We start from the raw sequence: 144179 nt of genomic DNA, 5'->3' as shown, positions 1-144179 counted from the left end.
AAAAAAAGATAGTCTTTCCTACTTAATTCCTGCAAAATTTCAAGTAAGCACAAACAATATAGAAAAGAAATGTCACATTGGAAAACTAGCATGCATATGACTAAAAGCCAAATGGAAACATGTATATCTTGGAATGCATGGGTAGCATCCTAAGTTGATGAAAAATTAGAAGTGATAGTGCATATATAATACACTAAACTAATGGGAAAATGTCCATTGTTATTGAAGGTAAATGCATGTTTAAACTAATGAAAATCCTACCTAAGGAAGGTGTAAATGCATGCAGATGAAAGGCAGTAACTGGGTGGAGTGGACTATAGTGAAGTATATTAGGTAGAGTGGGTGCAGTGGCTACAACAGGTGGTGGAGTGGAAGCATAGTACAGGGGAACTAAGTGTTTAGGTGAAGTGCTAGAAGCATTGCAGCATGGTGTGATGAAGATGAGTGCTGTAAGTATAGGTTACAGGGGTGTAGCCACAAAAATAGTAGATGATAGGGAGTTGAAATGGATGTTGAACATGATGAAAGGTGTAAATGGTTGGCAGCTGGTAGGTGCTGCTGTAAAGGGATCATAAGTTGGGCAATGCAAGGTATAACGCTGAGTGCAGAAAAGGAAAATAGTAGATGCATAGTGTAATATGCACCTATAACAATGACATTATAAACACCCCAAATTTTCCTCATCCATTCTCAAACACACCCCTTGTGCAGTGTCAACCCTGTTAGGTCAGTGTAGGAGTCAAACCTCGAGTCTATGTCAGAAAACTACCATTTTACCCATTTTCATTAGGAAAATTACCATTTTACCCCTAGGTCATCCCAGACCCCAGTCAGTCGGAGTCAACCAAGCTCATTTGTAAACTCAGAACAGTTAGAATGTTAGTCATTTCTAGCTCACCTGAGCTTATGATGAACATACCATTTTTATTTCATACAATTCCTGCCAAAATGGGATCATTTTTTCAGAAATAAGCTCATTTCTCACTCAAATCCAAGCCAATTGTCTCAAAGTCAGTCATTCCCAGTCAATCCTATTCCTTTGAGTCTAGCTTGAGCTCACCAAGAGTTCAAGTGCTCCAGTTTCAGTTCAAAATCATTTCCAAGTGTCTAGGAGCCCATTCTAGCCCGTTTCAGATCTTTCAGCTGAAATTGAACTGAGTTCAATCGGTTGAGCTAGTGTTCGAGCTTCATCTTTAGTTCATCTCAGTACTACTGATCTTTGTTTCAGCTCAAACCCAGTTCGTGTTCGTAATTCACTTTACTCCAGTGACCATTTCTCGCTATTTCTCTAAAATGACAGCTTTCCTTGACAATTCAGCCTGAGAGTTCATTTGAGTCAGTGTCTTGTCAGTCCAGTCGAGTTCTGAAACTCCAAAACCCAGCTCAATCCAGTTCATTTTAGTTCAAATCAGTTCAAACCCCAATTTTCAGTGTCACTCTGGTCCAGTAGAACCCGAAAATCATTTCTTGAACTATTTTGCAAATTTTATCAATTTTAACACTTTTTGAACTGGTACAAGTGTCAATCAAAGTTTAATATCCAAATTTCTTCATTCAGGGTTAGCATTTCGCATAGCATTTCGTGTCATTTCTCATCATTTCATATCATTTCTCATCATTTCATAACATTTCATTTCATTTTCGAAGTCCATTCCAATTAAACCCTAAGTCCTTTTGTTAAAGAAGAAAAGAAAGAAAGGAAGCACACAACTGCCCCCTTGGAGTCCCTCTCTCCTTCTAACTCTCTATCTCTCTCTCATATCCTCACACAGCCCATTAGCTCTCCCATCTTCCCCTTTTCTCAACCCCATCTCTTGGCTGAAATCTATCCTTCGCAGCCACCATCTCCAACTCTTTTACCCCCTTGGTACCGGCGCCATCAAAGTTGCAGCCCATCCATCGGTGTAGCAAATCATCTCCAGCCATCATCATCTTTGGCGTAGCAAGGATCGAATCCATAGCCCATCTTCATCCAGCCATCCCACTACAGCCCTTTAGCTGATCCAATGTAAGGACTCTTTAGACTATTGGATCTTCCAATATTGATTTTTAGGGTCATAGACCCTCTCTTTTCTTTTGTTCTCCTTTGCCACACCTTGATAGGATCACCCCAAGCTCTATTTTCACAAAGGTGACGTGTAGCTGACCTAAAAAACAGACTTTTAATGACATCAAGACATCCTTCATGGTTTCAAAAGATAAAAAGAAAAAGAAAAAGTGAGAAATACATAAAGAAGCATGTATTTAATGCGTTTGGACTAAACAAGTGATGAGGTCCATCCATTTAATGGATTGGATCTCTCACTTTCAGAGTCAAAAGCAAGAAAAAGAATGATTCATGCCCCTTTGAGTGTTTTTGTTTTTTTTATTTTCATATTCCATGTAGGTTCATATTTAAGTATTGCATTTACCCTAGTCTCATTATTCATCTTATTCATTTTGTATGGTTTTTGTTTGCATTTAATTTAGAATCTATAAGTTATATTTATAGCCATAATACCATCATTATTTCATGTGCGAGTTCTCATTCATAAATCTTGAAATTTTTAAGTTAATTAGGTTTACTTGTTATTATTTTCCTAACGAAAATTTGATTCCATTTGAATTTTACGGTCCCATTAAATAAATCCAAAACCGAGTTTGGATCCTGACCCTTCTAAAAATTTCAAGTTCTGTTTTAGCAGAGAAGAACCTCTAAGATCTAGATGGATGATCCAAACTTCCCTCAAAAAAATACAGTGAGTCTCTGTTAAAACCTATTGTTTTACAGTACTTTTCTAGCTTTTTATAAGGAGTTTTGGTCTCTGCTAAAAACTGATTTTCCCAGACCCCTGGGAAAATCTTGATTTTTCCTTGTCAGGGTCAAGACCAACCCTAATCCACCGTGTTCGTTCAATCCAAAGGCTGGATGTCAAAACTTCCAACAGAGAAGTTTTTTCTAACCTTTCCTTCTGTCATTCCTTAAAAGTTTAGAATTTTTAAAACAGCCTAGGTATTTTTCCTAGAATTAACTTTCCTATATGTCAAATTCCAATGTCTGAGAATTTCAGAGATCTAGATTTCTAATAATCTTCTGCTCTCTCCCAAACCATAACCCAAATTCTAAAACTGTAAAAAGAGGAAATCTTCCTCTGTTTGTCAGGGACATTTTTCCAGAATTTCAGACATTTTCTTCTCAATATTCTATTTTTCTTATAATTCTTTCCAAAACCTATCTGTCTACCCTAGATCCTAGAGTCGTCGGATTCTGATCTGACTTGCCGGAGCTATCCAGCTCCGACCATAGGTCAAAACCAGAATATATAAAAGGAAAAAATCTTTTCCTAACTGTATTATGTCACCCCATAAAATTTGGGAAATTTTTATGGTAGTTTAGTACCCAAAATTCAATTTAGAATTAGCATTTTAGGCAAAATCTTGATTTTTAGGATTTCTAGCCAATTTTCCATATTAAACAAATATCAAAAAAAATTATTTTTGAGTTTTATTCTGTTTTTAGGGTTAGTCTAGGTGTCTATGATAAATTTGGCTCAATTCCAAGTTCATTTGCTTTGTATGTTAGTTTACTTTTAAATTCATAAGCGAAAATCAAGTCAAATTTGATATTTTGTGATATTTTTGCCATTTTAGGGTTTTTATCATGTAAACAAGCATATCATATCATATTAAGGTTAATTTCAATATCATTTGCATTTCACATTTTGTTTTTTTGCAAAATTTATTTCAGAAAACCCTGGTTTCAAGGCCATAGTCTTGCAATCAGGGGCATTTTGGTTATTTTGAACTCAATTTCAAAATTTCAAACTTTAATTCTCTAAATGTTCATGAATATCATCATATTGCATCATATTGTGTTTAATTTTATTTCATTTGATTTTCAAATTTCCAAAATTTATAAAATTCTTTCAGAAAACCCTAATTTCAAGGTCATCAGGGTATTTTGGTTATTTTTACTCCAATTTTGCATTTCCAAGTTTATTTTTGAATTTTATTACTTATTTCTCATGTTTATATCTGAAAAGAATTTGGGTTTATATCTGAATAATATACGATAATTTCCAATATTTTCGGACAAATTCAAATAAACCTACATTTCTGTGCTAACATGTTTTCTAGTTTTGCAAGAATATCCAGGAAGAAGATTTTTATTTTCTTTTATTTTAATTCAATGTAATATCAGATGTAATAATTTGGAATAAGAGTTATTTTTCAGCTTAGAATAGGATTGCATTGTATATAGTTTAATTTCTAAAAATTTCAATATCTGATATATCATTCATGCACATTTTCCCCAAAATCACTATGGTTGAAACGAATGACACGTGCACAAGCTCTTGGGAGTTCACAAACTTGGTGGGATTCGTATTTTTGGCCATAGTTAGAATACGAAGAAAACCAAGATTTGTGATCTTCGTATTAGCCACATTCAGCCTACACTCTTAGGCTAACTTCAAAAATGCACTGCATTTCTCAAAATTTCAAAAGGATTTTCCCAATTCCTCAACGAAATATCTTTCAAATTCATGTTCATTCATTCAATTTGCATCATTTTCAAACTCTTTTTCCAATTCTATTTCAAAAAAATCAATTTTCCCAAAAAAATTTCAAGTCTTTCTCAGGATTTGATTTTCTCATAACTCTGAATTTTCAAATGAGATTTCAAAGTATTTCCCAAGTTCAAATCAAGATTTTCCAAGTTTTCCACATTCTCAATTTCATTTTCAAATCCCAAAATTGATTTTTTTCAAAGTTCCTTGAATTATTTCAGAAGTTGGCTTCTCAGAATTCTCAAATCTCGTTCAGAAATTGATTTTCATTTCAAACCCAAATTCCAAAAATCGATTTTCTCATAGTTCCCAGTTTTTTTTGAGAATCCATTTTTCATGTCAGAAATCATTTTCCAATGAACTTCCTGATTTTCTCAGAATTCTCAAATCCATTTCCTTAGAAAAGTAGTCTAAATCTCAAAATCGATTTTCACATAATCCAAGTTTTTCTTGAGAATCAATTTTCCATTTCAAAATCATTTTCCAATGAACTTCCTGATTTTCTCAGAATTCTCAAATCAATTTCCTTAGAAAAGCAATCCAAATCTCAAAATCAATTTTCCTAAAGTTCAAGTTTTCCTGAGAATTCATTTTTCAATGCAAATTTCTGATTTTCGATGAAGTTCAATGATTTTCCCAAAAATTCCATTTTCAAACACTTTTCCAATCATTTTCTCAATTTTCCAAAGTAAACATCATATTTCTCAAACTTGCATCTTTTAAAAAATTCCATAGCACATGCCTGATTCTCTGTACATTATAGGAAAATAGAGCATAATTTAGATAATTTAACTTAGTCAAAGCACACATTTGATCCTTGGTTCAATTACCCCTGGTAAAGGCGCCAGGAACGGTTGAACCTCGTACTGACAGGCGGATCCCATTCCACATAATTTTCCTGCAAATTTCAAAAATGGAGGTGAGTAATCTTCAAAACCATTTTCAAAAACTTTGGTCGAGTTTGACTCACAGAACCGTTCTTCTCTCTCTTGCAGAGGGAGGGAAAAAAAATTTGTGATGATAATAGGTTTGGCAACCGTGATGGGACCTGTCTTCGTCTGATCAATTATGTGCTTGACTTAGTTCAAATTATCAAAATCGTGTTCTATGGAATGTCAGCTTTATTTTCTGATATCATGTGAACCTAGGAGCCTAGACTTGAACCCAGCTGACATGGATTGCATGTAAACTAGGCATGGTTTGCTAGGACCAACTGAGAAGAATTATGCATGCTCACATAGACCTAGGTCTGAAATACAACACTCCTCAATCTAAGATTTGTATGAAAACAATATTTGCTCCTTCAAAATTTTTAAAATTTTGTTTGCTTGCATGTGCTCATTTTTCAAAAACCACCCCACCTATGTCTACCCGGTCTTCACGTTGCTGGGCTTTCTTCCAGAACCATAGTTCGGGACAAAGCCTCAAAACTAGGCCACTTATTTGGCCTAACGCCCCCCTGCCACGTACCAAGGGCCATAGTCCAACGTATATCGGCAGATGCTCAAGGATGTTGGGAAAACACAAGCCTAGAATTGGAGATAAATTTTTATGCCACGTACATCGAGCCTCGGCTCGAGTATATCGGCATAACATGATTGGACACAACTGATCTGAGCCTAGAGTCAGGATTAGGGTCCTAAAGCTCTTTCAAAATTGATGCATTTAGAGTCAGCTTCTTAGGGAGTGTTGTATGTGCAAAAATGTTTTATGCAGAATGTGATTGAATGTGTTGTAATCATTTCCTTTTTTATTTTCTGTAAACATCCCAAATTTTCACCCTCATCCAGTGTTTACATTTCATATATCATCGTAATATCATTGCATGCATTTGACATGTCATTTCATTGCATTGCATGTCATTACACCTTATTTTCGAGATCCAGCACTCCTGTTTTCAAAATATTTAATCCTGATTCGAGTTTTAAAACTTTTCTTTCAAAATCAATTTTAAAACCTGGGTTTTTAGTCAACATTTTGTCATTTACCACCCCCCAGGACCTTATATTTTGAAGTGTTTTCTTAGAAAACAATCTGGATTTGTTTTAAACTCACTTTTCAATTGATTTCAATTCTCAGATGAGGCCCATTTAGGTGGTGTCGCTTCTGGATTCCTTTATTTATAAAAAATCTTAGAGTCCTAGTTGGATGAAGACTCTTTTTTCAGAGTTCCAGTCGGATCAGAACTCTACTTTTTACTACCTTTTTTACCTGTTTTTAGAGAAAATCTTTCAAAATCATTCATTTTGGCCAAAATCCCAGAGTCCTAGTTGGATTAGGGCTCTTCTTCAAGGATCCTAGTCAGATTAGTGTGAACACCCCAAAATTTTCAAAAGTTTGTAAATATTCCCTTTTTGCCTTTTATCTTCATTTTCTGGGTAATTTAGTCACTTTTAAATATAAATCCCATTTTATTTCTCAAGTTTTCTGAAATTAAATTCATTTTGTATGTCTGACTCAATTTCGGATCCGGATCCGGATCCAGATAAAAGATCCAAATCTGAGTTTCGTTGTCCAATGTTTAAAATCAAATTCTCAAAATTTCCAAACTAACTTTTTGAAAAACTCAGACAGTTCGTCCGGTATCCGTTTGGATCCATCGAATTGTATTTCTCAATTCGAGGTTTAAAACTCAAACATTTTCTCAAAACTTGGGTCCAAACCCATCCTTCTGAAGAAATTTCCCTGAAATGGCCTGGAATTCTCAGAAAAAACATTTTTTTAAATATTTCTCAAAAAAATACAAAAAAATTAGTGTTTAATCTTTGTTTTTCTCGTAAAACTTTAGGATTTTATTTCAAAAAAATACAAAAAAAAGGAAAATACAAATAGAAAAGAAACAAAAAATTAGTTTTGAAAAACCACTTTTAAAAACCATTCTTTTGCAAAAACCTTTTGAAAAACACCTTTTGAGAAACGATTTTTATGAAAACACCCTTTGTTTTTATAAAGTTTGTTAGGAAGCCCCTCTTGGTAAAATCTTGAAAGTAAAGGGGGCATGTGGCAAAATGTTTTTTTAGGGTTTTAACGAGGAGGAGAGCGCCTCTCCCACACACTCTCGAAAAACCTTCCTCCAGAAGCTTCCTCTCCTCCATTGCCCCACTGATTCCCCATCGTCGTCCATCTTCAACTACCCCTCTCTCTTCCATCCATCCCCCAACTGCATCCTCCTTCTCTCCCTTTAAGAGAAGCCCGCAGGGGACTTCAACGGGACCGCTTCTTCACCTCCCCATTTCCTCCTTCACGATCCGCTTTCACCTTTCCCCTTTCTACTTCTTCACGATTTCTTTTCCCCTCTCTTCTTCTTCAGGATCCGTTCTCACACCACGCTTCACCCCCACCATTACTCTTCTCTATACACATCTTCTACGTTTCACCTTTTTCTCTTCGGTTTTCATCTGCATCAACTGAAGGTAATCGATCGAAAACCCTACAATAGAAGGTAAGTGGCTCCATTCCTTGCTATTTTCTATGGCTCATTATATTCTGATTTACGATTTGCTTTGATTTTTTTTAGGTTTTGGCAAACATTTATTACCTAAATTTATGTCTTTCCATCATCGATTCATGTTTAATTCCGAATCTCTGAGTCCATTTTTTTTTATTTTCAGTATTGACTCCCCTTTTGGTTTTTTTTTTTTTCTGTTTTTCCAGCCCCATCTACGCAACAATGGTGGCGTTGGGTTGCCTGTGCAACACCAACCCACTCTTAAGCTACAGCGAGAGGAACAAATGTGTTCCGACACTTTTTCTATTTTTTATTTATTTTTATTTTTTTGCGTTGTCCTCTTCTCTTAATATCAAAGTTTTTATGTTATTATCTTCAGATCTTCGATCATCGGCTCATTATTTTCCTGATTGTAATATACCCTGCATTCATGAACCACATCCACCACAAAATGTATCACACATTAGTTTGATCACCTATGTTTTACCTTTACCAGAATATGTGTTTTATGCTGTTTATGTTTTAATACGATCACACTATGTCTGCTCTTTATTCTGATCCATCTTTTTTTATATATATATATATTAGTTCAATTTCCTGTTTACAATCGGCTTGAACTCTGATATTTCATTTGGTTTTGTTTGGCTTTCTGTTCATATGTCGATTATCCTTGATTTGAGATTTCCTGTTTTAAATATCTGCTAACCTAAACTGTCTGTTACGTTTTTGAGGCTCCTGTTCTTGGTTTCACGATGTTTGTTCATCACTTACATGACCCTCCCTTCACGGCATGAACAATATGGAGTTTCGTTGGGTTCAGGAGTTCAGCGACAAAAAGCCACCTCTCATCTGCTATCAAAGGGACTCAGCATCAATTTATGTTCTAGCTCATATCTCTGTAAATACTAAAGCATGCCTGTTTGACTTTTTACATTCTCTCCAAAAGATGATGCTTAAATAACAGGGGGAAATGAGCTCATGGAGCCCTGTAGTCGTGAAATGATGTTGTCGATCCATGGTTCACTTACCTTTTCTCCAAGGCAGCTAGCACCTATTTTGCAATTTCTCTGTTATTTCCCCTATTTTTCCCATAATGGTGGTTATAACCTCTTATGATACATTTAATTGGGAAGTCAGCAGCCCCAGAATTCAATCTGCTATGCTGTGTGGAGATGGGCCGGATATGTCAATCATGGGTCAGGAGAACAACAATGGGAGTTTCGCAGAAATTCACTCGGTAAAATTCATCCCCAACAAGATTGGCAGGAAATTTTCCCAATGGTGTGGGTCCAAGGATTTGGAGGCATCGTAGAAGACAATGCCAGGGAAATTACAAAACTGCAATCGCGCCACGCATCCTTGCACCTGTGCATATCAGAGTTCGTAGACTTCGATAAACCCATCAAAGGATAACTGCATGTCCACAAGCCTGAGTCCTTGTTTTGCGTCATAGGTACAATCTTTTGGTTCTATTGTTTCCTGTTTCATAACATAATTATCACGTTTTAGTCCATCTATTGCATGTATAAATCCATCTTATGCAAGTCCTTTGTTCGTAGCCAATTATCTTTCTTCCAAACGTCCAATGTTTCTTGTTAATTTTGTTTGTTTAAATCAATTTTCCATTATGCCAGAATTTATTAGTTAGGATTTCATGTTTTGACTGACTTGTTCTCCTAAAATATTGATTGACAGAAGCTTTGGATGTTGACTTGAAATGTTTTGAAGGTATTCTATACCTAGATATAAGGTAAATGTTATGACCTCAGAATATGTCTTTTGCTGGCATGCGTGTGGCATGCCCAGTTCGATGCAGGGAAAGGGTTGATCGTAGGTGTTTGTGTCACCTATTATACAATTTCTTTTGGGACATACTACCTGGTATTGCTTGCAGTTGCAGATCATCTGCATTTTTATTTAGTGTATTTTCAAACATCAGTTATAATCTTGAAAAGTCACCCCTGTCAAGTCTATTGTCGATCTTGCATCCCTGAGCCCATCTAGTTCAGAGGATTCTCTGAATCAGTAAAGAATGGAAACTTGCTCTTATCCCAGATCGCCAACTTGAATCTGTTCCATTATGTTTTCCAAAGTTGTACAGTTTCCTGCTGGTGCTTCTAAAACCGAGGACATTTGTTTGGATGTTGTTAGCACTAATTACGTGCTTTGGTGTGTATGAGAAGGTAGGCTTCTTGATGTTCTTAAAGTTTCCAGAAGAAGCCGTGGTAAGGTGAATTTTCCATACATAATTATCTAATGTTGATAGGATCAAATTCAGCATTAGATGGGCAGTGATGTCAGTTAAATTCAGTCGTTGTGGTCAGTAAGAACTCAAAATAAATATATTTTCTGAGTTATAAAACTCTGTGAATTTCTCTTGAAGTCGGTAAATGATAATGCCTCCATCAACCTTCCCATAACAGCCAGGTAGAATCTGATCCAAAAGGATGCAAACGCCAATCTTGGCACTGATCACCACAAATTTCATGTTCTTTTATAATCTTTGTTCCTATTATGTTAGGTGATTTTGATGCCAAATGTAGTTGCTATTACAACAGTACTAATGTTATCACTTGCACTGGTACCTGCATTAGATCTCATCATGGATCAGTTCATCTCAAATTGTGTCACAGAGATGCTCGAATACCCCTTCAGCGAGACCTTCCAGATTCTTGTTTGGACTAAGCTTAGTTTGCAGTATAGCTTCTAGGATTTTGAGATGTGGGGTGCAAATCGTTCTTAAATTATGTGGAAAGATGTCATGTTGACAACATCCTTGGCTGTGGCTCATAGTTATGCCTCTTATGTTAGCCCTTACTTGATCGACTCATTTTTTTCAGTACCTTAATGGGCACAGGAGGTATGTCCCTGAAGGGTTGCAGCATGGTTGGTGTTAGGAGCAGGGCAGTATTATCTGCCATGATTCATGAAAAGGGTATATCGCTTTCTAGCCAAGCTCGACATCATCACACTACTGGGGAGGTTATCAATCTCATAAGCATTGATGCTGAGTGTGTTAAGTAATGCAGTTGGTATATGCATGACTTCTGGATGGTGCCAATTCAGGTTTCTCTGTCTCTAGTCATCTTGAGCTTAGGTCTTACCTCGCTTGATGCTTTGGTAGTAATTATTGTTGTTATGTTGGTAACATATTCCACTTGCACCTATTGCCACAAACTTCACATTGCTACATTCACCGTCTGTATCTTTGTATTCATTTGTCACACCCCACATTTGCTGAACTAACCTCCATGACACTCCCTGCCAATGGCTTTCACTGTTAACATGTTACCACTTGTGAATTCCTATAACATCTAATGCCTCATAGCACTTGGTGTGTTATTAATAAATTATACCTACCTGTATATCATTTCCATCGATAGCAGCACCTTGCTGCCTCTCATGGCATCTTCACTTTCACCTCACATGCACCCAATCACTTCTAGCTACTTCTTCACATCATCTGATATATTTCCATTTACCTGTAGCTTCTAGTGCTCTTATCATTGCACCTCATTTGGCATTGCTTTCATCACATTACCACCACATATTACACAAACATCCACATTTCCTTCATCAACATGACACCTGCTGTATATGCACAATGTCATTTTTCCTTTGCATATCAGTCGAATGTGTGTAATTGCATGCATGTCGTTTAGGTATATACATTCCATCATGCTGTATTAAGCTTCTATTATGATATCTCTTGTGATATGCTTGTCTCTTGTTTAGGTTAATTCCTGTTTTGCAGAATTTCTTCTTTGGCTTAGAAACCTCGACATTTTTTTTTAGATTCATTTCAAATAATGTAATAAGATAGATATCAATGAGAATTTATATTTCATGTCTTAGATAGAATGAATGAGCATTGTAAATATCATAAATTGCCTATTTTTCATGCTTTTTGCCTTTATTTCTCAAACTCTCACAAATGGCTACACGAATGGCACGTGCACCATTTCGTAAGAGGTAATTAATCCTAAGTTGATGATTTACATCAATGGCCATAGTCAGGATGTAAACAAAACTTAGGATTTTTATCTTTTATAAAATAACACTGGATCCACACTGAATTCTTTTCAAAATTCATCATATTTTCCTTAAATATTTTTTCTCTTTTATCAGAGTTTAGTTTAAAATTAATTCAATATATATATATATCAATGGCCATAGTCAGGATATATTGAGAATTAATTTCATTTTAAACTCTATAAAAGCACCAAAATATGTTTTATTCTTCACCTAAATTTAAATATAGATTATTTTATATTACATTCAATGACCATAGTCAAGGATGTATTATATTTTCAATCTTATTTTAATTCATTTAAAGAATGAGATATGCTTTTCAAAATCCAATTTTAAATTCTTTAAATTCATTCATCATTTAGAATAGAACTGCATCATATTTTCAAAATTCCTTTTTCAAAACTCCAAGTGATGTAAATGTCTTCTTCAATCAATCTTCAATTCTTGTAAAATCCAATTCATCTTTTTCAATTCTATTTCATTTTTCAAATCTCAAAGTTCAATTTAAACTTTGAGATTTCAAAATTCATTTTATATTCAACATTTCTAATTCAAATCAGATTTCAAAGTTCAAATTTGACTTTGAAATTCCAAGTTCATTTTATATTCAAAACTCCAATCAAATTCAAAGTTCAAGTTAAATTCCAAATTCAAGTCTAATTTTGACTTTGAAATTCATTTATTCTCAAATCAATTTTGAAATTCCGAATCAAAAGTTACATCAACATTACATCTTGGATTCCAGATTTCGGATCCAATTCTCATTTAGGATTTTGGATTCAGAATCCAACTTCACCTTGGATCTCAGACTTCAGATCCAAACCCATTTCAGGATCCAGAACCCAATTCTACTTTGGATCTCAGACTTCAGATCCAAATCTATTTTAGGATCCAGAAACCAATTTCATCTTGGATCTCAGACTTCAGATCCAAATCTATTTTAGGATCCAAAACCCAACTCCATCATTGGATCTCAATGTTGAGAAACTCTGTTTTGATGTTACATAATATGATAAACTGTCGTATTTGATTTTATATGATATGATAATATGTCCTCTTGAAAAATGTTATATTATGACTGAATATGTTTTGCCATAAATCTAACGAGTATTTGATGCAAGGATATCTCACCCAAAAAGGATGGAGACTTCCTGTTCAAGTACAACTAGTGCAATCATACTCCTTGAAGAAAAAGCTTGATGAGCCATGCATTCCTAAAGATCAACTGAAGAGATCGGCTACCTCAAGATGAAGATTTTTTTCTTCTTTAGAGTCATATGTAACAGAACCTTCAGGAACATGCATATTGCATATTACAAACTCATTCATAAAAACTATATCATAAAAGTATACGATAGTTTCAAAAAGCTCCTTTTTGAAAACTAATAATTGTACCTTCTTACAACCCTTTATGAAAAAGGTATTTTGACATGATTTCAAAATGTAATAATTGTACCTTACATCATATACAAGACAACATGAAAAGAATTGTAGGAAAAAGACAAAACATGAAATCGGCTACATAAAGAAAAACAAATATAATATGTTTTTGAAAAGACTCTAGTTACCTTCTTTAAAGAAATGATTTCAAATATGGGTAAAAGACAAAACATGAAATCGGCTACATAAAGAAAAACAAATATAATATGTTTTTAAAAAGACTCTAGTTACCTTCTTTAAAGAAATGATTTCAAATATGGGTAAAAGACAAAACATGAAATCGACTACATAAAGAAAAACAAATATAATATGTTTTTAAAAAGACTCTAGTTACCTTCTTTAAAGAAATGATTTCAAATATGGGTAAAAGACAAAACATGAAAATCGGCTACACAAAGAAAACAAATATAATAAAGTTTTTGAAATGACTCTAGTTACCTTTTTTACAAACCCATAGAATGATGACTTACTTGAAGTCATCATTCTCTTTATATAGCATTAAATACCTCTTGTAAGAAATCCTTGTTAAAATATCCTTCTCAAGAATGTCGACTTTCTTGTAGTCCTCATTCTCTCTGAAGACTTTGAAAAACACAACATAAAGAAAACACTTGACATGACTATGTACAAATAAATATCTCAAAGCACTCATTGTACTTACACTCATTTAAAATAAAGAAGTACTTATGTACCTCAAATCATTAATTAGGATAAAGACAAAACTATAATCCAACGTTCAATGTACTATTGTAAGAAATAGACTTTTTACATAAAATATGTATTACCTAAAATATTACAACGACTAGTGTATCCCATACTTTACTTTTATGGAAAAAGGCTTTCTCGAATTTCTCTAAAGATGTTTTTTGAAATGACATAACATTTCACATCTCAAAAAGGCTACGATTTCAAAAAGTAACGACTACTTTTTAAAAGCTATATAAACACACTCAAATAAACTATTCAACACGGAATGGAATAGAATGGACATGTGAGCTTACAAAGAGAAAAATATTTATTCGATATTTGAAAAGAGAGCCTTGAAAAAGAAAGAGAAAAAGAAAAGAAAGAAAAGAGAAAAAGTCAAGTATAGCTCTTTGACAAAGAGTATCCTCTCAGTTTCAAACAGAACATTCTGAGAATCCTTCATTCGTGCATTCATATCATTCTGAAGGTTCTATAGGAAGTATTGTAACTCTGTTATTCACTGTTTTTCTTCTTTGTTGAAAGAAGTAGACCTCTGTGAAAGAGGGTGTTGCCCTTCTCTGTTGAGAGAAGAAGACCTCTGTGAAAGAGGGTGTTATCCTTCTCTGTTGAGAGAAGAAGACCTCTGTGGAAGAGGGTGTGCCCCTTCTCTGTTGAGAGAAGAAGACCTCTGAGGAAGAGGGTGTTGTACTATTTATCCGGTGACTCGGATGTTATAGTGGAAAGCTCAAGTGGTTTGCTTGGGGACTGGATGTAGGTCTGGGTATTGACCGAACCAGTATAAATTCTGTGTTTTATGTGTTGTGCCTTATTGCCTGATAAATTTATTTTATCGATCTTTATCATATTTCACTATTCACCCCCCCTCTAGTAGAATTTCATTTGGTATCAGAGCAGGTTTGCTGGTTTCAACATAATAAGTCTTCCAGCACAAATGACATCTACCTCTTATGCTCGTGATATTGAAGGTCAACACGCATCTCGTCCTCCTTTCTTCAATGGCTCCAACTATGGATACTGGAAGTGCAGAATGGCTATATTTCCCAAATCCATAGATTTTGCTGTATGAAAAATTGTTGAGCATCCATACACATCTCCATCTGCAGACTATAACTTATGGTCTGATGAAGAAAAGAAAATGGCAAACCTAAATGCAAAGGCTATGAATGCCTTATATTGTGCCATTGATCAGAACGAATTCAATAGAATATCTATATGTGAATCTGCATATGATATTTGGCATTCTTTGGAGGTTATTCATGAAGGAACCAACAAAGTGAAAGAAGCCAAAATCTCATCTCTTGTCAGAAAATATGAGTTGTTCAAAATGAACAAAGATGAACCCATCACAGAGATGTTTATCAGATTCACCAACATCACCAACGATCTGAAATCTCTGGGTGTAACATATTCCAAGACAGAAAAGGTGAAGAAAATCTTGAGATCTCTCACAACTGATTGGGAGAAAAAGACTACAGTTATTTAAGAAGCTCAAGATTTATCTAAGCTTACTCTGGACAACTTAATAGGAAATCTTATGGCCTATGAAGTCCACATGAAAGAAAGAAGGGAAGAAGAACAACTGATAAAGAAAACTCTAGCTTTCCCAGCTCTATTTGAGAATGAAGACTCAGATAAAGAATCTGAAATTGCGCTACTAACCAGAAAATTCCAGCGCTTCATGAGAAGGAACCGGCTTCCAAACAAGCACAAGGAAAGAAAAGATCCTAAGGAAGATCCCATGTGCTATCAGTGTAATAAGCCAGGTCACTTGAGGCGTGACTGTCCCCTTCTCAAAAGAAAGTCCAAGACCGAGGAACCAAAGAAGAGGTTCTTCAAGAAAAAATCTTTGCATGCTCAATGGGATGACTCAGAACCATCCACCAGTGAAGAGTCAAGTGATGATGAAGCCGAAATTGCAAACATGTGTTTCATGGCAAATGAAAGCTCTGTAAGTGAAATTTCTGATTTTTCCTTTGAAGAACTTCTAGATGCTTTTCAAGAACTATTTGAAGAATCTAGAAAATTAAACTTCAAAAATAAAACTTTAAAATCTGAAAATTTAGAGCTTTCCCAGAAAAATGAAAAACTCAGCAGTGAAAACTCTGAGTTGAAAATAAAAAATCTTCTTATTACTTCTGAAATCTTATCTACTAGCTTCAAGACTAAAAATCTGCAAGTAGAAATTTCAGAATTAAAAAATAAAACTGAAAACCTTATGAAAACGGTTTTCAAGTTTACTAAAGGAAAAGAGAACTTGGATAAACTCCTATCTTCTCAAAAAGTCTCTTTCTACAAGAATGGTATTGGCTACTCTCATTTCAACAAGCCTTCATGTATGAATCAAATGACCACTTTTGTGAAAAGTTCATCTGAACCAAATAAGGAGTATTATAATGTTAATTTTTTTAACTCCTCTAAGGTTGTATACAAACCCAAATCCAAATGGATATGGGTTCCAAGGTCTAACAAAAAGGGACCCGATTGGGTACCAAAAAGAAATTTTACTTAATGATTTGCAGGCTCCAAACAAGAAGAACAGATGGATTCTAGACAGTGAATGTTCAAAACACATGACTGGACATTCAGACCTCTTTGCTATTCTTCATAAAAAAGGAGGAATCGTCACCTTTGGTGATAACAACAAAGGTTTGATAATAGGTATTGGTAATATTGGAAATATAGATAAACCTCTTATCAAAGACGTTCTCCTGGTTAAAGGCTTAAAACATAACCTTCTAAGTATTAGTCAAATGTGTGATACAGATTATAATATTAGCTTTAATCATAATGCTTGTCTTATAGCAGACACCAACGAAAATATTATCTTAAAAGGTATAAGAAAAAATAATATATATGAACTATACCTAGAAAACATCACAGAACATTGCCTGATAGCTAATAATGACTCTCAACATCTATGGCACATGAGAATGGGTCATGTCAATTCTAAATACATGTCTAAATTAGCTAAAGATAAGTTAGTACGTGGGTTACCCAAAATATCTTTTAAAGGATTATTTTTGTGATGCATGTCAATTAGGAAAACTGTCAAAATCATCTTTCAAATCAAAAAATATCATTTCAAGCAAAAGACCTTTAGAGCTTCTCCACCTGGATCTTTTTGGTCCTTCTATGATAGCTAGTCATAATCACAATAAATACGTTTTTGTCATTGTAGATGACTACTCAAGATTTACTTGGGTGATATTTTTGAAAAAAAAAAGTGATACGTTTTGTCAATTTGAAATTTTATGTAAAAAATTACAAAATGAAAAATCTTGTTCTTTTGTTAAAATCCGTAGTGACCATGGAGGAGAATATGAAAATGAACTTTTTGAAAATTTTTGTAACTTGCATGGTATTTCTCATGACTTTGCCTTTCCTAGAGCTGCACCTCAAAATGGTGTATTAGAAAGAAAGAATAGAACCCTTCAGGAATCTGCTAGAACTATGCTCCAACACAATAATCTTGCTAAATCTTTTTGGGCAGAAGCTGTTAATACTGCATGCTACATAACAAATAGAGTTCTCATTAGACCCTTGTTAAATAAAACTCCCTATGAACTATTCTATGACAGAACTCCAAGAATAGACTATTTCAAAGTCTTTGGTTGTAAATGCTTTATATTAAACACAAAAGATAGCCTAGATAAATTTGATGCTAAATCTATTGAAGGCATATTTTTAGGATATTCAAGTCATAGTAAAGCATACAAGGTTTTCAATAAGTGTTCTAAGTCTATTGAAGAATCTATGCATGTTAGTTTCTGTGAATCTATTGATCAATCTGTTCAAAAGCAAACTAACGATGATGATGTTGAAAGTACAGATTTATTTTTAGATAACACAACTAAGTCTAATAAAGATGATCATCAAATAACATTTGTCGATATCAAAGATCATCCTCAAAAGCAGATTTTGGGAGAACTGACAAAGGGGGTTCAGACTAGAGCTCAGCTAGAACGGATTGCAAATATGGCATTCATTTCTCAACTTGAACCAAAGAAGATTGATGAAGCCATCATCGATGAGTTCTGGATGCTAGCCATGACTGAAGAACTGAATCAATTCCAAAGGAATGAAGTTTGGGATCTTGTACCAAGACCAAAGGATCATCCAATCATTGGGACAAGATGGATCTTCAGAAACAAGCTAGATGAAACAGGAAATGTTATAAGAAATAAGGCAAGACTAGTAGCTCAAGGATACAACCAGGAGGAAGGTATTGATTTTGATGAAACATTTGCTCCTGTTGCTAGACTTGAATCTATTAGAATGTTTTTAGCATATGAAAGCTATATGGATTTCAAATTATATCAAATGGATGTTAAAAGTGCTTTTCTAAATGGTTTTATAAATGAAGAAGTTTATGTAAAACAACCTCCAGGATTTGAAAATGAACAATATCCAGATCATGTTTTCAAACTCAAACGTGCTTTGTATGGTTTAAAACAAGCACCTCGTGCTTGGTATGATAGACTTAAAACCTTTTTGTTTAAAACTGGCTTTTCTGTAGGCAAAGCAGACTCTACATTATTTGTAAAAATAGTGAATAATCATACCCTAATTGTTCAAATATATGTAGACGATATCATCTTTGGATCATCTTACAACACTCTTTGTGAAGAATTTTCTAAGTCCATGCAGAAAGAATTTGAAATGAGTATGATGGGAGAACTCACCTACTTTCTTGGACTGCATATTTAGCAAACCAAGGATGGAGTTTTCATCAATCAGTCTAAGTATGCTCGTGAACTTCTGAAGAGGTTCAACATGAACTCAACTGCTTCAAAATCTACTCCTATGAGCACTACTACTGTTTTGGACAAAGATGAAGATGGTAAGTCTGTTGATACAAAGGTATACCGAGGTATGATAGGATCACTTCTCTATTTAACTGCTAGCCATCCAGATATTATGTTCAGTGTTTGCTTGTGTGCTAGATTTCAGTCAAATCCAAAAGAATCACATCTTAAGGCTATAAAAAGAATAATGAGATATTTAAAAGACACAGTTGATTTTGGATTATTCTATTCAAAATCCTCTACATTTGATTTAATCTCATACAGTGATGCTGACTTTGCTGAAAGTAAATCTGACAGAAAAAACACAAGTGGAACATGTCATAAGCTAGGGCACTCACTTGTATCATGGTTCAGTAAGAAACAAAACTGTGTATCCTTATCAACCACTGAAGCCGAATACATTGCTGCTAGCCTAGCCTGTACACAAGTTATCTGAATGAAACAAACCTTAAAAGATTTTGGTTTAAATTTTGAAAATACAATTATTTTCTGTGATAATACTAGTGCGATAAACTTATCTAAGAATCCTATTTTACACTCACGAACTAAGCACATTCAAATAAGACACCACTTCTTAAGAGAACAAGTCTTAAACAATATAATTAAACTGGAATTCATACCCACTAATCAACAGTTAGCAGACATTTTCTCTAAACCATTGAAACATGAAGACTTTACACGAATTAGAAGAGAACTAGGAATATGCAAACTAAGTGACTTATAAATTAATCACACTTATTATAATACTTCTTATAAGTTTTGTTAAAATCTTATTTTAAAAGTTTTTTCTTCTTATCGATTTTTGTTAGTCAAACTAGGTTTCCATATTCACGTACATGTTCTCATCACAAAATTTTTAACTTTTGCAAATCAAACTGACCTTTGAAAAGTTTTTGAAAATAACTCGCCTCCGTTTTAAAATGCGGGAAAATTCCGTAGAATGGGACTCGCCTGTCGGTACGAGGTTCAACCGTTCCTGCCACCTTTAACAGGGGTAATTGAACCAAGGATCAATCTTATGCTCTACTCTATTCAACTTGTCTAAATCATATTCTAATTTCTAAATGCACATAGAATCAGGCATGTGCTATGAATTTTCAAAAAATGCACATTTTGAAAACATGATGTTTGCTTTGAATGATTGAAATATTTAGAATAGGTATCACATGGAAAATCGTGAATTGGGATTTGAAATATACTTCTGAGAGAAATAAAAATCGATTTTGAGAAATCCTTGACATTTGGTGAAAATCGACTCTGAGAGACTTGGTTTCTCTGAATTCAAACTTTGAAATTGAAATTCTAACTTAGAAAATTTGAATTTGGAACTTGGGAAATATTTGAAATATTCTTTGAAATTCAATGCTTTTAGGAAAATCGATTTTTGCTATAAGGCTTAGGAGATTTTGAGGAATTCAATTTCCTTGACTTGGACTTTGAATTGGAGTTGGCAAATGCATGAATGAATATGGATTTGAGGAATTGAGAAATACTTTTTGTATTTTTGAGAAATGCAGTGCATTTTGAAGTTAGCCTAAGAGTGTAGGCTGAATGTGGCTAATATGAAGATCATAAATCTAAGTATCATTCGTATTCTGACTATGGCCATAAATACAAATTCCACCAAGTTTATAAACTTCATAAAATCTAGTGCATGTGCCATTCGTGTAGACCATAGTGAGTTTGAATATGCATGAATCATCATCCATCACACATTAACATTATTTTAAAAAATAAACTATATGCAATGCAACCTAAGCTAAGCAGGAAATGTAAATTCTTATTCCAAAGTTTAATTACAAATTACATCACTATTGAAATTTAAATACATGAAAAATAAAGTCTTCAATGTACCTGCAAAACTAGAAAACTTGGTTAATGAAAATATGTTGGCTTTTCTAGATTTATCCAGTAATATCTAGAAATTACTGGATTTTGCTAGATATAAGCCTTTTCCTTGATTCCCTTAAATCAAAAGTGATAAAGTATGAAATAAAATGGAATAAATAAGGAAGATAAGATATGAAATTTCGAAATTGGGGTCCAAATGACCAAAATACCCCTAATAACAAGACTATGGCCTTGAAATTAGGGTTTTTTAGAAAGATATTTGGATAAAATGCAAGTTTTGAAATTTGATGGAATAAGCTAAGCTAAATATGATGTGACATGATTAAAAATATGGAAATTAGGGTTAGGGATTTCGAAATTGAGGTCAAATGACCAAATTGCCCCCGATAGCAAGACTATGGCCTTGAAATCAAGGTTTTCTGAAATAGATTTTGGTAAAAACTTAGGTTTTATGCACTAAATGAAATCAAATGAGCATCAAATTAAACCTAAAGCATCCTAATATGATTATGAACATTATTAACCCTAAAAATATATGCTTATGCACGAAAATCCAATAATATCACAAAAACTGTGATTTTAGCAGTGTTTTTGGATCTTTCAGGAACCCGGTTTTGCAATTTGCTTAATTCAGCCATCAAATGGATTCAAAAATCCATAAAAATTGGTACCTGCACTTTTTATAACCCTAATGTCGAATTGGAATTATAAAAATAATTTTTTGACATTAAATTAATCCGAAAATTGCATTAAACCCTAAAAATATGCTATTTTTGACCTAATTCACCAACCAGTCTCAGTCCAAGACCTGAACCAGGGGTCAAATCTCCATGGAAATTTATGAAATTTTACAGAGACTAACTAAGAATAAAAACAGAGATTTCCCAATTTACAGATCAGAAAAATCATCTCCGGTTAGGGAGAAACTATTCCGGCAATCTGGGCTAAAATATATCAATTTTAACAGGGATTAAAACAGCTATTCCAGATTGAAAATACAGACATAAATAGCAAACCTAAACAAAAATCTCTGAAATTTTAGTGATGAACAGTATACAGAAAAATAATAATACTCACTTTTTACAGATCTAAAATCGGATCTGTGGTTTGGTATTTATAACTAACACAAGTCTGATTAGGGTTTTGGTAAACCATAATGAGTTTTAAATTTAAAAACAGATTCTCTGAAAGGGGAAAAATACTAAACAGTAATCAAAAAATCTAAAAATTTCACATAAGAAAGATCTACGCAATGTGAATCCATATCACTTTACAGATCTAAAATCGGATATAAGATGAGAGAAATATCATAACAGCAAGTTACCTTCTTGATTTTAACCACGATTTTAAAGCTTTAAAAACCCGATTTGATGTCTGATTTTTTTGACAGGGTTCCCGAGGTCCAAAACCTCTGATTTTTCTACAGTAACTCAATAACTCATGCATGCATCACATATAAAACAATCAAAAATAAACAATGAGAACTTAAATCCGAAATAACATTATCTTTACTGTTCTAAACCTAAAACACACAGAAATTTAAGAAACTTGACAAACCATGCATTAACTAATGTAAATAAATAAAATAAACCATAAAACAGTAAATAAAACTTATTTCTATGCTATAAAACGTAAAACAAACATAAATAAACCATGAAAATAAAATAAAAACAGGGAATCAATGGCTGTAATTTGATATCACCTTTAAAACATAGATTTAACCCATTAAAAAGGGTAAATCATATATTTTATTGGTTAATAATGTAAAGAATCATATTAAAATTAATTCTAATGGATTAAAATCTCTGTAAATCATCCAAAACAGAGTTAGATCACCTTCTCGGATCGTTCTTGCTGATTCTTGATGGTTCTTGAGGTGAAACCATGGTTGATCTTCCATAAGGAGGGGTATCTAAGCCTAGATCTAGGTTTAAAACATTGAAATCATTAAATAAAATATGAAAAAAAGCAAAGGGATTCATACCTTGGAGTTGCAGCAATGGAGGAAGGGCTGGAGAGGAGAGAGAAGCTCCAAGAATTGAAGGTAAGTGAATAGTGAAAATCGTCCCCCCTATAGCCTCTTTTTATAATAATTTTTTAGGTTAAAAATCAACAATTTTGAAAACTTTGGACTCTCTAAGGGGGGGGGGGGGCGATTTTTGGGTGGAGTTACCTATATGCCCTTGACCTAAATTATCCTAATTAATCCCTAATTAACCCCTAACTAAACCTAAGAATCCCCCAAATGTGGTGCCACTTGGAGTTTTTCCACATTGGGTTTTTAAAATACCTTTAAAAACCTTTAAAAACACTAGTTTTAAAAACTAACTTTCAAAAATGAGTTTTTCAAAATGGTTTTGACTCTTCTAAACCTCTAACACTAACCAAGACATCAACTAACCCTAGTCTAGCCCTGACTGACTCGAATATAGCACCACCCCGAGTGGGCCCTACTTGAGTTTTTCAAAAAGCGATTTTAAAACTTGAAATTGAAGGAGTTTTCAAAAGGATTTTCAAAAGCAATCTTAAAATTAGAATTTTTGAAATGGCATAGGGTTCTAACTGAGTTAGAACTCCTCTGGATATGGTGCCAACTGAGTGGGCCCACATCGAGTTTTAGAAATTTTGAAATAAACACTGAAAATGACTTTGAAAAGGGGTTAAAATCGATATTTGAAATTCAAGATCTTTGAAAATAGGGTCTCAAGCTAACTGGAACTCCGGGTTAGAGTCCTGAACTCTTAGGACTCTGAGATTTTAGATTTTAAAAGCCAAATGAAAGAATTTTCAAAAGATTTTATCAAGAAATGATGAAATAAGTCAAAAAACACAGTTAGGGTTAGACTCCTAACTCGACCGAACTCTAAAATAGAGTCCTGAACTAACTGGACTCTGTAAAATGACCTAAATTTTGAAAATAATCGAAAAAGACTGAAAATGGAAGTAAAACAGACTTAAAAACAGACTCCTGACTGGATTAGGACTCTGAGACAGAGTCCTGATCGGACTGAAACTTTCAAAAATTTGAGAAATTTGATGAATAGAGGAATTCAGAAGCGACACCACCTCAATGGGTCTCATATGTGAATTGAAATCGATTAAAATTTGAATTTGAAATGAATCCAGATTGTTTCCTTGAGAAAATATTTCGAAATATAAAGTCCTGGGGTTGGAAAATGACAGAGTGTTGAATATAAACCCAGGTTTTGAAATTGATTTTGAAATAAAAGCTTTAAAATTCAAATCTGGATTGAATGTTTTGAAATAGGAGTGCTGGATCTCGAAAATGAGATGTAATGAAATAAAATGCGGAATACATGCAATGATATGCAATAATCTGTGATGACTTATGAAATGGACAAACACTGGATGAGGGTGAAAATTTGGGGTGTTTACAGATGCCCCTCTTTGCTACTAAGCCGGTTGTGAGTCGAGCTTAGTGGCAAAGAAAACATACCAAATTTGAACCATAAAAATGCCTCAGTTAGATGGGTCTGACTAGGTATGAAAGAATTTATTCCAATGATGATGGTAGATATGAAATGGAGAATAAGGAAAAAAATTTATTTCAAAAAGAAGTGAGATTCAGGTTTTGCCCTTAACCTGGATGGGACAGAAAATACCTCGTGTAGAAACGAAGCTCAGGTTTGACCCTTAACCTGATCGGGAAATGAAAATGGAATACCTCATCAAAGGAGGCTCAGGTTTATACCCTTATCCTGATCGGGCAATGAAAATGGAATACCTCATCAAAGGAGGCTCAGGTTTATACCCTTATCCTGATCGGGCAGAAAATGAAATACCTCATCAAAGGAGGCTCAGGTTTATACCCTGTGATCATCGCAAAATTTTTCCTCTCGTAATGTTCTCTCTCTTCCTTCTCTTTTCCTTTCCAACCTCTTATTTTCCTCCTTTTTGAAGGGAGAAGAATAAAAAGATAGAAAAGAGAAAGAGAAGAGAAAAAGAAAGAAGAGAAGAGAAGAGGGAAGAGGAACTATTTTACGCGGTCTCACTTGACCTTGATTTGAAAAGATTCAAAAGATTACTCGCCTCCGTTTTTGAAAATTTGCGGGAAAACTGGGAGACGAGATCTGCTCGTCGGTACGAGGTTCGACCGTTCCTGGCGCCTTTACCAGGGGTAATCGAACCAAGGATCGAATCTTTGCCTTTTGCTTTGCCTAAATATAATCTAAGAATTTATTCTAACTCTAAATGCACAGAGAATCATGCTTGTGCAATGCAAGGATGTATGCTCTTTTGAAAAGAATGTTTTGGAAATTTCCAAGTATTCTGAGATGAACTTGTAAAAGGTATGAAGAAATGATTGAATTTTAACTTAGAGCTTGAGATAGATCAGAGAAGTTCTAAGCTTTTAAAGTAAATCAGGATGAGAAAGAATGACTTGAAGCTTTGAAATGAAGGGAAATGAAGTTTCAAAGTCAAAATCGACTTTGAATTTGGATTTGAATTTAGAATACTTGAGCTGGAATTGAATTTAGATTTTTAAGTTCGGAATGGATGTGAGATAATCAAATGGTATTTAAGAATAGAAATGGATTTAGGGAGTTTTTGGATGAGATCTAAAAATGGATTTGGATTTGAAATCTAGAATTGGGAATGGAATTTGATCTAAAGATGGACTTAAAATCTGAGATCTGAGATCCGATATAAAATTGGGTTCTGGATCCTAAGATGGATTTGAGTCTGAAATCCAAGATTCGAAGTAGAACTGGATTTTGGATTCTAAGATGGATTTGGATCTGAAGTCTGAGATCCAAAAGTAGAATTGGTTCTGGATCCTAAGATGGGTTGTGGATCTGAAGTCTGAGATCCAATGTAGAGTTGGTTTCTGGATCCTAACATGGATTTGGATCTGAAGTCTGAGACCAAAAGTGAAATTGGAGTCTGGATCCTAAAGGAGAATTGGATCCGAAGTCTGAGATCCAAAAGTGGAATTGGACTCTGGATCCTAAAGAGGAATTTGATCTGAAGTCTGAGATCCAATATGAGTGTTGAATCCCGGATCCTAAAATGGATTTGGAGTTAAATTCAGAAGATGAATCAAGAACTTCCAAGTTTAATTTGAACTTGGAAAATGAATTTCAGAAATTGAATCTTGAATATACAAATGAATCTCAAAATTGGATTTTAAATTTAAGATAGAATTTGGAATTTGAAATACAAGATGATTCTGAAGTTTCAAGGTCAAATGAGACTTTGAAATTGAATTCTTGAATCCTTTTGAGAAATAGAATTGAATTTGAATTTATAAATAAGATTTGATCTGAGAAATGAAGGAAAGAATTACTTGGATTTTTATGAAAAAGAATTTTAAAAATATGATGCAAATCTATCCTAAATGATGAATGAATTTAAATTTTTGAATTTTGGATTTTGAAAAGCTATTCCATTCTTTAAATGAATTAAAACAAGATTGAGGATATAATACATCCTTGACTATGGTCATTGAATGTATTATGTAATAATCTATATTTAAATTCAAGAGAAGAATAAAATACATTTGGTGCTTTTATAGAATTTAAAGTGAAATTAACTCTCAATATACCCTGACTATGGCCATTGGTATATATTGGGTCAATTTTAAGTTAAATTCTAATAAAAGGAGAAAATATTTAAGGAAATATGATGAATTTTGAAAATGGATCCCGTGTGGATCCAGTGTTAGTTTGTAAAAGATAAAAATCCTAAGTTTTGTCCACACCCTGACTATGGCCATTGATGTGGATCATCAACTTAGGATTGATTTACCTCTTACGAAATGGCGCACGTGTCATTCGTGTTTCACCATTTGTGAAATTTTAGAAAGACAAAGGAGAAAATATGAGAACAAGTAATTTATAATGTTCGTTCATTCTGATTTAATACAGAAAATGTAAAGAGTTTCATTATATCTAGCTTGTACAATATTGGAATTAAATGTAATACTACGGAATCTCTATTTTAGAGTGAAAGAATAAAACCTTCCATGTATTTTCTACCAAACAGGGTTAGCACAAAATAACAGGCGAATATAGAAAGATATAGCAAAAATCATATTTGAATTTGGAATGCGAATGATGAAATGAGCCTATATATGCCTTATGCTAATGCATCATGCTTGATGAGAAAATACATTGAAATGCATATTTAATATACTACACCAATGGGGAAATGGATATTGAAACGGTTATATGATGTATTGAACTTAGTGAGAGAGAGTGTATGTATATGACAATGTTTAAAACGTATTAAGTAAATGCTGAAGGCTAAAATCCATGTTAAGAATCGATGTGAGGGTATGCTACAAAATATTGAAACCACCATTACATATATTTGACAGGAAACATTAAGAAAATACAGTAAAACACTTACCATGGAAAGCATCAATTAATGAGAATGGCAAGCGCTGAGCATCACTACTCAACAATAAGAAGAAATAAGGTAAAAGTCATATACAAATAAACAATTTAACTTGATTGTAAGACTCGGATATAAAACTCAAATATAAAACATGCAACTACAACATGCTACCTAACATACTTAGTCACTGCTAATTATACCCTAACCATTAACATACTGACACAAACTATGCTAATCTGTTGCTAGTACTAATATGTGCATATACAGTGCTAACTAACACACTCTATTAGCTCTCAATACCCAACATTTACACTGATTCATTCATTGCTTAAAGGCTAACCTACACTAACAATTGATGCATACACTAACTATCAACAACCTATACTAACTCACATAGAGATGTTACTACACTCAATACTAACACTAGTGTAAAGAATTACAAAGAACTAATGTTAAGCAGCTAATATACTAACTATAAACTAAGTCAAACAACTAACAATTATTAACAGTTAAGCTAAACAATTTAGAAATTAAAAGAATAACTAAGAATCATAAACTGAAATAATAAAATATAAAGAAAACAAGAATATGAAATCTCAATAAGGAAATGAGTGGATATGAGATCAGAAAATGAGTATGCCATTATGATATGAATATAACAAGATGGTGAAATGGTGTACTGATGCGCAAAATGCACAAGAAATGTGCATGTCGAGATAACCATGAAGGTATGTGAGTGCTGGAGAGAAGGCGACAATGCTGAAGGGTACACAGTGTTGGGTTTATACATTGCTGGACCTACACAGGTTTAGCAAAATGTAACAGGCACAGGCGCTGTACATTTTGTGCAGGGGTAACAATGTGGAGTGGGAAGGGAAAAATAAAACATGGTTGTACTGGGGAGTTGAGTGCAGTAATGGGAGGCTATGAGGATGCTGGTGGCTGGGATGTACTGTTACAACAGGTAAAGAGGTGCCACTAAGTGTGGGAATGCTATAGGGAATGAATAAATGGTAAGAACCTACCATAGGTTCAATAATGCACAAGGTGAATATAATGGATATGATAACAACGACATTAACAGGTAAAATGGCTGCTAGAATGGGTATATGCCAATAAGATAGGTGGAAGACTGATATGCAATTGATAATGTGTGAGAGGCACAGTGCACAAGCATTAAGGTGAGTGTAGAATATACAAGTGGTAAGGATATAGGTACATCAGTGAGGTTCGTACTTGAGAGTGGGATGGTGGTTAAGATGCTGTGGGTTATTGCTGTGAAGGAGTGTGAATGATGTGCTGCGGGTGATAAGGTGGCATGCACAACAGTGCTTGACATGACTGCATGTATAAGAAGAAGCACAATAGTTTTCTTTTTCTTTTTTTATATTGTTGTAGATTCAAAGAGACTATAGTGGTGCTTTGCATTGTTATAAGGAAAAGCACTTGTGGTAAGTGCAGAAAGTGAGGATCATACATAGGAAAAAAATGCAAATGGCTATGTGACAGGAAGCAGGTGAACGTAGTGACTAATGGTGCACAGGGTAGTAGGCATGTGTTGGCACCACTTGATAAGGTATGGACATTGAAAAAAAAAAGGGAAAGAAAAAAAACGAAAAGAAAAGCTGACCTGCACTCCCAGGCTTCACGCTATCAGATTTTTTTATGTGCAGCTATCCTCTGCACTCTTATGACAATTGCCCTGAGAGTCCATATGATCCACTACTTCTTCTTCAATTACTTGTCAAAAATCTACCAAACTTTAATTATACAGATAACATCCAGAAGTCGCACCCCCTATCAATAGAAGACTGGTTACACCTTTTACACAATAAAGGGAAATATCAATTGAGTGTAAATCAGCAGATTTCAACAGTATAATGACACAAATTCTTGAATTCACCCACTCAAATCTACTGTTTTACCCAGATTTCATAACTTATATTTATTTGCCCCACTCGATCACCTGGAAATAACACAGTTAATCCCATTATTCACGATCTTCTCAACCACCATTCCCTCGTAGATGCCTATAACTCAATCACGGGTTCATTAAACCCAGAAATGATGAGGAGTTTTATCACATTTGAAATCCAATTACCGAAAAATGGGGTTGCAAGAATTGATGCACCAAATTGATTTAACTCCAGCATTGAGTATCTGATGTTGGCGTGAATGCTTGATGCTAGGGTTCTAAACGAAAAGGGGAAGTTACAGATGTTAAGGAAATATGTAATAATACGAGAATGAACAAGCGAATCAGCAGATGCAATGATATATTACAAATAAACAAAATGTTATTGAGCCAAGGAAATCGGTGAATGAGATTAATCAAAAGCATTTTTAACATTATCCACAGTAAATAACTTGAATCAAACAAAAAAAAGATGATCTAGACAACTAGATTTAACGAAAGGAGACTAACGAATGAACTAAATAAAGGGATGGAGGTGTTAACATTAAGAACATGGAATATACAAGATAAGAAAGAAATATCATAGCAACATATACTGAATGAAACCCGAACATATCGTCACTATACAGACAATTCCAAAATATATAGGAGATAAAACAAATTCTGCCCAACTTCAGCAGAGATAAAATTAATTTGTAAGGCTGTGGGAGGCGATCTTACTCTCTGGACTGGGCAGGGCCTTCATGTTCAGATCTTATTAAGAAAACGTAGTGAAGGATCACCTTCAATTTTATAACATACTCCATTGGGACAGTCGTTGGCAGTCACCGCGACAGAGAGCATGAACGTTATAGCCATGGTGGTTATGGTGGCATAGAACCACAGCAGGTATGTGAATTGTTCTGACCTGGATGTCAAGGCTAAAGGGAACAGGGGACTAAAATTTTAAAACAGGAAACTAAGAACATGACAGCAAGTATAAATAAAATACAGGTAAAGATGCGATTAACAAGAACATAACGAGAAGTTAATCCAATATCAGGAATGTAACAGGGCCTTAATCAAATAATCGAAATGTTAATACAGAGTGAAAGACGCTGACACCAACAATCACATTGAAATTATATACAGGCTATAAACCTAAGATAATGAAACGTTGAATCCATGGGATGGTTTTATGAAGCCAAAGTGGTTAGGAGTACTGATTTTCAGTGGGACATCTTTTAGTGGAATATACCAGACTTTGCTGCAGATCACACGATGATCTCATAATAAGACCGATATCAACTTCAGTCCCACTATGAGTTTATTGGGGACTTTCGTAGCAGACAAACAAGAACATAACACCTTGATATATCCTTCACAGGACATAGCGAAGCCCCAGAAGGGTCAGGTGTCAAAAAAAAATGTGCATATAGAAAGAATGGAATCAATCATCAAAGAAAATATTTCTACCGCCGATCTATATCATGATACGATCGCCGGTGATGCTCAGACCCAAAGACACGGCTAGATCAAATTACCTCAACAGATTGATATGTCAAATAAAACAAGGAATCCGATAGAAATCAGAATAAATATGTGAAATGGATAAAAAAAAAGGGGGAGGAAAACAAAAATGTGTTGGAATGGGACATTCCCTTGATTTTGCACGATACAGGTGGATCGGTGTTTGCTATATGCAAAACCGACACCACAATGGTGCTCTAATGGTGTGATTTAAACTGAAAATACTAAAAAAAAGGAAAGAGAAAAAAAAAAAAACAACGGAAGGAAAAGGGGAATATTTACCGTGCCTTATAGAAATTCTGAAAGAGAGGGGATGGGGGGAGAGTTTTCTCTTCATAGGCTTTAGGAGGGTAGATCTTCCTGTAGCAACTCCGAAAAGAACATATTCGTTTGGAATTCTTCGGTTGTGCTGGAAATCGTAGATTGCCGAAAGTTGAGATGAGAAAGGATCCCTTGCTATCACAGGATCAGATTCCTGCGATGTTGCTGAAGCTCTGGAACTGGAAGGCACTTGGAGATGAGGGGCTTCAACTGTAGGATCGACCTTCCTTCATTGGTGGGGAAGAGAACCCAAAAGAAAGGAAATAGGCAGAATCGGGAGAAGAAGGAACCGAGATGCATGAAGATGGAGGGGTAAAAGTGGATAGAAGAGTACAAGGAAGGGAATGGTGGAGATGGATTGTTCAGAAGAGGTGCGATGGTAGGGTGAAGATGGATGGGATTTAGGGTTCCCGGTGTGTCTCTTTTAAAGGGGAAGAGGGAGGTTTCGGTTGGGGGATGAGAGGCTGAAGATGAAGAGATGGAGGTTTGTTGCAGATGGACGAAGGAGAGAGAGCTCGCACAGGGAAGTGTTCGGCGGAAGCTTCGCGAAGGAGTTCGGGAGATGGCTGCTTGCGGTTAAGGGTTTCGAGCGTGAACGAGAGGGGGGCGATTAGGGTTCATTTGTAAAAACTTTTTTTTTTTGGTTTTTCCAAAAAGAGGCTCTCTTAACAAAATTTTCATAAAAAAATGGTTTAAAAATGATTTTTTTAGCAAAATCAACTTTAAAAAGTTTAAACTCATTCATTTTTCTTTGAAATTTTCCATTTTTTTTTGTTTTTGTCTTATTTTTCAATTTTTGTATTTTTTTTGAATAAAATCCTAAGGTTTGCGAGAAATAAAGATTTAAAACTGATTTTTTTGTATTTTTTGCAAAAATATTTACAAAAGAGAGTTTTCTAAGAATTCGGGTTTTTATTTTTGAAATTTTTTTCAAAGAGGGGATCAGATCCGATTTGGATCAAAGTTGGGTCAAAGCTAAGACTTTGGGTCCGAATTCTAATGAATCCAAGGAATGAATGAAATTTTTGGTTAAAAATTTACCCGATTATTCAGAGGGTGGAGGTCAGGGGCAAAAATGGTCATTTTGGATTTTTGGAAAATTTGGGGTGTTCACATACCCTTATCCTGATCGGGCAGAAAATGAAATACCTCATCAAAGGAGGCTCAGGTTTATACCCTTATCCTGATCGGGCAGAAAATGGATGGAATCCTCGAAAGAAGAGACCGTGATGGAACCCTCGGATTTCCGCACAATGAATCCGATAGGGGTTTTGCAAAAGGAAGGAAATTGGGGTCCTTAAAGCTTGAAAAGGGTTTGATTTTGGGCGTCTCATTGCTGAGACTAAATAGCTTTTGAAATTGCCTTTTGCTGAAATTTGTGGCTTAACCTCAAGCCGAAATTGGACTGTCTATGGTGGGACAGTGGGGACACAGGGAAGTGTGCGAATCTGAGAGCCCGTGCGCTCAGATTATACCAAAGAAGGGAAGGAATCTTGAAAACTCCCGTAATCAAGTCCTAAAAGGGATGGTGTCAGGATGCGCCAAAGATGAACCTCAAGCTCTCGCTTCATGCCAGGATAGCTAGAAAATATTGTCAAAATGTTGAAAATTATTGTTGATTCAAAATAATTGAAAATGATGCACATTGTTTTGAAAGTATTCCCTCTTTTCTACCGGAAGTATTACCTCCAACTGGGCTTAACTCCGTAGAATCAAGATTCGAATTCAAATTGCTTGCAATTGGATTTCTTCCAAGGAAGCTATCAATTTCCTTGATATGGACGGGAAAGAAAGTATTCTTGATATTGCGAGAGCTATTGGTGAAAGAATATTGATAAAAAAATTTCACAAAATTAAAGAAGATTCTTGATAGATTTGGCAGTTTGATATCCTGGGATTCTTTTCTCATGATGATCTTTCTGCACTCTTTTTTTTAGCAGATTGGAGCTCTCTTGGATTTTTCGGGAATTACATCATCCTTCATTTTGGAGATGTCTTGACTTTTCTCTCTTTTTTTTCTTGGGAAGGGTACGTCACAAACTCCTTCATCTTAGAGATGTTCCGATCCTTCTTTTCTCTCAGGGATTATCTTGATAGTTATTGGCTCATTGGTTGGGAATCTCTTGATGATAGATGGAATCAAATATCTTTTAGGGTTTGTCGGTAGGCTCATCACACTCGCCTTCATCTCGACGGTGATCTGAACTTTCCCTAGAAGGATCTGTCACAAACTCCGTCATCTTGGAGATGATCCAAATCTTCTTTGGCCCCGGGGGTCGACTCGCTTAATTCGCCTTCATCTTGACGACAATTGAGAGATCCCCTTTGCAGATATTTAATTGCAGCTTAGGTGATTGAGGAGATATGGAGATTGAGTGGATTTTTTTCTGTATCACCTAGGATATTTCGACTGCTTTATTTTTCAAGAATGGTCTTTAAAAATGTGCCATTGACTGCGATCAATATCAATCACTCATGGCTTTGCAACAACATTGAATTCTCTTTGCGGGCCATATCGCGGATTTATTCTTCATCATTTTGGTTGGCCAATAGAAAGATTTTGAACTTTGAATCCTTTTTCGCGAAAGCTTTGTCCTTTCGGAAGTAATACTGAGGGTATTCTGAGGTAATAATTTTGTGCAATAAAGATTTTTGAAATCAACAAATATTTAATGACAAATTGGCAAAACTTTCTTGAAATCCTTTGTGAAAGCGAGCATTTGAAGCACAACGCAACACATCCATGACAAAAATTCTCTTCTCCTTTCCCCAAAGGAGAAGATTCAGAAATTAGAATTGGGAATTACTCCTCTCTTCCCTGAAGAGGAGGTGTTTGCAAAACGAACTTTCGAAGAGAAATTAAGCTTTCGTCAAAACTTCCTAACATTAGGCTTCTCTTATGGAAAGGGGGCCGGAATTGATGAGGTTGGTAAATTGGTCATGAAAGAACGAGTTCATCACACTCTCCCTGAAAAGAGGGTCCTTCATGATGAAATGGCCTAGTCTGAAATTATGGGGCCACAAGGAAAGCAAGTCTCCGTCGAGTCTCTCCCTATAAAAAGGGTTCCTTGTGTGAAATTTGGAATTTTGTTTTGCAAACGGTTCACAAAGACACGAGTCCCTTCAAACTCTCCCTGAAAAGGGGCTAAGTGAACGAATTGGATAGCATGCGAAAAGAGCGAGCTCCCTCGAACTCTCCCTATAAAAAGGATCTCTCGCAAAAAAAAAAAAAATTGGAATTGGGTATTGGGTGACCAAAAGGTCAAAATTTGGAAATTGAAATTTTGAAATTTGATATTTGAAATTGGAAATTGGAAATTTGGAAATTGATAATTGGAAATTGGAAATTGGAAATTGATATTTGGAAATTGGAAATTAGAAATTGGAAATTGATTGACCTGAAGGTCGAAATTGTGAATTGGTTTACTGAGAATGACATGGGTTCTATAGGGATTCATCCTAAGAATGACATTGGTTTTATTGAGAACGGCATTGGTTCACTAGGAATGACATGGGTTCGATAGGTATTCAGCCTACGAACGACATTGGTTCAATTAAGAACGACATTGGTTCACTGGGAACAACATGAGTTCAATTAAGAACAACATTGGTTCACTGGGAACAACATGTGTTCAATTAAGAACAACATTGGTTCACTGGGAACAACATGGGTTCAATAGGGATTCAGCCTAAGAACGACATTGGTTCAATTGAGAACAACATTAGCTCACTGGGAACGACATGGGTTCAATAGGGATTCAGCCTAAGAATGACATTGGTTCAATTGAGAACGACATTGGTTCACTAGGAACGACATGGGTTCAATAGGGATTCAGCCTACGAACGACATTGGTTCCGCAGGGATTCGACCTACGAACTATCAATTCCATAGGAATTCAACCTAAGGATCATAGCTTAAGAAGGAATGATTACAACTTGTGAGCTTTGAATGGACTAGGTGCTTGTGAACACCCCAAATTTTTCAAAATCTTTTAAATATTCCCTTTTTGCCCTTGATATCATTTCCTAAGCAATTAAATCACTTTTTAAATATAAATTCCAATACATTTCTCAAGTTTTACTGTCTGACCTGGTTTCGGATCCGAACCCATTGTCCAGATCCAAATCTGAGTCTCATTGTCCAAATTTTAAAGTAAAATTACAGAAAATATCAAAAATAGTTTGTAAATAGTTCGAACAGCCCATCCGACATCCGTTTGGATCCATCGCGTTGAATTCCTCGTTTTGAGTTTTTTTTTTAAAACTCGAACATTTTCTCAAAACCTGGGACCAAACTCACTTTCTGAAGAAATTCCTCCAAAATGGTCAGACATTCTCGGAAAAACACTCTTTGTAAATATTTCTCAGAAAAATACAAAAATTTAGTGTTTAAAACTTTGTTTTCTTTTAAAATCTTAGTTTTCTACTACAAAAATACAAAAAAATGGAAAAGCAATACAAAAATAAAAAAAAATTAAGGAAGGCAAATGGTTTTAAAACTTGAAAAACTGAATTTTGCCAAAAAACCTCCTTTTGAACCATTTTTTACAAAAGTTTCTTTCAAGAGGTCCTTCTTTTGGAAAATTAAAAAAGAGGCAACAACCTCGCACTTCCCCTCTCAGCCCTACCCTCCATCTTCAAACAAACTCTTCCTTCTTCACCTTCCATCTTCAACCACCGAGCCTTCAATTTCCTTTAAAAACGAGGCATCAGGGCCTGATGAAAAGGGGGGGGGAGAGAGATCTCTGGGGAAGAAGCCATTAACGAATCAAGTAAGTAGCACATCCACTTCTTCTTCAGCAATTAAAAGGGGGATTTCCAGCCAGCATCAATCGACTTCATCGATTTCGTATCCTTCCTCCTTCCTCCTTCAGCATCTCTACAAGAACCTGGTAAGAAACCTTTCCCCTTTACTTTTCTTTGTTTTCTTCTTTCTTTTTCTTTTCTTTTCTTTCCTTCATTTTTCTTTTCTGGTTTTTTTTTTTTTTTGGACGCACCATCGGTGGTGTCAAATTGCTTGTGCAATCTCGACTCACCTTTGTGCAATAGCAACGGAATCAATTGGTCGCGACACTCCCTTTTCTTCGTCATATTATTATTTATTATTATTTTCCCTTCCTTCTGTATCGAACCTCAATGGTTCTATACATTATACTCCTCTTTTATATCATGTTTTTGCGTTGATTCCTTCCTCCCATTGAAAAATCTGTGATTTTTTTTTAATCCCGATAGTGATCATCTATTGATGATTCAAAGTTCCTGGTTGTTTTGATCATCCACTGCAAATGTAAATTTCTATTTTCATTTAGATAGCTATAATTCCCTGTTCTCATTTTAGATCCCGTTTTCCTCTCCAATTTTCTTGATTTTATTTGAATATTTTTTTTTATCTGCTCCTTAATTCAAGCATCCCCCCCCCCTGTGATATCAATTAGCTTATAGAAAATTGATCTACAGTGGTGCAACATTGATGAAATCATCAAATTCCTACATGTATATTCCATTTTGCAAACTCATTTTATCGAATTTCTCCAGTTTATATGAGTTTAAATGACTGTTTATGTTATTTTATACTATGTTCCCCCATGATTCGTCGTTTGCGTTCCTGTGATTTCATTTACCTGTGTTTTTGTCCATTTCCATGATATGCTTACGCTACTTCATAGCATCTCCACCATGGTTGTATCTATTAGCATCTATCTTTATATATATATATATATAAGATGTACAATCGTGCTCCTATAGTTGGGTCATCTATGTGTCATTCGATCCCCCTTTGGAATCCAAGGCATCTACTCCCAAAGACGCTGGAGCTAATGCGTTTGCAAGGTTTGCTCATGAAGGAATGGGAGCAGAAGCTTTAACCCCTAATCCATTGATAGAGTCAAGCTACTTTGCCTTTCCAACGGTCAAAGAAATCCTCATTCAAGAAGACTCCCACAAGAGTAGGATGGTGCAGCCTGCTGTGCATGTTACAAAAGGGCAATCGATGAGAAGGATGGTGCTGCTAGAGTGTGGAAATGTCCCCAGGCTAACAAAAAAAAAACAATAAATATATAGTTCCATTTGCAGGAAAAGAATAAGCCAAGTGTTAATACGCACAGGGTACAGATCTGGTAGAGGTTCAAAGGTGAAATCGTGATGTCAACAACGAGATCATAAAGCTCAAGGATGGAGTTATGAACAAATGCTACTAAAATAGCTAAATCTGGAGTTTCTGTTCTATTTCCTAAAGTTGGCTTACATTTAATCTTGTTTCATAATCTCTCGTACTTATCTTCCAGGGCTCATTCATAAGGAACTGTCAACAAGACTGGCACTTGTCTTTGGTGGAATCAAGGCAGCACTCAACTATTGTTCTGAAAACATTGAGTTAGAAGATGACCAATTTTTAGTAAATCCAGGAGCCAAAGGACAGACGTTAAAAAAAATGGAGAGAGGAAAGGAAGCATAAGTTGATGGGCTCAAAGCATACATGGAAGATGGTTCCAGACTTGACTTCTGTCATGTGCTGCATCCCATCAAGACCCCTTTGATGATATTGTTAGGATCCATCAAATTCCTTTCACAGAAATTCAGATTCAGTACCATCATCATGTCAATCCACTGTAATCCCTTTAAGATGCTGGAGGTACTGATCTTCTTATTCAAGTAGCTGGGTTCTCATCAACTAGGCAGAGACGGCAGTTATTCCTCAGAAATATATATTCTTCTGTAAGAAAGCCCTGACGCAAGTACTGAGTTTAGTTTTACTTAAAATGTTAGTAGAATATCAGTCCATTGGCGTGTTCATCTCTGTTTGACATTAGAATAGCTAGGTTTATGTCTGCATGATAGCTTGTGTTTAGACATGTCTTACATCTGATTTATCATTGCATTCTCACTATCTATCTTATAGCATTCCTGAAATTTTGTTTGCAGCAATACCATTCACATTTTTTTTTTCTTTCTTCATAATCTATTTCTTTTAGAAATCTGTGGACACTCATTAAAATCCACCCTCAACTGCTGCTATCATATGTATCACTACCTTACCCTACACTGTTGCCACCATCTACAGTCCCCATTACATCATATTTAAATACCCTGTGTCAACTTCACTGCACCATACAGGTACATGCAGCTTGTGCACAACATATCACTATGCACATTTCTACATTGCTGTGGATTTCCCACTTATGGCATATAGTCACCATCTTCAACATGCTGCCACCCCAGCACTGCCACACTACCAGCTGATATAACCCTCCAGCTTCCTTAATCCACCTTCAACAACCCCACTTCCTGTTGTGAATCACATATGTACACTTGTTGCACCTTCCACTATCCCAGCATTTACCTTATTACTGTACATTTGCATTACATCCCATACAGCAGCCATCTCCACTTATTATGAACATCAGTTCTTTTTGCCATGAGAATAGCTGCTTTGGTATCTTATCATAATATCAACTGAGTTTTTGCTGCAAAAGCTCTAAAACCACCAGTTAGCTTAGGGGAATGCTATGAAAGTAATTGATGGGCTAACTCAGAAATTAATGTTTGGTTTGCTGTCACATAATTAGGTGCACCTCCTCACATAGGTTTCCATCTGACTAACATGTGTATATCTCCAAATAGCAGTATAGGTTTTTTTTTTTTCCATCAACTTAGTACATCATGTAAATAGGATCACACTCACTCTACATCTATGTTATATATATACATATAAGTATATACATATATATATATACCTATGTATATATATATATACATGTATATACATATACATGTACATACACCTATATATATATCAATAGGCTATTCTTCCATACCTTAGATCATTAATGCTGTTTCATTGGGGTATTAAGCACAAGGTAGGCATATGAATGTCTCATCATTTGTATCTTTGAAATCAATATGATATGTGCAATTCTATTTAATCAAGTGTTTTGCAGGGAATATGTGGGAGACTCCATTATTAAGAGTTGTAAATTCCATTTCATGTATTGTAATAGTTAGATCTTAATGAAAATTTACATTTCTTGTTTTAGATAGAATAAATGAGCATTGTAAATATCATGAATCGCTTGTTTTCATGCTTTTTACCTTTATTTTCAAATTCTGACAAATGGTGAAACACGAATGGCACGCGCACCATTTCGTAAGAGGTAATTGATCCTAAGTCGATGATCCACATCAATGGCCATAGTCAGGGTGTGGACAAAACTTAGGATTTCTATCTTTTACGAAATAACATTGGATCCACATTGGATCCGTTTTCAAAATTCATCATATTTTCCCTAAATATTTTCTTCTTTTATCAGAATTTAACTCAAAATTAACTCAAAATATATACCAATGACCATAGTTAGGGTATATTGAGAGTTAATTTCATTTTAAATTCTATAAAAGCACTAAAATGTGTTTCATTCTTCACCTGAATTTAAATATAGATTATTATATAATACATTCAATGACCATAGTCAAGGATGTATTATATCTTCAATCTTGTTTTAATTCATCTAAAGAATGGGATAGCTTTTCAAAAACCCAAATTTTAAACTCTTCAAATTCATTCATCATTTAGGATAGAATTGCATCATATTTCCAAAATTTCTTTTTCAAAAACTCCAAGTAATATAAATATTCTCCTCAAATCTATCTTCAATCCTTATCAAATCCAATTCATTCTTTCAACTTTCAAAATTCTATTTCATTTTTAAGTCTCATCTAACTTTGAGATTTCAAATTCACTTTATATTCAAAATTCAAATCGGATTTCAAAGTTCAATTTGACTTTGAAATTCCAAATTCATTTATATTCAAATACTCCAAATCCAATCCAAAGTTCAATTTAACTTTGAGGTTCCCTTTATCTTCTACATTTCAAATTCAAACTTAAAAAAAATTCAAGGTCTAATTTGACTTTGAAATTCATTTGTATATTCAAGATTCAAATTTTAAATTTCATTTTTCAAGTTCAATTTAAACTTGGAAGTTCTTGATTCATCTTCTGAATTTAACTCCAAATCCATTTTAGGATCCAATATTCAACACAGTATTCAACACTCTACATTGGATCTCAGACTTCAGATCCAATTCCTCCTTAGGATCCAGAATCCAATTTCGCATTTGGATCTCAGACTTCAGATCCAAATCCATCTTAGGGTCCAGAGTCCAACTCTACATTGGATCTCAGATTTAAGATCTAGTTTCATTTTAGGATCCAGAATCCAATTCCACTTTAGATCTCAGGTTTCAAATCCAAATTCATCTTAGGATCTAGAACCCAGTTCTACTTTGGATATTAAACTTCAGACCCAAATCCATTCTAGGATCCAGAACCCAATTCTACATTCGGATCTCAAACTTCAGATCCAAATCCACCTTAGGATCCAAAACCCAATTTTATATCAGATCTCAGATCTTAAATCCATCTTTAGATCCAATTCCATTCCCAATTCTAGATTTCAAATCCAATCCCATTTTTCAGATCTTATCTAAACTCCCTAAATCCATTTCTATCCTTAAATACAATTTGATTATCTCGGATCCATTCCAAACTTAAAAATCTAAATTCAATTCCATCTCAAGTATTCATTTCCTTTCCTAAATTCAAGTTCAAATTCAAAGTCCATTTCTGACTTTGAAAATTCATTTCATTTCATTTCATTTCAAAGCTTCAAGTCATTCTTTCTCATTTATCCTTCCAAATCCTGATTTACTTCAAAAACTTAGAACTCCTCTGATCTATCCCAAGTTCTAAGTTAAATTAAATCATTTCTTCACTTCTTTACCAAGTTCATCTCAGAATACTTGGAAATTGCTAAATCAATTTTCAAAAGAGCATACATCCTTGCATTGCACAAGCATGATTCTTTGTGCATCTAGAGTTAGAATAAATTCTTAGATTATATTTAGGCAAAGCAAAAAGGCATAGATTCGATCCTTGGTTCGATTACCCCTGGTAAAGGCGTCAGGAACGGTCGAACCTCGTACCGACGAGCGAATCCCGTCTCTCCATTTTCCCGCAATATTTTAAAAAACGGAGGCGAGTTAATTTCTAAATATTTTCAAATAAAGGTCAAGTGAGACCGCACAAAATAGTTTCTCTTCTCTCTTTCTTTCTATCTTTTCTCTTCTCTCTTTCTTTTCTTTCTTTTATTTTTCTCTCTTCAAAAAAAGGAGGAAAATAGAGGTTTGAAAAGGAAAAGAGAAGGAAGAGAGAGAAACCAACCAGGGAATAGGAAAAATTTTGCGATGATCTCAGATTTGGCGACCGTGATGGGACCCGTCTTCGTCCAGTTGGATCTATGCCTTTGCTTTGCTTTAATATTTTCTAAGTCTTTATTATAACATATGTCAGCTACATTTCCATGCAAACCTTAGGAGCCTAGACTCTGTCCTAAGCTGACATCATTGCATATAGGATCTAAGTATGGTTTGGTAGGACCATATTGAGGAGATTATTCCATGTTCACATTAGACTTAGGTCTTAAATACAACTCTCCTCAATTTTAGGGATTGAATGTAAACAATGTATGCAAGTGTATGTTTCTTTTCATTTAAATCTATCTCTTTAGGACTTGCATTAGAGCCTTCTGATTTTATTGCATGTTAAATCATATTTTGAAAACATCCCTACCTATATTGTCCCGGTCTTCACGTTGCTGGGCTGTCTCACTGAACCATAGTTCGGGAGAAAGCCTCACAACTGGACCACTTATTTGGGTTCGCGCCCCCCTACCACGTACCTAAAGGCCATAGTCCGAGGTATATCGGTAGGTGCTCAAGGATGTTGGGAAGCCATTACCTTAGAACTGAAGAGATATCTTATATGCCACGTACTTCGAGCTTCAGCTTGAGTATATCGGCATACCTTGATTGGAATCAGATGATATAAATCTTAGAGTTAGGATTAAGGTCCTATCAGCCGTTTCAAATATTGCATATAGAGTCAGCTTTAGGGAGTGCTGTTTGTGTATCCTTGCTTGTATATTTGTGATTGTATGATATATATATATATATATCTTCTTCCTTATATTTTCCAAAACCCTGGGTATATATTTGAAAATTTCCTCTTTGTTTTTAAAACCCAGGTGTATTATTCTTTCTCTTCTTCTTCTTCCTCTAAAAATTCTTCCAAATTCTTCTGATTCTGCCTGCAAGTTCTTCAAAATTTTAAATCCTTACCATTCATTCTCAAAATTCCATTTTTCCTTTTATTTTCCTTCTGTTTTTATATTCTTGTTTATATTTTCATAAAAATCTCTTTCCGTCAAGAGATATCCTTTTCAGAATAATATTTTTTTTTCATATTTTCAGTTGGTTACTCTCCCTCGTAGAGTAAACAACGCAATTGTCACAAATTTGGTGGCGACTCAATCCCTAGTAATGGGATACAATTAAATTTTTAACCTAAATCCTTCCTCTTTGTCAAAATATCTCCAAAAAAGTTTCTTTGGTCTAAAAACCTTCATTTTTCCTCCACAGAGAGTTCTGATATTTCAAAAATGGTCACTACAAGAGGGGGAAAAGAAACCGTTCCTCAACTCAGCGACAGTGAGGCGGAAGAGATAAGCTCTCCTAAATCAGTCAGGGGACAGAGTCAGAGCAAGAAGGATGACATCGACCCCGCTATGTATGACATGTTCCAAAAGATGATGGCGAGGATGATGTCAGAACAAGCCGAGGCCAAGATGAAAGAGACAGTTCCTAAAAGTAAGTTGAAGAAGAAGCCTGTAAAGAAGCACGTCAGAATCATCAGAAAGAAGGTACAGCCAGACACTACTTCCGAGGAATCTGAGTCAGTCGAGGAAGAATCAGAAGAAGAAGAGCAGATTGTCTACAAGCAGAATCCTCCAAAGCAGTCCATAAAAATAGCTGTTGAAGAGCCTGAATCCGTCAACAAGCCCAAGTCTGGGGCTCCAGCAGAGGACCTGATGAGCAAGCAGATGAAGGAGATGAATCGAGCAATTAAAGACATTCAAGCCAAGGGCAAGGGCAAGCAGACCTACACCGGCGAAGATTTCTATGATGGTCTAGATGGGGATGATAACTTGGAGAATCTTCCTCGCAAGTTTCTCAAATTTGACGGGACTGGCAACCCTAAAGCCCACTTGGCCACATTTTATGCAGAGTGCAGCTGTTTCAGAAAAGATAACAGGGCTCTGTTCATCTGTTTTCCCCGCAGTCTGGAGGGTGTAGCAGCCAGATGGTATGCTGATCATGTGAATCCTATCGAACTACGAGAGTTCGATAAGGTAGTAAATATGTTCATCGAGCGCTTCTTATTCAACACTGAAGCCTCACCTACATTAAATCATCTTTACAACCTGAAGCAAGGAGAGAATGAAAGAGCAGGTGATTTCATTCACAGATGGAGAAGCACCTGTAATAAGATGAAGGTACCCATTCCTGAGGAACACGCATTGCAGGTGATCCTCAACAATTTCTCTCAGCCCATAAGAAGCCTCATCGCCACTTCCCCGGCGAAATCCTTCATCAAGTTGATTGAGCGAGCCGAATGGCTCGAAGCAGGAATAGAAAGCGGACTTTACGAGGGCACGCCTCTAGTCAAGAATATCCAAGACCAGAAAAAGAAGGCGCAGTTCGCTCATTCAGTTGAGGCCTCCTGCAATAATCTTGGCAGTAGCAGCAAAGGAAACAAGAACAACAGTGACAGTGGTCCGAGAGTAGATCAGAACAAGGGGCAGAAGGAGAGAGCGTATAAGAACAATGACAAGCCGCTTCCAATTGGCATCCAACAGAAAGGGGATCTTCAAGAGAAGCCCAAGTACATCAAGTGGGAGAAAGATCGAGTCTTCACTCCTTTAGATCAAACTATGGAAGTAATTCTGGATTACCTGTTAAAGCACGGGATGATCAAACTCCCTAAGATAGCGGATCCTCCCGTAATCTTGGGAAAATTCAAAGATCAATTCTGCAAGTTCCATAGAGCAACGAGGCTTGACACAGAGCACTGCTTCATCCTCAAGCACATGATACAAGACTGCATTGATAGAAGTATTCTGATAGAGGACGAGGAAGAAAAGCAGCCAGCAGTCCTGACAGAACCATTCCCGGACCACTCAAAGAATTGATGAAGCCAAAGTTTTTGTTTGCTTTCATCTCTTTTTGTCAGTTGTCCTGTAGGGGCTAGTCAGCCCAGTCTTCTATGAGTCTTTTTCCTTTTCAAGTTCTTGTAAATACTCAGTTGTTATCAAGCCTTTGCTTATCAAATGAAATGTCGATTTCCTTTATATCTTTTATATCCAATGCTTCTGTTCCCTTTGCCATACTGGGGCATTTAAATTCTTGTTCTTTTCAGAATGCGGGACAATTCTGACGTCATTCACGAGAGAAATGATATTACCTATGAGGGCTTTTTCAAAAATCATGAAATTTTAAAAATCTTCATTATGACCAAGGAGTTCAAATATTCTTTGGTCTAACCTTTGACAAAAAATCAACCCTCGTGTTGATCATGTCTTCAAAAATAAGTTTTTCAAACCATTATATTGAAAGATCAACCCTGGTGTTAGTCTTATCTTCCAAAATGAATTTTAAACTTTTATATTCAAAAATCAATCCTTGTGTTGATCTTATCTTTCAAAATGGATTTTAAATCTTTATCAACCTTTGTGTTGGTCTTATCTTTCAAAATGGATTTCAAATCTTTATAGATCAACCCTTATCTTTCAAAGTGGATTTCAAAACCTTTATATTCAAAGATCAATCCTTGTATTGATCTTATCTTCCAAAATGGATTTCAAATCTTTTTTATTCAAAAGATCAACTCTTGCGTTGGTCCTATCCTCCAAAATTGATCTCAAAACTTTTTAAAGATCAACCCTGGCATTGTTCTTATCTTTTAAAATGGGTTATAAATCATCATATTCAAAGATCAATCATTGCATTGGTCTTATCTTCCAAAAAATGGGTTTTAAATCATTATATTCAAAGATCGACGCTGTGTTGGTCTTATCTTCCAAGATTGGTTTTAAGCATTACCTTCAACGATCAACCCTTGTGTTGATCTTATTATCAATTTCGAGCTGTTATTTTTAGAAATCAGATCTAGTGTTGATCTTCTTCTTCAAAATTAGGTATTCAAAACCATTGCCTTCGAAAATTCACCCTCATGATGATCTCTCATGTTTGGTTTAAAGGATCAGATCTCGCGCTGATCATTCTTCTTGTGGTGGATTTTCTTCCCCCAAAATGATTTCTCATTTATCTTTTAGATAAACATTTTCCTTCCAAAATCACATATGCAGGCAGGATCAGAAAAACTCCTTTTTCTCAAATCTTGTAAATCTTCAGTTAATTTTGATATCTTTATCAGTTTCATTCATTTTATTCATATTTTTATCAAGTTTACATCAATTTTATCAAGTTTTATCAAGTTTATCAAATATTTTCTCAAAATTTTATCAATCCCCTTTCCCGTTCAGGTTAAGGGATAAAACCTGATGCCTCTTTCCCATGAGGTATTTTCTAAATCTTCTTTTGTAACCTTTCAGGTTAAGGGATAAACCTGACCCTCGTTGTCCGAGGTTTTCCCTTTCAGGTTAAGGGATAAACCTGATGCCTCTTTTCAATGAGGTATTCTTTTTATATCTACCCCTTTCAGGTTAAGGGATAAACCTGACCCTCGTTGTCCGGGGTGTTCCCATTCAGGATAAGGGAAAATCCTGAGACCCCTTGTAGGAGCAACAATGCTACCTATGAAGATTCTTTTGTAAATACAAGTTTTGTTAATCTTTATCGATTTTCTAGATTTATATCAATTTGCCTTCGCTAAATTTTCTTAAATTCTATTCTTTTTCCCATTTCAGGATAAGGGATAATCCTGAGATCCCTCGTAGGGGCAATAACGCTACCTATGAGGATTCTTTTGTAAATACAAGTTTTGTCAATCTTTATTGATTTTCTAGATATATATCAATTTCCTTACATTAAATCTCTTTAAATTCTATTCTTTTCCTCATTCAGGATAAGGGATAATCCTGAGATCACTCATAGGGGCAACCATGCTACCTGTGAGAATTCTTTTACAAAAATAAAATCAAATTTTCCTCAAATGTTCTACATTTTTTTTCAAAGTTCTATATCCTTTTGTCTTCTCAAAGTTTATTCTTTTTATATCCTCCGTCATATACCTGGTCCATCTAAATCATAGATCATAAATTCTAAATCTTGCCATATCCTTTCTAAATTCAAGTTATTTCTTCACAAAATCTTCTATTTTCCCTTCAGGTTAAGGGATAAACCTGAATCATTCTTTTCCTAAATTCTCATCAAATGTATATTCCATTTCCCCTTCAGGATAAGGGATAATCCTAAAAACCCGACCATTCTTCTTGCTTCGATCTCTAAATATCTTAAATAGGCCGATCTCCTTCCCGACTCTCAGTTGAAAAACCTAGTTATTTTGCTAAGTTTTCAAATCTAAAGATCAAGTTCATCAGTCCTCGTGCTGTTTGTCTCTCAGAAAGTCTCAATCTTAAATCAAGTCATTAAATGAAATGTCCCAGCTACTTCGCTGGTCGTTAAATGATTAAATGAAAGGTCCCAGCTACTTCGCTGGTCGTTAAATGATTAAATGAAAGGTCCCAGCTACTTCGCTGGTCGTTAAATGATTAAATGAAAGGTCCCAGCTACTTCGCTGGTCGTTAAATGATTAAATGAAATGTGCCAGCTACTTCGCTGGTCGGTAAATGACTAAATGAAATGTCCCAGCTACTTCGCTGGTCGTTAAATGACTAAATGAAATGTCCCAGCTACTTCGCTGGTCGTTAAATGACTAAATGAAATGTCCCAGCTACTTCGCTGGTCGTTAAATGATTAAATGAAATGTCCCAGCTATTTCGCTGGTCGTTAAATGACTAAATGAAATGTCCCAGCTACTTCGCTGGTCGTTAAATGATTAAATGAAATGTCCCAGCTACTTCGCTGGTCGTTAAATGATTAAATGAAATGTCCCAGCTACTTCGCTGGTCGTTAAATGATTAAATGAAATGTCCCAGCTACTTCGCTGGTCGTTAAATGATTAAATAAAATATCCCAGCTACTTCGCTGGTCGCTAAATGAAATGTTCCAGCTACTTCGCTGGTCGCTAAATGAAATGTTCCAGCTACTTCGCTGGTCGCTAAATGAAATGTTCCAGCTACTTCGCTGGTCGCTAAATGAAATGTCTCAGCTACTTCGCTGGTCGCTAAATGAAATGTCCCAGCTACTTCGCTGGTCGCTAAATGAAATGTCCCAGCTACTTCGTTGGTCGCTAAATGAAATGTCCCAGCTACTTCGCTGGTCGCTAAATGAAATGTCCCAGCTACTTCGTTGGTCGTTAAATAAAATGTTCCAACTCCTTCGTTGGTCGTTAAATGAAATGTCCCAGCTACTTCGCTGGTCGCTAAATGAAATGTCCCAACTACTTCGTTGGTCATTAAATGAAATGTCCCAGCTACTTCGTTGGTCGTTAAATGAAATGTCTCAGCTACTTCGCTGGTCATTAAATGAAATGTTTCAACTCCTTCGTTGGTCGTTAAATGAAATGTCCCAGTTTTCACTGGTCATTAAATGAAAGGTTCCAGCTCCTTCGCTGGTCGTTAAATGAAAGGTTCCAAGTTTTACTGATCAGAATGTCCAAAATCATAAATTGCAACTAAAGGTCGCATCAAAATCTATATTGAGTAAATATTTCACATAGAAGTCATGAAAACTTTGCCAATCTGCTAAAAATATTTGTTAATTCCAAATAAATCTTACTGCACAAAAAATTACCTCAGATTACCTCTAGTATTTTTCTTCATAAAAGGTGAAACTCTTTATGAAGGAGAGGTAAAATTCAAATCTTTTTCCTGTTGATCAACCAAAAGGATGAAAGAAATATCCTCGGTATGATTAGTGAAATAAATATTCGATGACATTGAAAAGCCGGAAGTGAATTGATATTGATCATAGTTATGACGCATGTTTTAAAATGACTTTCTGGCAATCAGACAGTGGAAATATCCTGAGCCATAAAAGAATCCACTTAATCCATATCATCTTATCCAGTTTAAAGCTGCAATCAAATATCGGCAAAAGGGATCTCTCAATTGTCGTCAAGATGAAGGCGAATTAAGCGAGTAGACCCCCGGGGCCAAAGAAGATTTGAAACATCTCCAAGATGACGGAGTTTGTGACGGATCCTTCCAGGGAAAGTTCGGATCACCGTCAAGATGAAGGCGGATGTGATGGACCTACCGACAAACCCTAAATGATATTTGATTCCAGCTATCATCTAAAGACTTTTGAGCCAGTATCATATATAATCCCTGAGAAAATGAAGGATCGAAGCATCTTCGAGATGAAGGAGTTTGTGACGTACCCTTCCCTAAAAAAAGAGAGAAAAGTCAGGATATCTCCAGAATGAAGGATGATGTAAAAAGCCCGAAAAAGCCCAATGACTCAAAAAGAGTGCAAGAATATCATCATGAGAAAACACTCAGATATCAAGCTGCCTAAATTGCCAGAAGTCATCTTTCCTCATGCAAAATTCTTTTATCAATGTCTTTTCACTACTTGCTTTTATGAAATTGAGAATATTTCTTCTCTTCTCATATCCAGGAAATGGATAACTTCCTTGAAGAAAATCATCAGCGCTAAAATTTTGAATTTGACTCTTAAGACCGAGGAGTTAACCTCGTTGGAAGAAATACTCTAGTTAAAAGAGGGAATACCTTTGCACACATGCGCACATTTTCAAGCGTTGAAGTCAACTATAAATTTATCTTATTGGCAAAAATTTTTAGATATTCTAAGATTGAAATAAATATTCAATATCCATTTTGATGCAACCTAGCGTTGTTTATATCTTCCAGAAGAGTTACCCCATTCAATTGAAGTATCTCTTCTGTCCCATCACGGTTTCGAGAAATCCGTATGGTTGTTCCCACTCAGGTTGAGGGTCAAAACCTGTACTTCCTGCGAGAGGTCATTAAATTCAAAAGTTGGTTTCAGTCTCAGCAATGAGACGCCCAAGTTCATCCATTTTTCACGCTTTAGGGAACCCCATTTCCTTTCTCCTTTCGCAAAACCCCTTTCAGATTTGTTCGTCCAAACTCCGAAGGTCCCATCATGGTCTCTTCATTCGAGGATTCCGTATGGTCGTCCCTTTCAGCTTAAGGGTTAAGCCTGAACCTCGCCCTTCGAGGTATCTTCCTTCTCAGGTTTTGGTTAAATCTGGAGTTCCTGTTCTATTTCCTAAAGTTAACTTACATTTAATCTTGTTTCATAATCTCTCGTACTTATCTTCCAGGGCTCATTCATAAGGAACTGTCAACAAGACTGGCACTTGTCTTTGGTGGAATCAAGGCAGCACTCAACTATTGTTCTGAAAACATTGAGTTAGAAGATGACCAATTTTTAGTAAATCCAGGAGCCAAAGGACAGACGTTAAAAAAAATGGAGAGAGGAAAGGAAGCATAAGTTGATGGGCTCAAAGCATACATGGAAGATGGTTCCAGACTTGACTTCTGTCATGTGCTGCATCCCATCAAGACCCCTTTGATGATATTGTTAGGATCCATCAAATTCCTTTCACAGAAATTCAGATTCAGTACCATCATCATGTCAATCCACTGTAATCCCTTTAAGATGCTGGAGGTACTGATCTTCTTATTCAAGTAGCTGGGTTCTCATCAACTAGGCAGAGACGGCAGTTATTCCTCAGAAATATATATTCTTCTGTAAGAAAGCCCTGACGCAAGTACTGAGTTTAGTTTTACTTAAAATGTTAGTAGAATATCAGTCCATTGGCGTGTTCATCTCTGTTTGACATTAGAATAGCTAGGTTTATGTCTGCATGATAGCTTGTGTTTAGACATGTCTTACATCTGATTTATCATTGCATTCTCACTATCTATCTTATAGCATTCCTGAAATTTTGTTTGCAGCAATACCATTCACGTTTTTTTTTTTTTTCTTTTCTTTCTTCATAATCTATTTCTTTTAGAAATCTGTGGACACTCATTAAAATCCACCCTCAACTGCTGCTATCATATGTATCACTACCTTACCCTACACTGTTGCCACCATCTACAGTCCCCATTACATCATATTTAAATACCCTGTGTCAACTTCACTGCACCATACAGGTACATGCAGCTTGTGCACAACATTATCACTATGCACATTTCTACATTGCTGTGGATTTCCCACTTATGGCATATGGTCACCATCTTCAACATGCTGCCACCCCAGCACTGCCACACTACCAGCTGATATAACCCTCCAGCTTCCTTAATCCACCTTCAACAACCCCACTTCCTGTTGTGAATCACATATGTACACTTGTTGCACCTTCCACTATCCCAGCATTTACCTTATTACTGTACATTTGCATTACATCCCATACAGCAGCCATCTCCACTTATTATGAACATCAGTTCTTTTTGCCATGAGAATAGCTACTTTGGTATCTTATCATAATATCAACTGAGTTTTTGCTGCAAAAGCTCTAAAACCACCAGTTAGCTTAGGGGAATGCTATGAAAGTAATTGATGGGCTAACTCAGAAATTAATGTTTGGTTTGCTGTCACATAATTAGGTGCACCTCCTCACATAGGTTTCCATCTGACTAACATGTGTATATCTCCAAATAGCAGTATAGGTTTTTTTTTTTTTCCATCAACTTAGTACATCATGTAAATAGGATCACACTCACTCTACATCTATGTTATATATATACATATAAGTATATACATATATATATATACCTATGTATATATATATACATGTATATACATATACATGTACATACACCTATATATATATCAATAGGCTATTCTTCCATACCTTAGATCATTAATGTTGTTTCATTGGGGTATTAAGCACAAGGTAGGCATATGAATGTCTCATCATTTGTATCTTTGAAATCAATATGATATGTGCAATTCTATTTAATCAAGTGTTTTGCAGGGAATATGTGGGAGACTCCATTATTAAGAGTTGTAAATTCCATTTCATGTATTGTAATAGTTAGATCTTAATGAAAATTTACATTTCTTGTTTTAGATAGAATAAATGAGCATTGTAAATATCATGAATCGCTTGTTTTCATGCTTTTTACCTTTATTTTCAAATTCTCACAAATGGTGAAACACGAATGGCACGCGCACCATTTCGTAAGAGGTAATTGATCCTAAGTCGATGATCCACATCAATGGCCATAGTCAGGGTGTGGACAAAACTTAGGATTTCTATCTTTTACGAAATAACATTGGATCCACATTGGATCCGTTTTCAAAATTCATCATATTTTCCCTAAATATTTTCTTCTTTTATCAGAATTTAACTCAAAATTAACTCAAAATATATACCAATGACCATAGTCAGGGTATATTGAGAGTTAATTTCGTTTTAAATTCTATAAAAGCACTAAAATGTGTTTCATTCTTCACCTGAATTTAAATATAGATTATTATATAATACATTCAATGACCATAGTCAAGGATGTATTATATCTTCAATCTTGTTTTAATTCATCTAAAGAATGGGATAGCTTTTCAAAAACCCAAATTTTAAACTCTTCAAATTCATTCATCATTTAGGATAGAATTGCATCATATTTCCAAAATTTCCTTTTCAAAAACTCCAAGTAATATAAGTATTCTCCTCAAATCTATCTTCAATCCTTATCAAATCCAATTCATTCTTTCAACTTTCAAAATTCTATTTCATTTTTAAGTCTCATCTAACTTTGAGATTTCAAATTCACTTTATATTCAAAATTCAAATCGGATTTCAAAGTTCAATTTGACTTTGAAATTCCAAATTCATTTATATTCAAATACTCCAAATCCAATCCAAAGTTCAATTTAACTTTGAGGTTCCCTTTATCTTCTACATTTCAAATTCAAACTTCAAAAAAATTCAAGGTCTAATTTGACTTTGAAATTCATTTGTATATTCAAGATTCAAATTTTAAATTTCATTTTTCAAGTTCAATTTAAACTTGGAAGTTCTTGATTCATCTTCTGAATTTAACTCCAAATTCATTTTAGGATCCAATATTCAACACGGTATTCAACACTCTACATTGGATCTCAGACTTCAGATCCAATTCCTCCTTAGGATCCAGAATCCAATTTCGCATTTGGATCTCAGACTTCAGATCCAAATCCATCTTACGGTCCAGAGTCCAACTCTACATAAGATCTCAGATTTAAGATCTAGTTTCATTTTAGGATCCAGAATCCAATTCCACTTTAGATCTCAGGTTTCAAATCCAAATTCATCTTAGGATCTAGAACCCAGTTCTACTTTGGATATTAAACTTCAGACCCAAATCCATTCTAGGATCCAGAACCCAATTCTACATTCGGATCTCAGACTTCAGATCCAAATCCACCTTAGGATCCAAAACCCAATTTTATATCAGATCTCAGATCTTAAATCCATCTTTAGATCCAATTCCATTCCCAATTCTAGATTTCAAATCCAATCCCATTTTTCAGATCTTATCTAAACTCCCTAAATCCATTTCTATCCTTAAATACAATTTGATTATCTCGGATCCATTCCAAACTTAAAAATCTAAATTCAATTCCATCTCAAGTATTCATTTCCTTTCCTAAATTCAAGTTCAAATTCAAAGTCCATTTCTGACTTTGAAAATTCATTTCATTTCATTTCATTTCAAAGCTTCAAGTCATTCTTTCTCATTTATCCTTCCAAATCCTGATTTACTTCAAAAACTTAGAACTCCTCTGATCTATCCCAAGTTCTAAGTTAAATTAAATCATTTCTTCACTTCTTTACCAAGTTCATCTCAGAATACTTGGAAATTGCTAAATCAATTTTCAAAAGAGCATACATCCTTGCATTGCACAAGCATGATTCTTTGTGCATCTAGAGTTAGAATAAATTCTTAGATTATATTTAGGCAAAGCAAAAAGGCATAGATTCGATCCTTGGTTCGATTACCCCTAGCAAAGGCGTCAGGAACGGTCGAACCTCGTACCGACGAGCGAATCCCGTCTCTCCATTTTCCCGCAATATTTTAAAAAACGGAGGCGAGTTAATTTTTAAATATTTTCAAATAAAGGTCAAGTGAGACCGCACAAAATAGTTTCTCTTCTCTCTTTATTTCTATCTTTTCTCTTCTCTCTTTCTTTTCTTTCTTTTATTTTTCTCCCTTCAAAAAAAGGAGGAAAATAGAGGTTTGAAAAGGAAAAGAGAAGGAAGAGAGAGAAACCAACCAGGGAATAGGAAAAATTTTGCGATGATCTCAGTGCTAAACTGGGTTTTTGAGGGAAGATTCGAATCGGAATTCAACTCTTTAAGGAAAACTAGACGAATTGGATTTTGAAAGAAAATTCGGGTCGGAACTCGGATCTTCTAGACCAACTTGCAGGGTAGTTTGAGTAGAAGTTCAAACTTGTAGCGGAAAGCTAAGCGAATTGGATTTGAAAGAAAATTCAAGTCGGAACTTGGATTTTCTAGACCAACTCTGAAGAAAAAGAAAACTCGAGTCAGAACCCGAATCTTCGAAGGAAAACCAAGTCCATTATGGAAGGAAAAGAAACCCGAGTCAAAACTCGAATCCTGAAGGAAAGGTAGATTAATTTGAAGGAAAGGAAATTCGAGTCGGAACTTGAATCTCAAAGGAAAACTAAACCGGTTAGAAGGAAAAGAAATTCGAGTCGGAACTCGAATTCCTGAAGGAAAATTAGATCAAATAGAAGGAAAGGAAATTCGAGTCAGAACTCGAATCCCAAAGGAAAACTAAACCGGTTAGAAGGAAAAGAAATTCGAGTCGGAACTCGAATTCCTGAAAGAAAATTGGGTTAACCAAAAGGAAAAAAAATTCGAGTCGGAACTCGAATCCCAAAGGAAAACTAAACCGGTTGGAAGGAAAAGAAGTTCGAGTCAAAACTCGAATTCCTAAAGGAAAACTGGGTTAACCAAAAGGAAAAGAAATTCGAGTCGGAACTCGAATCCCAAAGGAAAACTAAACCGGTTGGAAGGAAAAGAAATTCGAGTCGGAACTCAAATTCCTAAAGGAAAACTAAATCAGTGGACACTGAATTTTAAAGTGTACCAGTGTAAACACCGGATTTTGAAAATATGCCACTACAAGCATTATGTTTTGAAAAATTACCAGTATGAATACCAGGTTTTGAAAGATTACCAGTACGAGCGCTGGATTTTGGAAAATTACCAGTACGAGCACTGGATTTTGAAAGATTACCAGTACGAGCACTGGATTTTAAATGGTTACCAGTACGAGCACTGGGTTTTAAATGGTTACCAGTACGAGCACTAGGTTTTGAAAGTTTACCAGCACGAACACTGGATTTTTAAAAAAAATTACCAGCACGAGCACTGGATTTTGAAGAATTACTAATTAATTTTGATGGAAGATTTTCAGTCTTCACCCTCACGACGACTTGGACAACTGTCGGGGTCTCAGGATTTATCCCTTATCCTGAATGGGGAGTTCGATGCAAATGAAAATCGATGCAGATGAATGCAAATGAATGCATGCAAATGCAAATGAATGTAAATGGGTGCACATGTGTGCAAAATGAGAGATTTGTTTGATCCTGCCTGCATACAGGATGTTTTGAAGACAGTTTTCAAAATAATGCCCCAGTGTAATGGGGGAGTAAGATATTGGATGAAAGGATAAATAATTGATATTTGATGAGAATTCTCTGAGGATAACGAGGTAAAAACTGACAATGAGCTTCTTGGTTGATCAGAGAGGCACTTTGAAAAAGGTTACCCCTTATAAGAAGACATTTAAACATTTGCAAATGAGGAATATAAAAGATGACGCCAGGCCATAAGAAAGATTGACAAATTTATTAATGCATTAAAGAAGGAAATAACAAATTGATAGAAGAACTGGGACTACATTGTCCCTTCAAAATGACAAAATGATGAAAGTGACATAATCTCGACATTGTCAATTTTTTAGAAAACTTGCTCAGGATGGTCGACTAGTATCTTCCTCATCTTTAATAAGGATATTCTTGTCGATGCAATCTTAAATGATATTTTTCAGGACGAAACAATTCTCAGTGTCATGCCCTACTGCCCGATGAAATTTGCAAAATCTTTCTTTGAATCTGCCCATGATTGTTGCGGGATCAGCTGCTTTAGGTAAACGGATCATATCTTTTGCAAGCATGTATTCCAGAACACTCTCTAGTGTTTGGTCCAGAGGGGTGAATTTTCGATCCGTACTCCAATCCTTGCGCTTTGGCTTTTCTTGATCTTTCTCTTTATGCTGAGGACTAGATTGAAGAGGCCTATCATTGTTGGAGAACTTTCCTTTTTGGCCCTTGGATCCCTCTGAATAGTGATCATGATTTTTCTTGTTGCTTTTGCTATCCTTGGCAGAAAGAGTGAAGTGAGCCTTCTTCTTCTGCTCACTCTGATTGTTACCTTGCGTAAAGATGAAGCCTTCATAAACTCCATTTTCCATGCTTAGCTCGAGCCACTCGGCTCGTTCTGTCAGTTCGATGAAGGTTTTTGACGGTGCCGTGGAAATGAGACCTTTCAAGGGTTGTGAAAAATTATTCAAGATTAGTGACAATGCATGCACTTCTGATATCGGGTCTCTCATCTTATTGCAAGCTGACCTCCATCGGTGGATAAAATCTCGGGCCTTCTCGTTTTCTTTCTGTTTCAGGCCACAGAGATGACTGAGGGTCGGGAGCGCCTCGGCATTAAAGAGGAATCGCTCGATGAACATATTCACCACCTTATCAAATTCTTTCAGCTCTATGGGATTAATGTGCTCCGAGTACCATTTAGCTGCCGTTCCCTCCAGACTGCGAGGGAAGCAAAGGAAAAGTGCTCGATTGTCACGCTTGAATCGTGAACATTCAGCGAAAAACATGGCGAGATGAGCCTTAGGGTGGCCAGAACCATCAAACTTGATAAATTTTCTAGGGAGATTATCCAGATTGTCGTCCCCATCTAAACCATCATAGAAGTCTTCGCTGGTGAAGACTTTCTTGCCCTTGTCGCGGGCCTGCAGATCTTTGACCATTTTCATCATGTCTTTTAGCTGTGACTGAGTAGGGTCATTAACAGACTGATTTTTGGATTTGTAAGCCGACCCCTGACCCTGAGTCGACCTTTTGAATTCATATTTATTTTCACATTCCTTGTCAGCATCATCAGCTGATTCTGATTCATCAGATATTTCCTCGTGACGACTCTGCTTTTTGCTGATCTTCACATTCTTGATGGCATGACCCTTATCTTTCTGTTTGGTCTGAATTTGCTCAGTACTGGCCTCAGCTTGCTCTGCCAGCATCTTGGTCATCATTTTTTTGAACATGACGTACATTTGGGGATCGATGCCATCATCCTCCTGCTGACCCTGACTCTGGATTGATCGAGGTGAGTCCATCACTTCTTCTGAAGCTACTGAGTACGCGATGCCTTCAACTGATGTGGTTTTCTTTCTGGATCTTGTATGAACCATCGAGTATCACAAATGTTCTCTTGGATATTGCTGATGCTCTCTGCAAGGTAGAACTGATGGTTAGGCTTCTGACGGAAATTTGGTTTGGAGGAAAATATTTGTTGAGAATTTTGGTAGACAATCGAAAGAATATCCCATTACTAGGGATCGAGTCGTCACTGGGATTACGACAATTGCGTTGTTATTCTTTGCAAGATAAACAACTGAAAATATGCCTTGTTACCTAGGCGAGGTCGTCAAACCAAAGTGAAATGTAAAATAAAGGAATTTTATTGAGGGGAGAAACATGATTTTATCAATAATACACTTGACAGAGGGGAGGGGGCAGACAATTTTCTACCACTCTACAAAATCAGAAGACACACGAGGACCAGGAAAAATATTAAGACTGACAAAGGAATCCCAGCCATGTCTGGCAGAATGGTATGCTTCGGACCACTGATCTGATGCGAGATCGAATTCTGGCAGAACCCCCGCTAGTGGACGAATCTCTACGCGCTTCTGCCTCTGAGAGAACTGCCTGACACACCGCTCGGGATGATAGTATGCGCAGAAGAACAGGCCAAGTAGTCTGAATCGCTTGTCGTATGCATAAGTATATCTGGGAGGTGATTCCTGGCGATCAAAGTAGTCCCATACGACCTCTTCCTCCTGAAGGTTGTCGATCAAGAACCGGTATCGCGCAACTGGAAGAAGCTTTTCACCATTGTATCTGAATGAACTGTCTCGGGCGGGCACATGCCGGAGGAACCAAGACTGCAAGGCATAGGTGCACCCTTCGACTAGGATCGACTCTCCGAGTGTGAAACGAGTCAACCCTCGGTATAGAAAAGCGAGTGTGGCCATGGCTATTGAGAGGTGGCTGGTCTGTCGACTTCCCCATCTTCTCATAAGCTGAACTATTCTGATATCCATGTAATTCCGTCCATCGGGAAAGAAAGCTAATCCTACCGTGCACAGAACCATCGCGTGCTGAATTCTTTCTCGAGCTGTTCTGGACAACGAGCTGACTTCCACAAATGTCCCATACTGTCTGTAGATTTCGAGCAGATCCACATATTCGTTTTCATCCTCCTCTATCAATGGCCAAGACTTGCGTCCTGTCATGCGAGCTAAAGCATCCTTAGTGTCCAGACCCTTAACATTAATCAGAAACTGTTTCTCCAATGGATCTCCAGGTTGACCGGCTGGCTCGGGCAATCCCATAATCTCTGAAAATTCATCCATCAGCACTGTCATTTCGCCTCACGGAAACCAGAAGGTAGAAGTGCTTGGATTCCACCGCTCTGCTAGTGCATGAATCAAGTTGCCGTTGACTGTCTGCTTTCCCACTGCGGACGCCAGTTCCAATCCACACTCGTCCAGATGGTCCGGAAACATACGAGAGAAGTTCTTGAACCATGAATAATACCACCGGGGAAAGAAGGATCCGGTGCTGAGGACTCGATGTTCGGGAAGACTTTGTCGCACCTCGTAGGAGATGTGACCCTCAGGGAAGACTGAATCAAGCTGAGTGGATGCCATCGGACTGGAAAACATGGAAAATTGGAATAAGACTTTGAAAATACAGGAATTTTGAGGAAAATGCAAGCAGGATAAAAATAAAGCAGAAAATTCGAGATCTAGAAGACAGGAAAGATGGGAAATCACCTGGAGTTTTGAAGGAAATTAAGGGAAATTTGGAAAATCGTCCAGGGTTTGATGAAAATATGAAGAAATAAATGGAAAATGAAGTATTTGGAAAATCGTCCAAGGTTTAAAACATGGACAGTACATGGACATAGATTGGGGAATTTTGAGAAAATCGTCCAGTATTTTAGAAAATTGGGAAAAATATGGAAAATAAAAAGGAAATAACATATTCAATCAAATTCTGCATAAACAAGTATGCACATACAGCATTCCCTAAAAGCTGACTCTAGATGCACAAATTTCGAAATGGCCGTAGGACCTTAATCCTAACTCTAAAGTTCAGATCATCTGTGTCCAATCATGCTATGCCTATATACTCAAGCCAAGGCTCGATGTACGTGGCATAAAATCAATTCCTCCGGTTCTAGGTTCAAGTTTTCCAACATCCTTGAGCACCTGCCGATATACGTTGGACTATAGCCCTTGGTACGTGGCAGGGGGGTTTTCACCCAAATAGGTGGCCCAGTTGTGAGGCTCTGTCCCGAACTATGGTTCTGGAAGAGAGCCCAACAACGTGAAGACCGGGACAATATAGGTGGGGGTGGTTTTTGAAAAACATGAGCACATGCAATCAAACAGAAGGCTCTAAGTCCTAAAGAGATAGAATTTTGAAATATTTGAAGAAGCAAACATTGTTTTCATACAATTCCTAAATTGAGGAGTGTTGTATTAGACCTAAGTCTATGTGAGCATGAATAATTCTCCTCAATATGGTCCTATCAAACCATACCTAGTCTATATGCATTCCATGTCAGTTGGGTTCAAGTCTAGGCTCCTAGGTTCACATGATATCATAAAGCAAAGCTGACATTCCATGAAAATCGATTTTGACAATTTGAACTAAGTAGAGCATTAGATTGATCAGGCAAAGACAGGTCCCAACACGGTCGCCAAACCTGTTCTCATCGCAAAATTTTTAACTTTTGCAAATCAAACTGACCTTTGAAAAGTTTTTGAAAATAACTCGCCTCCGTTTTAAAATGCGGGAAAATTCCGTAGAATGGGACTCGCCTGTCGGTACGAGGTTCAACCGTTCCTGCCACCTTTAACAGGGGTAATTGAACCAAGGATCAATCTTATGCTCTACTCTATTCAACTTGTCTAAATCATATTCTAATTTCTAAATGCACATAGAATCAGGCATGTGCTATGAATTTTCAGAAAATGCACATTTTGAAAACATGATGTTTGCTTTGAATGATTGAAATATTTAGAATAGGTATCACATGGAAAATCGTGAATTGGGATTTGAAATATACTTCTGAGAGAAATAAAAATCGATTTTGAGAAACCCTTGACATTTGGTGAAAATCGACTCTAAGAGACTTGGTTTCTCTGAATTCAAACTTTGAAATTGAAATTCTAACTTAGAAAATTTGAATTTGAAACTTGAGAAATATTTGAAATATTCTTTGAAATTCAATGCTTTTAGGAAAATTGATTTTTGCTATAAGGCTTAGGAGATTTTGAGGAATTCAATTTCCTTGACTTGGACTTTGAATTGGAGTTGGCAAATGCATGAATGAATATGGATTTGAGGAATTGAGAAATACTTTTTGTATTTTTGAGAAATGCAGTGCATTTTGAAGTTAGCCTAAGAGTGTAGGCTGAATGTGGCTAATGTGAAGATCATAAATCTAAGTATCATTGGTATTCTGACTATGGCCATAAATACAAATTCCACCAAGTTTATAAACTTCATAAAAGCTAGTGCATGTGCCATTCGTGTAGACCATAGTGAGTTTGAATATGCATGAATCATCATCCATCACACATTAACATTATTTAAAAAAATAAACTATATGCAATGCAACCTAAGCTAAGCAGGAAATGTAAATTCTTATTCCAAAGTTTAATTACAAATTACATCACTATTGAAATTTAAATACATGAAAAATAAAGTCTTCAATGTACCTGCAAAACTAGAAAACTTGGTTAATGAAAATATGTTGGCTTTTCTAGATTTATCCAGTAATATCTAGAAATTACTGGATTTTGCTAGATATAAGCCTTTTCCTTGATTCCCTTAAATCAAAAGTGATAAAGTATGAAATAAAATAGAATAAATAAGGAAGATAAAATATGAAATTTCGAAATTGGGGTCCAAATGACCAAAATACCCCTAATAACAAGACTATGGCCTTGAAATTAGGGTTTTTTAGAAAGATATTTGGATAAAATGCAAGTTTTGAAATTTGAATGGAATAAGCTAAGCTAAATATGATGTGACATGATTAAAAATATGGAAATTAGGGTTAGGGATTTCGAAATTGAGGTCAAATGACCAAATTGCTCCCGATAGCAAGACTATGGCCTTGAAATCAAGGTTTTCTGAAATAGATTTTGGTAAAAACTTAGGTTTTATGCACTAAATGAAATCAAATGAGCATCAAATTAAACCTAAAGCATCCTAATATGATTATTAACATGATTAAACCCTAAAAATATATGCTTATGCACGAAAATCCAATAATATCACAAAAACTGTGATTTTAGCAGTGTTTTTGGATCTTTTAGGAACCCGGTTTTGCAATTTGCTTAATTCAGCCATCAAATGGATTCCAAAATCCATAAAAATTACTACCTGCACTTGTTATAACTCTAATGTCGAATTGGAATTATAAAAATAATTTTTTGACATTAAATTAATCCGAAAATTGCATTAAACCCTAAAAATATGCTATTTTTGACCTAATTCACCAACTAGTCTCAGTCCAAGACCTGAACCAGGAGTCAAATCTCCATGGAAATTTATGAAATTTTACAGAGACTAACTAAGAAGAAAAAAAAAGATTTCCCAATTTACAGATCGGAAAAATCATCTCCGGTTAGGGAGAAACCCTTCCGGCAATCTGGGCTAAAATATATCACTTTTAACAGGGATTAAAACAGCTATTCCAGATTGAAAATACAGACATAAATAGAAAACCTAAATAAAAATCTTTGAAATTTTAGTGGTGAACAGTAGACAGAAAAATAACAATACTCACTTTTTACAGATCTAAAATCGGATCTGTGGTTTGGGATTTATAACTAACACAAGTCTGATTAGGGTTTTGGTAAACCATAATGAGTTTTAAATTTAAAAACAGATTCTCTGAAAGGGGAAAAATACTAAACAGTAATAAAAAAATCCGAAAATTTCACATAAGAAAGATCTACGCAATGTGAATCCATATCACTTTACATATCTAAAATCGGATATAAGATGAGAGAAATATCATAACAGCAAGTTACCTTCTTGATTTTAACCACGATTTTAAAGCTTTAAAAACCCGATTTGATGTCTGATTTTTTTGACAGGGTTCCCGAAGTCCAAAACCTCTGATTTTTCTACAGTAACTCAATAACTTATTCATGCATCACATATAAAAAAATCAGAAATAAACAATGAGAACTTCAATCCTAAATAACATTATCTTTACTGTTCTAAACCTAAAACACACAGAAATTTAAGAAACTTGACAAACCATGCATTAACTAATGTAAATAAATAAAATAAACCATAAAACAGTAAATAAAACTTATTTATATGCTATAGAACGTAAAACAAACATAAATAAACCATGAAAATAAAATAAAAATAGGGAATCAATGGCTGTAATTTGATATCACCTTTAAAACATAGATTTAACCCATTAAAAAGGGTAAATCATATATTTTATTGGTTAATAATGTAAAGAATCATATTAAAATTAATTCTAATGGATTAAAATCTCTGTAAATCATCCAAAACAGGGTTAGATCACCTTATTGGATCATTCTTGCTGATTCTTGATGGTTCTTGAGGTGAAACCATGGTTGATCTTCCATAAGGAGGGGTATCTAAGCCTAGATCTAGGTTTAAAACATTGAAATCATTAAATAAAATATGAAAAAAAGCAAAGGGATTCATACCTTGGAGTTGCAGCAATGGAGGAAGGGCTGGAGAGGAGAGAGAAGCTCCAAGAATTGAAGGTAAGTGAATAGTGAAAATCGTCCCCCCTATAGCCTCTTTTTATAATAAATTTTTAGGTTAAAAATCAACAATTTTGAAAACTTTGGACTCTCTAAGGGGGGGGCGATTTTTGGGTGGAGTTACCTATATTCCCTTGACCTAAATTATCCTAATTAATCCCTAATTAACCCCTAACTAAACCTAAGAATCCCCCAAATGTGGTGCCACTTGGCGTTTTTCCACATTGGGTTTTTAAAACACCTTTAAAAACCTTTAAAAACACTAGTTTTAAAAACTAACTTTCAAAAATGAGTTTTTCAAAATGGTTTTGACTCTTCTAAACCTCTAACACTAACCAAGACATCAACTAACCCTAGTCTAGCCCTGACTAACTCGAATATAGCACCACCCCGAGTGGGCCCTACTTGAGTTTTTCAAAAAGCGATTTTAAAACTTGAAATTGAAGGAGTTTTCAAAAGGATTTTCAAAAGCAATCTTAAAATTAGAATTTTTGAAATGGCATAGGGTTCTAACTGAGTTAGAACTCCTCTGGATATGGTGCCAACTGAGTGGGCCCACATCGAGTTTTAGAAATTTTGAAATAAACACTGAAAATGGCTTTGAAAAGGGGTTAAAATCGATATTTGAAATTCAAGATCTTTGAAAATAGGGTCTCAAGCTAACTGGAACTCCGGGTTAGAGTCCTGAACTCTTAGGACTCTGAGATTTTAGATTTTAAAAGCCAAATGAAAGAATTTTCAAAAGATTTTATCAAGAAATGATGAAATAAGTCAGAAAACACAGTCAGGGTTAGACTCCTAACTCGACCGAACTCTAAAATAGAGTCCTGAACTAACTGGACTCTGTAAAATGACCTAAATTTTGAAAATAATCGAAAAAGACTGAAAATAGAAGTAAAACAGACTTAAAAACAGACTCCTGACTGGATTAGGACTCTGAGACAGAGTCCTGATCGGACTGAAACTTTCAAAAATTTGAGAAATTTGATGAATAGAGGAATTCAGAAGTGACACCACCTCAATGGGTCTCATATGTGAATTGAAATCGATTAAAATTTGAATTTGAAATGAATCCAGATTGTTTCCTTGAGAAAATATTTCGAAATATAAAGTCCTGGGGTTGGAAAATGACAGAGTGTTGAATATAAACCCAGGTTTTGAAATTGATTTTGAAATAAAAGCTTTAAAATTCAAATCTGGATTGAATGTTTTGAAATAGGAGTGCTGGATCTCGAAAATGAGATGTAATGACATGCAATGCTATGCAATGCAATGAGATGTGATGAAATAAAATGCGGAATACATGCAATGATATGCAATAATCTGTGATGACTTATGAAATGGACAAACACTGGATGAGGGTGAAAATTTGGGGTGTTTACAGTACACTTTAAAACTCTTATAAGACACATTCTTTATGTCTTTCAACTTGTCATATTTTCAAGTACACATCCATTATGACTTCTTGTCCTATCTCCTTTCACTCATATCCATAAAAACTAATTATATTAAAAGCCATCATAACATTGTTCACATCACTCATCTCATAACTCCTTCATTATTTTTGTCCTTTTGTGAAAACTTCTCTTACGATAAATTGATTCACCTTCAACATGATAACATATTAGTTTATGAGAACTCTTGCTTTTCAAATTATTAGTTAAAATCGAATGTTTATTTTGGTTCTTTTACCTTTCTCTAAAAGATCTAGTTGCTATGTTCTCACGTAAATTTTTACTATATCATTTAATATATCATAGATTTTTACTATATCATTTAATATATCATAGATTACGTACACTCTATTATATCTCACATAAATTTTTACTATATCATCTTTTATATCATAGCCTAAAGAACTATCTAGTATCATCTCTTCATGCTTTACATCTTTTACAAAAAGTATTTGTACTCCACCCATTAGTACGTTTTGTATCACCTTTTTTTATCTCTCTCTCTATATATATTTCACGAAGCTCCTTTTTCATCCGTGACCATGACTCTCTCATACATTCTATATCTCTCTCCAATCGAGACTCATTAAAACCTTGTCCTTCATATTTTTTTTTTCTCATTAGTACCTTTAGTACTTTCTCTCTCTCTCATACAAATTGAGCCTCCATTCTTGTCAATCCATGTTTGTGACTCCTTTACTAGTTTAAAACTTAACTTTATTCTCTAACAACTACGAATTTCCTCAAATCGAGTTTCTTTAAAAATATATTTATCAAATAAACAATAACTCATGTCAATCATAACTTTATTTTATGTCTTTTATCTTATATCAATCATGATTTTTTATTACTTCTTATCCTACTCGAAAATCCATATATGTCATCTCACTTTTCTCTATGACTACTCTCACTCCTTTCACACATATCCATAAAAATATTTCTTATACAAGCAATTATTACTCTTCATTCATAAATATCTTTTGTCTCATCACTATTCATAGTCAAAGTGTGTCCCTCTCATCTTTACGTATACTCATAAAATAATACAAATATGAAGACACATTAATCATGACACATTTTTTTTAAGGCATTCTTTTCTTTCAAAAATGTCATATCTTTCAAACCACATATCCGTATCACCCTTCTTTATGTCTATTCATTCTTTTTCCACACATATCAACATATATACTTATTAAATAACAAATTATTGCCTCTCACTCTCTTATCTTTGTTTGTCTTATTCCAAAATCACTCTTCACGAATTTGGAATGCTTCCACATCAAGTAATATCATGTAGAAAAAGTTGTTTGTTTTATTAGGCTATTATTTTCTTCACTCTCTTCAATATGTCACTCCATACTCCATTCATAACATTTCTCACTACTCGATAAACTCTCTCATAGTATATTTGTTCAAATCTATGTCCTTCTTAACTTACATACTAATATGATACACTATCTTCCACCATTGATTTGATTTGTCATTCACAAGCCCCTTAACTTACAATTCACGAATTTCCTTATTCAAACTACAATCCAAAAATCATTCACTTCGATTGTCATTCAATTGTCACAATTATTTTCTCTCTTCTATTTAATCGATTGGTTCATTCCTCACCAATACCACTCGTAGCTCACTATCTTCATACATACTTTCAAACTCCTCCTCTCTCAACTTCCTTTTGCAATGGCTTCCTCTTCAAACTCTGCAATCACTGCCACAGATCTTAGGTATCCAGATCTTTTTCACTTCTACAACTCCCTTTGTTCTCGACCCATTCATGAAGGAAAATTAGTTCACTATGAAGACTTCATGCTATTTGACCTAGACAGCTATCTCCCTGAACTCAAACATCTACTAGGAGCTTCATCCCAAGCTGCCTACTATCCTGAACTAGTTCGACTATTCTATACAAATTTTTCTTCTGATCATGAACGAACTACCATCACCATGAAAGTACGCGGACGTCTGATGTTCTTTCATGCCTCCTCATTAGGTCGTATTCTAAACCTACCTTCCACCGGCACAGACCTCAACAACATAGTACCAATCGAACGATCGGTACTTCCAAAAATTCTTCTCTGCACCAACTGCTACCAACTTCCCTGGCACATGAGGAATCTCCAACCTCATGCTTAATTGCTTGCACAGATTCTTCTCCACAATATCTATCCCAAGCCTCCACGTAAGGGATTAGTACCAAGAAAAATCTCTCTCCTTATCTACGCAATTTTTTCTTCTACTCCGATAAACTGGTCCAACATTCTTTTCGACCTTTTTCTTCGTTATCAAAAATTCAAGCCTCTTCTTTTCGGGTGTTTTATAACTCCCATTCTAAAATACTTCAAAGTATCCCTTCACTACGAAGTTGTCCTCCATCCTTCTCAGGTCCTCGATGCTACAACCTTCAATCTCAGGTCCCTGCACCTTCCCGACTCTGATGAAGATGATCCAACATCCAACTTTGATTACTTCTCTGCAATGATGGATGTCCAGTGCTCTCAGGATCGTATCCTTCGCAATCAAGCCTTGTTGCAGCAGATTCGTCAAGCTCAACAGCAGGATCTAGACGCCCCTACACATCAACCTACTCCACCTTCGGAATAAACTTATTTTTTTCTGTAATATTTATTATTGGTCTGTAATAACTCTCTTACTCTGATCCCTTCCTTTTTGTCTATGACAAAGGGGGAGAAAACCTGTCTCCATTATTGAAGAAATACTCTCTTTAAACATTTTTCAATATTTTATAAATATTATTATTTCTATGCATAATGTCTTTTTGACATAGGGAGCATATTTTGTCATCATCAAAAAGGGGGAGAATGTTGAGAAACTCTGTTTTGATGTTACATAATATGATACACTGTCGTATTTGATTTTATATGATATGATAATCTGTCCTCTTGAAAAATGTTATATTATGACTGAATATGTTTTGCCATAAATCTAACGAGTATTTGATGCAAGGATATCTCACCCAAAAATGATGGAGACTTCCTGTTCAAGTACAACTAGTGCAATCATACTCCTTGAAGAAAAAGCTTGATGAGCCATGCATTCCTAAAGATCAACTGAAGAGATCGGCTACCTCAAGATGAAGATTTTTTTCTTCTTTAGAATCATATGTAACAGAACCTTCAGGAACATGCATATTGCATATTATATACTCATTCATAAAAACTATATCATAAAAGTATATGATAGTTTCAAAAAGCTCCTTTTTAAAAACTAATAATTGTACCTTCTTACAACCCTTTATGAAAAAAGTATTTTGACATGATTTCAAAATGTAATAATTGTACCTTACATCATATACAAGACAACATGAAAAGAAATGTAGGAAAAAGACAAAACATGAAATCGGCTACATAAAGAAAAACAAATATAATATATTTTTGAAAAGACTCTAGTTACCTTCTTTAAAGAAATGATTTCAAATATGGGTAAAAGACAAAACATGAAATCGTCTACATAAAGAAAAACAAATATAATATGTTTTTGAAAAGACTCTAGTTGCCTTCTTTAAAGAAATGATTTCAAATATGGGTAAAAGACAAAACATGAAAATCGGCTACACAAAGAAAATAAATATAATAAAGGTTTTGAAAAGACTCTAGTTACCGTTTTACAAACCCATAGAATGTCGACTTACTTGAAGTCATCATTCTCTTTGTATAGCATTAAATACCTCCTGTAAGAAATCCTTGTTAAATATCCTTCTCAAGAATGTCGACTTTCTTGTAGTCTTCATTCTCTCTGAAGACTTTGAAAAACACAACATAAAGAAAACACTTGACATGACTATGTACAAATAAATATCTCAAAGCACTCATTGTACTTACACTCATTTAAAGTAAAGAAGTACTTATGTACCTCAAATCATTAATTAGGATAAAGACAAAACTACAATCCAACGTTCAATGTACTATTGTAAGAAATAGACTTTTTACAAAAAATATGTATTACCTAAAATATTACAACGACTAGTGTACCCCATACTTTACTTTTATGGAAAAAGGCTTTCTCGAATTTCTCTAAAGATGTTTTTTGAAATGACATAACATTTCACATCTCAAAAAGGCTACGATTTCAAAAAGTAACGACTACTTTTTTAAAGCTATATAAACACACTCAAATAAACTATTCAACACGGAATGTAATAGAATGGACATGTGAGCTTACAAAGAGAAAAATATCTATTCGATATTTGAAAAGAGAGCCTTGAAAAAGAAAGAGAAAAAGGAAAGAAAGAAAAGAGAAAAAGTCAAGTATAGCTCTTTGACAAAGAGTATCCTCTCAATGACAAACAGAACATTCTGAGAATCCTTCATTCGTGCATTCATATCATTCTGAAGGTTCTATAGGAAGTATTGTAACTCTGTTATTCACTGTTTTCCTTCTTTGTTGAAAGAAGTAGACCTCTGTGAAAGAGGGTGTTGCCCTTCTCTATTGAGAGAAGAAGACCTCTGTGAAAGAGGGTGTTGTCCTTCTCTGTTGAGAGAAGAAGACCTCTATGGAAGAGGGTGTGCCCCTTCTCTGTTGAGAGAAGAAGACCTCTGAGGAAGAGGGTGTTGTACTATTTATCCGGTGACTCAGATGTTATAGTGGAAAGCTCAAGTGGTTTGCTTGGGGACTGGATGTAGGTCTGGGTATTGACCGAACCGGTATAAATTCTGTGTTTTATGTGTTGTGCCTTATTGCCTGATAAATTTATTTTATCGATCTTTATCATATTTCACTATTCACCCCCCCTCTAGTGGAATTTCACTCAAGCTTCAGATCCACAATCCATCTTAGTATCCAAAAATTCAACTTCTACTTTTGGATCTCAGACTTCAGATCCAAAAATCCATCTTAGTATCTAAAAATTCAACTTCTACTTTTGGATCTCAGACTTCAGATCCAAAAATCCATCTTAGGGTCCATAGTCCAACTCTATCTTAGATTCCAGATCTTGGATCCAGTTCTATTCAGGATCCAGAATCCAATTCCATTCCCAATTTCAACTTTCAAATCCAATTCCATTTCATTTCCAGATTTCAAATCTAAAATTTACAGATCACCTCTGGATTTCTTAAATTCATTTCTATTTTTAAATACCATTTGGATTTCTCAGATCCACCTTAATTTCAAAACTTCAAAATCTGAAATTCAATTCCATTTCAAGTATTCATTTCCTTTCCTAAATCCAAGTATAAAATTCAAATTCAATTTCAACTTCAAAGTCCATTTCTGACTTTGAAGCCTCATTTTCTTTTCACTTACCCTCCAATCGTTCTTTTCAAATTCAAAACCTTATTTTCCCAACTCTAAATTACTTCAAAGACTTAGAATTTCTCTGATCTATCTCAAGTTCTAAGTTAGATTCAACTATTTCTTCACTCCATTATCAAGTTCATCTCAAGAACACTTGAGAATTTTTTTAAAAACATCTTTCAAAAAGAGCATACATCCTTGCATTGCACAAGCATGATTCTTTGTGCATTTAGATCTTTAGGATAAATTCTTAAATGATATTTAGGCAAAGCAAAAGGCATAAATTCGATCCTTGGTTCGATTACCCTTCGTAAAGGCGCCAGGAACGGTCGAACCTCGTATCGACAAGCGAATCCCGTCTCTCCATTTTTCCCGCAATATATTTCAAAACGGAGGCGAGTAATTTGCTAAATATTTTCAAATCAAGGTCAAGTGAAACCCCGCAAAAGAGTCCTTCTCTCTCTTTCTTTCTTTCTTTTCTCTTCTCTCTTTCTTTTCTTTCTTTTATTTTTCTTCCTTCAAAAAGGAGGAAATAGAGGTTAGAAAAGGAAAAAGAGAAGGAAGAGAGAGAAACCACAAGAGAGGAAAAATTTTGCGATGATCACAGATTTTGGCGACCGTGATGGGACTCGTCTTCGTCCGGTCAAATTTGTGCCTTTGCTTTGCTTTACTATTTTCTAAGTCTTTATTCTTCTATGTCAGCTTCATTTCCATGCAAACCTTAGGAGCCTAGACTCTGTCCTAAGCTGACATCATTGCATATAGGATCTAAGTATGGTTTGGTAGGACTATATTGAGGAGATTATTCCATGTTCACATTAGACTTAGGTCTTAAATACAACTCTCCTCAATTATAGGGATTGAATGCAAACAATGTATGCAAGTGTATGCTTCTTTTCATTTAAATCTATCTCTTTAGGACTTGCATTAGAGCCTTCTAGTTTTATTGCTTGTTGAACATATTTTGAAAACATCCCTACCTATATTGTCCCGGTTTTCACGTTGCTGGGCTGTCTCACTGAACTATAGTTCGGGAGAGAGCCTCACAATTGGACCACTTATTTGGGTTCACACACCCCTACCACGTACCTAAGGGCCATAGTCCGAGGTATATCGGTAGGTGCTCAAGGATGTTGGGAAACCTTTACCTTAGAACCAGAGGAATATTTCTATGCCACGTACTTCGAGCTTCGGCTTGAGTATATCGGCGTATCTTGATTGGAATCAGATAATCTGAACCCTAGAGTTAGGATTAAGGTCCTATCAGCCATTTCAAAATATTGCATATAGAGTCAGCTTTAGGGAATGCTGTTTGTACATCTTTGTTTGTATATCTGTGATTGTCTGATACTTTGTATCTTCCTTGTATTTTCCAAAACCCTGGGTATATATTATTCAAAATTTCCTCTTTTGTTTTTAAAACCCAGGTGTATTTTTCCTTTTATTCTTCTGATTTCTTCAAATTCTTTGATCCTGCCTGCAAATTCTTCAAATTTTTCTTTTATATCCTCTTTCAAATTACCTTTTATTCCTTACCCTCTTTTGAGATAAAATTTTTGTCAAGATATGTCCCTTTCAAAATTAAATATTTGTTCATATTTTTATCCTTTTTCACATAAAAACAATGCGGTTTTCATAAATTATTGGTGACAACCCGATCCCTCGTAATGGGATATTTTCATCATCAGACTTTGATTTCTTCCTTTATCATAATTTTCCTCCAAAAATTTCCTAAATATCCCATTTTTACCAATAGAGAGGACATTGACATTTCGTCATGGTTCGAACAAGGACTGGAAAGGAAACAGTGTCGCAGCAAAGCGACAGTGAAGGAGAGGAAATGAACTCCATCAGGTCATCCAAGCAGCAGGGCCAAGAAGCAAAAAGCAATGTTGATTCAGCTACATACAAGTTGTTTCAGAAAGTAATGGCAAAAATGATGTCTGAACAGGCTGAGAAAAACCCTTAGAAGATGTCTTCTAAAAGCAAAATCAAGGGAAAAGTCAGCAAAAAGCAAGTCCAGTATGACAACACTTCAGAGTCAGCAGAGGAGGACTCAGAGGAAGAGCAGCCGACATATTTTTACAATCCCTTGTATCGGCCCAAGAAAGTCAATGAGGGGCACGAGTTAAGAAACAAAACCAAGTTTCAGATCCCAGCAGAAGATCCGATGCATGAGCAAATGAGAGAAATGACTCATGCAATTAAAGACTTACAAGCCCAGGACAAAGGCAAAAAGATCTACACTGGTGCAGATTTCTATGACGGCTTAGAAGGAGATGACAACTGGGAAGATCTTCCTCGTAAATTCATAAAATTTGATGGGACTGGCAACCCCAAGGCTCATCTGGCCACATTTTTCGCCGAGTGCAACCGATTCAGGAAGAACAATAGGGATTTATTCCTATGCTTTTCGAGCAGTCTGGAGGGAGTTGCAGCAAGATGGTATGCCGACCATATCAACCCGATTGAACTGCGGGACTTTGACAAAGTCATCAACCTGTTCATCGAAAGGTTTCTTTTCAATACTGAGGCTCCGCCTACCCTCAACCATCTTTTCAACCTAAAGCAAAATGACAATGAGAAGGCAAAAGATTTCATTCATAGATGGAGATCTACTTGCAACAGGATAAAGGATCCGATATCAGAAGGGCATGCACTCTCAATAATTTTGAACAATTTCTCTCAACCTCTGAAGGGTCTGATCTCTACTTCTCCGTCTAAATCTTTCATCAAGTTAATAGAACGAGTCGAATGGCTTGAAATGGGATTAGAGAATGGAACCTATCATGGCCTCACCTTGGCAGGAGGCAGTCAGGACATGAAAAAGAAAACCAACTTCGCCTTTTCTACCAGTTCCTCCAACAATAATGGCAAAAACAAAAGAGGTGGCAGAAAGAACCACATTGGCAGGTCAGGCAGAGATGACTGTTCCGGTCAAAAGAATAGAACCAGCAGATAGAATGACGTCACTCTCTCGAGCATCCAGTTAGAATCAAAGCCTCAAGGGAAGCCGAAGCATGATGTTTGGGGATATGAATGTGAGTTTACCCCCTTAGAGCAATCGCTTGAGGAAGTTCTTGAGTATATGACAACAAAGGAGATGGTTAAACTTCCCAAGGTAGCAGATCCTCCTGTGACTATGGGAAGGTTCAAGGACCAGTTTTGAAAATTCCATCGGGCGATGGGTCACGACACCGAGCACTGCTTTGTTTTCAAAAACATCGTCCAAGACTGCATTGATAAAAAGCTGCTGGTGGAAGATCAAGAAGAAGAGTAGCTACCCGTCCTGGCCTAGCTTCCCGAACCTTGCCAATATTTTATGCTTTCTCTCTTTTCAGTCACCTAAATAGGGACAACTCAGTCCCAGTCTTTTGTGACCTTTGGTCAACAAACTTGTAAATATTTCAGTCATTGTTATCAATATTTCGTATCAATGAAATGTCAATTTTCTTCGTATCTGTTGATATCAAATATTTCTATCCTTCACCACGATGGGGTATGTATTTTGGAAAGAATCATATTTCTCCTATTCTTTTAAAAAAAATAATAAGGGACAATCCCAAAACATCATCATGAGAGAAATGATATTTCCTATGAGGGATTTTTAAAATCATAAAAGTCTTGAGAATCTCTGCAAAATCTTCGTCATGATCACAGAAAAAATTCAATACTTTGGTCTAAATCTCCTTCAAAATAAACTATTACGTTGATTTTCCTTTTTCCAAAATGTTTTTTTTTTTAAAACATTATCTTCAAAATTGACCCTCATGATGATTCCCTTTTTTTTTTTAAGGATCAGCTTTTGCGCTAATCATTCTTCTCGTGGTTGATTTTCTTCTCAAAGTGATTTCTCAATTGACTTTTAAAACATTTTCCTTTCAATTTAACGATCCCACATGCAGGCAGGATCAAACAAATTTTCTTTTCTTTTCTCAATTTTTATCAATTTTCATTAATCTTTTGTCAATCTTGTCAATTTTTCACCTTTTACTAAATTTTCGTCAAATTTTATTTTAGTCAAATTCTATTATTTCACATACCCTTTCAGGTTAAGGGATAAACCTCATGCCTCTTTCCCATGAGGTATTCTTTTATTCTTTTCTTGCTCAGGTTAAAAGATAAACCTGACCCTCGTTGTCCGAGGTGTTCCCATTCAGGATAAGGGATAATTCTGAAACCCCTCTTAGGAGCAATAATGCTACCTATGAGAATTCTTTTGCAAATACAAATTTTATCAATCTCTATTGAGATTCTAGGTTTATATCAATTTCCCTTCATTAAAATTTTCTCAAATTTTATTCTTTTTCCCATTTCGGATAAGGGATAATCCTGAGACCTCTCGTAGGGGCAATAATGTTACCTATGAGAATTCTTTTTGCAAATACAAGTTTCATCAAATTGATTTTTCTAAAATTTTCTTAAATTCTATTTTTTTCCCATTCAGGATAAGGGATAATCCTAAGACCTTTCGTAGGAGCAATAATGCTACCTATGACAATTCTTTTTTTTTAACAACACAAGTTTTATCAATCTTTATTTGATTTTTCTAAATTTATATCAATTTTTTTCATTAAATTCTCCTTAAATTCTATTCTTTCCCCTTTCAGGTTAAGGGATACAACTGAACCTCGACATTCGAGGTATTCTTTCTCAGGATAAGGGATAATCCTGAGATCGCTCATAGGAGCAACAAATGTTGCTTGTGAGAATTCTTTTTACAAAGTAAATAAATTTCCTCAAAACTTTCTCCATTTTTATCAATATTTTCTCAAATTCTATTTCCTTTTATCTTCTCAACATTTTATTCTTTCTTTTCCCCGTCGAGGATAAGGGGTTAATCCTGAAAATGGGACCACATACAGCCAAATGTGCTGGTCCATCTAAATCCTAGATCATAAATCATAAATCTTGTCCTATCCCTTCTAAATTTAAGTCTCAGGTTATCTTTTCACAATATATTATTTTCCCCTTTCTGGTTAAGGGATAAACCTGAATCATTGTTTATTATGATTTCCTAAATTCTCATCAAATGTCTACAATTTCATCGATGTCTACCATTTTCAAGCCTTCGGGTTACAATTTCATCAGTATTTATCCTTTCAAGCCTTCGGGTTACAAATTCATCAATGTATATCAAGTTTAAACCTTCGGGTTACAATCTTATCAAATATCCATCATTCTCAAACCTCCGGGTCACAACTCTATCAATGCCAATCATTCTATCAAAAACATCCTGCTTTCGAGCTGGTCGGTCAAACAAATCCTGCTTTCGAGCTGGTCAGTCAAACAAATCCTGCTTTCGAGCTGGTCGGGCAAACAAATCCTGCTTTCAAACTGGTCGGTCAAACAAATCCTGCTTTCGAGCTGGTCAGGCAAACAAATCCTGCTTTCGAGCAGGTCGGTCAATCAAATCCTGCTTTCGAGCTGGTCGGGCAAACAAATCATGCTTTCGAGCTGGTCTATCAAACAAATCCTGCTTTCGAGCTGGTCGGTCAAATCAAATACTGCTTTCGAGCTGGTCGGTCAAACAAATCCTGCTTTTGAGCTGGTCGGGAAAACAAATCCTGCTTTCGAGTTGGTCAGTCAATCAAAATCCTGCTTTCGAGCTGGTACTTCCAAAAATTCTGCTTTCGAGTTGGTCGGTCAATCAAATCCTGCTTTCGAGCTGGTCGGGCAAACAAATCCTGCTTTCGAGCTGGTCGATCAAACAAATCCTACTTTTGAGCTGGTCAGTCAAATCAAATCCTGCTTTCGAGCTGGTCGGGCAAACAAATCTTGCTTTCGAGCTGGTCGGGCAAACAAATCCTGCTTTCGAGTTGGTCAGTCAATCAAAATTCTGCTTTCGAGCTGGTACTTCCAAAAATTCTACTTTCGAGTTGGTCGGTCAATCAAATCCTGCTTTTGAGCTGGTCGGGCAAACAAATCCTGCTTTCGAGCTGGTCAGTCAAACAAATCCTGCTTTCAAGCTGGTCGGTCAAATCAAATTCTGCTTTCGAGCTGGTCGGTCAAACAAATCCTGCTTTCGAGCTGGTCGGGCAAACAAATCTTGCTTTCGAGCTGGTCAGTCAATCAAAATCCTGCTTTTGAGCTGGTACTTCCAAAAATCTTGCTTTCGAGCTAGTCGGGCAAACAAATCCTACTTTGGAGCTGGTTGGTCAATCAAAATCCTGCTTTTGAGCTGGTCGGTCAAACAAATCCTGCTTTCGAGCTGGTCGGTCAAACAAATCTTGCTTTCGAGCTGGTCGGTCAAACAAATCCTGCTTTCGAGCTGGTCGGGCAATCAAATCCTGCTTTCGAGCTGGGACTTTCAAAAATCTTGCTTTCGAGCTGATACTTCCATTCAAAATTCTGCTTTTGAGCTGGTACTTCCATCAAAATCCTGCTTTCAAGCTGGTACTTCCAAAAAATTATGCTTTCGAGCTGGTCGGTCAAAGCAAAAATCTAAATATTCCTTCCCAAGTTCAACTCAAGGTTTCGTCAAAATCTATATTAGTGATTATTTCACTAAGGACTTTTGAGAACTTTGCCAATTTTGCTAAAATAGTTGTTGATTCCAATATTCTTACTACTCAAAAGAATCACCTCAGATTACCTCTAGTATTCTTTCCAAAAGGGTGAAACTTTTTGCGAAAAAGGGACAAAATTCAAATCTTTTCCCTGTTGATCAACCGAAAGGATGTAAAGAATATCCTCGGTATGATTAGCGAAAGAAATATTCAATGATGTTGAAAAGCCAGAAGTGAATTGATATAGATCATGGCTATGGCGCATGTTTAAAGACGACTTCCTGGCTATTAGGCAGTGGAAATATCATAAGCATCCACTCGACCCATATTTTCTTATCTATTTAGAGTTGCAATCAAATATCTGCAAAAGGGATCTCTCAACTGTCGTCAAGATGAAGACGAGTAGGCGAGCTAGACCCCCGGGGCTAAAGAAGATTTGGATCATCTTCGAGATGAAGGAGTTTGTGAAGGATCCTTCTAGGAAAAGTTCAGATCACCGTCGAGATGAAGGTGAGTGCAATGAACCTACCGACAAACCCTAAAAGATATTTGATTTCTGCTATCACTTAAAGACCTTTTGAGCCAGTATCATCAATACAGTCCCTGAGAAAGAAAAAGAAGGATCAAAACATCTCCAAGATGAAGGAGTTTGTGATGTACCCTTCCCTGAAAAAGAGAGAAAAGTCAGGACACATCCAAATGAAGGATGATGTAAAAGCCCGAAAAAGCTCAATGACTCAAAAAGAGTGCAAGAAGGATCATCATGGGAAAACACCCAGATATCAAACTGCCGAAATTACCAGAAGTCATCCTTTCTTATGCGGAATTCTTTTATCAATGTCTTTTCACAACTTGCTTTTATGAAATTGAGAATATTTCTTCTCTTCTCATACCAAGGAAATGGATAGCTTCCTTGAAGAAAATCATCAGCGCTAAAATTTTAAATCTGACTCTTAAGACCAAGAAGTTAACCTCGTTGGAGGAAATACTCTAAGTAAAAGAGGGAATATCTTTTGCACACACGTGCACATTTTCAAGCGTTTGAGCCAACTACAATTTTATCTTATTGGCAAAATTTTCTAGCTATTCCAAGAATAAAGTAAATATTCAATATCCATTTTGATGCAACCTAGAGTTGTTTACATTTTCCAGAAGAGTTGCCTCATTCAGTTGAAGTATCTCTCTTGTCCCATCACGATCTTTTCACTCGAGGATTCCGTATGGTCGTCCCCTTCAGGTTAAGGGTTAAGCCTGGACCTCGCTCCTCGAGGTATCTTCCTTTTTTAGGTTTTGATTAAACCTGAATCTCGTTCCAACGAGTCTCCCTCGTTTCGACGAGGTGTTTTCTTTCAGTCCCATCATGGTTCTTCCCATCGAGGAATCCATGCTTTGTACATCCATCCAGGACAGGATCCTACTTGAGCTTCATCTCACGAGGCATTTTCTCAAAAATGTCCCATCAAGGTCCGCTTATATTCCTTTCCCCATTCAGATTATCTTGAGATATCTTCGTCCCATCCAGGTTAAGGGCTAAACCTGACTCGTTCCAAAAGTTGATCTTGTCTCGCCCACAAGACTTGATCTAAATTCTTATCTTTCATCATATCGGGATCTTCGCCCAAAGTCCCATCACGATTTCCTCATCTCTATAATTCATTCATATCATTTTCGAGGATTTCGTCTCCCCCAAGCCATTCAGGATAAGGTATTAAGCCTGGGAAGCCATGTCTTTCAAATAAATTCTTTCACACTCAGTTCAGATCTGCTGACTGGGGCATTTTCAAAATTTGGAGTGTTATCTTTGCCACTAAGCTCGGCTTTCAACCGGCTTAGTAGCAAAGAGGGGCATCTGTGAACACCCCAAATTTTTCAAAAGTTTGTAAATATTCCCTTTTTGCCCTTTATCTTCATTTTATGGGTAATTGAGTCACTTTTAAATAAAAATCCCATTTTATTTCTCAATTTTTCTGAAATTAAATTCATTTTGTATATCTGACTCAATTTCGGATCCGGATCCAGATAAAAGATCCAAATCTGAGCTTCGTTGTCCAATGTTTAAAATCAAATTCTCGAAATTTTCAAACTAACTTTTTGAAAAACTCAGACAGTTCGTCCGGTATCCGTTTGGATCCATCGAATTGTATTTCTCAATTCAAGGTTTAAAACTCGAACATTTTCTCAAAACTTGGGTCCAAACCCATCCTTCTGAAGAAATTTCCCCAAAATGGTCTGGAATTCTCGGAAAAACACTTTTTTAAATATTTCTCAGAAAAATACAAAAAAATTAGTGTTTAATTTTTGTTTTTCTCGTAAAACTTTAGGATTTTATTTCAAAAAAATACAAATAGAAAAGAAACAAAAAATTAGTTTTGAAAAACCACTTTTAAAAACCATTCTTTTGCAAAAACCTTTTGAAAAACACCTTTTGAGAAACGATTTTTATGAAAACACCCTTTGTTTTTATAAAGTTTGTTAGGAAGCCCCTCTTGGTAAAATCTTGAAAGTAAAGGGGGCATGTGGCAAAATGTTTTTGTAGGGTTTTAACGAGGAGGAGAGCGCCTCTCCCACACACTCTCGAAAAACCTTCCTCCAGAAGCTTCCTCTCCTCCATTGCCCTACTGATTCCCCATCGTCGTCCATCTTCAACTACCCCTCTCTCTTCCATCCATCCCCCAACCGCATCCTCCTTATCTCCCTTTAAGAGAAGCCCGCAGGGGACTTCAACAGGACCGCTTCTTCACCTCCCCATTTCCTCCTTCACGATCCGCTTTCACCCTTCCCCTTTCTACTTCTTCACGATTTCTTTTCCCCTCTCTTCTTCTTCAGGATCCGTTCTCACACCACGCTTCACCCCCACCATTACTCTTCTCTATACACATCTTCTACGTTTCACCTTTTTCTCTTCGGTTTTCATCTGCATCAACCGAAGGTAATCGATCGAAAACCCCTACAGCAGAAGGTAAGTGGCTCCATTCCTTGCTATTTTCTATGGCTCATTATGTTCTGATTTACGATTTGCTTTGATTTTTTTTAGGTTTTGGCAAACATCCATTACCTAAATTTTTGTCTTTCCATCATCAATTCATGTTTAATTTCGAATCTCTGAGTCCATTTTTTTTTATTTTCAGTATTGACTCCCCTTTTGGTTTTTTTTTTTTCTGTTTTTCCAGCCCCATCTACTCAACAATGGTGGCGTTGGGTTGCCTGTGCAACACCAACCCACTCTTAAGCTACAGCGAGAGGAACAAATGTGTTCCGACACTTTTTCTATTTTTTTTTTTTTGCGGTGTTCTCTTCTCTTAATATCAGACTTTTTATGTTATTATTTTCAGATCTTCGATCATCGGCTCATTATTTTCCTGTTTGTAATATACCCTGCATTCATGAACCGCATCCACCACAAAATGTATCGCACATTAGTTTGATCGCCTATGTTTTACCTTTACCAGAATATGTGTTTTATGTTGTTTATGTTTTAATATGATCGATTATCCTTGATTTGAGATTTCCTGTTTTAAATATCTGCTAACCTAAACTGTCTGTTACGTTTCTGAGGCTCCTGTTCTTGGTTTCACGATGTTTGTTCATCACTTACATGACCCTCCCATCACGGCATGAACAATATGGAGTTTCGTTGGGTTCAGGAGTTCAGCGACAGAAAGCCACCTCTCATCTGCTATCAAAGGGACTCAGCATCAATTTATGTTCTAGCTCATATCTCTGTAAATACTAAAGCATGCCTGTTTGACTTTTTACATTCTCTCCAAAAGATGATGCTTAAAGAACAGGGGGAAATGAGCTCATGGAGCCCTGTAGTCGTGAAATGATGTTGTCGATCCATGGTTCACTTACCTTTTCTCCTAGGCAGCTAGCACCTATTTTCCAATTTCTCTGTTATTTCCCCTATTTTTCCCATAATGGTGGTTATAACCTCTTATGATACATTTAATTGGGAAGTTAGCAGCCCCGGAATTCGATCTGCTATGCTGTGTGGAGATGGGCCGGATATGTCAATCATGGGTCAGGAGAACAACAATGGGAGTTTCGCAGAAATTCACTAGGTAAAATTCATCCCCAACAAGATTGGCAGGAAATTTTCCCAGTGGTGTGGGTCCAAGGATTTGGAGGCATCGTAGAAGACAATGCCAGGGAAATTACAAAACTGCAATCGCGCCACGCATCCTTGCACCTGTGCATATCAGAGTTCATAGACTTCGATAAACCCATCAAAGGATAACTGCATGTCCACAGGCCTGAGTCCTTGTTTTGCGTCATAGGTACAATCTTTTGGTTCTATTGTTTCCTGTTTCATAACATAATTATCACGTTTTAGTCCATCTATCGCATGTATAAATCCATCTTATGCAAGTCTTTTGTTCGTAGCCAATTATCTTTCTTCCAAACGTCCAATGTTTCTTGTTAATTTTGTTTGTTTAAATCAATTTTCCATTATGACAGAATTTATTAGTTAGGATTTCATGTTTTGACTGACTTGTTCTCTTGAAATCTTGATTGACAGAAGCTTTGGATGTTGACTTGAAATGTTTTGAAGGTATTCTATACCTAGATATAAGGTAAATGTTATGACCTGAGAATATGTCTTTTGCTGGCATGCGTGTTGCATGCCCAGTTCGATGCAGGGAAAGGGCTGATCGTAGGTGTTTGTGTCACCTATTATACAATTTCTTTTGGGACATACTACCTGGTATTGCTTGCAGTTGCATATCATTTCAAACATCAATTGTAATCTTGAAAAGTCACCCCTGTCAAGTCTATTGTCGATCTTGCATCTCTGAGCCCATCTAGTTCAGAGGATTCTCTAAATCAGTAAAGAATGGAAACTTGCTCTTATCCCAGATCGCCAACTTGAATCTGTTCCATTATGTTTTCCAAAGTTGACAAAAGTTGTACAGTTTCTTGCTGGTGCATATAAAACCGAGGACATTTGTTTGGATGTTGTTAGCACTAATTACGAGCTTTGGTGTGTATGAGAAGGTAGGCTTCTTGATGTTCTTAAAGTTTCCAGAAGGAGTCGTGGTAAGGTGAATTTTCCATACATAATTATCTAATGTTGATAGGATCAAATTCAGCATTAGATGGGCAGTGATGTCAGTTAAATTCAGTCGTTGTGGTCAGTAAGAACTCAAAATAAATATATTTTCTGAGTTATAAAACTCTGTGAATTTCTCTTGAAGTCGGTAAATGATAATGCCTCCATCAACCTTCCCATAACAGCCAGGTAGGATCTGATCCAAAAGGATGCAGACGCCAATCTTGGCACTGATCACCACAAATTTCATGTTCTTTTATAATATTTGTTCCTATTATGTTAGGTGATTTTGATGCCAAATGTAGCTGCTATTACAACAGTACTAATGTTATCACTTGCACTGGAATCTGCATTAGAACTCATCATGGATCAGTTCATCTCAAATTGTGTCACAGAGATGCTCGAATACCCCTTCAGTGAGACCTTCCAGATTCTTGTTTGGATGAGCTTAGTTTGCAGTATAGCTTCTAGGATTTTGAGATGTGGGGTGCAAATCGTTCTTAAATTATGTGGAAAGATGTCATGTTGACAACATCCTTGGCTTTGGCTCATAGTTATGCCTCTTATGTTAGCCCATACTTGATCGACTCATTTTTTTCAGTACCTTAAAGGGCACAGGAGGTATGTCCCTGAAGGGTTGCAGCATGGTTGGTGTTAGGAGCAGGGCAGTATTATCTGCCATGATTCATGAAAAGGGTATATCGCTTTCTAGCCAAGCTCGACATCATCACACTACTGGGGAGGTTATCAATCTCATAAGCATTGATGCTGAGTGTGTTAAGGAATGCAGTTGGTATATGCATGACTTCTAGATGGCGCCAATTCAGGTTTCTCTGTCTCTAGTCATCTTGAGCTTAGGTCTTACCTCGCTTGATGCTTTGGTAGTAATTATTGTTGTTATGCTGGTAACATATCCCACTTGCACCTATTGCCACAAACTTCACATTGCTACATTCACCGTCTGTATCTTTGTATTCATTTGTCACACCCCACATTTGCTGAACTAACCTCCATGACACTCCCTGTCAATGGCTTTCACTGTTAGCATGTTACCATCTGTGAATTCCTATAACATCTAATGCCTCATAGCACTTGGTGTGTTATTAATAAATTATACCTACCTGTATATCATTTCCATCGATAGCAGCACCTTGCTGCCTCTCATGGCATCTTCACTTTCACCTCACATGCACCCAATCACTTCCAGCTACTTCTTCACAACATCTGATATATTTCCATTTACCTATAGCTTCTAGTGCTCTTATCATTGCACCTCATTTGGCATTGCTTTCATCACATTACCACCACATATTACACAAACATCCACATTTCCTTCATCAACATGACACCTGTTGTATATGCACAATGTCATTTTTCCTTTGCATATCAGTCCAATGTGTGTAATTGCATGCATGTCGTTTAGGTATATACATTCCATCATGCTGTATTAAGCTTCTATTATGATATCTCTTGTGATATGCTTGTCTCTTGTTTAGGTTAATTCCTGTTTTGCAGAATTTCTTCTTTGGGTTAGAAACCTCGACATTTTTTTTTAGATTCAATTCAAATAATGTAATAAGATAGATATCAATGAGAATTTATATTTCCTGTCTTAGATAGAATGAATGAGCATTGTAAATATCATAAATTGCCTATTTTTCATGCTTTTTGCCTTTATTTCTCAAACTCTCACAAATGGCTACACGAATGGCACGTGCACCATTTCGTAAGAGGTAATTAATCCTAAGTTGATGATTTACATCAATGATCATAGTCAGGATGTAAACAAAACTTAGGATTTTTATCTTTTATAAAATAACACTGGATCCACACTGAATTCTTTTCAAAATTCATCATATTTTCGTTAAATATTTTTTCTCTTTTATCAGAGTTTAGTTTAAAATTAATTCAATATATATATCAATGGCCATAGTCAGGATATATTGAGAATTAATTTCATTTTAAACTCTATAAAAGCACCAAAATATGTTTTATTCTTCACCTGAATTTAAATATAGATTATTTTATATTACATTCAATGACCATAGTCAAGGATGTATTATATTTTCAATCTTATTTTAATTCATTTAAAGAATGAGATATGCTTTTCAAAATCCAATTTTAAATTCTTTAAATTCATTCATCATTTAGGATAGAACTGCATCATATTTTCAAAATTCCTTTTTCAAAACTCCAAGTGATGTAACTGTCTTCTTCAATCAATCTTTAATTCTTGTAAAATCCAATTCATCTTTTTCAATTCTATTTCATTTTTCAAATCTCAAAGTTCAATTTAAACTTTGAGATTTCAAAATTCATTTTATATTCAAAATTTCTAATTCAAATCAGATTTCAAAGTTCAAATTTGACTTTGAAATTCCAAGTTCATTTTATATTCAAAACTCCAATCAAATTCAAAGTTCAAGTTAAATTCCAAATTCAAGTCTAATTTTTACTTTGAAATTCATTTATTCTCAAATCAATTTTGAAATTCCGAATCCAAAGTTACATCAACATTACATCTTGGATTCCAGATTTCGGATCCAATTCCCATTTAGGATTTTGGATTCAGAATCCAACATCACCTTGGATCTCAGACTTCAGATCCAAACCCATTTTAGGATCTAGAATCAAATTCTACTTTGGATCTCAGACTTCAGATCCAAATCTATTTTAGGATCCAGAAACCAATTTCATCTTGGATCTCAGACTTCAGATCCAAATCTATTTTAGGATCCAAAACCCAACTCCATCATTGGATCTCAGACTTCAGATCCAAAAATCCATCTTAGTATCCAAAAATTCAACTTCTACTTTTGGATCTCAGACTTCAGATCCAAAAATCCATCTTAGGGTCCAGAGTTCAACTCTATCTTAGATTCCAGATCTTGGATCCAGTTCTATTCAGGATCCAGAATCCAATTCCATTCCCAATTCCAACTTTTAAATCCAATTCCATTTCATTTCCAGATTTCAAATCTAAAATTTACAGATCACCTCTGGATTTCTTAAATTCATTTCTATTTTTAAATACCATTTGGATTTCTCAGATCCACCCTAATTTCAAAACTTCAAAATCTGAAATTCAATTCCATTTCAAGTATTCATTTCCTTTCCTAAATCCAAGTATAAAATTCAAATTCAATTTCAACTTCAAAGTCCATTTCCGACTTTGAAGCCTCATTTCCTTTTCACTCACCCTCCAATCGTTCTTTTTAAATTCAAAACCTTATTTTTCCAACTCTAAATTACTTCAAAGACTTAGAATTTCTCTGATCTATCTCAAGTTCTAAGTTAGATTCAACCATTTCTTCACTCCATTATCAAGTTCATCTCAAGAACACTTGAGAATTTTTTTAAAAACATCTTTCAAAAAGAGCATACATCCTTGTATTGCACAAGCATGATTCTTTGTGCATTTAGATCTTTAGGATAAATTCTTAGATGATATTTAGGCAAAGCAAAAGGCATAAATTCGATCCTTGGTTCGATTACCCTTGGTAAAGGCGCCAGGAACGGTCGAACCTCGTATCGACAAGCGAATCCCGTCTCTCCATTTTTCCCGCAATATATTTCAAAACGGAGGCGAGTAATTTGCTAAATATTTTCAAATCAAGGTCAAGTGAAACCCCGCAAAAGAGTCCTCCTCTCTCTTTCTTTCTTTCTTTTCTCTTCTCTCTTTCTTTTCTTTCTTTTATTTTTCTTCCTTCAAAAAGGAGGAAATAGAGGTTAGAAAAGGAAAAAGAGAAGGAAGAGAGAGAAACCACAAGAGAGGAAAAATTTTGCGATGATCACAGATTTTGGCGACCGTGATGGGACTCGTCTTCGTCCGGTCAAATTTGTGCCTTTGCTTTGCTTTAATATTTTCTAAGTCTTTATTCTTCTATGTCAGCTTCATTTCCATGCAAACCTTAGGAGCCTAGACTCTGTCCTAAGCTGACATCATTGCATATAGGATCTAAGTATGGTTTGGTAGGACTATATTGAGGAGATTATTCCATGTTCACATTAGACTTAGGTCTTAAATACAACTCTCCTCAATTATAGGGATTGAATGCAAACAATGTATACAAGTGTATGCTTCTTTTCATTTAAATCTATCTCTTTAGGACTTGCATTAGAGCCTTCTAGTTTTATTGCTTGTTGAACATATTTTGAAAACATCCCTACCTATATTGTTCCGGTTTTCACGTTGCTGGGCTGTCTCACTGAACCATAGTTCGGGAGAGAGCCTCACAATTGGACCACTTATTTGGGTTCACACACCCCTACCACGTACCTAAGGGCCATAGTCTGAGGTATATCGGTAGGTGCTCAAGGATGTTGGGAAACCTTTACCTTAGAACCAGAGGAATATTTCTATGCCACGTACTTCGAGCTTCGGCTTGAGTATATCGGCGTATCTTGATTGGAATCAGATAATCTGAACCCTAGAGTTAGGATTAAGGTCCTATCAGCCATTTCAAAATATTGCATATAGAGTCAGCTTTAGGGAATGCTGTTTGTACATCTTTGTTTGTATATCTGTGATTGTCTGATACTTTGTATCTTCCTTGTATTTTCCAAAACCCTGGGTATATATTATTCAAAATTTCCTCTTTTGTTTTTAAAACCCAGGTGTATTTTTCCTTTTATTCTTCTGATTTCTTCAAATTCTTTGATCCTGCCTGCAAATTCTTCAAATTTTTCTTTTATATCCTCTTTCAAATTACCTTTTATTCCTTACCCTCTTTTGAGATAAAATTTTTGTCAAGATATGTCCCTTTCAAAATTAAATATTTGTTCATATTTTTATCCTTTTTCACATAAAAACAATGCGGTTTTCATAAATTATTGGTGACAACCCGATCCCTCGTAATGGGATATTTTCATCATCAGACTTTGATTTCTTCCTTTATCATAATTTTCCTCCAAAAATTTCCTAAATATCCCATTTTTACCAATAGAGAGGACATTGACATTTCGTCATGGTTCGAACAAGGACTGGAAAGGAAACAGTGTCGCAGCAAAGCGACAGTGAAGGAGAGGAAATGAACTCCATCAGGTCATCCAAGCAGCAGGGCCAAGAAGCAAAAAGCAATGTTGATTCAGCTACATACAAGTTGTTTCAGAAAGTAATGGCAAAAATGATGTCTGAACAGGCTGAGAAAAACCCTTAGAAGATGTCTTCTAAAAGCAAAATCAAGGGAAAAGTCAGCAAAAAGCAAGTCCAGTATGACAACACTTCAGAGTCAGCAGAGGAGGACTCAGAGGAAGAGCAGCCGACATATTTTTACAATCCCTTGTATCGGCCCAAGAAAGTCAATGAGGGGCACGAGTTAAGAAACAAAACCAAGTTTCAGATCCCAGCAGAAGATCCGATGCATGAGCAAATGAGAGAAATGACTCATGCAATTAAAGACTTACAAGCCCAGGACAAAGGCAAAAAGATCTACACTGGTGCAGATTTCTATGACGGCTTAGAAGGAGATGACAACTGGGAAGATCTTCCTCGTAAATTCATAAAATTTGATGGGACTGGCAACCCCAAGGCTCATCTGGCCACATTTTTCGCCGAGTGCAACCGATTCAGGAAGAACAATAGGGATTTATTCCTATGCTTTCCGAGCAGTCTGGAGGGAGTTGCAGCAAGATGGTATGCCGACCATATCAACCCGATTGAACTGCGGGACTTTGACAAAGTCATCAACCTGTTCATCGAAAGGTTTCTTTTCAATACTGAGGCTCCGCCTACCCTCAACCATCTTTTCAACCTAAAGCAAAATGACAATGAGAAGGCAAAAGATTTCATTCATAGATGGAGATCTACTTGCAACAGGATGAAGGATCCGATATCAGAAGGGCATGCACTCTCAATAATTTTGAACAATTTCTCTCAACCTCTGAAGGGTCTGATCTCTACTTCTCCGTCTAAATCTTTCATCAAGTTAATAGAACGAGTCGAATGGCTTGAAATGGGATTAGAGAATGGAACCTATCATGGCCTCACCTTGGTAGGAGGCAGTCAGGACGTGAAAAAGAAAACCAACTTCGCCTTTTCTACCAGTTCCTCCAACAATAATGGCAAAAACAAAAGAGGTGGCAGAAAGAACCACATTGGCAGGTCAGGCAGAGATGACTGTTCCGGTCAAAAGAATAGAACCAGCAGATAGAATGACGTCACTCTCTCGAGCATCCAGTTAGAATCAAAGCCTCAAGGGAAGCCGAAGCATGATGTTTGGGGATATGAATGTGAGTTTACCCCCTTAGAGCAATCGCTTGAGGAAGTTCTTGAGTATATGACAACAAAGGAGATGGTTAAACTTCCCAAGGTAGCAGATCCTCCTGTGACTATGGGAAGGTTCAAGGACCAGTTTTGAAAATTCCATCGGGCGATGGGTCACGACACCGAGCACTGCTTTGTTTTCAAAAACATCATCCAAGACTGCATTGATAAAAAGCTGCTGGTGGAAGATCAAGAAGAAGAGTAGCTACCCGTCCTGGCCTAGCTTCCCGAACCTTGCCAATATTTTATGCTTTCTCTCTTTTTAGTCACCTAAATAGGGACAACTCAGTCCCAGTCTTTTGTGACCTTTGGTCAACAAACTTGTAAATATTTCAGTCGTTGTTACCAATATTTCGTATCAATGAAATGTCAATTTTCTTCGTATCTGTTGATATCAAATATTTCTATCCTTCACCACGATGGGGTATGTATTTTGGAAAGAATCATATTTCTCCTATTCTTTTAAAAAAAAAAATAAGGGACAATCCCAAAACATCATCATGAGAGAAATGATATTTCCTATGAGGGATTTTTAAAATCATAAAAGTCTTGAGAATCTCTGCAAAATCTTCGTCATGATCACAGAAAAAATTCAATACTTTGGTCTAAATCTCCTTCAAAATAAACTATTACGTTGATTTTCCTTTTTCCAAAATGTTTTTTTTTAAAAAACATTATCTTCAAAATTGACCCTCATGATGATTCCCTTTTTTTTTTTAAGGATCAGCTTTTGCGCTAATCATTCTTCTCGTGGTTGATTTTCTTCTCAAAGTGATTTCTCAATTGACTTTTAAAACATTTTCCTTTCAATTTAACGATCCCACATGCAGGCAGGATCAAACAAATTTTCTTTTCTTTTCTCAATTTTTATCAATTTTCATTAATCTTTTGTCAATCTTGTCAATTTTTCACCTTTTACTAAATTTTCGTCAAATTTTATTTTGGTCAAATTCTATTATTTCACATACCCTTTCAGGTTAAGGGATAAACCTCATGCCTCTTTCCCATGAGGTATTCTTTTATTCTTTTCTCGCTCAGGTTAAAAGATAAACCTGACCCTCGTTGTCCGAGGTGTTCCCATTCAGGATAAGGGATAATTCTGAAACCCCTCTTAGGAGCAATAATGCTACCTATGAGAATTCTTTTGCAAATACAAATTTTAACAATCTCTATTGAGATTCTAGGTTTATATCAATTTCCCTTCATTAAAATTTTCTCAAATTTTATTCTTTTTCCCATTCCGGATAAGGGATAATCCTGAGACCTCTCGTAGGGGCAATAATGTTACCTATGAGAATTCTTTTTGCAAATACAAGTTTCATCAAATTGATTTTTCTAAAATTTTCTTAAATTCTATTTTTTTCCCATTCAGGATAAGGGATAATCCTAAGACCTTTCGTAGGAGCAATAATGCTAGCTATGAGAATTCTTTTTTTTTTAACAACACAAGTTTTATCAATCTTTATTTGATTTTTCTAAATTTATATCAATTTTTTTCATTAAATTCTCCTTAAATTCTATTCTTTCCCCTTTCAGGTTAAGGGATACAACTGAACCTCGACATTCGAGGTATTCTTTCTCAGGATAAGGGATAATCCTGAGATCGCTCATAGGAGCAACAAATGCTGCTTGTGAGAATTCTTTTTACAAAGTAAATAAATTTCCTCAAAACTTTCTCCATTTTTATCAATATTTTCTCAAATTCTATTTCCTTTTATCTTCTCAAAATTTTATTCTTTCTTTTCCCCGTCGAGGATAAGGGGTTAATCCTGAAAATGGGACCACATACAGCCAAATGTGCTGGTCCATCTAAATCCTTGATCATAAATCATAAATCTTGTCCTATCCCTTCTAAATTTAAGTCTCAGGTTATCTTTTCACAATATATTATTTTCCCCTTTCTGGTTAAGGGATAAACCTGAATCATTGTTTATTATGATTTCCTAAATTCTCATCAAATGTCTACAATTTCATCGATGTCTACCATTTTCAAGCCTTCGGGTTACAATTTCATCAGTATCTATCCTTTTCAAGCCTTCAGGTTACAAATTCATCAATGTATATCAAGTTTAAACCTTCGGGTTACAATCTTATCAAATATCCATCATTCTCAAACCTCCGGGTCACAACTCTATCAATGCCAATCATTCTATCAAAAACATCCTGCTTTCGAGCTAGTCGGTCAAACAAATCCTGCTTTTGAGCTGGTCAGTCAAACAAATCCTACTTTCGAGCTGGTCGGGCAAACAAATCCTGCTTTCGAACTGGTCGGTCAAACAAATCCTGCTTTCGAGCTGGTCAGGCAAACAAATCCTGCTTTTGAGCTGGTCGGTCAATCAAATCCTGCTTTCGAGCTGGTCGGGCAAACAAATCATGCTTTCGAGCTGGTCTGTCAAACAAATCCTGCTTTCGAGCTGGTTGGTCAAATCAAATACTGCTTTCGAGCTGGTCGGTCAAACAAATCCTGCTTTTGAGCTGGTCGGGCAAACAAATCCTGCTTTCGAGCTAGTCGGTCAAACAAATCCTGCTTTCGAGTTGGTCGGACAAACAAATCCTGCTTTTGAGCTGGTCGGTCAATCAAATCCTGCTTTCGAGCTGGTCGGGAAAACAAATCCTGCTTTCGAGCTGGTCGATCAAACAAATCCTGCTTTTGAGCTGGTCAGTCAAATCAAATCCTGCTTTCGAGCTGGTCGGGCAAACAAATCTTGCTTTCGAGCTGGTCGGGCAAACAAATCCTGCTTTCAAGTTGGTCAGTCAATCAAAATCCTGCTTTCGAGCTGGTCGGGCAAACAAATCCTGCTTTCGAGCTGGTCAGTCAAACAAATCCTGCTTTCAAGCTGGTCGGTCAAATCAATTTCTGCTTTCGAGCTGGTCGGTCAAACAAATCCTGCTTTCGAGCTGGTCCGGCAAACAAATCTTGCTTTCGAGCTGGTCAGTCAATACAAATCCTGCTTTCGAGCTGGTACTTCCAAAAATCTTGCTTTCGAGCTAGTCGGGCAAACAAATCCTACTTTGGAGCTGGTTGGTCAATCAAAATCCTGCTTTTGAGCTGGTCGGTCAAACAAATCCTGCTTTCGAGCTGGTCGGTCAAACAAATCTTGCTTTCGAGCTGGTCGGTCAAACAAATCCTGCTTTCGAGCTGGTCGGGCAATCAAATCCTGCTTTCGAGCTGGGACTTTCAAAAATCTTGCTTTCGAGCTGATACTTCCATTCAAAATTCTGCTTTTGAGCTGGTACTTCCATCAAAATCCTGCTTTCAAGCTGGTACTTCCAAAAAATTATGCTTTCGAGCTGGTCGGTCAAAGCAAAAATCTAAATATTCCTTCCCAAGTTCAACTTAAGGTTTCGTCAAAATCTATATTGAGTGATTATTTCACTAAGGACTTTTGAGAACTTTGCCAATTTTGCTAAAATAGTTGTTGATTCCAATATTCTTACTACTCAAAAGAATCACCTCAGATTACCTCTAGTATTCTTTCCAAAAGGGTGAAACTTTTTGCGAAAAAGGGACAAAATTCAAATCTTTTCCCTGTTGATCAACCGAAAGGATGTAAAGAATATCCTCGGTATGATTAGCGAAAGAAATATTCAATGATGTTGAAAAGCCAGAAGTGAATTGATATAGATCATGGCTATGGCGCATGTTTAAAGACGACTTCCTGGCTATTAGGCAGTGGAAATATCATAAGCATCCACTCGACCCATATTTTCTTATCTATTTAGAGTTGCAATCAAATATCTGCAAAAGGGATCTCTCAACTGTCGTCAAGATGAAGACGAGTAGGCGAGCTAGACCCCCGGGGCTAAAGAAGATTTGGATCATCTTCGAGATGAAGGAGTTTGTGAAGGATCCTTCTAGGAAAAGTTCAGATCACCGTCGAGATGAAGGTGAGTGCAATGAACCTACCGACAAACCCTAAAAGATATTTGATTTCTGCTATCACTTAAAGACCTTTTGAGCCAGTATCATCAATACAGTCCCTGAGAAAGAAAAAGAAGGATCAAAACATCTCCAAGATGAAGGAGTTTGTGATGTACCCTTCCCTGAAAAAGAGAGAAAAGTCAGGACACATCCAAATGAAGGATGATGTAAAAGCCCGAAAAAGCTCAATGACTCAAAAAGAGTGCAAGAAGGATCATCATGGGAAAACACCCAGATATCAAACTGCCGAAATTACCAGAAGTCATCCTTTCTTATGCGAAATTCTTTTATCAATGTCTTTTCACAACTTGCTTTTATGAAATTGAGAATATTTCTTCTCTTCTCATACCAAGGAAATGGATAGCTTCCTTGAAGAAAATCATCAGCGCTAAAATTTTAAATCTGACTCTTAAGACCAAGAAGTTAACCTCGTTGGAGGAAATACTCTAAGTAAAAGAGGGAATATCTTTTGCACACACGTGCACATTTTCAAGCGTTTGAGCCAACTACAATTTTATCTTATTGGCAAAATTTTCTAGCTATTCCAAGAATAAAGTAAATATTCAATATCCATTTTGATGCAACCTAGAGTTGTTTACATTTTCCAGAAGAGTTGCCTCATTCAGTTGAAGTATCTCTCTTGTCCCATCACGATCTTTTCACTCGAGGATTCCGTATGGTCGTCCCCTTCAGGTTAAGGGTTAAGCCTGGACCTCGCTCCTCGAGGTATCTTCCTTTTTAAGGTTTTGATTAAACCTGAATCTCGTTCCAACGAGTCTCCTTCGTTTCGACGAGGTGTTTTCTTCCAGTCCCATCATGGTTCTTCCCATCGAGGAATCCATGCTTTGTACATCCATCCAGGACAGGATCCTACTTGAGCTTCATCTCACGAGGCATTTTCTCAAAAATGTCCCATCAAGGTCCGCTTATATTCCTTTCCCCATTCAGATTATCTTGAGATATCTTCGTCCCATCCAGGTTAAGGGCTAAACCTGACTCGTTCCAAAAGTTGATCTTGTCTCGCCCACAAGACTTGATCTAAATTCTTATCTTTCATCATATCGGGATCTTCGCCCAAAGTCCCATCACGATTTCCTCATCTCTATAATTCATTCATATCATTTTCGAGGATTTCGTCTCCCCCAAGCCATTCAGGATAAGGTATTAAGCCTGGGAAGCCATGTCTTTCAAATAAATTCTTTCACACTCAGTTCAGATCTGCTGACTGGGGCATTTTCAAAATTTGGAGTGTTATTTTTGCTACTAAGCTCGGCTTTCAACCGGCTTAGTAGCAAAGAGGGGCATCTGTGAACACCCCAAATTTTTCAAAAGTTTGTAAATATTCCCTTTTTGCCCTTTATCTTCATTTTATGGGTAATTGAGTCACTTTTAAATAAAAATCCCATTTTATATTTTTTTTTTTCTGAAATTAAATTCATTTTGTATATCTGACTCAATTTCGGATCCGGATCCAGATAAAAGATCCAAATCTGAGCTTCGTTGTCCAATGTTTAAAATCAAATTCTCGAAATTTTCAAACTAACTTTTTGAAAAACTCAGACAGTTCGTCCGGTATCCGTTTGGATCCATCGAATTGTATTTCTCAATTCAAGGTTTAAAACTCGAACATTTTCTCAAAACTTGGGTCCAAACCCATCCTTCTGAAGAAATTTCCCCAAAATGGCCTGGAATTCTCGGAAAAACACTTTTTTAAATATTTCTCAGAAAAATACAAAAAAATTAGTGTTTAATTTTTGTTTTTCTCGTAAAACTTTAGGATTTTATTTCAAAAAAATACAAAAAAAAGGAAAATACAAATAGAAAAGAAACAAAAAATTAGTTTTGAAAAACCACTTTTAAAAACCATTCTTTTGCAAAAACCTTTTGAAAAACACCTTTTGAGAAACGATTTTTATGAAAACACCCTTTGTTTTTATAAAGTTTGTTAGGAAGCCCCTCTTGGTAAAATCTTGAAAGTAAAGGGGGCATGTGGCAAAATGTTTTTGTAGGGTTTTAACGAGGAGGAGAGCGCCTCTCCCACACACTCTCGAAAAACCTTCCTCCAGAAGCTTCCTCTCCTCCATTGCCCTACTGATTCCCCATCGTCGTCCATCTTCAACTACCCCTCTCTCTTCCATCCATCCCCCAACCGCATCCTCCTTATCTCCCTTTAAGAGAAGCCCGCAGGGGACTTCAACAGGACCGCTTCTTCACCTCCCCATTTCCTCCTTCACGATCCGCTTTCACCCTTCCCCTTTCTACTTCTTCACGATTTCTTTTCCCCTCTCTTCTTCTTCAGGATCCGTTCTCACACCACGCTTCACCCCCACCATTACTCTTCTCTATACACATCTTCTACGTTTCACCTTTTTCTCTTCGGTTTTCATCTGCATCAACCGAAGGTAATCGATCGAAAACCCCTACAGCAGAAGGTAAGTGGCTCCATTCCTTGCTATTTTCTATGGCTCATTATGTTCTGATTTACGATTTGCTTTGATTTTTTTTAGGTTTTGGCAAACATCCATTACCTAAATTTTTGTCTTTCCATCATCAATTCATGTTTAATTTCGAATCTCTGAGTCCATTTTTTTTTATTTTCAGTATTGACTCCCCTTTTGGTTTTTTTTTTTTCTGTTTTTCCAGCCCCATCTACGCAACAATGGTGGCGTTGGGTTGCCTGTGCAACACCAACCCACTCTTAAGCTACAGCGAGAGGAACAAATGTGTTCCGACACTTTTTCTATTTTTTTTTTTTTTTGCGGTGTTCTCTTCTCTTAATATCAGACTTTTTATGTTATTATCTTCAGATCTTCGATCATCGGCTCATTATTTTCCTGTTTGTAATATACCCTGCATTCATGAACCGCATCCACCACAAAATGTATCGCACATTAGTTTGATCGCCTATGTTTTACCTTTACCAGAATATGTGTTTTATGTTGTTTATGTTTTAATATGATCGATTATCCTTGATTTGAGATTTCCTGTTTTAAATATCTGCTAACCTAAACTGTCTGTTACGTTTCTGAGGCTCCTGTTCTTGGTTTCACGATGTTTGTTCATCACTTACATGACCCTCCCATCACGGCATGAACAATATGGAGTTTCGTTGGGTTCAGGAGTTCAGCGACAGAAAGCCACCTCTCATCTGCTATCAAAGGGACTCAGCATCAATTTATGTTCTAGCTCATATCTCTGTAAATACTAAAGCATGCCTGTTTGACTTTTTACATTCTCTCCAAAAGATGATGCTTAAAGAACAGGGGGAAATGAGCTCATGGAGCCCTATAGTCGTGAAATGATGTTGTCGATCCATGGTTCACTTACCTTTTCTCCTAGGCAGCTAGCACCTATTTTCCAATTTCTTTGTTATTTCCCCTATTTTTCCCATAATGGTGGTTATAACCTCTTATGATACATTTAATTGGGAAGTTAGCAGCCCCGGAATTCGATCTGCTATGCTGTGTGGAGATGGGCCGGATATGTCAATCATGGGTCAGGAGAACAACAATGGGAGTTTCGCAGAAATTCACTAGGTAAAATTCATCCCCAACAAGATTGGCAGGAAATTTTCCCAGTGGTGTGGATCCAAGGATTTGGAGGCATCGTAGAAGACAATGCCAGGGAAATTACAAAACTGCAATCGCGCCACGCATCCTTGCACCTGTGCATATCAGAGTTCGTAGACTTCGATAAACCCATCAAAGGATAACTGCATGTCCACAGGCCTGAGTCCTTGTTTTGCGTCATAGGTACAATCTTTTGGTTCTATTGTTTCTTGTTTCATAACATAATTATCACGTTTTAGTCCATCTATCGCATGTATAAATCCATCTTATGCAAGTCCTTTGTTCGTAGCCAATTATCTTTCTTCCAAACGTCCAATGTTTCTTGTTAATTTTGTTTGTTTAAATCAATTTTCCATTATGACAGAATTTATTAGTTAGGATTTCATGTTTTGACTGACTTGTTCTCCTGAAATCTTGATTGACAGAAGCTTTGGATGTTGACTTAAAATGTTTTGAAGGTATTCTATACCTAGATATAAGGTAAATGTTATGACCTGAGAATATGTCTTTTGCTGGCATGCGTGTTGCATGCCCAGTTCGATGCAGGGAAAGGGCTGATCGTAGGTGTTTGTGTCACCTATTATACAATTTCTTTTGGGACATACTACCTGGTATTGCTTGCAGTTGCATATCATTTCAAACATCAATTGTAATCTTGAAAAGTCACCCCTGTCAAGTCTATTGTCGATCTTGCATCCCCGAGCCCATCTAGTTCAGAGGATTCTCTGAATCAGTAAAGAATGGAAACTTGCTCTTATCCCAGATCGCCAACTTGAATCTGTTCCATTATGTTTTCCAAAGTTGACAAAAGTTGTACAGTTTCTTGCTGGTGCATATAAAACCGAGGACATTTGTTTGGATGTTGTTAGCACTAATTACGTGCTTTGGTGTGTATGAGAAGGTTGGCTTCTTGATGTTCTTAAAGTTTCCAGAAGGAGTCGTGGTAAGGTGAATTTTCCATACATAATTATCTAATGTTGATAGGATCAAATTCAGCATTAGATGGGCAGTGATGTCAGTTAAATTCAGTCGTTGTGGTCAGTAAGAACTCAAAATAAATATATTTTCTGAGTTATAAAACTCTGTGAATTTCTCTTGAAGTCGGTAAATGATAATGCCTCCATCAACCTTCCCATAACAGCCAGGTAGGATCTGATCCAAAAGGATGCAGACGCCAATCTTGGCACTGATCACCACAAATTTCATGTTCTTTTATAATATTTGTTCCTATTATGTTAGGTGATTTTGATGCCAAATGTAGCTGCTATTACAACAGTACTAATGTTATCACTTGCACTGGTACCTGCATTAGAACTCATCATGGATCAGTTCATCTCAAATTGTGTCACAGAGATGCTCGAATACCCCTTCAGTGAGACCTTCCAGATTCTTGTTTGGACTGAGCTTAGTTTGCAGTATAGCTTCTAGGATTTTGAGATGTGGGGTGCAAATCGTTCTTAAATTATGTGGAAAGATGTCATGTTGACAACATCCTTGGCTTTGGCTCATAGTTATGCCTCTTATGTTAGCCCTCACTTGATCGACTCATTTTTTTCAGTACCTTAATGGGCACAGGAGGTATGTCCCTGAAGGGTTGCAGCATGGTTGGTGTTAGGAGCAGGGCAGTATTATCTGCCATGATTCATGAAAAGGGTATATCGTTTTCTAGCCAAGCTCGACATCATCACACTACTGGGGAGGTTATCAATCTCATAAGCATTGATGCTGAGTGTGTTAAGGAATGCAGTTGGTATATGCATGACTTCCAGATGGCGCCAATTTAGGTTTCTCTGTCTCTAGTCATCTTGAGCTTAGGTCTTACCTCGCTTGATGCTTTGGTAGTAATTATTGTTGTTATGCTGGTAACATATCCCACTTGCACCTATTGCCACAAACTTCACATTGCTACATTCACCGTCTGTATCTTTGTATTCATTTGTCACACCCCACATTTGCTGAACTAACCTCCATGACACTCCCTGTCAATGGCTTTCACTGTTAGCATGTTACCATCTGTGAATTCCTATAACATCTAATGCCTCATAGCACTTGGTGTGTTATTAATAAATTATACCTACCTGTATATCATTTCCATCGATAGCAGCACCTTGCTGCCTCTCATGGCATCTTCACTTTCACCTCACATGCACCCAATCACTTCCAGCTACTTCTTCACAACATCTGATATATTTCCATTTACCTGTAGCTTCTAGTGCTCTTATCATTGCACCTCATTTTGCATTGCTTTCATCACATTACCACCACATATTACACAAACATCCACATTTCCTTCATCAACATGACACCTGTTGTATATGCACAATGTCATTTTTCCTTTGCATATCAGTCCAATGTGTGTAATTGCATGCATGTCGTTTAGGTATATACATTCCATCATGCTGTATTAAGCTTCTATTATGATATCTCTTGTGATATGCTTGTCTCTTGTTTAGGTTAATTCCTGTTTTGCAGAATTTCTTCTTTGGGTTAGAAACCTCGACATTTTTTTTTAGATTCAATTCAAATAATGTAATAAGATAGATATCAATGAGAATTTATATTTCCTGTCTTAGATAGAATGAATGAGCATTGTAAATATCATAAATTGCCTATTTTTCATGCTTTTTGCCTTTATTTCTCAAACTCTCACAAATGGCTACACGAATGGCACGTGCACCATTTCGTAAGAGGTAATTAATCCTAAGTTGATGATTTACATCAATGACCATAGTCAGGATGTAAACAAAACTTAGGATTTTTATCTTTTATAAAATAACACTGGATCCACACTGAATTCTTTTCAAAATTCATCATATTTTTGTTAAATATTTTTTCTCTTTTATCAGAGTTTAGTTTAAAATTAATTCAATATATATATCAATGGCCATAGTCAGGATATATTGAGAATTAATTTCATTTTAAACTCTATAAAAGCACCAAAATATGTTTTATTCTTCACCTGAATTTAAATATAGATTATTTTATATTACATTCAATGACCATAGTCAAAGATGTATTATATTTTCAATCTTATTTTAATTCATTTAAAGAATGAGATATGCTTTTCAAAATCCAATTTTAAATTCTTTAAATTCATTCATCATTTAGGATAGAACTGCATCATATTTTCAAAATTCCTTTTTCAAAACTCCAAGTGATGTAACTGTCTTCTTCAATCAATCTTTAATTCTTGTAAAATCCAATTCATCTTTTTCAATTCTATTTCATTTTTTTCAAATCTCAAAGTTCAATTTAAACTTTGAGATTTCAAAATTCATTTTATATTCAAAATTTCTAATTCAAATCAGATTTCAAAGTTCAAATTTGACTTTGAAATTTCAAGTTCATTTTATATTCAAAACTCCAATCAAATTCAAAGTTCAAGTTAAATTCCAAATTCAAGTCTAATTTTGACTTTGAAATTCATTTATTCTCAAATCAATTTTGAAATTCCGAATCCAAAGTTACATCAACATTACATCTTGGATTCCAGATTTCGGATCCAATTCCCATTTAGGATTTTGGATTCAGAATCCAACTTCACCTTGGATCTCAGACTTCAGATCCAAACCCATTTTAGGATCCAGAATCCAATTCTACTTTGGATCTCAGACTTCAGATCCAAATCTATTTTAGGATCCAGAAACCAATTTCATCTTGGATCTCAGACTTCAGATCCAAATCTATTTTAGGATCCAAAACCCAACTCCATCATTGGATCTCAGACTTCAGATCCAAAAATCCATCTTAGTATCCAAAAATTCAACTTCTACTTTTGGATCTCAGACTTCAGATCCAAAAATCCATCTTAGGGTCCAGAGTCCAACTCTATCTTAGATTCCAGATCTTGGATCCAGTTCTATTCAGGATCCAGAATCCAATTCCATTCCCAATTCCAACTTTTAAATCCAATTCCATTTCATTTCCAGATTTCAAATCTAAAATTTACAGATCACCTCTGGATTTCTTAAATTCATTTCTATTTTTAAATACCATTTGGATTTCTCAGATCCACCCTAATTTCAAAACTTCAAAATCTGAAATTCAATTCCATTTCAAGTATTCATTTCCTTTCCTAAATCCAAGTATAAAATTCAAATTCAATTTCAACTTCAAAGTCCATTTCTGACTTTGAAGCCTCATTTCCTTTTCACTCACCCTCCAATCGTTCTTTTTAAATTCAAAACCTTATTTTCCCAACTCTAAATTACTTCAAAGACTTAGAATTTCTCTGATCTATCTCTAGTTCTAAGTTAGATTCAACCATTTCTTCACTCCATTATCAAGTTCATCTCAAGAACACTTAAGAATTTTTTTAAAAACATCTTTAAAAAGAGCATACATCCTTGCATTGCACAAGCATGATTCTTTGTGCATTTAGATCTTTAGGATAAATTCTTAGATGATATTTAGGCAAAGCAAAGGGCATAAATTCGATCCTTGGTTCGATTACCCCTGGTAAAGGCACCAGAAATGGTCAAACCTCGTACCGACGAGCGAATCCCGTCTCTCCATTTTTCCCACAATATATTTCAAAATGGAGGCAAGTAATTTGCTAAATATTTTCAAATCAAGGTCAAGTGAAACCCCGCAAAAGAGTTCTTCTTCTCTCTTTCTTTTTTTCTTTTCTCTTCTCTCTTTCTTTTCTTTCTTTTATTTCTCTCCCTTCAAAAAGTAGGAAATAGAGGTTAGAAAAGGAAAAAGAGAAGGAAGAGAGAGAAACCACAAGAGAGGAAAATTTTTGCGATGATCACAATTAGGACTCTTCTTTAGAGTTTCAGTCGGATTAGGAATCTATCTTTTGTCACTATTTTTACCTGTTTTTAACCAAATCTTTCAAAATGAGTCAAAAACTCTAAGTTTTAGTCAAAACAGGACTCTGTTCAGAGAGTCCTAGTTGGATCAAGACTCTGATCCTGATTTCAATTTTGAGAGAATCTTTCAAAAATCTTTCCATCTACCAAAACTATTATACTTTTATCAAAGAATTTCAAAATTCTGAGGTTTTATCCCAGAGTCCTGATCAAATTAGGACTCTACCCAAGAGTCCTGATCGAATCTGGACTCTATCCAAAGTTCATTTTCTCACTTCATTTTCACTGGTTTTCAAAAGCTTTCCTTAAAATTCATCATTTGCTTATCAGAAACAAAAATTTTTTATAGTCCTAGTCGAATTAGGACTCTTCTTTAGAGTCCTAATCAGATCAGGACTCTGAACCAAAACTTCAATTTTATCCTATTTTCACTGGTTTTTCAAAATTCTCTCATTTGTTTTCTCAGAAAATCCAAAAATCTGAAAGTCCTAATTCAATTTCGACTCTGTCCCCAGAGTCTCAGTTGAATCAGAACTCTGTTTTATTTCAATATTTGTTATTTTTTTTACTGTTTTCACAAGTTCTTTCATCTGTTTTTCAGAAAATACCAAAAAAATCTAGAGTTTCAGTTCGATGAGGACTCTGTCCCAGAGTAGTAATCCAGTTAGAAGTCTATTCTGAAGTTTGTTTTCACTTCTATTTTCATTCATTTTCATTTGTTTTCAAAAATTAGGTCATTTTGCAGAGTCTTGGTTGATTCAGGACTCTATTTCAGAGTTTCGGTTGAGTTAGAACTCTAACCCTGACTGCATTTTTTAACTTGTTTTTACCAGTTTTGATAAAATCTTTCAAAAACTTCTTCATTTGGCTTTTAAAATCCCAAAATCTCAGAGTCTTAAAGTTTCAGGACTGTATCCCAGAGTCCTAGTTGGCTTAGGACTTTATTTTCAAACCTTTGAATTTCATTTGTTGATTTTAACCCATTTTCAAAACTATTTTCAGTCTTTATTTCAAATTTTTCAAAACTTTGATGTGGGGCCCACTCAGGTGGCGCCATATCCAAAGGAGTTCTGACTCAGTCAAGACTCTGTACCATTTCAAAATTTTCAATCTCAAAGTCTACTTTTGAATCTCTTTTAAAAAACCTCTCAATTTCAGGTTTTAAAATTGTTTTTGAAAATTCAAGTGGGGCCCACTCGGGGTGGCGCCACATTTGAAGAAGTCAAGGTTAGACTAGGGTTAGTCATTGTCCTAGTTAGGTTAGGGGTTTAGAGGAGTCAAAATCAATTTTGAAAATCCATTTTATTTAAGATTTAAACCATTGGTTTTTAAAGGTTTTAAATTCAAGTTTTAAAAAAACCAAATGCGGGTCCACACTAGGTGGCACCATATTTGGACTTTCTAGGGTTTAATTAGGTGTTAATTAGGGATTAATTAGAGTCCATTTAGGTTATAATCCTCTAGGAAAATCGTTGCCCTTAGTGGATTTATTAGAAAGAGTCCTAAAAAAAAGAAAAACCTCTTAATTAACCCTAATTAAGTGACTTTTTTAAAACCTATAAAAGGGGGACTTCAAGAGGTAAAAAAAAAAAACTCTTTTCTCTCTCAATATTTCATGGCTTCTCTCTCCTTTCCAGCACCTCCACTTTCCTCCATTGCAGCTGCAGTCCCATGATGAGTTATTTAATATTATTTTATTATTTTTTATTAGTTTTTTATGATTTTATATTAGATTTCACCATTGGCACCGCCCCTTTCATGGATTAAACCATGGATTCAACCTCAAGAACCTCAAGTTCAATTCAAGAAGATGTTCTAACCCTATTCAATGCTTTTTTCCATGATTCTAATCCATTATAATCGTTTATTGCATTGTTTTTTATATTCTTAACCAAGAAAACATGAGATTTATCCGATTAAATGGATTAAATCCATGCTTTCAAGGGTAAAAGCAATTCCAGCCATGAAATTCCTATATTTTATTTATTTTTTTAGCATATTAATGTTAATTACATGTGTTTCATCATTAAAATAAATTTTGTTTTGCTGTTTAGATAATTTTTATGGTTTTTCATGGTTAAATCATATTTTTTGAGTGTTTCTTAGATTTTTGTAGATTTTAATTTCAGATCAGTAGAAAGCATGTTAGTTCGTATTGAAATATTCATTAAAAATTTCTAAGTTTTTTATATGTTGTTTACGGATATGTCAGTAAACTACTGTAAAAAATTTAGATGTTTTGGGATTCAGAAACTTTGTTAATAAAATACAAAGTCAAATCGAGATTTCTGTTGATTAAAATCGTTGTTTAATTTCAAGCATAACTTGCAGATGTGTTATTTCTCTCATCCGATATCCGATTTAAGATCCGTAAAGTGAAGTAGCTTTGTGTTGATGTAGGCTATTTACTATAAAATGTTCATAATTTTTTGCCTCAATTTGTTATTTTTCTTCTGTCAGAAAGTTGGATCCATCTTTTAAAACTCATTATGATTTATTAAAACCCTAATCTAACTTGTGCTGATCATAGATATTAAACCGTAGATACTCTTCATAACATGTAAAAGATAAAGTTCATTAATTTTTTGTCTATTGTTCACTGCTGAAATTTCAGAAATTTTTTATGAAGTCTGCTATTTGTTTCTGTATTTTCAACCAGAAGTACCTGTTTTAACCAATTTTAGTTTCGTTATATTTAAGTCCAGATTGCCGGAAAAGTATTTCCCTTAGGAGATGATTTTTCCAATCTGTAAAAAGGAGATTCTCTTTTTTTTGTCTAGTTTACCTCTGTATAATTTCAAGAATTTTTATGGCATATTGTTCCCTGATTCGGGTCTAACACTGAAACTGGTCGGTGACCATGGGTAAAAATAGTTTATTTTAGGGTTTTAATATAATATTTGAATTGGAATAATGTCAAAAATATATTTTTATGATTCCAATCTGATTTTAGGGTGATAACAAGTGCAGGTGCCTATTTTTATGAATTTTTGAATCCATTTGATGCTTGAATGGATTAAATTACAAAACAGGGTGCCCGCAGGATCTCGAAACACTGATAAAATCATGATTTTCGTGTATACGTTCATGTTTTTAGGGTTTATTTATGTTTAGAATCATATTAGGATGCTTTATGATTAATTTTGTGTTTATTTGACTTCATTTAAACCCTAAACCCAAAGTTTTTACCAAAATTTATTTCTGAAAACCCTGATTTCAAGGCCATAGTCTTGCTATCAGGGGTAATTTGGTCATTTGACCTCAATTTCAAAATTCTAAACTCTAATTTTCTCATTTTTAATCATATCATATCATCTTTGGTTCAATTTATCCTCATTTGAATTTCAAAAGTTGTATTTTACAAAATATCTTTCTGAAAACCCTGGTTTTAAGGCCATAGTCTTGCTATCAGGGGTATTTTGGTCATTTTGACCCCAATTTTGAATTTTCAAATATCATTTTTGTATTTATTTAATTTTATTTCTTATTTCATTATGTTTATCTCAGGAAATCATGAAAAAAGGCTTATATCTAGCAAAATCCAGTAATTTCTAGATATTACTGGATAAATCTAGAAAAGCCAACATATCTTCACTAACAAGTTTTCCAGTTTTGCAGGGATATTGAAGACTTTATTTTTCTATATTTAAATTCAATTAGTGATGTAAATTAAATGTAAACTTTGGAATAAGAATTTCAATTTCTGCTTAGATTAGGATTTGCATTGCATATAGTTTTAAACTTTGATATATAATTGCTATGTTTGTCATTCATGCACATATTATAAATTCATCATGGTCTACACGAATGACACGTGAACAAGCTCTTAGGGAGTTGATAAACTCGGTGGAATTCGTATTTATGGCCATAGTCAGAATACGAATGAGACCTAGATTTGTGATCTTCGTATTAGCCACATTCAGCCTACACTCTTAGACTAACTTCAAAATGCACTGCATTTCTCAAAAATACAAAAGGATTTTCTCAATTCCTCAAAATCAAGTCTTTCAAATCCATATTCATTCATTTCATTCATTTGCAAATTCCTATTCCAATTCAGAGAAATCAATTTTGTCATAATTTTCTAAGTCTTATTTAGAAATTGATTTTCTCAAAACTCTAAGCTTTTAAATGATATTTCAAGTATTTATTAAGTTCAAATCATGATTTTTTAAGTTATATATTCAATTTAAAAGTTTGAATTTTGAAAAATCAAGTTTTCCAAAGTTATTTGAAATTCCTCAGAAATCGATTTTCACAAAACACTTGGATTCTTCATAAATCGATTTTCATTTTCCTCAGAAATATTCTTTCACCATGATTCACGATTTTCCAAGTGACATATTTTCCAAGATTTTTCCAAGTATTTCAAATCTCAGAAGCAAACATCATGTTTTCAAATCTGCATTTTTCAGAAAATCATAGCACATGCCAGATTCTTTGTGCATTTAGGAAATAGAACACAATTTAGACAAGTTGAGCAAAGCTAAGCACACTTTTGATCCTTGGTTCAATTACCCCTGGTAAAGGCGCCAGGAATGGTTGAACCTCGTATCGACAAGCGAGTCTCATTCTTCGGAATTATCCTGCATTTTAAAAACAGAGGCGAGTTATTTTCAAAATCTTTTTCAAAGGTCAGTTTGACTTGCAAAAGTAAAATTTTGCGATGATAACAGGTTTGGCGACCGTGATGGGACCTGTCTTCGCCTGATCAATTATGTGCTTAACTTAATTCAAATTGTCAAAATCGTGTTCTATGGAATGTCAGCTTTTACTTTCTGTTATCATGTGAACCTAAGAGTCTAGACTTGAACCCAGCTGACATGGATTGCATGTAGACTAGGCATGGTTTGGTAGGACCATATTGAGGAGAATTATTCATGCTCACATAGACTTAAGTCTAATATAACACTCCTCAATCTAGGAATTGTATGAAAACAATGCTTGCTTCTTCAAATATTTCAAAATTCTATCTCTTTAGGTCTTAGAGCCCTTTGTTTGCTTGCATGTGCTCATGTTTTCAACAAAAACCACCCCACCTATCTTTACCCGGTCTTCACGTTGCTGGGCTTTCTTCCAGAACCATAGTTTGGGACAAAGCCTCACAACCGGGCCACCTATTTGGGTGAAACTCCCCCTGCCACGTACCAAGGGCCATAGTCCAACGTATATCGACAGGTGCTCAAGGATGTTGGAAAACTTGAAGCTAGAACCAGAGAAATTGATTTTATGCCACATACGTCGAGCCTTGGCTTGAGTATATCGGCATATCATGATTGGACACAGATGATCTGAACCTTAGAGTTAGGATTAAGGTCCTACAACTATTTTAAAACTTCTGCATTTAGAGTCAGCTTCTTAGGGAATGCTGTATGTGCATAATTGTTTGTGCAGGATATGGTGTATTCATTTTCTGTCTTATTTTATCATATTTTTCCAAAATATTGGACGATTTTTCAAGTACCTCATTTATGAAACCTTTCTTTGTATTTTCTCAAAACCCTGGACGATTTTTCAAATTCTCCTTTATTTTTCTCAAAACTTCAGGTGTTGTTCCATCCTTTCATTCTTCTAGATCTCAAATTTTCCAGCTTCATTTTTATCCTGCCTGCAATTTTTCAAAATTCTTGTATTTTTCTAAGTCTTATTCGAATTCTCCATGTTTTCTAGTCTGATGACATCCAGTCAACTCGATTCAGTCTTTCCTGATGGTCACATCTCCTACGAGGTGCGACAAGGTCTTCCAGAACATCGAGTCCTCAGCACCGGATCCTTCATTCCCTGGTGGTATTATTCATGGCTCAAGAACTTCTCTTGTATGTTTCTGGACCATTTAGACGATTGTGGATTGGAACTGGCATCCGCAGTGGGAAAACAGATAGTTAACGGCAATTTGATCCATGCACTGACAGAACGGTGGAATCCGAGTACTAGTACCTTCTGGTTTCCATGGGGAGAAATGACTTTGTTGATGGACGAATTCTCAGAGATTATGGGATTAGCTGAACCAGTTGGTCAGCCTGAAGACCCATTGGAGAAGCAATTTTTGATCAATGTCAAAGGTCTAGATCCCCGAGACGCTTTAGCTCGCATGACAGGACGCAAGTCTTGGCCATTGATCGAGGAGGATGAAAATGAATATGTGAACCTGCTTGAAATCTACAGACAGTATGGGGCATTTGTGGAAGTCAGTTCCTTATCTCGAACAGCTTGAGAGAGAATCCAACATGCGATGGTCTTATGCACTGTGAGATTAGCTATCTTTTCAGATGGACAAAATTACATGGATATTAAGATAGTTCAACTTCTGCGAAGGTGGGGAAGTTGACAGACCAACCGCCTCTCCATAGCCATGGTCTCACTCGCTTTTCTATACCCAGGGTTGACCTGTTTCACACTTAAAGAATCAATTCTAGTCGAAGGGTGTACCTACGCATTGCATTCTTGGTTCCTCCGACATGTGCTAGCTCGAGCCAGTTCATTCAGATATAATGGTGAAAAGCTTATTCCAGTTGTGTGATACCGGTTCTTGATCGATAACCTTCAAGAGGAAGAGGTTGTATGGGACTACTTTGATCGTTAGGAATCACCTCCCAGATATACCTATGCATACGACAAACAATTTAGGCTACTTGGCCCATTCTTCTGCGCATACTACCATCCAGAGCGGTGTGTCAGACAATTCTCTCAGAGACAAAAGCGCATATAAATTTGTCTACTATCAGAGATCTTGCCAGAGTTCGATCTCACATCAGATCAATGGTCCGGAGCATACCATTCTGCCAGACATGGCTGGGATTCTTTTGTTACTCTCACTATTTTTCCTGGTCCTCGAGTGTCCTCTGATTATCAGGAGTGGTGGAAAATTGTCCGTCCCTCTCCCCTTTGTCAAGTTTATTATTAATAAAATTATGTTTTTCCTTTAATCTTGGTTTGACGACCTCACCTAGGTAACAAGGCGTATTTTCAATTGTTTATTTTGCAAAGAATAGCAGCGCAATTGTCGTGACTCCAGCGACGACTCAGTCCCTAGTAATGGGACATCCTTCAAATTGTCTATCAGATATTCAACAAATATTTTCTATTCAAAACCATTTTCAGCAGCTAATCCTCAGTTTGCCCTACATAGAGCACCCACACCCTTACATGGTTCAGACGAGGTCCGGAAAGAAAATCGTGCCAGTCCAGATTACCAGTTCCCCGTCAGCTTCAGTACAAGAAATGGCCTTTTCACAATCTGCCGGAAATGGAAGTCAGCAAGCTAATGATGACATCGATCCTCAGATATATTCGTTGTTCCAAAGAATACTGCGCAAATTATTGTTTGATGAAACATAGGCCAGCTCAGGAAAAGCCGAGAATAAGAAAAGGGCAAAAGATCTCACAAAAATATTGTCTTTATTAAGGGGATTCATTAAAAGCTTCTACCATCTGTCTTTCTCCTTTGATTTCTGCAGTTTGCAGGGACAATGTCCCATTTCAGTTCATTTTGTCATCATTTCATTTTAAGTCTTCAATAAAGCTATCAATCTTCTCGTCTATCTAGATGCCATCTTTCTCTTACTCCTTTGCAAATTGTCTTCAAAATTCATTGTTCTTATCCTTCTTCATTTCATGTAATTTATGTCATAATGAATGAACTTTTTCTAAAAAAAGCTATTCCTTTTCAAAATTTCAGAATGTCTTCCCAATCAATAAGGAGATTAGTCATCAATTCGTCAATCACATCGAAACCTGCAAAGATTTATCGGGTCAGGGCAAGAGAGGAGGACAGTAAGATCACAAAGCAGCCAAAAGAAATGGCAGAATTTGTATCAGCTCTTCCAAGGTTGTCAGAATTTGCAACAATTCAGAAACAAGATGAGCCATCGACCCTAGTTCAGGATCCAACTGAAGACATCAATATTGGTTTAGAGGATAATCCTAAAATTCTCAAGATCGGTACCAGCCTAAGCATAGATGAGAAGAAAAAGCTCATCGATTTTCTCAAGCAGTATCAGAAAGTGTTCGCATGGACTTATGAGGATATGCCCGAGTTAGATCCTAAATTGGTGAAACATCACCTCGTCTTGAAGCCTGATGCGAAACCAGTTAAGAAAGATGGATCCTCGAATCGAGCAGCAGGTCAAGGAAGAACTTGAGGATTTGCTTAAAGCAGGATTCATTCGAGTAATAGATTATCCTGATTGGTTGGCAAATATTGTAGCAGTTCCCAAGAAGAATGGTAAAGTTTGAATTTGTATCGACTTCCGTGATCTCAATAAGGCTACTCCAATGGATGACTATCCGCTCCCAAATATTGATCTCTTGGTCAATAGCATGGCCGGTCATGCCATGTTCTCTTTTATGGTTGGATACTCTGGATATAATCAAATCAAATTGGCCGCTCGTGACCAATCCAAAACATCCTTCACCATGCCATGGGACACTTTCTGTTATACAGTAATGTCGTTTGGGCTCAAGAATGCCGGAGCAACCCATCAACGCGCAATGGCCGCCATATTCCATGACCAGATGCACAAGACCATGGATGCATACGTTGATGATATCCTAGTCAAATCCAAGGAAGAAGAAGACAACATCGATGCTTTAAGTCAGGTCTTTAAACAACTCATTCTTTATAAGCTAAGACTCAACCCTCAGAATTGTGTCTTCGGAGTTGAATCAGGCAAGCTATTAGGCTTCTTGGTCAGCAAAAAGGGAATAGAAGTGGATCCCTCCAAAGCAAAGGCCATCATTGATATGTCACGCCCAACTACTCTCAAAGAATTGCGTAGTCTTCAGGGACGTATGCAATAAATTCGGAGATTCATATCTAATCTTGCCATGAGATGTGAGCCTTTCAATCACTTACTCAGAAAAGGAGTGAAGTTTGAACGGGGACCAGAGTGTCAACAATCATTTGATCGTATCAAGAAATATCTTCTTAACCCACCTGTTCTGAAGCCACCGAAATTGGAAAAACCTTTTCTACTGTATGTTTCAGTTAACCAAGCCGCTTGTGGCGGATTCTTGGCACAGTATGAAGAAGGTCGACTGGTTGAGCATGCCATCTACTATGTAAGCAAGACTTTTATTGACTACGAGAAGAAGTACTCTCAGATGGAGAAGACATGTCTATCACTAGTTTGGATGTGTCAGAAGTTGAGACATTACCTGTTAGCATCAGAAGTCAAGATTCTCTCAAAACTTAATCCTCTCAAGTATATTCTCGAACAACTATTTCTCAGTGGACGGATTGCCAAGTGGCAAGTCCTTTTGATGCAGTATGACTTGAAATATGTTTCTCAGCAATCTATCAAAGGTCAAGAAATTGCAGACCAATTGGCAGATTTTCCTTTGACAAAAGATGTTAAAGCTGAGGATGATTTCCCCGATAAGCGGATCTGCAATATTCAATAGTCTCCAGTTTGAAATCTATTTTTCGATGGATCCAAGAACATGGCCGACATAGGAATCAGAATCTTACTGATCACACCAGAGAAAGAGATGTTCCACTTTTCTCTAAAACTGGATTTTCAATGTACCCATAATATGGCTGAGTATGAAGCTTTAATACAAGGTATGAGAATTCTGCAAGACTTCAATGTTAAGCGAGTACACGCTTTTGGTGATTCACTGCTCATCGTTAGCCAAGTCAAAGCTGAATGGCAGGTAAAAGACCAGAAGTTGCTTCCCTATCAAAAGATCGTTCTAGCCCTCATCAACAATTTTGATGAATTTAAGCTTTTCCATATCAAAAGAGAGTTTAATCAAATAGCCTACAGTTTGGCCAGCCTAGGCTTCATTATGTCTTTCAGAAGTGGAGAATTCTGTCGTTCTTTTGAAATTGGCAGACTTAATCAACCTGCCTTCATTCCAGTAATGCAAGTTAACCAGGCGAAACAGAAAAAGAAGCCTTGGTACCAAGATATTAAAATTTTCATTGAAACGGGTGAGCTTCCACCAGAATTATCAGAGAGAGCAAAAAGCGATTCAGCATATGTATGCCCGTTATTTTATTCTTGCCAATGTTTTTTATCGTCGTGGGTTCAGTTCTGAGTATTTCAGGTGCTTAAATGAAGAAGAAGCCAAAGAAGTCGTGCAAGAAGCGCATGAAGGCATTTGCGGTGGTCATGTTGGCTACCAAACCCTTGTTAAGCAGATCATTCGAGCAGGATATTATTGGAAAACCATGCAGCAAGATTGCTATCGCTTTGTAAAGAAGTGTGTTCTGTGTCAGGTGCACACACCTTCTATTCATGCACCAGCTACGTACTTGCAATCAGTCGTGTCTCCATGGCCATTCTCTATGTGGACCTTTGATGTCGTGGGTCCCATCACTCCTTCCGCTTCCAATGGTCATAAATATTTTCTTGCCGCAACAGAATATTTCACCAAGTGGGTTGAAGCTGTCACTTTGCGTACAGTGGAAGGTCGACACGTGGTCTCGTTCATTCATAAGAATATTCTTTGTCGTTTCGGTATACCGCACGACATTGTATCAGATAATGGTACTCATTTCAAGAATGAGAGAATGAAGATATTTTGTTCGAAATTCAGAATTCATCATCATTTTTCAGCTCCTTATTATCCCCAAGGGAACGGCTAAGCAGAAGCGACGAATAAAAGTTTGATCCGCATCTTGGAAAGAACCGTCGAGACGGGTCGTGATTGGCACGAGAAAATCCATGATGCACTCTAGGCATATCGAACCACCATTCGAACCCCGACCAATGCAACCCCTTCAGAACTTGTTTATAGGACCGAGGTGGTGCTACCTCTTCATGTTCAAAAACCCGCTCTTAAATTTTCATCTCTTCTAGAATTACCGCTCGATCAATATCAGCAACAGAGATTGGTACAGCTAAATCTACTCTATGAGAAAAGACTTAAAGCCGCAGAGCATGCCCAGTCTTATCGTCAGAGGATAGAAAGGCAATACGCCAAGTCAGTCATCGAAAGAAGATTCCAACTTAATGACCTGGTCCTTAGATCAATGACTCATCTCAAGCATCGTCCATGTGGCAAATGGTCACCAAACTGGGAAGGACCCTACATGGTGAAAGAAGCACTACCATGTAATTCATATCATCTCATTAATGCAGACGGGGTAGAATTACCCGATCCTATCAATGCTTGACATTTGAAAAAATTCTACACTTAGAAAACTTTTGTTCTATCCTCTGTATTCTTCAATAAATTTTCTCCAATAAATGACCGATTTTGTTTTCATCTGAATATTCTTTTTTCCCCCAGAATATATTGGGGCATTTTTTGTTATAAACTCGTCTTCCATTCAAAATACTCTGTGTGCAGGCAGAATCAAACAAATCTCTCATTTTGCATACATATGCATCAATTTACATCATTTTGCATTCATTTTCATCCGCATGCATCCATTTTGCATCTGTATCAAATTCTCATTCAGAATAAGGGATAAATCCTGAGACCCGTGGCGTTTGTCCAAGTCATTGTGAGGGTGAAGATTGAAAATCCCCTATTACAATCAATCAGCAATCTTTTAAAACCCAGGGCTCATACTGGCAAATCTTTTAAAATTCAGTGTTCGTACTGGTGTCCTTCCAAAATCCGGTGCACGTGCTGGTACTTTGCTAAATCTTGTTTTACTGAAATCTGATTTCTTCCTAGTCAATGTTTCCAAAACCGGATTATATTCATCTAGTTTTATTTCCTTCAAATGTCTTGAATTGGTCTAGAAGATCCGAGTTCCGACAAGAATTTTCTTTTAAATCCAATTCAGAATTGGTCTAGAAAATCCGAGTTCCGACTCAAATTTTCTTCCAAATCTAGTTCATCTAATTCTCTTTCCTTCAAATGTCTTGAATTGGTCTAGAAGACCCGGGTTCCAACTCGAATTTTCTTCTAAATCCAATTCAGAATTGGTCTAGAAAATTCGAGTTCCGACTCGAATTTTCTTCCAAATCCAGTTCATCTAATTCTCTTTCCTTCAAATGTCTTGAATTGGTCTAGAAGATCCGAGTTTCGACTCGAATTTTCTTCCAAATCCAATTCATAATTGGTCTAGAAAATCCGAGTTCTGACTAGAATTTCCTTCCAAATCCAATTCGTCTAATTTTCTTTTCTCCAGGTTCTAGAATTGGTCTAGAAGATCCGGGTTCCGACTCGAATTTTCTTCCAAATCCAATTCAAAATTGGTCTAGAAAATCTGAGTTCTGACTCGAATTCTCTTTCAAAATCCAATTTGTCTAGTCTTTCCTTGAAGATTTGAATTCTAATTCAAAGCTTCTGACCGAACCCAGCTTTCCACCGGTCCGGTTAAATCCAATTTTTAAATTGGTTCTATTATGAAATCCAACATCGTCTTGGTTGCTTTACCAAATCTTGTATTTCTATTGATAATCTTTCAAAAATCCAGTGCTCATACTGGTACTTTGTCAAAATTCGGTCTTCATACTGGTCGCAACATAAATCTCACATTGAGGTTCAGACTCAATGTTAATCTTCAGATCTACGAACCAAAAAATCTTTGTCAGACCCTTGGGTCATTCCAGTCTATCAAGCATACCTTCGGGTCATCTATTTTGTTAGTCAGACCTCCGATCATCAAATTTTTAGCAAGCGAAACCTTTGGGTTAACAAATTCTATCAAAGTCAATCATATCTTTCCAACCTTCGGGTTGTATTCTGCAATCATAGTCTTTCAATATTCGACCTTTATGTCAAATTCGTCTGCCAGTTAGTTCAAAATCAATTATCAATCATTTTCTCTTGCGAGGGACCCTTTTTCCAGGGAGAGTTCAAGGGAGCTCATTCTTTTCGCATGTCTTTATTGTTCGTTCGTTAAACCCATTTTTCTAGGGAGAGATTGAAGGGACTCGTGCTTCACGAACAGTTTGCAAAACAATATTTATTGTCATACAAGAAACCCTTTTTCCAGGGAGAGTTTCGACGGAAGCTCGTCCTCCTTGTAACCATAAATGTCTTTTGTTAGGCCACCCCTGTCATCGAGGACCCTTTTTCCAGGGAGAGTGTGATTGACTCGTTCCTCTATGATATCCTTTCAACTTTTATTAGCGGCCCCCTTTTCATAAGAGAAGCCTAAAAATAGGGAGTTTTGACGAAAACTTTGTTTCTCTTCGAAAGTTCATTTTGCAAACACCTCCTCTTCAGGGAAGAGAGAAGTATCTTTTTATTACCCATTCAGGTAAGGGTCAAGCCTGAGTCTCTCCTTTGGAGAAAGGAAAGGAGAATCTAGCCACGGATATGTCATTTAAACCTCAAGTGATTTCTTTCACCAAGGATTCCAAGAATATTTTGCCAATTTGTTATGAAAAATAGTTGTTGATTCCAAAAATCTTTTATTACACAAGAAATTATCTCAAGTTACCTTCAGTATTACTTCCAAAAGAGTGAATCTTTTGCGAAAAAAGATTCAAAATCCAAATTCTTTCTATTGACCAACCAAAGGGAGGAAGAACAAATCCTCGATATGGCCAAGAAAGAAAATTTGATGTTTTCACAAAGCCATAAGTGATCGATATTGATCGCAGTCAAGGGCACATTTTTAAAGATCATTCTTGTAAAAATAAGGCAGTCAAAATATCCTGGGTGATACAGAAAAATCCATTCAATTTCCATATCTCCTTAATCACCCAAGTTGCAATTAAATATCTGCAAAAGAGATCTCTCAATTGTCATCAAGATGAAGACGAATTATGCGAGTTAGACCCCCGGGGCCAAAGAAGATTTGGATCATCTCTGAGATGAAGGAGTTTGTGATGGATCCTTCTAGGGAAAGTTCAAAGCACCGTCAAGATGAAGGCGACTGTGATGAGCCTCCCGACAAACCCTAAAAGATATTTAATTTCAGCTACCATCAAGAGACCACCAGCCAATGAGCCAATATCGTCAATATAATCCCTGAGGCAAAGAAGGATCAAAACATCTCCATGATGAAGGAGTTTGTGATGTACCCTTATAAAAAGAGAGAAAAAGCTAGGACATCTCCAAAATGAAGGATGATGTAATAAACTCCCTAGAAACCCAAGAGAACTCCGATTCTGCTGAAAGAAAAAGGAGTACAGACAGAAAGACCATTCTGAGAAAAGAATCCCAGGATATCAAACTGTCGAATCTGCCAAGAATCTTCTTTAATTTTGTGAAATTCTTTTATCAATATCCTTTCACCAATTGCTTTCACAATGAGAATCCTTTCTTTTTTGTTCATATCAAGGAAATTGCTAGCCTCCTTAAAAGAAAGTCAATTGCAAGCAATTTGAATTTGAATCTTAATTCTACGAAGTTAAGTCCCGTTGGAGGTAATACTTCAGGTAAAAAAGAGGGAATATTTCTCATATAAATATACTTACATTTCAATCATTTTTCAATCAACTACACTTTTTATCTTATTGGCAATCTTTTCAAGTTATCCTGACATGAAGTGAGAACTTGATGTCTATTTTGATGTATCCAGGCGTTGTTGTTATCCCTTTTAGGATCGGATGATGGGAGTTGTCCAAGATCCTTCCCTTCTTGTTTTGATCTAAGCGCCTGGGCTCTCAGATTCGCACACTTCCCTATGCTCCCCACTGTCCCACCATAGACAGTTCCCGTTCAGGTTAAGGGTTAAACCTGATTTTTTCTGCAAAAGGTCATCTGTCTTAAAAGCCACCTAGTCTTAGCAATGAGACGCCCAAGATCAATCCCTTTTCAAGCTTTAGGGAACCCCCTCTCTTCCTTTTGCAAACCCCTCTCGGATTTATTGTGCAAAATTCGAAGGTCCTGTTTTGAATTTTTTGGAATGTATATTTTTAAAAGATATTTTCAATGAAAACAAGGGAAAATCGTCAACCAAAGATATAAAAACTGACTTTCCACAGAGTGGCGAGTACGGGTCGAATCCACAGGGAACGGGAAACATTCTAAAATAATTCTAAATAAACACTTTATTAATATAACAAAGTTTACAACTATGTCATTATTATAATTTAAATCAAATAATAATCTAAAAACAAGAAAATAAACTTAGCAGAAAGCTAAGTCTTCCCCAGATTTCCAGGGGTAAAATTGTCTTTTCACCATATGTGCACACTTCATCTTTGAATTACACCTGTAAACCTCTTCTAACTTATCAACCTACACCAATGAAAACACAAAGTCAGTAAAAAATTAATAATTAACTCTAAATTACATCTAGACTTAATGTTAAACTAATTCTATAATTAAACTATAGTTAAATAAATATAGAAAACTAAGATTACACTATCTAATTCAACTAACTAAGAAAATGCATGCTAACTACTCTAAATACTATTAATTCACTAACTAAAATACTAGAAACCACGGAAAATACACTAAATCAAACAATTAACTAAATGACTGTTTTGTCCCTAAAGAATGCAAAAGAGGACTCTGACAGCTTTTTGCAAATCACAGATTTGAGGGGTCAAACGAATTACAATTTTTCCGAAATCACTTTTGTTCTGTAATTGACAGATCCAAAAATCTGACACATTTTACAAATTTGAAAAATACATTCTGGATATCCAGATATAAGCGTTTTAAAATCAGGATAATATTGGAAATCGCAGGACCCAAAATTTGAAAACCCGAAAAAGCTGTTTTCATAAAACGCTTAAAAACCAGACCAAATCAACTCGGATCAAGCTGAAATTTGGTCTGCAGACAGTTAACATGCATATGTAGAGAATAGAAAAATAATTTCCAGAAAACTTGAGAAAAATTCACATGAAATGATGAGTGCACGACAGGGTAAAAATCAGGTTTGAAATTCAGTGCACTATTCATTTATTTAAATCCACAATTCACATTTCAACATTAAACCACGAACAAAGACAGTACTAAACTAATTTAACCTACTGTTAAACTACAGGAAAAAGGCAACAATTAAGCTAATTAAAAAATTAAGAAATAACCTACACGACTAAGATTAGTTCTAATCTAAACCACTCGTTGAATCTAATCTAACCTAAACTCACTAACTAACTAACTAGACTATTGTTAATTCTAAAATTTAATTAAAACAAGTATTATCCTAATAATATGACTAGAGTTAGACACTAACTAATATTAGATAGCTAAGGTTAGGAATTACTTAGACTAACCAAGATTAATTAACTAACTATGGGTTAATAGAAGTTAACTATCTAACTAAGGTTCTAGGGTACGGTTAGGATTAATTAACTATTTAGGTTAGTTACTAACTACGGTTAGATACCTAGGGTGAACTAGGGTTAATAGGTTTTTAACTAACTAGGGTCGGTTGGGGTTAGTAGGGTGGTGACTTAGGATAAGACATTAATTTACACACCACCCTATGGGTTACTATATCTAGGATTAATAACTCACTATGGTTAGTTAGGGTCAACTAGGGTTTAGCTAAACTAATTACGGTTAGTACCTAAGGTTAATCGACTAAGGCTAAATGCTAACTAGGGTTAATGCCTAACTAAGGTCGACTAGGGTCAATTTGGGTTAACTAGCATTAACTAACTAACTAAGGTTTAGTCTAACTAGGACTAACTAATTAGGGTTAATAGGATTTAACTAATTAGGCTAGCTACTACTATGGTTAGTAATTAATTAACTAGTGGTAGAGGTTAGCTAGGTGGCGGTTTAGGATGGTGCTTTTGAATTACACGCCACCCTAACTTAACTAACTAAGCTAACTAAAATTAAAAACTAACTAAATTAAACACCTAACAATTAAGACTCTAAACTAAAATCGGTAATTGACTAATTAAACCTAATACCTAATCTACTTAATTTTAACACTAATTAGAATATACTTTAATATTAATATATACTTAAATAGACATACACGGTTTTCTAAAACTTACACTAAGGCAAATCTTACTAAATTAATTAACCTCTAATTAATGCTAAGTCAAATAAATCAATTAGTAATTATGGCTATAAAAGTGAGAATCACGAATTTGGTAAGAGCTTTCCTCTCCCATTCTTACTTTAAAAGCACATTAGGAAGGTTTTCAATGTCCAAAAACCGTCAAACCCATTGGCGCATGCATTTTTTATTTCTCATTAAAAGCAAGAGGGCCAATTTAAAAACCTTTCTAAAAACATCACACACGTTTTTGCCAAAAGATTTAAAATTCGTAATTCCTTCCAAACGTGTAAAGGGAAGCCTTCATTAGATTTTGGCTGGATTGAAACTTCATTAAAACTTTCCCAAATTGAAATCCACGAATTTAGAGAGGCTAAGATCTTTACCAAAAACGTATTTCAAATACAATGACCACCATGCCCTTAACTAAATTGCATAAACCAATTAATTAACTTGCACAACCTATGTCTAACATAACTAAATTAACATATACAAACATAAGACAAAGGTTACAAATTGGAAAAGATCTATCAAGTTAAATCCTACATCAAAAGTAAAATACTAAGTTAATGCTAAGATAACTAAAACGAAAATTCAGAATTGCAATTACTCTAAGTACCCTATGACTCATGCTAATATCAAACACGTCAACAATGAATTTCACACACTGCTACCTACAGAAAATTAATCAAACACGAATTGAACAAAACCTAATATGAAATCTACACTAAATTAACAACTAAAAGATATGAAACTAATGACTCTAAGCAAAATCTAAATTACCCTACATTAACACACGATTAAACATGAACTGTTAAAAATATGAAACACTAAAATAATCTAACTACTATGTTGTACAGAAAATCAAAACAGAAAATGCTATATCAAAAACATAATACAATCGGCTACCTAAATCTAAAACAAAAATACCCAAACAATTAACACTACAACCAGATTAACTACATTGAAATCTAAACAAAAATTAACGAATCAAAACTAAATTATCAGATTTAAAAGACTACATAAAACATCATAGCAAACTAACATTAAACTAACTATTTTAACAGCCTAAAAGAATCGATCTTCACATTGACACATTAAACCCAACAAAAGATAAAACGAAATCACATTAAACATCTATTTTGACACAATCAAACCTAACTACTATTGAAAATAAGGGAAAAAGCAGACAATACCCATCCAAAAATTCAGTGACACACGCCACACCCAAAAACGCTAAAAACGTCCAATGTTGGATTGAAAATCACAAGGAAATAGAAGGGACAACATCTAAAAGACCTCTACGTGCTGGTTTATGCACGAACCTCTATTCTAAGGCTGATGACAAACATAAAAACACAACGCACCACTCACGCACAGATTGGGTTTTAACTAGAAGAAAGGGATGAGAAGACCAACCTCCAGGGCGATCCGACAACTAAGGGGAAAGGCATAGCGGACTTTGCATTGATTTTGCACCACGAAGGACCTCGTTGATGCTGGAAATACACCATAGAACAATATTATACAACTGCAACACGTTTGAAGTCCACCGAAGATGGAGGATGAAGCCGATTCTCGATCAGGTGGCTTAGAAGATCGGATGGGGGTAGAGCTGATCCATCTTGTTGGAGTGTCTCGCACTTCCATGCAAGAGAAGGTGTCTCCAACCTTTGCTGCACCTGAAAAACACAACAAACATGGGATTAGCCAACATGGAAGAACAAGAACTGAGAAGGTGTGAAAGGAAGGCAAGATAGAAGGCTTGGATCTCAAACTTTTCTTTATGCTCTAATGGAGATGGCGTGAGGTGAGGGATAAAAATGGGGCTGGATCAAAATTCGTGCCCCTAGGGCACGAAAATCAAAGCAAAGACAAGTTCTTCATGGGCGTCACCTCCTCTTTTAGACAATTTCCTAGTTTGTGCATTTTTTCAGAAAATGTGTTAAAAATAAAATATTTGTTGGGCGCCTCATTCTACAAGGGGTTTTTAGAAAATGGTTTTATAAAACTTAAGTGGGCTGGAGCTGGGTTAAATCTATGTGTTTCGATCTAGATCCAAGGTCCAGATGGACGTTTGGATCCAAATCCTTCAATTTTGCTCCGAGGTTTGACCCGCAACACTAAAAATGCAATAATTCCTTTATTTTAAATCCGATTTCGATGAAATTTGAACCATAGCTCTATAACATCATTATGCACCTAAGTGTGAACTTTAAACCTATAGATGATACAATTATGCAGTGAAAATGTGTTAAGAAAATGTAATATTTATGCATCATCAAATACCCCCATGCTAGAATAATTGCTAGTCCCTAGCAATATACTCTACCCTCGCAATGAAGATATGGACTACCCAATAACATGAAAGCTCTTATTAAATAAATATAAAACAAACTAACTCACTTTCGTAGGAATCACAGTTGCATTTAGCACATGCAACAAGCCCTTTAAACCCCTGGGTTACCCCAGTGGACGAGTAAGGTCTCGTGAGGGTTTGCAGAGATGCTACCCACAAACATCAATATCATGCATGAATGATTTTTCAGAAATAATAGGCAATTAAGAACTCATTGTAAATAGATATTTCATGTAATCTACATTCTCAAAACAAATTCAGAAATTTTATGCCACCACAGTAAAAATCTTTTTCTTTCACTTTCCTAAAACTATAATTATCTATGAATTTTCTCAGAAAGTCAAGTATTATCATGTTTGTAGTCATTTATCCTCACTTGTATATTTTATGCACAGTAATTCACAAATATTCTTAAGCAATGAAATTTTTCTCTTTAAGCTCATTCTTTTTCTTTTGATATTCAATTTTTCACTCTTTTTCATTCTTCTAATTTAAGCACTATTTCGAATATCCAGTCTTGTGACCCGTGTAGCGAGCTTTGGGTCAGTGACTCCCAGACCAGACAACCTTAGGGCACCAGATACATAGTATCCTTCAGACTTAATTGCTCGAGTCACTAAACCTTCTATTCTAATAGTTTACGTATAGTTTTCCTCTCATCATGTGCAATGTCTCTATCTCTTAGGCTTTCTATGCAGTCCATGTAACAAGTTTTCAATTTGGTGGCTCCCAAACCAGATGGTTTTAGGGCACCAGGTGTAAAACACCCTTCAGATTCTACTTACTTAAACTACAAAGGCCACAGATATCGACTAGATAAGAAGATGATCTCCTTCGTTATCCTTTTCGTCAAGAGACTCAAACATTTTAACTCGTGTCTGAGTTCCACTACTAGGACTCACGAAGACATCAACAACTAAACGTAGATCTATTCTATTAAGCTCATTTTTCAAAAACCACTTCCAATTGCTTAATTTTTCTCAAAACTCACTGTGCATACTTATACTAAAGTGATTCAAAACTTTCTAACAATCAAATACTCTCTTTTCTTTTACAGATTCATAAACAACTACTCTATTTAAATCAGATCAGAGAAAAAAAATTTCACATGGGGTTTATACATTTCTAAATTGTCAGATCATGCAGATAAACAATCATAAATGCTACAATTTATTCTTAAAACCCTACTTTTATGAGTTTTAAGCTATCAGACATAAAAAATTTGAAAAATTTTGTGCATCTAAACCATCCCCCCATGCTTGAATGACATTGTACCTAGTGGCATACAAAATAATGCAATCATGCAATGCAGATGCACACTACAACAACAACAACAACAACAACTACGCCTTCATCCCAAAACAATTGGGGTCAGCGATATGAACCAAAAAAGAAATTCATTTTGGGTCTTCCACATGAATCCTTTTCCTCCAATCATTTCTATCCAACGCCATGTCCTCGGTGAGGTTCAAAGCATTCATATCCTTTCCTATCATCTCCATCCAAGTCTTCTTAGGCCTACCCCGACCTCTTTTAACTAATATATTTTCCCATTTCTCCAACCTTCTAACTGGAGCATCATTAGGCCTTCGCCGAATATGTCCAAACCACCGTAAACGATTCTCTCGCATCTTATTTTCAATGGGTGCAACACCTACCTTCTTACGTATCTCTTCGTTCCGAATCTTATCTTTTATTGTATTTCCACACATCCATCTAAGCATCCGCATCTCAGCTACACTCATTTTTTGAATATGATGTCTCTTGGCAGCCCAACATTCCATACCATATAGTAAAGCGGGTCTAATAGTCGTCCTATAAAACTTTCCCTTCAACCGCAATGGCATTCTACGATCGCACAACACTCCAGTAGCACTTTTCCATTTCATCCACCCAACCTTTATCCTATGATTTACATCTCCATCAATTTCTCCATACTTTTGAATGATGGATCCCAAATATTTGAAATAATCATTCACCGGTATATCTTGCTCACCAAGTTTCACTACACTCCCATCACTACTTCGTTGCTTACTAAACCGACATTCCATATATTCAGTCTTACTCTTACTCAACTTAAAACCTCTAGCTTCCAATGTCTGTCTCCATAATTCTAACTTAGCATTAACCCCAGCTCTAGACTCATCAATCAAAACAATATCATCAGCAAACAACATACACCACGGTACATTTTCTTGAATTGATCTCGTAAGCTCATCCATCACTATCGCAAATAGGAAAGGGCTTAAAGCAGATCCTTGATGTAACCCAACCGTTATCGGAAAATTGGTTGTCACCCCTCCACAAGTGCGGACATTGGTTACTACTCCTTCATACATATCTTTAATTATACTAATGTACTTGAGAGAAACACCTTTCTTCATCATTGTCCACCAGAGAACGTCCCTAGGTACTCTATCGTATGCCTTCTCTAAATCAATAAAAACCATATGCAAATCTTTGTTCCTCTCTCTATATCTTTCAATAAGTTGTCTAAGAAGATGTATAGCTTCCATAGTTGATCTTCCAGGCATAAAACCAAATTGATTCTCCGATATCATGACAACCTTCCTCAACCTAGACTCAATCACCCTCTCCCAAAGTTTCATAGTATGACTCATGAGTTTTATACCACGATAGTTTGTGCAATCTTGTATATCACCCTTATTCTTATATAAAGGCACCAAAGTACTCTTCCTCCACTCATTAGGCATCTTATTTGTTCGCCAAATCAAGTTAAAAAGATTTGTCAACCATTCTAAACCTTTCTCTCCCAAGCATTTCCAAGCCTCGATAGGTATACCATCTGGGCCAACTGCCCTTCTTGATTTCATTTTCTTCAAAGCCTCTGCAATTTCTTTCTTTTGAATCTTGCGCATGAAGTCACGATTTATCTCATGAAAAGGAATGGAGAAGTCTCCAAGATCTTGAGCATGACTATCATTAAATAGCTTATCAAAATAATCTTTCCATCTCTCCTTAATCTCCTCATCTTTGACTAAAACCCTTTGCGTTAAATCTTTGATACATCTAACCATACCCAAATCCTTCGATTTCCTATCTCTCATCTTTGCAAGCCTATAAATATCCTTCTCGCCTTCTTTGGTATCCAACTTGTCATAAACCTCCTTATATACCTTAGCCCTCGCGTTTCGAACAACTTTTTTAGCTTCCTTCTTTGCTATCATATACTTCTCCAAATTCTCATTATCACGACTCTTACTTAGATTTCTATAACACTCTCTTTTAACCTTAATAGCTAATTTGACATCCTCGTTCCACCATGATGTATCCTTACCTAGTGGTGCACCGCCTTTAGACTCACCCAATACCTCCTTAGCTACTTTTCTCATACCACCCGCTATCTTATTCCACATTGATTCTGAATCCTCCTCGAGACACCAATCAACTTCCTTAACTACCTGCTCTACAAACATTCCTTGTTTAGCTCCTTTCAGTGCCCACCACTTAATTCTAGGATCTATCCTATGTCTATCCCTTTTGCGGCATTGTCTAATTCTAAGATCTAAAATTAAGACTCTATGTTGTGTAGCTACACTTTCTCCTGGTATAACCTTACAATCGATGCAACAACCCCTATCTCTCTTTCTAAGTAGGAAAAAATCTATCTGACTCGTATTAACCCCACTTTTAAATGTTACTAGGTGAGACTCCCTCTTCCTAAACCAAGTGTTTGCTAAGATCATATCATAGGACAAACAAAAATCTAAAATCCTTTCTCCACTTTCATTTCTTTTTCCTATACCATAGCCTCCATGGATATTCTCAAATCCATCCCTACTAATGCCTACATGTCCATTAAGGTCACCGCCGATGAAAAGCTTTTCTCCATAAGATGTCTCTTGTACTACTCCATCTAAATCTTCCCAAAATTGATGCTTAATGGAATCATCTAAACCTACTTGAGGTGCATAAACACTAATAATATTAATAATATCCGTACCTAATACTAATTTAATAAGTAAAATTCTATCACCCTTCCTACGGACCTCAACTACATTATCTATAAACTGACGACTCATAACAATCCCTACTCCATTCCTATTCCTATTTATTCCTGTATACCAAATCTTATATCCCCAAGGTTCTATCACTTTAGCTTTCTCACCTACCCATTTGGTCTCTTGAAGACATAAAATATCAATCTTTCTCCTACACATAACATCTACTAACTCTACCAACTTACCAGTTAAAGACCCTATGTTCCAAGTGGCTAACCTAATTTTATGGTCTTGGACTAACTTCTTTACCCCCACCCGTCCAACAAAGTGAGGGAACCCTTGCCTATTTGACACCACACCCGGGCGCCGGTGTGACGCGTCGCTTCTGGGCGACGACCTAGCAACCCTTGCACATTTATCACTGCCTCCGGGCCTAGAGAGTACAGCGCGTCGCTCAGTAGGGAACGCCCCAACGAAATTCTCATATTGGTTCATTTTCATAGGATATGACAAAGTTTTTATGCTGGCTGTCACAGGCCTACCGCAACCCTCCTCCTTTATCCGGGCTTGGGACCGGCAGTGTATAACTACACAGGCGGAGTTCAGATGCACACTACAGAACAATAAAATAAATAAGGGAGAAAGGATTGATACAACCTGGCATGCTCGATCCTCTGAAGTTGTCGATTGATTGGACTTTGCACCACCACTATGCATGTACAAATGCATAGTTTTCTGCTCATCTGGTCAATGTTCTACTTCTGCAGACTTCTTCATATCCGGTTACTTAAACCATACATTGATTGATCAGATGTTCATGCATGTCAACAATGAAAGCCAAAGTAAAAATGAAATTAAACATAATTCAGAACAGAATACATAACCAACTAACTACTTTATTTCTAATGTACATATGATACATACTAAATTACAGTTAATAAAATAAAAACACTAATATCTAAAACAACTATATTAGAATTATTCCATACAAACAAATCTACATCTAAATCAGCAGCTAACCTATGTTAGAATTAAACTATGAAAATCAATATAATCTAAATCAGCAAGTTAGCAATTACTCTATGTTAGACTATGTTGAAATAATCTATATCTAAATCAGTAATTTTAACAACTAATCTATTTTACTCTATGTCAGAATAATCTAATTAATCTATGAACTAAAAGACAATCTAATCTAAATCAGAAAATCAGTAAACACAGAAAAACACTACTATATTCTGTAAGACTCACTTGTCTAATAGATCATTGAAGCACGGAATTCCGTGAATCCAAGGAAAACAACAAATTGACCTGATCATGCATATATTTTAGGGTTATTTCATATAAAAAATATGCATGATTTCATAAAAAAATGATTTAAAACCCAATTTTATGTTGGTTTTGAGTGAATGAGCTAAAATGAATTAAAATTAGAAAATGCTTAAAAAAGTAGCTTTATTTTGCAATTTAGTTAATAAAATAATTTTGGTTTTCTTTATAGAAAAGAAGAAAAAAATTTATTAAATATATAGATTAGAATAGTTATATTTTTTAGAAAAAAATAATCAAATGAGGTTTTGAGTTTTTTAGCAAATAAAAACTCTTTAAATGGTTTTTTTTTTTAGATTTAAAAATAAAATAAAATAAAACAAAACAAACCGGTTTACACGGTTTGGGTTTTGAAAAACTGAAAATAAAGCAAACCGGTTTACACAGTTTGCTATCTTTTGAAAACTAAAAACTAAAAAAAAAAAACTGAAAAATAATTTGTAATAAACCGGTTCAAACCGGTTTATGGTTTTTAAAACCCACGGATGAAAAAAATAGGCGTCTTCACCTTGTACGCCTGAACTTCTTTCTTTTCCCCTCTTTCCCTCTCTTCTCACTCTTCTCCACCATCGTCGGCCCCTTCCTTGCCCTTCCTTCCCCTTCTCCCTATTTCTCTATTTCTTCCAGCCGGTGGTGGTGGTGGATCTTCAGTCCGACGACGACGCACGAGGTGGAGGCCATTCTTCCCTAACCCCTCTATGTTCACGGTAAGGTCTGCATCTTCTTTTTCTTCTTCTTCCGATCTGCATCTTCCTTTTCTTCTTCTTCCGATTTTCATCTTCTTCTTCTAGTTCACTTAATATGTTCAAGTTGTGTTCCTGTGTAAGGAAAAATGAAAAAAAAACTTGAACATTGTTGTTTCTGAGTTTTTTTCATCATCCGATCTTCAATTCTTCTTCATCTTCTTCTTATTTTTGTTCAATTGTTCCTATGTTTTTTTTAGTCTAATTTTTTCATCGCATAAATTTCTGTGTTGTATTCAACCGATCCTCTGATTTGCAATTAATAAATTCCTGTTGTTCCTTTGTTAAACTCCTGTAATTCATTCCATGAATGTGTATTTTTTTTCATTGCCTGAATTTCATTTTTTCTGTTTGCATCTTCCTCATTCGTTTCATTCTCAATTTCTTGCATCGTTTTGATTTAGCATATTGTTTTTCAGCTGCATATGTTTTGATATTGTGATTCATTTTTCTGCATTTTCTGTTATACATTCCTTTAATTTTTTGTTCATTCAGTTGTTCTTATTTTTTTTTTCATTCCGATTTCATTCCTGTTAGTACTTGTATTACATCAGTTGATATATTAGATTACAATTTTTCATTTTAGTTAATAGTAATCTTTCAATTCTTATAACAGTCGATTTTTTTCCTTGTAGCTAATGTCTTTTTGATTTACTATTTCATCGTAGTTCTTGATTTCTTGTTGCATATAGTTCTCTGTCTGTTGCAATTTTCCATGTTTTCATGTTTCTTAATCATTCTGTAGCATCGATGTCCCTGTTTCTTGCATATCCGAGTATCACATTTATGTTCCAGTTGTAGCATTGTGCATTTAACATTCTTAAGTTCATTAGGTTGTCATTGCATTAGCATTACCGATTTAAGTACATTAGTTGTTTAGCTAGTTGTTTACCTATAGTAGAAGTTCTTTAGAGAGTTTTATCATATTCTAGATCTTAATTCAATTTTTAGATTTACATTGTGTATAGCATACCTGTTAGTATCTTGTACTGCTCGTGTTCATTTAACTTGTGCAGGATAGCACAGGAGTGGAGCTGAAGCGCATACGTGGCACAGAAGGGTGCAAGAATAGAAGATTTTTACTTTTCAGTTTAGAATTAGGAATTTAATTGGGTTTGTAAATATTGCTTTTTACGCCCTCTGCGAAGGGTATTCATTTGTTGTAATAGTTAGTTGTTTTTACTTTACTCGTACATTTTACATTTTATAATTCAGCAATAAAGAATAGTTTAGATTTGTGTGATTGAATACGAAATATTCTCGTTCCCTGAGTTCGACCCGGTCTCATCCACTAGTGAGAACCAGTTTTTATTATTTGATGTCTGGTTTTCACATGTTTTACATATAAAAATCTTTTCAAAATTACAACGATTTAAAAGAAGACATCAAATTTTTGGCGCCGTTGCCGGGGAACGGCGTAATATTAGTATTCACTTTATTGCCTAGTGTTTGCTTGCATTTAGGTTTAGAACCACGTATGTGCATATCTTAGAGACGAGCTTACTTTTCTGCTCAGCCCACCTACTAGGATTCCCTTAGAGGTGATTGTGTGCGATTGGTACTGTACACCTAGATTTCATATTTCTTTTGCATAATCTCTGTTATGTGTAACTGCATGGTGATTGTTTAGTTTTTTTTGTTTTTAGTCTACTCGCTTTGTGGTTTGTGTGGTTTTGCCGCTTAGTGCGTTAGTTAGGTAGAAAACCCACAGTTAGGACGTGTGCTACACCGGTATACTCCAAGGCGTACGCAATGGCTGACGATCATCATTTGATCCATCCTTTGAGGGAGTACTTCATGTCAAATACGTATACTCCCGCCTCCTGCATCACGAGACCTGATGTAGGAGCGAGCCATTTTGAGATTAAGGCCAGTGTGATTCAAATGCTACCTTCGTTTTATGGCCTTAGCAATGAGGACCCATATCGTCATCTTGACAAATTCCTTGAGATTTGCTCGACAGTGCGAATCAATAACTTTGGAGATGACACTATGAGGTTGACTTTGTTTTCGTTCTCTCTCAAAGATAAAGCCAAGCACTGGCTAAAATCTCTTGAGACGGTTTGTATTACTACTTGGGAAGGAATGTAGTGTGAATTTCTCAAAAAGTACTTCCCAATTGGTAAAATGAATCAGTTTCGTAAAGCTATAACCAGTTTTTCTCAAATTGAGAGAGAACAGTTTCACGAGTCCTGGGAGAGATTGAAAGATCTTCTCTGTAAGTGTCCCCATCACCAGGTGCCCCGTTGGCAGTTGGTGCAGTATTTCTATGACGGGCTTACTGAAAAGCACCGTCAAATGGTTGATTCGTCTTGTGGGGGCACTTTTATACTCAAGAGTGAGGACGAGGCGTGGTCTCTATTCGAGACCTTGAGTGAAAACACGATGCATCATACCTTGTCTTCACGGCTCGATAGGACTACATCTCTGTCTAGTGGTCCTAGGAAAGTTGGGATTTCCGAAGTTGGGTCCGAGTTAGAATTGCGTACCAAGGTTGACCAGTTGACTAGGAAGTTAGATCAATTCCTAGTCAATTCTTCGAGAAGTCCAGTAGAAAGAGTGTGAGAGTTATGTGCTAGCCTTGCACATTGTGTTTCGGATTGTCCGGCAGCGCCATTATATCCTGAATTCGTTCAGGAGCAGGTGAATGTTGCCCAAGGTTTCGCTAAACCCATGCCGAATTCATTTATACCATCATATAACCTAGGTTGGCGAAACCAGTCCATTTCCTTATCCCATCAGCCCTCCCAGACACAGTATAGACACAGTAACCCTTCACAAGGTTACTCGCATCCCATTTTTCCACAGGTTCATCCCCCAGCCCAAACTGCTTATAATCAGCCCCATTCTCATGAGCCTTCACCTAGTCAATCCTTCCAAGATAAAATATTACAAGTTTTCAGCTCCCATACGCAGTCAATAGCCAAGCTAGAGACTCAAATAGGACAGTTGGTTGAGACCTTCAGTAGGCAAAGCTAGGGGAACCTTCATAGTCAGTCTGTTGTCACATCCAAGGGAGAGGAGCCCATGTCATTTGACTTGCCACCCACTAATTCACATCATGAGCAGGTTAAGTCTGTTACATCCCTTCAGAGCGGGAAGGCGTATCATCCCACTCGGGAATCGACTCATGAGCCTTATATCATTTCTACTGACGAGTCGATCTCCATGATACCTCAGCAGAAGGGGCCTGACCTACAACATGCATTATCATCATATATTCATAAAGCCCCATTCTCTCAGCTTTTAGGATCACTGATTCCTTTTAGTAAGCAAGAGGTACAAATGTAGAAGGTGCTTGACCAAGTCAAGCCAGATCATATTCACCACTTGTCTGAAGTTGCATTCATTGATAGTCGGTCGGTCCTAGACTCTCATTTCTTGACTAGTCTCTCAGATGAGACTAATCTTCGTTCTTCTTGTCGAGAGAGTCATGATATTACAGTTAGAGGTAGAAGGGATGGAAACACAGTGCGTAGTGTCACATATGACACTCTTTTCTTCATAGAGCCTCATTAAGCTTGACTTCATGTCCATTGATCTCATGGACGATGAAGGTTTTTCCAGGGATCCGTCTGACTGGGAACATGAAACTTAGCGTTGTATGGGAGGCAACCCATATTTTGTACAGTATTATATTCGCTTTTAGGATTTATAAATTTTCTTTGGTTTTATTTTTCGTTTCCTATGAGTTTTATGTTTTGTCATGTATACATTGCATTCATTAGATTCATAGAACGTACATTTTTAATTCATGTCAGGTCATTCTACTCTTTTCCCTCATTTATTTCCTCTCATGTGCATTCACATAGTTTCATATAAGCATGAGGGAGTGTCACTGGGACAGTGTCATTCAAGCATGGGGGAGGGTGTAGTTTGCACACCTTGATATTTTTGTTTTTGCACATGTTTACACATCTCTCATGAAAAGTATGTTTTTAAAGAAAGAGTTTGAACTTATATGAATGTTATTTCAAATCTGATGTTTTTAGAGGATTTTTAAGCCCCACGAAATTTTTTTCTGACATAGATCTAAAAATTATGGTTGTTTATGCGGATTTTGAATAAATGATGATAGATACATGTTAGAATTTATTTTGAATTGCAAATATGAATATGCACAGTTGTATTTTTGAAAAACTAAGCAAATGAACAAAAGTGTAAAAATGAGCTCAAAAGAGAAAAAATAGCATGAGTTAGGTTGTTTGGATAATTCCACAATCCTTAGTAAATGGAACTTAGATGTAAGTTGAAACTTTTAATTTCATTTTGAAAAGGAGAGTGGAAAACTTCGTGATCCTAAGTAGCTGAGAACAGATACAAGTTGAAATGGTTGACTCTCACATTGCAAAAGTGAATGAAGGAAGTCACTTTTATGTCTTAGTTTATATCTTTTGGTATGCATTAAAAAGTATAGAAGATATTGACATTGCACAAGGCATAAAAGCAGACCACATGCAAGCTATAAGAGAAGAATGAATGCGAAAAAAGAAAAAGCATGAAAAATGAAAAATCGAGAAAAGAGCTTAAAAAAAGAAAGAAAAGTTCAGTGCTTAGAAGTCTGAATGAGAAAACCTGTGCAGAAAACATATGAGTGAGGATAATAAATAATAACTTATTTTTATTGGATTTTCCAAGAATAAAACATAAATAATTCTGATATTTAGAAAAGTGAAAGAAATTCTTTTTCTGTGGTGGTATATAAAAGATTCTAATTATATTGTGATTTTGAAATAACAGGAAATATTTGTGAAAATAAAGTCTTTAATTACCTACTACTTGTGAAGATGTGTAATATTTTGCATAGATGACAGAGATGTTTGTGGGTAGCATCACTGCAAACCCTCACGAGACCTTACTCGTCCACTGGGGTAACCCAGGGGTTGAAAGAGCTTGTTGCATGAGCTAAATGCAACCGTGATTCCTACGAAAGTGAGTTAGGTGATAGTTTGATTTCTTGCATTTTTCTAGTTTGCTCGAGGACTAGCAAAACATAAGCATGGGAGTATTTGATCATGCATATATTTTAGGGTTATTTCATATAAAAAATATGCATGATTTCATAAAAAAATGATTTAAAACCCAATTTTATGCTGGTTTTGAGTGAATGAGCTAAAATGAATTAAAATTAGAAAATGCTTGAAAAAGTAGCATTATTTTGCAATTTAGTTAATAAAATAATTTTGGTTTTCTTTATAGAAAAGAAGAAAAAAAATTTATTAAATATATAGATTAGAATAGTTATATTTTTTAGAAAAAAATAATCAAATGAGGTTTTGAGGTTTTTAGCAAATAAAAACTCTTTAAATGGTTTTTTTTTTTAGATTTAAAAATAAAATAAAATAAAACAAACCGGTTTACACGGTTTGGGTTTTGAAAAATTGAAAATAAAGCAAACCGGTTTACACGGTTTGCTATTTTTTGAAAACTAAAAACTAAAAAAAAAAAAACTGAAAAATAATTTGTAATAAACCGGTTCAAACCAGTTTATGGTTTTTAAAACCCACGGATGAAAAAAATAGGCATCTTCACCCTGTATGCCTGAACTTCTTTCTTTTCCCCTATTTCCCTCTCTTCCCTCTCTTCTCACTCTTCTCCACCATCGCCGGCCCCTTCTTTGCCCTTCCTACCCCTTCTCCCTATTTCTCTATTTCTTCCGCCGGTGGTGGTGGTGGTTCTTCAGTCCGGCGACGACGCACGAGGTGGAGGCCATTCTTCCCTAACCCCTCTATGTTCACAGTAAGGTCTGCATCTTCCTTTTCTTCTTTTTCCTATCTGCATCTTCCTTTTCTTCTTCTGGTTCACTTAATAAGTTCAGGTTGTGTTGTTGTGTAAAGAAAAACGAAAAGAAAAGAAAAGAAAGAAAAACGAAAAGAAAAGAAAAGAAAGAAAAACGAAAAAAAAAACTTGATCATTGCTGTTTCGGAATTTTTTTCATCATCCGATCTTCGATTCTTCTTCATCTTCTTCTTATTTCTGTTCAATTGTTCCTATATTTTTTGTAGTCTAATTTTTTCATCGCATAAATTTCTGTGTTGTATTCAACCGATCCTCTGATTTGCAATTAATAAATTCCTGTTGTTCCTTTGTTAAACTCATGTAATTCATTCCATGAATGTGTATTTTTTTTCATTGCTTGAATTTCATTTTTTCTGTTTGCCTCTTCCTCATTCTTTTCATTCTCAATTTCTTGCATCGTTTTGATTTAGCATATTGTTTTTCATCTGCATATGTTTTGATATTGTGATTCATTTTTCTGCATTTTCTGTTATACAATCCTTTAATTTTTTGTTCATTCAGTTGTTCTTATTTTTTTTGCATTCTAATTTCATTCCTGTTAGTACTTGTATTACATCAGTTGATATATTAGATTACGATTTTTCATTTTAGTTAATAGTAATCTTTCAATTCTTATAACAGTCAATTTTTTTCCTTGTAGCTAATGTCTTTTTGATTTACTATTTCATCGTAGTTCTTGATTTCTTGTTGCATATAGTTCTCTGTCTGTTGCAATTTTCCATGTTTTCATGTTTCTTAATCATTTTGTAGCATCGATGTCCCTGTTTCTTGCATATCCGAGTATCACATTTATGTTCCAGTTGTAGCATTGTGCATAGCATTTAACATTCTTAAGTTCATTAGGTTGTCATTGCATTAGCATTACCGATTTAAGTACATTAGTTGTTTACCTATAGTAGAAGTTCTTTAGAGAGTTTTATCATATTCTAGATCTTAATTCAATTTTTAGATTTACATTGTGCATAGCATATCTGTTAGTATCTTATACTGCTCGTGTTCGTTTAACTTGTGCAGGATAGCACAGGAGTGGAGCTGAAGCGCATACGTGGCACAGAAGGGTGCAAGAATAGAAGATTTTTACTTTTCAGTTTAAAATTAGGAATTTAATTGGGTTTGTAAATATTGCTTTTTACGCCCTCTGCGAAGGGTATTCATTTGTTGTAATAGTTAATTGTTTTTACTTTACTCGTACATTTTACATTTTATAATTTGATAATAAAGAATAATTTAGATTTGTGTGCTTGAATACGAAATATTCGCATTCCCTGAGTTCGACCCGGTCTCATCCACTAGTGAGAACCGGTTTTTATTATTTGATGTATGGTTTTCACATGTTTTACATATAAAAATCTTTTCAAAATTACAACGATTTAAAAGAAGACATGAGGACCCTATATTTTCTAACTATGTTAAAACTTACAAACTAAAACAATTAAATAAACTAAACTAAACTAAACACATATTAATAAAATGATATCTTAGAAATAATCAAAATATATCGCAGTTCCCCGGCAACGGCGCCAAAATTTGTTTTGACTTTTTTGGAATGTATATTTTTAAAAGATATTTTTCAATGAAAACAAGGGAAAATCGTCAACCAAAGATATAAAAACCGACTTTCCACAGAGTGGCGAGTACGAGTCGAATCCACAGGGAACGGGATACATTCTGAAATAATTCCAAAATAATACTTTATTAATATAACAAAGTTTACAACTATGTCATTATTACAATTTAAATCAAATAACAATCTAAAAACAAGAAAATAAACTAAGCAAGAAGCTAAGTCTTCTGGAGATCTCCAGGGGCAAAATTGTCTTTCACCACATGTGCGCACTTCATCTTTGAATTACACCTGTAAACCTGTTCTAACTTATCAACCTACACCAATGAAAACACAAAGTCAGTAAACAAATTAATAATTAACTCTAAATTACATCTACACTTAAAGTTAAACTAATTCTACAATTAAACTATAGTTAAATAAATATAGAAAACTAAAATTACACTATCTAATTCAACTAACTAAGAAAATGCATGCTAACTACTCTAAATACTGTTAATTCACTAACTACAATACTAGAAAACATAAAAAATACACTAAATCAAACAATTAACTAAATGACTGTTTTGTCCCTAAAGAATGCAAAAGTGGACTCTGACAACTTTTTGCAAATCACAGATTTGAGGGGTCAAACAAATTCCAATTTTTTCGAAATCACTTCTGTTCTGTAACCGACAAATCCAACAATCTGACACATTTTACAGATTTGAAAAATACGTTCTAGATCTCCAGATATAAGCGTTTTAAAATCAAGATAATATTGGAAATCACAGGACCCGAAATTTGAAAACCCGAAAAAGCTGTTTTCATAAAACACTTAAAAACCAGACAAAATCAACTCGAATCGAGCTGAAATTTGGTCTGCCTTCAGTTAACACGCAGATGTGGAGAATAGAAAAATAATTTCCAGAAAACTTGAGAAAACTCCACATGAAATGATGAGTGCACGACAGGGTAAAAATCAGGTTTGAAATTCAGTGCACTATTCATTTTTTTAAATCCACAATTCACATTTCAACATTAAACCACGAACAAAGACAGTACTTAACTAATTTAACCTACTGTTAAACTACAGAAAAAGGCAACAATTAAGCTAATTAAAAAATTAAGAAATAACCTACACGACTAAGATTAGTTCTAATCTAAACCACTCGTTAAATCTAATCTAACCTAAACTCACTAACTAACTAACTAGACTATTGTTAATTCTAAAATTTAATTAAAACAAGTATTATCCTAATAATATGACTAGAGTTAGACACTAACTAATATTAGATAGCTAAGGTTAGGAATTACTTAGACTAACCAAGATTAATTAACTAACTATGGGTTAATAGAAGTTAACTATCTAACTAGGGTTCTAGGGTACGATTAGGATTAATTAACTATTTAGGTTAGTTACTAACTACGGTTAGATACCTAGGGTGAATTAGGGTTAATAGGTTTTTAACTAACTAGGGTCGGTTGGGGTTAGTAGGGTGGTGACTTAGGATAAGACATTAATTTACACGCCACCCTATGGGTTACTATATCTAGGATTAATAACTCACTATGGTTAGTTAGGGTCAACTAGGGTTTAGCTAAACTAATTACGGTTAGTACCTAGAGTTTATCGATTAAGGCTAAATGCTAACTAGCGTTAATGCCTAACTAAGGTCGACTAGGGTCAATTTGGGTTAACTAGCATTAACTAACTAACTAAGGTTTAGTCTAACTAGGACTAACTAATTAGGGTTAATAGGATTTAACTAATTAGGCTAGCTACTACTATGGTTAGTAATTAATTAACTAGGGGTAAAGGTTAGCTAGGTGGCGGTTTAGGATGGTGCTTTTGAATTACACGCCACCCTAACTTAACTAACTAAGCTAACTAAGATTAAAAACTAACTAAATTAAACACCTAACAATTAAGACTCTAAACTAAAATCGGTAATTGACTAATTAAACCTAATACCTAATCTACTTAATTTTAACACTAATTAGAATATACTCTAATATTAATATATACTTAAATAGACATACACGGTTTTCTAAAACTTACACTAAGGCAAATCTTACTAAATTAATTAACCTCTAATTAATGCTAAGTCAAATAAATCAATTAGTAATTATGGCTATAAAAGTGAGAATCACGAATTTGGTAAGAGCTTTCCTCTCCCATTCTTACTTTAAAAGCACATTAGGAAGGTTTTTAATGTCCAAAAACTGTCCAACCCATTTAATCATGTGTTTTTTATTTCTCATTAAAAGCAAGAGGGTGTGAACACCCCAAATTTTTCAAAGTTTTGTAAAAATGACCCTTTTGCCCCTAACCCCATTTTCTGAGAAAATCAAGTCAGTTCTTCAGATTCTCTGAATTAAAATTCATATTGATATATTCAAAATCAACTCCGGATCCGAATCCAGCACTTTAATTCCATATTTCCTCCAAATCCGGATCAAAAACCCATTTTTGAAGAAATCTTCTCAAAATAGTTTCTAAAATTCTCAGAAAAACTCCTTTTGTAAATATTTTACAAAAACATCAAAAAAATTAGTTTCAATCTTTTGATTTCTTGTAAAGCTTTAGGATTTTATTCTAAAAAATACAAAAAATAGAAAAATAACATGAAAAAGCAAAAATTCGGAGAAACTACAGGAAAAACAAATGATTTCAAGCTTTGCAAAGTTGTCTTTTGCTAAAAACCTCATTTGAAAAGCCATTTTACAAAAAAATCTCTTAAAAGGAGTCTTCTTTTTGGAAAAAGAGAAAATCCACAACAAACTCCTCCCGCACTCCTTCCTTCTCCTCCTTCCATCATCCGATCTGCAACGACCTTCTCCACTCTCCACCCTTAATCTTCAACCATTTTTCTCTCTCGAAGCCTCAACGATCTCTTTAAAGAGAGACATCGATCCTCTAGGGAGGATCATCCATTCCTTTCGGGCGCCGATCATCCATCTTCATGCTGTGATTCCTCTTCCAAGCTTCCTCTACTACTTCTTATCAAGGATTGTCAATATCCATTACCACACTCCATCATAAAATTTCTCTGAAGCATCCATTAAACCCATCCTCATCGAAGCTCCTCTGCAAACCCACTATCGCCATCCATTTTAGCTCCATTTGCTTGGCTTCTGGAGGATCGATCATCATAAAAAAGCATCCCCTCTTTGCCTCTCGTATCGGTTTTTCATTTCAACCTCCCCCTTCTGATCGGGCGAAGAAAATCAACATTCCTAGCGGTAAAAGGGGAATCAGAAGATCGACCTCCCCATCTTTCAAGACCTCTGCAAAACACAGTAAGCCCCTTTTTCTCCTCCCTATCGTTTCTTTGATTTCTTTTTTTTTTTTTTGCCCTGTCACGCACCACGGACGTGTTAGGTTGCCCATAGCAATCCCAACGCATCTCTGTGCAACAGCAATGGAACCTCTCGTTCCAACAATTGTTTTCTCCCTTTTAAGATTTCTTTAATTCAAGTAATTTGAACATTAGTTAGCTCAGCGCGTCCCTACATTTGGAACTTGCTTCCTTTTCTCACTTAGATTTTTTTCTCTTTTCCTTCATGTTTTACTCTGATTTCCTGTTTATGCTTGATGTTTGGTTTTGATAATATCCGATGGCATCTCATCCCCTTTTTTTTTTTTAGTTACATTCCGATGCTATTAATCGGATTACATCCTGATTTTGATTTTATGCTTGCATTTCTATTTAAACTCCTGTTACACTTTTATCATTTTTTTTATTGACCAGGATTATTTATGATATCAGTATCAAGTACCCCTTTTCTTTTCTTTTCTTTCTTTTTTTTTTCTTTCTTTCCTCTTATTTAGATTCATTATTTCCTGTTTACTCTGATGATCTACTTATATCTGGTTTTCCTGTTCTGCTAATGTACGACGATCGTTCTTCCCTTTTGCTGCGGATCATGCTGTTGTTATCTTTGCAACCTCTGTAAATATCGTTGTCATTCCAAGTTAAATCTGATTATTAGACCAATTTCAGAGCGATTCCTTCATTGTCTCTTGGTTCATGCTTTCATCAACACTTTTCACTTCTGTTTTATAATGTTACCTCAGTATCATGTTTACTATTTTCAGTATTAAAATCACTTATGTCAACCCAATGTAACATGATATTTGCATTTGACTGCAATTTGGAACTTGGCGAAACCTGGCATTTCGCAGATATCAATAGCTGTCAAGAAATGCTCTGTTCAGCTACTCTGAAATTGAGTTTACATTAGGCTTGCCGTGAGATTGAATTCTATATTGGCTTATTTTCCTCTCAAATCCACCCATCCCAGTATGGTCTAATGCCGTTACAGTAAAGTCCAGCCTATGTTTTGATACCTTTGTCGGAATTTCTCTGATGGATCTGTGTGCGAATGTGGGTAAAGGGGTTATTAATGAAGTATCAATATATATGTCATATTCTTTTCATTGATTTTGCTTATTTCCCCATCCCTCTTAAGTTCATTGAATTTTTTTATTATTATTATTATTTTTTATCTGGGCATTATGGGAAAAGTTGTATGCCTCATATTCCTCTGTCATCGTGTGGAATAGAACACTTTCCAAATATTGAAGAGCTTGTAGAATAAGGTGTTTCAATAAGGGAAATCCCAATAGCAGTGATAAAAAAAAAATGCACCACTACAATGATATCTGATCTCTTTTGCTGCGTTCCTAGTAGTGTTTTGACAATGATGGTGTTCTTGAATAAATATGTTGATATGTCTACAGTTGGTGAGGATATGCCATTACGGATTAATAAGGTAAGGTATCTGATTTGTTTCAATTTGTCGGATTACCATACATGAAGAATTTGGTTATCTGATGGTTGCCTTACATAAGGTATCCTCACCCTCCTGTTATCTGGCATACTCACAGCACGTTAATTATGCCTTACATATGCATCATTTTTCTAACTGCTCCCTGCTGTTGATTCATTCCTTTAGCACTCATCTGTCAACACTCTCTTCATTGCTGTCACCATTTTGCGGCACCCCTTGCCGCAATCTACACCAACCTAATCGTCAGCACATTTTCCGCAACTCCCTTCCTGCATTCAGTTATCTTCAAACAACAGTCCAACATTCACTTCACCCCTACATCCTCACTCCATGTGGTTTCATTTACACATGGGCACAACATCTGTGCCTTTACTGTGGCATTTCACAATACATTTCCAGCATCATCATGTAACCATCTGATTTCACAATCCATAATGCATGAATTTCGTTGGCTGTGCATCAACCATTCTCACCCGCACCATAGATACCTTATCTCTCACTGACATATCCCCATAATCTTGCTTCAGCCATATACTGGATGAAGGGATCATTGCGTATTTGAGATTTGTTGGATAACAAATCCGACAGTTTATTACCCTCAGATCTGTATGTGTCAATTGGAGAATTCTGATACAAACTTTCAGAGATTGCTATCTCATCGACAAAAAAATTGGTAGGCATCCTGTCATGATATTAAACAGGGTTTGCTGCAAAACTCTGATCCTTTCTTTTTGCATAATAATCCCTTCATTAGCTCTATTTTCATTAAGTGCATATCATATATATGTATATGTAGATAGACAGGTATATATATATCTACACACCCATATGTGCACATTTGTATACATATATATATAGGCATGCATATAATACATATATGTATATACATGGATATATAAAATCATTCTCCATCTTTCTTCATTATGCATATCTTAACCATTGATATCCATGTGATATATGCCATTATTCTTCTAAATTTCAGATATTTTTGCAGGAAATATGTAAAAGATATCATTATTTGGGGTTGTATATTTGATTTTATCCATTGTAATAGTTAGGTTGGAATAAGAATTTACATTTCTTGCTTTAGGTAGAATGAATGAGCATTATAGAATACCATGAATGGTTTATTCCATGCATTTTTCCTTTATTTCTCAAAATCCCCACAATGGTGAAACACGAATGGCACGTGCACCATTTCGTAAGAGGTAAGTTAATTCTAAGTTGACGATTTACATCAACGGCCATAGTCGGGGTGTGAACAAAACTTAGAATTCTTATCTTTTACGAAATAACATTGGATCCACACTGGATCCATTTTCAAAATCCATCATATTTTCTCAAAATATTTTTTTCTTTTATCAGAATTTAACTTAGGATTAACTCAAAATATATACCAATGGCCATAGTTAGGGTATATTGAGGGTTGATTTCATTTTAAATTCTATAAAAGCACTAAAAATGTGTTTTATTCTTCTTTTGAATTTAAATATAGATTATCATATAATATATTCAATGACCATAGTCAAGGATGTATTATATTTTCAATCTTATTTTAATTCATTTAAAGAATGAAATAGCTTTTCAAATTCCAAATTTCAAACTTATTCAAATTCATTCATCATATAGGATAGAATTGCATCATATTTTCAAAACTTCTTTTCAAAACCCCAAGTGTTTCTTCTTCTTCATCAGATCTTATTCAAATCCAATTCTATCTCATTTTAAGATTCAAAATTTCGACTTCAAAGTCCAATTTGACTTTGAAACTCCTTTATATTCAAACCTCAAATTTCCAATTCAATTCAAAATTCAGTTTCAAAGTTCAATTTAACTTTGAAGTTATCTTCTTATTTTAAAAGGGTCAACCTCACCTCCTTTATCTTCAATCAAGATTTGGATTTAAATCTCAAAACTTAAATTTTGGGTTTCTAAAAACCTAGATCCATCTTTAAAGGTCCTATTTGGATTTTTCATAAACCAAATCCAAAATCAAATCCTAGTCTCAACTTGGATCCAGATTTCCAAGTATAAAACTCCATTCCACTTTGGATCTCCAATTACAGATCCAAATTCCATTTAGGATCCAAATCCTTATTCCATTTGGATCTCCAGTTACAGATCCAAATTCCATCTAGGATACAGATCCTCATTCCATTGTATCTCAGATTCAGATCCAACATCCAATTCTTAGGATCCAGAATCCAACTCTGCTTTGGATCTCAGATTCAGATCCAAATTCCAATTCTTAGGATCCAGAATCCAACTCTGCTTTGGATCTCAGATTCAGATCCAAATTCCAATTCTTAGGATCCGGAATCCAACTCTGCTTTGGATCTCAGATTCAGATCCAAATTCCAAATTCTTAGGATCCAAATCCTTATCCCATTTTGGATCTCCCGTCACAGATCCAAATTCCATTTAGGATCCAAATCCTTATTCCACTTTGGATCTCCAATCATAGGTCCAAATTTCTTTTAGAATCCAGATCCTCATTCTACCATTGGATCTCAGATTCAGATCCAAATTCCTCTTAGGATCCAGAAACCAATTCTACATTGGATCTCAGACTTTAGATCCAAATTCATTCTAGGATCCAGAACCCAATCCTACATTGGATCTCAGACTTCAGATCCAATTCCATCTTGGGATCCAGAGTCCAACCCTATCTTGGATCTCAGATTTCGGATCCAAATATCATCTTGGATCCCAAATCTTGAATCCGATTCCATTCAAAATTCCAAATCCAAATTTCACTTTAAATTCCAATTCTTAAAACCAATTCCATTTCATTCCAGATTTCAAGATCAATTTCCAAATTCCAGATTTATTTTCCCAAAGCTCCTGATTATTCTAAAAACTTAGAACTTTAATCTTAAGTTCTAAGTTAGAAAACATTTCTTCACTTTATCGGATTCACTTGGGATTTCTTCAAAACATTTTTTCAAAAGGAGCATACATCTTTGCACTTGCACAAGCATGATTCATTGTGCATTTTAGACTTGGGATAAATACTTAGATAATTTCTTAGCAAAGCAAAAGGCATTAATTCGACCCTTGGTTCGATTACCCCTGGTAAAGGCGCCAGGAACGGTCGAACCTCGTACCGACGAGTGGATCCCGTCTCCCAGTTTTCCCGCAAATATTTCAAAAACGGAGGTGAGTTATTTCAAATATTTTTAAAATTAAGGTCAAGTGAGACCCGCAAAAGAGTTCCTCTTCTCTTCTCTTCTCTTCTCTTCTTTCTTTTCTCTTCTCTCTTTCTTTTTGTTCTTTTATCTTTTCTCCCTTCAAAAAGGAGGAAAATAAGAGGTTGGAAAGGAAAAGAGAAGGAAGAGAGAGAACATTTCGAGAGGAAAAATTTTGCGATGATCACAGGTTTGGCGACCGTGATGGGACCCGTCTTCGTCCGGTCGAATTTAATGCCTTTTTCTTTTGCTTTGATATCATCTAAGTCTTTATTCTAACATATGTCAGCTATATTTTCATGCAAACCTTAGGGGCCTAGATTTTATCCTAAGCTGACATCATTGCATATAGGATTTAAGTATGGTTTGGTAGGACCATATTGAGGAGATTATTCATGTTCACATTAGACTTAGGTCTTAAATACAACTCTCCTCAATTTTAGGGATTGAATGCAAACAATGTATTCAAGTGTATGCTTCTCTTCATTTTTAATCTATCTCTTTAGGACTTGCATTAGAGCCATCTGATTTTTGCATGTTGAACATGTTTTCAAAAACATCCCTTACCTATATTGTCCCGGTCTTCACGTTGCTGGGCTGTCTCACTGAACCATAGTTCGGGAGAGAGCCTCACAACTGGACCACCTATTTGGGTTCGCGCCCCCCTACCACGTACCTAAGGGCCATAGTCCAAGGTATATCGGTAGGTGCTTAAGGATGTTGGGAAGCCGTTACCTTAAAACCGGAGAAATATTTTTATGCCACGTACTTCGAGCTTCGGCTTGGGTATATCGGCATATCTTGATTGGAATCAGATGATTTGAACCCTAGAGTTAGGATTAAGGTCCTATAAGCCATTTCAACTGTTGCATTTAGAGTCAGCCTTTAGGGAGTGCTGTATGCGCGTCCTTGTTTGTGCAGCTTTGGTTGTGTGATATTTCTCTCATTTCTCTCATATATAGGTATAAAACCCTTTTTTTCAAAACCCTGGGTGTATTGTTCAAAACTTACCTTTATTTTCAAAAACCCCAGGTGTATATTTCTATCTACCTACATTTTCCTTTTGCTCATTTTTTATCAAATTTTCTTCAAAACCCTGGAAAATTCTTTTAAAATCTCCTCAATCTTTCAAAAATTCCAGGTTTGATTCTTTAAAAAGTCTGTCCGTAAGTCCTGCATTCTATCTGACTCTCTTCCTCTTTTTGCCTCAGTATCACTCCGATGGCATCTGAATCTCTCGATACTATCTTTCCTTGGGATCATGTCTTCTATCAAATAAGGGATGGAACCCCAGATCTGCGGGTCATCCAGTCTCGTACTTTCTTCCCACGGTGGTATTATTCTTGGTTCGCCACCTTCTCACGTATGTTCCCAGACCACTTGGATGACTGCGGGCTGGAAATGGCATCAGCGGTAGGCAATCGAACCATCAACGGAGCTCTGGTTCAGGCTATGGCAGAACGGTGGAATCCGCGTACCTGCACCTTCTGGTTTCCCTGGGGAGAAATGACTCTACTGATGGATGAGTTCAATGATATTATAGGATTGCCCGAACCAGCTGGTCAGCCAGATGATCTTGTCGAGCAGCAGTTTTTTATCAACATCAAAGGGGTGGATGTTCGAGAAGCCTTAGCAAGAGCAACAGGGAGCAAATCTTGGCCTCTCACTGAGATTGGTGGAAATTAGTTCATCAACCTATTCGAACTATATCAAAAGTATGGAGCCTACAAAGAGGTTGACACTCTGTCTCGAGCAGCGAAGGACAGGATTCAGCATGCCATGATCCTATGTACAGTGGGGTTAGCTTTCTTCCAAGATGGTCAGAATTTCATAGATATCAGAGTCGCTCAGCTCTTTCGAAGATGGGGAAATAAGCAGACCCGTCAACTTTCAGTTTCCATGGCCGCATTAGCCTTCCTTTACAGAGGCTTGGCTCGATTTGCTCTTGGGGAGACCATTCTGGTAGAAGGATGCACTTACGCCTTGCAGTCGTGGTTCCTGCGCCACGTTCCTTCGAAGGCCAATTCTTTCAAGTTCAACAGTAAGCAGCCGAAGACAGTCATCCAATGCCGAGCTCTGATCGAGAAGCTGCATCAGGAGGAGATCACCTGGGATTTCTTTGACAGAAGAGAGACTGCTCCTCGATACACTTATGCCCGTGACAAGCACTACAAGTTGATGGACCCTTTCTTTTGTGTCGATTATCAGCCGGAACGATGTCTGAGACAGTTTTCACAGCGGCAGGTTCGTGCCAACACCCGTTTCCCGACAGGCAACGTGTCAGAATTCAACCTGCAGTCGGATCAGTGGTCTGGGGCATATCATGTCGCAAAATATACCTGGAACTCCTTTATTTCTCTGTCTATATTTCCTGGACCAAATGTATCATCTGAGTATCAGGAGTGGTGGCAAACTGTCTGTCCACCCTCTCTTTGTCTTTGAAGGTTAAAAATATCAATAAAAATTTACTTTTCTGGCCAAAAATATTGTTCTCTATATCTTGTTTATAGCACAAATAAAAGTCACAAATTTTGGATGATGACCTAATCCCGGGTAAAAGGGATATTCCTTCCGTAATTCTTCAATATATCTTAGCATGGTTGACGACCTCGCCTAGGTAACAAGGCACATTTCTCTGTTATCATCAAATGGTAACACAATTATCACAAATCGTGTGATGACCCAATCCCGATTAATGGGATAATCTCTTGAAATTGTCTACCAAATCCCCTCATTTCTTGCTTTCTCTCGAAGAAATTATGATTTTCAAAAAGCTTCTCCATACTCTAACTATTCCCATATTCTGCAGGGAAGCTTAGGCATCTGAAAATGGTTCAGACAAGAGCTGATAAGAGGGCCGCTCAACCGCATAGTGACAATGAATCAGAGGAGATGAATTCTCCGAGATTGTCCAAGAAGAATAACTCTGGGGATGAAAGCGACGTTGATCCGGCCATGTATCGGATCTTCCAAAAAATGATGACTAAGATGATGGCTGAGCAGGCCAAAGCTGCTCCCAAGAAGGCAGCTTCTAAGAGCAAAGCGAAGAAAAAGCCCATGAAGAAGCCAGTCAAGATCAGCAAGCAGAAGAAGCAGCGTGACAGCACTTCTGAGGATTCTGGGTCAGCAGAAGAAGTCTCTGAAGAAGAAGAGCAGCTGATCTACATTCCGAAGCACCTGCAGCAGTCCAAGAGGCCAGTAGAAGAGCCAGTGTCAGTGAACAAGCCCAAATATGGGGCCCCTGCAGAGGACTCAATCCAGGCACTGACCAAGATAGTCAAAGACCTGCAAATCCGTGACAAAGAAAAAAGGTCATACACCAGGCAGGATTTCTATCTCGGTTTAGAAGGGGACAAGGATCTGGAGAATCTCCCCCGGAAGTTCATCAAATTTGACGGAACCGGCGATCCAAAAGCCCATTTGGCAATGTTCTTCGCAGAATGTGCCCGGTTCAGTGAAGATAACCGCGCCCTTTTTCTTTGTTTTCCCCGCAGCCTGGACGGGATAGCAGCGAAGTGGTACGCTGAGCATGTCAATCCCATCGAACTGAGGGATTTCGACAAAGTTGTTAATATGTTCGTTGAACGCTTCCTGTTCAACACGGAGGCTCTGCCTACCCTGAACCACCTATGCAACTTGAAGCAAGAGCCCAACGAAAAGGCCAGGGATTTCATCCACAAGTGGAGGAGCATTTGCAATAAAATGAGAAATCCCATTTTTGAGGAGCATGCCCTCCAGGTCATCCTCAACAATTTCTGTCAGCCCCTGAAAAGCCTCCTCTTCCCATATCCCTCTAAGTCCTTCATCGAGCTAACAGAGCGAGCCGAATGGCTCGAAATGGGGGTAGAAAATGGGATGTACGAAGGTGTCTCTTTGGCAAAGAACATCTTGGACCCGAAGAAGAAGGCCCATTTTACCTACTCCGCTGATATCCCCGAAGACCATCCGGACAGTAGCAGCAGGAATGACAGTGGCAGCGGGTCGAAACCTGAGCAGAACAGGGGAAGAAAGGGCAAATTCTTTAAGAGCAATGACAAATCTCTCCCAACCGGTCCTCAACAAAAAGGGGACTTTCAAGAAAAACCAAAACACATCAATTGGAGCAAAGATAGGAAATTCACTCCTTTGGACCAGCCTCTGGAGAAAGTGCTGGAATACCTGCTGTCCCACGGGATGGTGAAGTTGCCCAAAATTTCGGATCCCCCAGTCTTCATGGGTAAGTACAGAGAACAATACTGCAAATTCCATAGAGCCATGGGGCATGATACAGAACACTGCTTCGTCTTGAAGCATTTGGTCCAAGACTGTATCGACAAAAGCATCCTCGTAGAAGATGAAGAGGAAGGCAAAATGGAAATATTGTCTGCTCCATTCCCGAAGCACTCGGCATCAACCATCTCCGAGCACTCTTTTCTCCCACAGAGTCATATCCACCCATGCTCTAGTGAAGAGCTAAAACTCCAGCACCAGGTAATGGTCCTACATCAGGATCAGCCTGTGTATCAGAAAATAGATATCTTCTCGCTTCTTGACCAAGCTAGTGTGCCAGTGAAGAATGAAAGAATTCAAATCTTCCCCAAGAGTTTTCTTAAGAAAGAAGCCTGCGCAGAGAAAGCAGAAACCTCTAAAGCAGCAGAGGAACATGCTGATGATTTCCAGAAGCCCATTACAACACTCTCCAACATTTCCATCTTTGAATTAACTCATGATTCTCCCAAGCATCAGG

This window comes from Nuphar pumila, chromosome 7, assembly GCF_984573655.1.
Source record: "Nuphar pumila chromosome 7, dmNupPumi1.hap1.1, whole genome shotgun sequence".
In the NCBI taxonomy this organism is placed as follows: domain Eukaryota; kingdom Viridiplantae; phylum Streptophyta; class Magnoliopsida; order Nymphaeales; family Nymphaeaceae; genus Nuphar; species Nuphar pumila.
The sequence above is the reverse complement of the archived record's forward strand: the minus strand, read 5'-3'. Positions refer to the sequence as shown.